At 48.4% G+C, this 142,999-nt stretch overlaps 5 protein-coding genes across 9 annotated transcripts in view; all 5 read left to right on the top strand.

The window, feature by feature from the left end:
* The window catches only part of LOC149349523 (rhotekin-2-like), a 202,277-nt gene extending 140,732 nt beyond the window's left edge, over window positions 1-61,545 (top strand). For 3 of the 5 annotated variants that reach the window (XM_089578494.1, XM_089578495.1, XM_089578496.1), the window contains exons 2-11: window positions 12,479-12,669; window positions 20,788-20,837; window positions 21,155-21,329; window positions 24,011-24,164; window positions 29,065-29,090; window positions 36,630-36,834; window positions 40,172-40,297; window positions 45,156-45,318; window positions 49,393-49,509; window positions 59,270-61,545. In XM_089578494.1, the coding sequence (XP_089434620.1) occupies window positions 12,479-12,669; window positions 20,788-20,837; window positions 21,155-21,329; window positions 24,011-24,164; window positions 29,065-29,090; window positions 36,630-36,834; window positions 40,172-40,297; window positions 45,156-45,318; window positions 49,393-49,509; window positions 59,270-59,436 (1,374 nt within the window). In that variant the 3' untranslated portion in view covers window positions 59,437-61,545. Of the gene's footprint in view, window positions 1-1,657; window positions 1,919-6,619; window positions 6,794-12,478; window positions 12,670-20,787; window positions 20,838-21,154; window positions 21,330-24,010; window positions 24,165-29,064; window positions 29,091-36,629; window positions 36,835-40,171; window positions 40,298-45,155; window positions 45,319-49,392; window positions 49,510-59,269 lie in introns of those variants that run through there. The other 2 variants (XM_089578497.1, XM_089578498.1) reach the window with 2 other exon arrangements.
* Window positions 61,546-67,072: 5,527 nt separating this feature from the next.
* LOC149349522 (uncharacterized) lies at window positions 67,073-75,472 on the top strand. The gene is made up of 3 exons (XM_089576787.1): window positions 67,073-67,106; window positions 71,025-71,232; window positions 74,868-75,472. Exon 3 carries the CDS (start codon window positions 74,875-74,877, stop codon window positions 75,382-75,384), a length of 510 nt encoding a protein of 169 aa, XP_089432913.1. The 5' UTR covers window positions 67,073-67,106; window positions 71,025-71,232; window positions 74,868-74,874; the 3' UTR covers window positions 75,385-75,472.
* A 7,897-nt stretch (window positions 75,473-83,369) lies between these two features.
* LOC149349521 (neprilysin-1-like) lies at window positions 83,370-102,759 on the top strand. Its single transcript, XM_089575463.1, has 5 exons — window positions 83,370-83,549; window positions 90,449-91,462; window positions 96,516-96,758; window positions 99,893-100,181; window positions 102,446-102,759. Exons 1-5 carry the CDS (start codon window positions 83,370-83,372, stop codon window positions 102,757-102,759), a joined length of 2,040 nt encoding a protein of 679 aa, XP_089431589.1.
* Window positions 102,760-107,618: 4,859 nt separating this feature from the next.
* Window positions 107,619-127,363, top strand: LOC149349520 (uncharacterized). Its single transcript, XM_089578492.1, has 2 exons — window positions 107,619-108,015; window positions 125,118-127,363. The coding sequence occupies exons 1-2, from the start codon at window positions 107,715-107,717 to the stop codon at window positions 125,471-125,473; spliced, it is 657 nt and encodes a 218-aa protein (XP_089434618.1). The 5' UTR covers window positions 107,619-107,714; the 3' UTR covers window positions 125,474-127,363.
* An 8,523-nt stretch (window positions 127,364-135,886) lies between these two features.
* Window positions 135,887-137,320, top strand: LOC149349519 (uncharacterized). Its single transcript, XM_089576786.1, has 2 exons — window positions 135,887-136,251; window positions 136,890-137,320. Exons 1-2 carry the CDS (start codon window positions 135,888-135,890, stop codon window positions 137,204-137,206), a joined length of 681 nt encoding a protein of 226 aa, XP_089432912.1. The 5' UTR covers window position 135,887; the 3' UTR covers window positions 137,207-137,320.
* Window positions 137,321-142,999: the final 5,679 nt, after the last annotated feature.

Raw genomic sequence — 142,999 nt, 5'->3', positions numbered from 1 at the left:
CTGCATGCGTTTGCTTTGCCAACGTTTTGGCAGAAACGCGGCACTAGAGGTATCATCTCAGCCTGATTACGCGCACTGCGGGGCAAAGGCCTCTCCCATGTTCTCAGTTCTCAGTTCAGTGCATTTATTTCAGTCATGTACAATGGCTGAGGAGAAAGGAAAAAAAGCCGCGCACGCGGCTTGACAACGCTCCCATCTCCCGTAGCGGCTTGGCACGGCGATGACAGACAGCAGTAAAATAATAACAAGAGAATGCATGAAATAACAAATATGTACAATATCTTCATAACAGATCACCAGAATAGTCTCGGTACTGTTACACACACGCAAATGATAGTTTAATCACAGCACATGGACACTTTGTTTATTTTACAGTTGGATATGATTCATTCTTTTGTAAGAACATATTTCTAACAGCGTTATATGAAACGGAAAGAATGGATTGATTAGTGAAAGCGTTACTATTAAGGAAAGATGGCAACACATACCTGAGAGTTTGAAAACCGTAATTTGTGCGTGGACAAGGTACATACCAATATTCGTAGTGTCTTGTGTTGTGAACAGCGGTATTTTCCCGTAGATTCGCAAGGTCAGCAAAAAATGTGGTGTCACTATGTACCTGAGATTTGTACTGCTGAATTACACGGTACTGATGAATAACCCTTGCATCCATAATGCGGTATTTTGCAAATAGAGCACTCGTATGTGCTAAGTATGTGGCACCCGCAATTGCTCTGACTGCATTTTTTTGTAATGTCAAAACCTTCTGAATATTAGTTTGCGTCGTTGTACCCCTCTTCAATAACCCTGTGCTTTGCCAGCTGTGGCCACCGCATCCTCACAAACTTCTTAATCTCATCCGCTCACCTAACTTTCTGCCGCCCCGTGCTACGTTTGCCTTCTCTTGGAATCCACTTCGTTACTCTTAAGGACCAGCGGTTATCCGCTCCAGCGTGCCACTGGAGGAATGGGCCGCCTTTAAATTTGCTAGTGGGACAGGGCTAGCTGTGTTGAATTGGATAAAACGGTTCTGTCAGGCCTCTCTCGCAGAAAAAGCAAATGTATATGTGGTGCGTAGGGCTCTTACGGGAGCTGCTTTTTGGCGATGGCTGAAGGATTCCAAAGCATTCTTGTGTCCGACGAGCAGCTTCGGCTTCCGCGACCCGCTGCACACAATTTTGGCTCACACGATGATAGCTGGCGGTCGGTAATGTTGGCACCCTGTATCTATTCTTACGTGGTGAAGCAAAACACGTCACGGGACTGGCTGGTGGTCCATTTGAAAACTAGCTCCGAAAATATTTCCTTTTCGCCCCGCGCTCACTGCCATTTTGTTTATTCTGATGTAGCGTCGTTTTTTGTCCGTTCTGTTTTGACGGGCCGCACTGATTTCTCGCTCCCTGGCCATCGTGTTAGCTGTGCGAGGCACTGGGCGCGTTGTGGGCTCGCATCCCCAGTTTCGTTTGCGAGCGGAAGCTGTGGTGTATGCCTCCTCTGCGGCTGCATGCGCGTTAAAATAAGCGACGTCGTGTATCGGAAGGGTCTGTGGCGAACTGGGCCACCGCGCCGCGGAAACGAAAACAGCCGAGAGAGGCCGTTCGGAGCACATTGGTTCGGAGCGACTGCTGATAAACGGCTCCCACCGGCTGCAGCCGTCTGGGCCGCCACTTCCTGCCCTGCCTCGACGCCGGAGAAGCTGGTGACGGCTCGAAGGCATTGCTCAAAGTTGGCCCGTCTGCGGCGCGCCCCTTTCGGTCGTGTGTCTTTCGCCCAAACTGATGTTTGTCCCGGAGCTGCGCTGTGAGGGACGCCGCTAGTGGAGGGCGTTCCGGATTCGTTTCGACCAGCTGGGGTTACCGAAGTATACACGAGGTGTTTCTGCCGCTTGTCCTCTCGGAAACGTGGCCGCCACGGTGGGGTATGTGGAATCTGCGACTTATCGTGGGAAAAGGCGGGTTGCTGGAAGGTATACCACATAGCGGACTACGTTCCAAGCCAGTAACGGGAAAAAAAGGACTAGCTGCACCGCTTAGTTCGTGGCGGTGCTGTCACTGCATGGGGCACCTTTTTGAGTCTCCGAGATAGTGACGGCTGCACTCTGTGTGGGAAGTAGCCCGCAAAGGACTAAGCATGCACTGTAGTGCTTTGTCTCGTCTGGCTTAGAGTGGCGTTGCTCGAAGTCGGCAGGCTAGCGGCGCGACAGGCCTCGCAGTCATTTTCCCGCATCGTTGGGACTGCAGTGAGGCTTAGACTTGTCATGAGACTTGTAAAAACTTGAGCTTCAAGCGCGTGACTGCAAATGGTTGCCCTCCTGCGACGGTCACCTCTCGGAGTACGCGTTTCTGAAGACCGTTCTCGACTGACATTAACGATTTCGCATTGGCCTTTTGTATGTACAGCCTTTGTCAGAAGTTTGGAGCCCAGGGGGTTTTCTTTTGAGCCACACTGTTTCGTTCTTAAATGATCTCTAGCGCTCCCAATTTCCTGGACATGAGAACATCTCTGGTACTGCTTCCTGCAATAAGTAGGACTTCCATCAATGCTCCTGGAGTCCCATTATAAAGCATAGAAGTTAACCCCCTGGGCTCTAAACTTTTGACAAAGACTGTACGTTTCGCACTCCCAGTATTTTCACTATACTAAATGCTCGTAATCTCGGGAACGCTGTCCGCTAGAACGTAACAGGAATAAAGCTGGCGTTTAGTTTCCACCGGTTGCAGCTCTTCGTAACCTAGTGTTTCTTTACGTGTCATACCTCATGCGCATGCAACTTCAAACTGGGTATGAATGTGGAGGTGGCCCATACGGCAGGCCGTCCTCTTCCGTTTGCAATCAGAGCCAATTAGATGGTCAGCTTAAGGGGTCCTCACGCGCCCCTCCTTAACCATCTCGAAATAGGGGAGGAATAGCCTTCGACTCGTTGGCTACGCCTGCGTGTAGGACGAAGTGAGCTGAAGGCCAAACTACGCGAAACCAGTGCACTTCCTTGCTTTTGTGTATTGAAATCGATCGCGTTCACTTGCTAGAACCGCAAGCGTTGCGTTTGTAAGAACGATCGGCAGCTGTACGGTATCTTGTAGTTTATAGTGCCACTCGGTGCCGAAAAGTGCGCTTCCCCTCGAAACAGCCAGCTCTGTTCCAACTAGAGTCGGCTGTGAGTTTGACAGATGCTTCCGTCACCATGCAAAGAAAACACAATAAAGTTCTCAGTAACGAAGGTGTTGTAGAGAGCGGACGTCCGTGTCAGGCGAAGGACAAGCTTCGGTTTGATACGCGTAGATCAGTGCTTCTTTCCAACTAGTTGGCAGCAGCTTTAAGAAGGCCGACATGTGGCCTGGGATGCTTCGCACTTGGCTGTTTCACATGTTGGGGACGCAGTCGTAAACGCTGGCGTGCGCGTACTGCAGAGACCAGCGCTGTATAAGAAGAACAAGAAAAAAACGCTTGGAGTCGCCGCAGGTGGAGAGGGAAAATGAATCAGCTGGACTCTGAGCTGTCGTCGCCCTCGCTGCTGTCGCTCACGGAGGAGTCGTCCTCCTCTTCCTCTTTCTTCTTCTTTTTCTTCTTCTTCTTCTTCTTGACGAGGCCCAAGCGTTCCCGCTCTTCGCGCCGCTTCACCTTCTTGTCGTCGAAGCCGTGGTAGACGTAGTTCTCCATGATGAGGAAGTGGTTGGCCATGCCCAGGCAGATGGGGCCGAAGCACAGCAGCAGCACGAAGGCGAGCAGGTGCGCCAGCCAGTAGCCCTCTGCGCCGGCCACGAAGGTGTCGCAGAACAGCAGCAGCGCCGCGTTGAGCGTCTGGTAGGCCGGCTCGCAGCCGCCGCCACCCTGCTGGGCCGTCTGGGCGCTGGCCCAGCGCAGCCTCCTCTCGGCATCGCCCATGTACTCGCCGTAGTAGCGGCCCACTGAGCTGGTCAGCAGCGGGTCGCTCCGGTTGCCCCTGACCAGGGGCCGCCACTTGCGCGACAGCTGCTCCGCGGCGGCGCGGATCGCCGGCGGCCGCTGGCTGCTGCCGCCAAGCTGGCCCAGGGCGCTCACCAGCGCGCGCACCGCGGCGCTTGAGTCGCGCGCGGCGCTCGCGTTGCTGAGCAGCTCCGCGTTGAGCCGGAGCCGCGCGGACGAAGGCGGCTTGGCAGCGTCGTCCTTCTTGTCTTCCTTCTTGGTCTCGTTGCCTCCGCCCTTGGCCACGCCGGCCCATTCCGGCGCCTGCAGCTCCGAGACCGAGCCGCCTCGTTGACACTTGCTCATGATCTCGCTGGGGACGAATCCGGCCCACTCGCCGCGCTGCTCGCCGGGCCACAGCGCGTACGCCATCTGGTCAAGCACCTTGAAGTTCCTCGAGCGGAACGGGTCGCAGACGTACACTTCCCCGGCGCCGGCGACCACGTACAGCTGGGTGGCGATGAACGAAGATATAATGAGGCAGACAAGTCCGGCCGCGGCGCTGTACACGAGCATCAGGCCTCCGGTGTTGGACTGCGGCGAGCGTACCGTGGGCCGCAGGTCGTGGTCCTGGGCCGCGATGCCCATGCCGGCGATGGCCACGATGGGCGCCACCAGCGCGATCACCACCACCAGCAGCATGGGGATCCCCGTGAGGAAGCTCATCCAGCTCACCACGCCGCCGTCGCTCTCGTAGCTGGCCAGCTTGCCGATGGCCGCGTCCACTCCTGCCCCGCTCTGCTCCATCATGCGCGCTCGCTGTTGGGCGCGCTCGAGCGCGCTGCGCACCTTCCGCAGCAGCCGCTTGCGCTCCGCCACGGTGGCGTCCTCGACGGCGCGGGCCAGGTGGCCGTAGGCGAGCTTCCGCGAGCGCTCCAGCTTTCCGCAGCGACGGCCCACGGCGGTGAAGAGCGAGGCCAGGCTGCGCTGGCCCGCGGCCGACAGCGAGTGCGCCAGCGACCGCGCGTCGTGACTGCACTCGGAAAGCACGCTGCGCGACGGCAGCCCAGAGTCCATGGCCACGCGCCGCTTGAGAAACTCGCCGAAGTCGTCGCGGAACCTCGTGTTAAGTGTATCCACTATGCCCCGGAGTCTGGCCGACGGAGTCTCCTTTTTGTCTTTGTCCTTGTCTTTTTCTTTGTCGCCGCCGCCGCCGCCGGCTGAAATGCCCTTCAGCAGGCCGACGGCGGCCGCGTAGTGGTCGTAGCCGTCGTTTATAGCCGTGCCCATGTCCGACTTGTTGAGGAAGAGCGCCACTGCTGTGATCATGAGTGCCACGCCGGTGAGGGACACCGCCATGCAGTAGTACTGGTAGTAGTCATCGTACTCCGGCGAGATGATTTGCAGGCGCTCACCGCCACATTTTTTGGCGAAGCGCGCGCCGACGAGTCCCAGTCCTCCGGCAGTCACGGCCAGGAACAATAACCAGCTGATCCACGTGAAGATGCCCATTAAGCCCTGCTGGCTGGCCAAGGCGCCTCGAATTCCTCCCATGCCGGGGCTGTCCAGTGCGTCCTTGGCGAACTTGCCTCCGTCCCCGGGGTCGCCGGCGAACATGGTGAGCACCGAGCGGCCGATGTCGCTCCACACGGGTACCGTGACGCCCGATGGCTGCAGCGCGAAGCCGCCTCCGCCTCCCCCTCCGCCGCCGCCTCCGCCGGCATCGCCGCCGGGTGCCGGCTTGGCCTTGTCGCCGCCCTCTTCAGGCTTCTTGGGAGGTTCGTCCTGCGCGCGCACCACCAGCAGACACAGCAACAAAGCGGCCAGCGGAGGCCGCCGCATCACGCTTCAGCGCGGCCGCCTCGGCGCAGCATCGTCCAGGCAGGGCCCGAATCGGGGCGCGTGGCTCGCGATGACCATGGGGCCGGCCGGCGCAGCAAAAAACCAGAGGGGACACTAAAGCTCCGACGTGAGGGTATGACGCGATGGCGTTTATGGGTCATTCATTGTCCATATATGCGGAATTAGTCATTATCTGCTTCATAGATCGCTGGGAGTCTTGGCGCAGTACGTGGTGCAGCGATGCGCCACTGCCTCGGCAGGTGGCTGATTCAAACACAGCCACCGCGGGGGCTTTCTCGCGACCAATCATTAATTTAACTGCCACCTGCCACGGTGGGCAATTTGTTCACGATCCGGTGGGCAGGTAGTGATGACGTCGCAGGTTCACGGCTGGGCATTTTTTGTTCACGCCGCCGCTACCAACGACGACGCCGGGTTTACCGCTGGACCATATCGCTATCGCGTTAAAATGTCTGGCAGAAGATACCACGGTGCGCTGCAGTGCGGCCGACGCCTCCCTCGCAGTGTCCCCAGGGACGGTGGCAGGATATTCGTGGTGTGGTGGCGCGTGGAAACGAAAGAGGGGGGAATAAATTGTTTGGTAGGCATGATACCTCTATAGCACTGCTTTTCATAGAAATAAAATAAATGATCAAAATGTAGTGAGCTGCCATTGAAGGGATTAAATGCAACCTGCGCTATCATGAAACATCTGCCTGATCAGTTTTGCCTGATCAGCGCTTGGCAGTTTTTTGTGGCCTGGATAATGTTTGACCCGTTGCCTCGCCTTGGCGCCGTCACTATGTCCCCCACGATAGACTCGCCTGAACGATCGAGCCTCTGGCTGGCCCATTGTGTGCTAAGGCTTTTGCCCCATGGCTCACCCTGCCTTCAGTGACAACTCTTTCGGTGAACTGGAGGAGGTGTACGGCAGTGGCTGTATGGAGAACTTTCCCTGCATGAGTCCTCCATTGCCGGCGTGGCGTGTCGTGACCGAATACTTCCGCGTTCGTCTGCTGACCAATGATCCAGATGGGCCCCCCAGGTCCCGTTGTCCATGTGTACCTGGGTGAGTGCGCACTTGTAGACCTTGCAGAATGTAGTACACTATGCCTTGCAGTAAGGGCTCCCTGGGTGCCACCATATTGCTCGCATGAACCGTCGTATGCACCTTGCACAAGCACAGTGGAAGCGGCAGTGGAGCCGGTTTACGACATAATCGCTGTAATCTTTCTGCCCGGGAAGCGACCCACAACGCAGATTAACCTCAGGACGTCCTGAGGGCTACTTTTTGAGGACATTGTGTTGTACTGAGGACGTCCTCGACTGATCCTCAACAAGACCTCACATAGACCTGTTGTCCGGCTTCAGTATGTCCTCAGGACATCCTTAAATTTTCTCCAAAGGATCTTAGTGTGTTCTCAGGACGTCAGGTGACGGTATAGCCCAGAGAATCATTATTTGCCGAATTATTGTAGGGAATGTGCACAGGGATTGTGAAACAGCTTTATTTTTGCTATTTGTCTTGGATTCTAGCAAACAAATTTTACAAAAGTTTCACCGTGCTCTACACTGGTTCGTTTACCGCGTTTGTTGGTACATATTTTCACACAGCGACGAAAACTCCTTCAGGTGTTGAACTCTGCCAACTCAGTGCTAAAGCCACTTGTATGAATGGCCCCAAAATCTAATCAGTCCAACTCCACCAGAAGCATGCAGTACATGAGAACAGGTTTAAAAGCCAAAATATCTTACGATATCTCCTTAAGTCACATATTTGCTTTAGTTGCAATGGTTTCTTTCATTTTGTCGCTATTGTACACAAATCTTTTAATACACCTGCTGTGTTTAATTAATAAAAGCCGAATGCGAGGGATAAAGCTTGTTTTATCTTAATTAGTTCAATATGCTGGAATATTGTCCTGCGAGAGGATGTTTATAGACATTTGAGGATTTTTATCCTTGAGTCCAGCGAAGTATAAACCGAGGACATCCTCATGAGGACGTTTGGTCGTGATGCACTCAGGAATGTCCTGTTCGGGATAAGGACGTTCTGACCATTTGAGGATGTCCTCAGGACGTTTGGAGGTTCCCGGCGCAAATGTTGGGAGCACTGTTTGCAGCTGCTAATCGCCGCACGCGCTTTCCTAGAAAACGGTTGGCCAGCGCTGGGCTACGGTAGGCTACGGTAGGTAGGAAAACGGTAGGCAGGAAAACGGTAGGCCAGCGCCGGGCGGCACATTTGTGCATGCCGTGGCGTGTTCCGATTCGCGGTGCGATGGCGCGCTGTTCAGGCAGCAGGCATTTTGGGGTCCAAAATCTCTAGAGGGACCGCATGCATACTTTTTAAGGCGACCTTTTTTTAAGTCGACGTTCTTGATCATAAGAATCATCATATCCAAACAGCCGTCTACACAGCCGAAGCACTGGTTCCAGCGCGCGACCCCAGTAAAAAACAAACAAACAAAAAAAACCCCATTGGAATCAATTGAATTTCCAACTGGGCCCAATTGGAGCTGCTGTACCAATTGGATAGATCAAATGGACCATCCAATTGGACGAGTTGGGTTTCCAATTGGTCTTACTCATTGCATTCAATTCCATGGTCTGCTAAACTGCACTCAATGTATCCATATGAATGTTTGCATATTGACAAACAAGGCAGAACTAATATGGTTCAGCAGCTTAACCTACTAAATTGTATTCGTCATCTGCGCCGCGACTGCGGTCGAAATTAAATTAAATAACTGCGCTCAGTGGGCAAGCGCCACTGGCCCTAGCATGAGAACCTCATAAATGGGGTATATATTTGGAGCAGAAGTGTGTTCTCTGGATGTACACCCTTCCAATTTTTTAACGTGAACTCGCGAGCGTTGGCTGCCGAGCGCTGCGGTGCCGTAAGAAGAAGGAGAGGAGAAAGCGTGCGAAGGCAAGGGCACGCCCACAATTCATGCTGCTGGTGCAAGCTCCGTTCTGGTTATTACGAAGCAGCCCCAGCCCATCTTCGGCTGTTATGCATCGGAACGCCAAGAAGGTGCGAGCAATTGTTTTTATCCGCTGCATACAGCGTGCGTGACTCTGAAAAGAGCATACGTACCGGGATAGCCTAGCATGCCCAAGAAACCAGTTGCAATCGTTGCTAATGTAGAACTGATCGAAGAGGACCGTCGCTATTGCCGCGTTGATTTCGTTAAAGCAAATGCTCTCAGGCGCTACCCGCAAATGCAACCGGGGCCTGGAGTCGTGCTTGGAACGCTACGCGTTTCCACCAGTGCAGAGCCACAGACACGCACCCGCCGCGGTGGCTCAGTGGTAAGGCGCGAGCCGGAGTACCCGGGTTCGAACCCGACCGCGGCGGCCGCGTTTCGATGGAGGCGAAACGCAAGAGGCGCCCGTGTGCTGTGCGATGTCAGTGCACGTTAAAGATCCCCAGGTGGTCGAAATTAACCCGGAGACCTCCACTACAGCACCTCTTTCTCTCTTTCTTCTTTCAATCCTCCCTTCCCTTACGGCGCGGTTCAGGTGTCCGCCGAGATATGTGAGACAGAGACTGCGCCATTTCCTTTCCTCAAAAACCAATTTACCAATTTTTACAGACACGCGCAGATGGAACACTAAATTAAATTAAATTGGTTTTTGAGGAAAGGAAATGACGCAGTATTTGTCTCGCATATCTTGGTGGACACCGGAACCGCGCCGTAAGGGAAGGGAGGGAGGTGGGAGTGAAAGAAGAAAGAAGGAACGAGGTGCCGTAGTAGAGGTCTGCGGAATAATTTCGACAACCTGGGGATCTTTAACGTGCACTGACATCGCAGAGCACATGGGCGCCTTTTGCGTTCCGCCTCCATCGAAACGCGGCCGCAGCGGTCGGGTTCGAATCCGGGCACTCCGGCTCGGTAGACGAGCGCCTTTTAACCACTGAGCCACCGCGGCGGGTGTAGCACACTATAAACGCTCTCAGAACTCAGCCATAAAACATTATTCGTAGGGGTTGCTTCGCACGAAACAGAACAGCCAAACGGACGACGATAGCTAGCAGCAGCGACATGATCGGCGCGCATGCTCATTCCCTCTCCCGATTTCCGCTCTGCTTCGCCTCGGCACCGCTGCACCGGGCAGTCGACTCTCGAGCGTTAATAATAATAATAATAATTGGTGTTTGGGAAAGGAAATGGCGCAGTATCTGTCTCGCATATCTCGTCGGACACCTGAACCACTCCGTAAGGGAAGGGAGGAAGATGGGAATGAAAGGAAGAGGTGCCGTAGTGGAGGGCTCCTCAATAATTTAGGTTTGGTTTGGTTTATGGAGTTTAACGTCCCAAAGCAACTCAGGCTGTGAGGGACGCCGTAGTGAAAGACTCCGGAAATTTTGACAGTACACAGGCCTTTAGAATTTTCCCTCCATAGAAATTCCACCGCCGCGGCGGGGATCGAACCCGCGTCTTTCGGGTGGGCAGTTGAGCACCATAACCACTGAGCCACCGCGGCGGCGACCACCTGGGGATCTTTAACGCGCACTGACATCGCACAGCAATGTCAGTGCACTTCAGATCCCTGGTGGTCGAAACGCGTTCATGTTAAAAAATTGGAAGGGTGTACATATTGAGCTAATATATGCTACTATAGTGTCTCAATGTGTAGTGTTTCTTGTGTGATGTATTGTATGTGTGTTTGTTGGCCTTGATTTCCATGAAAGCATGTTAATTTCAATTCCATAGAAAATTGTTGATGGCACCAGACACAGTGTCTCCCTGCAGATCCTCACAATCATTTTTCCTTTTGCACAATGTTAAGTTGTAGAAATATTTCTCACATTGCGTATTTTGCAAAACTTAATTATGAGTTATATTTTTTTGAATACTTTCTGGGTGAAATAACTGCCTGGCCTAATGGGTCCGATTGGCTAGTCCAGTTGGATTCAATTGGGTCCAATTGGTCAGGTGGCTAAAAACACAACTGGAGCCAATTGGTTCCATTTTGAAAAAAAAAAAAAACAATCGGGATGTCAAATTGGTTTCAATTGGAATGTCCAACTGGTTCCAATGGTTTTTTGACTGGGACTCCTCCATGGCTATCTGCAAACGTCAAGCAAGGCTTCGTGCTTTTTATTATCTTATCAGATCTTATCATGTGGTTCAGTGCAACTTCGAGGTGATAGAGTGTTGAATCACTTCGTTCAATGCAGTTGGGAAGGTGTGCGAACGGCGCTGAGGTGCGGCGAGTCACATATATGGTATGACATCACAGCCACACCCCCGCTTCGCCGCTTGGAGGTCATTCTTAAGAGTGACATAACATTGAGGTTTTGCATGGGAGGAGTAGAGATTCCGCTCTAAAATAGGGTGGTGTCATCAAGCGGCCGTAGGACGCGCACAGCAAACCGAGCGCCACAGTTTCAAACAATCGTATAAATCCCATTCGTCTTATGCCGCCCAGTGGTGGTCTTATGCTCTGGGGGTGGCTCAGTGGGGGTCTTATATGCCCCCACTGGCTGATGTCAATGTGGTGTCAGTATTCCTGACTACATTCATTCCAAAATTGTGAGCAACTATTCATTGTACAATGTTCCGGGTGGTGTCATACGATTTCTGTTTACATATAGCTTACATCATGTACTCAAGTTGTAGGCTAGCTTGTGAGATGGATTCGAACCAATGACATATGCACCTTCTTTTGTATGTCTTCGCAGACTTCGCCTCTTCCCTTAAAGAGCGGTTGAGGTGTACACTGAGATATGACAGTTACTGTGCCATTTCCTTTCCTCAGAAATCAATGTGTGTAATAAAATTGTGACAGAACAATTCATCATACACCATTGAAGATGGTGTCATACGGTTTCTCGCTCCATGTAGCATAAGTTTCTTAGGTTGGAGGCTCACACATGACAGGCATTTGAACCGTGTCCGAGGGTTTTACTCGGACCTTAGTGGAATCAGCGTTCGGAGGCATGTCTTCATTTCATTTCTTAGTGTGCAACCTGCTTGGAGGTCGCATGCTCATAGTGACACATTAATAGTGTTGCCTTTACAGCGCGTAAGCAGCCTTTTGTGCCCTCTGAATTTTTTCTGCACTGATCCAAACCTTGATTCAGAGCCTGATTTTGCAAGCTTACTCTCAGAAAATGAAAGAGGTAGGCCTCCACCCGTACCACTCTTGTATCGTGGGGATGGCTGTTAGTCTGTGGCCTTGGCCCATGTCATTGCGGTAATCACACCCACAGGGAAAAACAAAGCTAAAAAGAAAGGTGTGCTTTAGACAGCGCAGCTGTTATGCTAAGGCCACTGAATGGTGCAAGTGATTTTAAGTTGTGGTTCCCCTAAGCAGTGGTCCTTTGTTCCAGTGCCATTCAAAGCAAAGCCTCAAAGTGCCAGAAAGGCCAGTGTGCAGATCCAGTGAGTGACGCTCAAATGGCGGTCGACTGTTTGTTTGATCTGTGGCTAATCTCATCTCTACCAGTAACTTCTTTCAGTTTCCATTCAGGCAATGCTGCATGATGTAACGGCAATGTATAAGTGAAGGTAAAGCTTGTTACTGCTGTCGGAACTTTCAGTCCCGAAAGTGTACCTGTGGGGTTTCTGCCCATGTGCGGTATGAGGAAGCCAAAGCGAGCTAAGTTCTCATCAAGAGATCTTCCTCCGTGGCAGACTCAAGTTGTGTTCCGTGATTTCTCTTGGTGTGCTCACACCACACTGCCCATTTTTCACATTACTAGCAGCTGTGTGTGTCGTCACATTGAAGAGACTTCGCTTTGCAGGAGTATGACCTGGAGCAGAAGATCGACCTGGAGATCAAGATGCGTGAGGGCACAACCAAGCTGCTGGCCGTGTGCCAGCACCGGCCGCAGAGCCTCGAGGCAGCTAAGTCTCTGCTCACCTCTAACGAGCGCATGACTGCCTACCTGGCTGAGCTGCAGCGGCGGAAGTCGGCAGATCGGCCCAAGCAGTCGTGAGTGCTCCCCAGGGAACCGCGGCAACTGACACAGCGATGATACTGTTTGCTTGATGCTCGCATCATTCGTAAACATTTTCGTACTGTCCTAATCGCAGACAGGGAGTCACTGAAGTGCTTTAATTGAGAACACATATCTCTGGCTGTTGCCCTGCATTGGTCGCAGCACACGTGGTTGGCAAACTACGCTCTTTGGCAGCAGCAGTAGACGTGAAAACGATAGCAATACTGACATCAGGGGGCGAGTTGGTTGGTCGTGACAACAAATGGAGCACTCGGGCTATACACCATGGTTTACAGGTCCAGAACCAGGTTAGTGCGATGAAAATATATTTAATGATATTCACTCGGATACAACTTACAGAAAGCACATGGTTCCTCACAGACTCACGCGATTGTCCGTCAAACACGCATGCACTCACACGATGCTGTTTCATACGCTCTCGCGCAGTTTCGCACTTCCTTAACAGACGTGCCCAGACTGCTCAACATTGGTGTCCATTGCTGGGGCGCCAGCAAGCAGCTGGTAAAAAAAAAAGGAAGAAACCCTACACTCGATCGTCCTGAAATGTTAACGGCTTCGTTAAGTAATGCAATGCAGAGATAACAAAACACAGACAGGTAATCACTGTTTTCAAGGAACATAGTCCTGCAGTCTGGCAGGTGCTGCTCATTGCCTGCATGGGCATCTAACTGCCAAAGGCTTGTTGAGTTGATGCTTGTCCACGTGGTGCTCGAATTCATCCAACATTTCATTGCCATCTAGATGGGATATCTTACTTGTAGTAGACCACACTTTCAACTGCGAAACATGCGCAGTCATCGTAAATCTGTTTCCAATGTTCTTATTGAGCTCTGTCACCGTGTGTGTCTGCAGGCATTACTTCAGTTATCACTAATTTGCCTCAATATTTAGTTTATGTTTTAGTTGGATTTCCTGTGTGTTGAGGGCGCTGTCTACCACTTCGCTTACATCATACATCCTTGCGGGGTAATGCCAGTTGTCAAACGCTGTTTACTGTTTTTCTTGTTCTTTTATCAGGTGCTGCCGCGCTGTTTCTCTCAGCTCACTCGGGTCCTTCCAAGCATCTTCACCGTCCATTGTTACCTCTTGCAGGGCTAAGGCATAAAATATGGGCTTGTAGCCATGAAGAATTTCAAAAAGGGTCTTGCCCGTGCTTTTGCTCACAGCGTTATTTAAGCTGCTTTCAACATACTTTTGGTTGGCATCCCAATCTCGAAGCTCTTGGTCCTTCATTGCCGTGGTGATCACGGGTAGCACTGTGGGGTTCACTCATTCAACTTGGCCGTTTGCTCGGGGAGTGACTCAACAAGTTCAGGATGAGTCGAACTTCCCGTTTCGCACAAAACTTCTCGAAGGATCTCTTGAGGCGAAGTAACTTCCTCAGTCCATGACAATAGTCTGAGGTAGGCTTCTCTCGAGGATGAATTCTTCCATTGCACTCAGTACATGTTTGGTCAAGGTATCACGAGTAGGAAACGCACAAACTTTGTCAAGTTGTCAACGATTACTATGTAGAAGGTGTTGGTTCTATCTCTTGCTTGGCACGAACAGGCCCATGTGGTCTAGGTGAACTGTCTCAGAAGGACGCCTACCGGGTGGAATAGGGTGGAAAGGGTTGAGAAGCCCTTCTTTCTTCCACCAGGGACCTTGTTGAAGATGCACTCAAATCACTGTGAGATATGTACTTTTGCACGTAATTGTGCATCCAAGGAAACCAAAATGTCTTCTGGATCTTTGTCATAGTTCGGGCCACCAAAAAGTTGCCAAGCAGGTCATGACATCGCGCCTTGACTGCCTTTCTCATACATTTTGGTAACACGAATTGTCAGAGTCATTGTCAGAGTCATTGTCAGAGTCATTGTCAGAGTCATTGTCAGAATCATTGTCAGAGCCGATTATCTGCATCAGCCGGCCGTCCTTGAGCGCACAGTCCGTTGTTCTGTTCCTGTCTTCCCTGTTCAAGTATCTGTATAAGTTGTCACAGCTCTTCATCTCCTCTTTGAGTGGAAATTAGCTGGTCTTTCAGACTGCAAGTCAGGCTCACCTCGAAGCGTTTCTTCAAAAGATCATCCATGGTATCACTTCGGCACTCCACTGGTCCTCGACTTAACGAGTCAACATGCTGCATCTGTGTATCCGGTCGATGCCTGACTGTGCAGTCAAATTCTTGAATGAGGCCATACCAGCATGCAATCTGAGGTTTCTATGTACACTGCACATTCAAATGAATGAGGGCCTGGCCATCTGCAACAACTATAAAATGAATGCCCAAGAGTAAGAAACGCAGCCGATCCACATACCACACAATGGCCATCAGTTCCAGCCTTGTCAAATGGTATTTGCTTTCCACTTTGGTTGTTTTCTTGTATACACAGTAAACGAGGGGCCACTTGTTCCCTTTTCATTCTAGCAACATTCCTGCTAGCCCTTTGGAACTGGCATCTGTGTGCAGTTCTGTTTCTACTTTGAGATCAAACAACCGCAACACTGGCCAAGATGTAAATTTCCTCTTCAGGTCCTGGAAACTGCTTTCTTGATCTTCCTTCCATTGGCTCAGCGGTTATGGTGCTCGGCTGCTGACCCGAAAGACGCGGGTTCGATCCCGGCCGCGGCGGCTAGAATTTCTTTAAAGGAGAAATTCTAGAGGCCCGTGTACTGTGCGATGTCAGTGCACGTTAAAGAACCCCAGGTGGTCGAAATTTCCGGAGCCCTTCACTACGGCGTCCCTCATAGCCTCAGTTGCTTTGGGACGTTAAACCCCAATAAACCAATAAACCAATCAAACATTGCTTCCTTTTTCGTTAGCCTTGTGTGTGGTTCAGCAAGCAAGCCGTACTTGTGGATGAATTTCCTGAAGAACCAGTTCAAGCCTAGGTGTCGTCTCACATCATGCACATCCCTCGGGGTAGGAAACTCTGCAATTGCATTTTTTTTGGCCTCACCTGGCTGTACCTGTTCTCCCACCAGACGTAATCCCAGGAAGCCCACACTGTTGTTTGCAAACAAACTCTTGCTTAGTCGCAGTGTCAACCCTGTGTTCCTGAATGCCTGCAGGACTTGACAAAACTGCAGGATCATATCACTCCAACCCCTTGCGGGTATTAGCACATCATCTAGATAGCATTTGATGACTCCGCCTCTTAGTTGGTCCAAGAACTTAGTTTATAAGCCGCTGGAACGCCGCGGGTACATTTGTAAAATCGAACATCATTCGTTCGAATTGACCTGTCTCATGTGGAGTGTGTCAGGGGTACTTGCAAGTAGCCTTGAGCCAGATCCAGAACTGTGTAGACAGGCGTTTCTGCGAGGCCTTCGAACTGATCGTCACTATTTGGAAGGGGATACTTCTTATTCATGGTTTGTGCATTTAGCCTGCAATAACCGGGCACTTTTCACCATTCTTCTTGTCTACTACAAGTACTGGACTGGCATAATCAGAGTTTGTCTCAGTCACCAAGCCGAGATCCTTCCACTTTAACAATTCTTCAAATTGTTTCTCGCCCTTCGGCGTTTGTCTGATGTGGTCACAATACAACAGGGCTGCTACCCGGGTCTTCAACAATGTCCATCTCCAATACTGTCATGCAACCCAGCTCTGCCGGGTTCATCACGAAACTCTCGAAATTCGTTTGAAACATCCACCAGTTCTGATTGCGAACGGACACTCTATACAATGCCAAAATCACAGACAACCCCAAAATCTTGCATATGTGATGTAAGGTAGTTTAGTAAATGTCCTCCCGACTAACAAATCCACAGATTTGGCTTCATCTGGGACTACAAGGATGGGTATGTCCTTTGCCAAAACGCCATCAATGCTCTAATCCGCCTTGCATCTCCCAGTACTCTTTGTCGCTGGCGCAGTGCTTTTTCCAAAACCATACAGGGCCATTGCTTCAGGTTCAATTTCCGTGCCACATCGCGCTGCTGCAGAGGCACTCAAGAGATAGCCAGAGCTACCTTTGTCAATGAGTTCAGTGAGAGTGAACTTGCCATACACAGTCACTTCCTTCAGCAAAATGCTTGCACTCTTGACTTCACGTACTGGCTCACTCACAGTGTTCGCTTCATTCCACTGTGGCACTTCCTTGTAGTGACTCTGTGTGTGGTCTGCTCTATTGCAGCAGAAACATTTCATTGGTCACTTTTGCTGCAAACAGTCTGTCGCTTAATGACTGTACTGGTTACAGTTGTCGCACTTTCGCACTTTCGCACTTTCATTTGACAGAGGGGGCCGCCTGTCCTTGGTACTTCCCTCGTCAACTGGTTTTCTTACATGTATCGTGCTAGTGTGTTGAGCACATACTTCGTCGCTCTGGAGTCTACGGTCACGCATTGGACCGAAAAGCCTTTCATGCTCGATCCTCTCGAAGTCTTGTAATGTCATGCAGGATGTCATCATCATCTTCATGGATTTTTCCGAGCAGCACCGTGCTGAACTATTTTGAGCGCAGTCCTGTGATCACCTGTTCACGAGTGTCCCAGAAGTCCAAGTTCGCCTCTCTGCACAGACGCACCTTGATGTGAAAATAAGCCGCTGAGCTTTTGCTGCGCTGTTTTTCATGCTCGTGCATTTTGTGCCAGCATTCTGCCACACATGTCTGGCTCACGAAGGTTTGCTGAAAATGTTCTTTAAAATCCTTCCAGTTTTAGTTTCGGATCTCCTTGAATGTAGCTAATCTCTCGCAGGTCCAATCAAATGGGATTTCGCGGTCTCAAGCATGAAAGACTCGGGCCAGCAGCGTAGCTGTCGTGCAATGATTGTCAATCCAATCCTTTGCTTAGGGTGCATCCTCACCGCCATCAAAACTTGTAATGTTACTGAGGTCGGGCATTACCTGGAACGCAGTGATGCTGCTGGGCATCTCCGTTGACACAGGCTGTTGCTCCATGAGGGAGTCAAGTGTTCCAGTAAGTTCATCAGTATGCACTCCTTTTCCATAATGACATTCAACAGTTCACGCACCGTAGCACCATCACCTTGGTCGGCACTCGTGGGTGAAATGGGATCACGCACAGTCACACCAGTAACAGTACTATCGTTGTCGCCGTCGGTTGAGAGGCTTTCGCTTGGGACTACATCTTTGTTCATGGCGCCGCTACACTGCTCAACTGTGTCTCACAACTGCCACTGTGTTCTTTGGGCCTAGAATCCTGCCTTTGTGTCGTTATACACCATGGCTTGCATGTCTAGGACACGGTTAATGCAATGAAAATGTATTTAATGATATTCACTAGGATACAACCTAAAGGAAATGCATGGTTCCACACAGACTCACACGAATGTCCATCAAACATGCACGTACCCACATGACGCTGTTTCCTACACTCTCACACAGTTCCCCAGTGCCACTCCCTTAACAGACATGGCCAGACTACTTGACGTCGGAGTCCATTGCAGGGGGTGCCAGCAAGCAGCTGGTAAAAAAAAAAAGAAGAAAGCCTACACTTATAACAATGAAAAAAACACTGCATGGGCTAACTTTCATTTGATTTTTGTCAATGCAGAATTTCAGATGTTAAAGGAAACCTTGCCAAACACTATGAGGGGTGCAAGCTAGTTGTATGCAATCTGATTTTCAGTGAATGCAAAGTCATTAGTGGGAGTAGAAAACAACTAACTCAAGAGATCATGGAATCTAGACAAATAAAAATAACAAAACTACAGAGAATGTTTACTTCATTCGAATCGGAGCAAAAGCACGGATTTGTGCTATGTAGAAGACAACGGTGAGCAGGCAGTGCTGCGGGATGGAGCAGATGGAAGTTGATGAAGACGACACTCTCCAATGCACAGCGCGGGAGTGTGGTGCAGTTTAACACGAGGCATGCTGGCTGCGGCGATAGCCTAGTGGTCACGCTGAGTGGCCCTTGAAGGAGATCTGTTTTCACAGCCGCGGGTTCGACTCCCAGTCATGGATATTGATTAAATTTCTTTTTCTCTTTTTCATGGCTTGCCCGCTAACACAGTCCGCGATTGAAGCCCGAGGTCCCGTAGTGAAGGTTTCCCTTCAAAATTATTTGAAATTTAGCGTCCTTGTGTTACGAGTGCTACATTTGTCGTCATTACTGGCATATCCGCAGTGACGCTTCTGCTGTTTGCTTTGGCTGGCGGTGAGTAAAACGTAAGGCGGCCATGTTTACAAAGGAGCCTCTCTGCAGGGCCGACTGCTGTGGTGATGCAGCTGTGTGGAGAAGCATACTTGCAGATGCCAAAGCTGACGTGCTGAGTATGCTGGGAGTCTTGATTGCAGGGTTTTGGGAAAGGAAGCTCCTGGTAATTCTTTAGCATGGAAAAGGCTCAACGATGCCTTTGGAGAGTAGGATTGGTGGTGCTACAGTAGGCAAAATATAGGGGAAAAAAAAAACAGAATTCGGAGACCGACTCTCCTGTTCATGAGTGGTTGGCTGTACACTCAGGTCGTCGTGCTTCAGGTTCCGTAACTGTATAACTCAAAGGCAATGCTGCGCTTGGAAATGCAGGGATTTATTTATTTATTTTATTTATTTAAATACCCTAAAGGCCCAAGTGGGCATTACATAGGGGGGGAGGGCATGAAAACAACACAATACAGATTATTGGCACACAGTAAACAAATACAAAGAATAACTATATATACAAATTGCAAGTACACAGCACTGCAGTCACTGAAAGATACATAGGTGTAGCGTATAAGACTTAATGCTTCAACGATACTGAAAATATCACGGTGAGTTTTTTAGGCCAAGGTGCACTGAAAGTTTTGTTTGGAAATGTGATAACTCAGTTTCAGCAACTATGTCAGCCGGTAACGAGTTCCACTCTGCCATAGATAATAGTAAGGGTGATGTTTGATATTTCAGTGTTCGTGCGAAGATGGGTTGCACTTTGTGGGAATGATCAGACCGGGATGAAACATGATGGGCAGGGGCGATGCAATCAGCTGTGAACGGGGAGTCATCGTAGTACAAAGAATGAAAGAACGATAAACGAGAGAACTTACGTCGAGTGATAAGGTCGCGAATACTGATAGTTTGCTTCAATAATGACACACTTTCATACGGTGAGTATGAAAAAAGGATGAACCTCACAGCTTTATTTTGCACAGACTGTTGATTAATGAAATGCTGCTTGGACTCCATATTAAAGACTCGTATTCTAAAGCTGACCTTATGAGTGTAGTATACACGCGAAGCTTTGTCTCGGGGTTTGCAAGATATAGACAACGTGGGATGAGTCCCAGTTTCTTGAATGCTTTGTTTGTGATGTGATTTATGTGGGCGTTCCAGCTTAAATCAGCATTGATATAAACACCTAGGTACTTAAAACAATCTGTTCTTTCAACTATATTCTCATTAATTGTGTAGACATTAGAAGGTGTATTAGTGCGCGTGGAAAAGGTCATCAACTTTGTTTTTTTGATATTAATTTCCATCTGCCATAGCTGGCACCATTCATTGTGGTCGAGCGTAGTACTGTTGAATAAATTTCGAGAGTGGAGAGCTGGGCCAGTTGGTACGTGGTCACGCAGAGTAAAATGACGCTGCCAGCATTGTCCCGTGTTCTCTTCCAGGTCTGTCCTGTCCGTTCCGGTGGTTTTATTCATTGTGTAGTTTAGGGAGCTTATAGCGTTGATACCAGTCTGCCAGAATACGGGTGTGTGGATAGCTGCTAAGCAAGGAGACGATGATCAGTGGCTGCTCCACTATATAGTCTTGTCTCGTAGTGCTGAGTGGTTTACTGCCGGACAAGTTGAGACCTTACGATGACGGTGCTTCTGCCTATAGGTGGCTGTGCTCGATGGCACGCAAGTGTTGTCTATGATACTGGTATATCTACATTAAAATTTCTCACCCCTTGGTCCACTGAGCACTCTTAATATATATCTACCTGCACCTTTTGAGCGTATTGATGTATATTTCTCTAAAACGTTGCTGGAAGGTTAAGAAAAAATGAAAATTGATTCCTGTCAAGACATAGTGCTCGTAATTCTTACATTTATGGCGCAGTGCGTAGCTCAGTTCCTAACTTAGAAACGCAGCTTTACCAGGTTGATAGGATGTGATTCCTCTTTTCTTGCTTATACTTGTGCCTTATGTTCTTTTTGCAGCATCGGGGCATTCCCCCTGGACGTGTCTCGTTCCCGTGTGGCAGTGTCAGGTGAGCCACTGTGTCGTCGCCTTCATTTCCAGCTACGCCCACGTGTGGGCCTTCTGCCTTAGCGGCAGCGTTTGCACTGGTGCGATTACTTGTCAGAGCGGTAGTGAAAAATGATGCGTTGTCAGAACTGGAAGCAAAATTGAAGGAAATGTGTCATTGCAATGAAATTAAAATGCAAGGTCCTATTTAACAAATTACACTCTCGTATTTCTGTCGATCCATGGTTGTGGCACGGCGACCGTCAAGTTAGGCCCAGCCCACAGTTGACTACTCGTGCTTGAGTTTGAGTTGAGTGGCGGCTCTGGTCATTCTCGCAGAGATCCGGATGCCGCTGATCTGGAAGGACACGGACCATTTCAAGAACAAGGGTGACTATCGCAGGTTTGCAGTCTTTTGCCTGCTCAAGATCGGCACTGAGATCTACGACACGGCCATGATCAGCAATGTGGACCGCAGCATGACCGATGTCTCCTTTGAGGACACCATTGTCTTGTAAGTCTCTTGCTGATATTGGTCGCTGATTGCTGGCAGCGAGGGCGTGGCTTGTCAGCACATTTTGGGCTAGTGATAGTCACGCATATGGTCTTTGAGGTGCAAAATTTCTATTTTGGTGTGGTAGGCATGTATAGTTGTGGTATTCATCTACCCAAGGAATTCCAACTTGTACAGCACTCAGACAGACCGGCAAGTTTTCTGCCGCTGCACTCCTTATTGTGCCTAAGTGTAACTAACTTCTCTCAGATTTAATAGACATGGCTGTTCCAGTGCGTAGGTTGTGGCCTGCATGCCCTGAGAGTTTTATGCCTTCTTAGGCCCAAGAGGAAGTGGAAGCCTATTGTTGGCAGAAACGTACACATCTGTATGCTTGAGACATGCTGTTCGATTTTTGTATGCTTGATATTGCAACCCTGAAGACTTGGAAAACATGGTATTCGCCATGAGGCCATTAAACGAGCGATCACTTTAAATTAGATTAAAAAAAGTTGAAAATGACTGCTGTGAATCTGTTGTCCTATTCTTATGAGTAGTCCGCTGCGGTGGCTCAGTGGTTATGGTGCTTGGCTGCTGACCCGAAAGACACGGGTGATCCCAGCCGCGGCGGTCGAATTTTGATGGAGGCGGAAGTCTAGAGGCCCGTGATCTGTGCGATGTCAGTGCACTTTAAAGAACCCCAGGCGGTCGAAATTTTCTGGAGATGCCGTAGAGTCGCTTTGGAACGTTAAACCCCATGAACCAAACTAAACCAAACCTATTCTTACGAGTACTTGTCACGGTGATATGTTGGTACGCGGGACAATCTCTACACGCGTTGTCCCAGGTTCTATGATAGAGCACACGCTTCCACAGTATCCACTGTGCAAGTGGTGACAAGCGGATCAGGTAAATGCGCCGATTTTGTTGTCGCGCTCAGAAGTTTCTTGCGGCAGCGCTATTGGTGAGACTTCCTCAGCCAATCAGGAGAGTGCGTTAAATGTGTTCCTCCGTGACTTGTCAACTGCTCGTGGCTTACACGGATATGATTAGAAAAGAGCCTAAATCGACGCTGTCTATGTACTATAAGTGTATGCATGCTTACATATGCTAAACGCAAGAATTTTGTGGAATGTACGTTACACCATTAGTCACAGTATTTTTAGTTCAGTATATACAAATGGAGACGCAATGATAAGCTCAGCCTTGTGGAGCCGTCTGGTTGTTAGAAAGGAACCATTTATGTCCATTTATGAGATTGATTCAGACGGTGTTGGTCGCACCCACATTTATTATTTTTTAATGCGTACAAAGAAAATCACGCGTCGACTGCCTAGGTCGTGTTCTTGGCGTTGCCACCATCTGTGCGACCTTCTTATACCGATTTTCTTCATATACATGACTCTCGACGAGTTATCAACATCCTCCTTCTTTGGCGCTGATATACGCGAACGTTTCGTTTGCAAAACACATTTTTGCGAACCCGTCCCGACCCCTTCACTTGTAGTGAGACTCCATGGACATTCATGTGCTCACTTGTACAGCAGTAGCCTGCTACTTTTCATTGTATGCAAGCTGTGTAAGGAATGCACGCTATAGCTGTCGTTTATAGTGGACCGAATAAACTTGAAACCTATTCTTGGCACGTCATGGGATACATTTGTCATGCAGTCTGACTTATGTGGTGGAAGGCATTTTCAAGAGATACTTGAAGCATGCTTTGCGCAATTATCTCAGTTATGCCATATGATCTGAGCATACAAGCTTAGAATAAAAATATTTCTATCTTTGGTCTAACAAACCCTGCCTTATTATACCCTTCAATAAACTATTCAACATGGATTTTTTCAGTCAACATTCTTGGCTTAATTCTGTGCACTCCCAGCCTTGCATGAGACCAGCAATAGCTAGCACTGCAGGTAGCATTGAGCATTAGAATAATATACTATAAAGATGTTATGCAAGTTATGCTAACATTACCACTTACATTGGAATGTTGCATTGAAGTTAAAAATTTACATTTAACATTATATGTCATATCTGGAGGATTAGTTTAACATGGAAATTAAGCATTGTTTTCATATAGCTTTCTAAACATTATTATAATGTTTGAGTCATAACTGTAAAACAACGTAACAAATATAATTTAAACTGGGTCCCATAATTTTCCTCATTGTTCTTACAGGCAAGACGTTTTTCAATAGTAGTACTTTGTGACTAAACCTCTTAGACTGTGCCCACCATAGATTTGCATGCACAGCTCCATTATTTCGTTAGAAAGCTTTGCTTATTACCCTTTCGCCACTACATACCCTCAGTAATGGGTATGTAAGGTTGACTCCATTGCATCCTTTCAAAAGTGAATGCATATCCGCATTTTGTGTTGTATTGTATTGTGGAGATGAAGTGTTGCCCTTGTTGTTGGTCCTTGCAAAGTGTTGATGAAATTGTGTACCGTCACACTGGTGGGCCTGCATGCTCGTCCAGGGTTGCTTCATCATTTTCAAGAATGTTACATTTATGTTTTTGAAATGTTTAAATAATGTTAGGAAAAGATTATTTGAACATTTATTTATACCATTACAAAAACGTTAGGAAACAAGGACATTAAGAACATTCAAACAATGTTTGACTGAAGCAAAAATGTAAAATTGTTGTAATGTTTCGTTTCTACCTGGATGACTGTCTGCCCTTGATTACAGCAACCACATTCCACCTGATTTTGAGTTCAAGCTGGAAGTGTACAGCCACATTCTGCAAGATGACCTGAGCATGGCTAGCACGCCTCGGAAAATAAAGACAAAGATTACCAATTCAGTCAGCCGGGCCATAGGACGCAAGCTTGCGGCATCACTGGTATGTTCTCCTTCCATTTCTCAAGCAGCATGCATACTACTTGTGCCATCTCTAACTAGCATGTGAAACAGAAGCTGAGTGACCCTCATTTAATTTATTGGCACACTACCTTCCCAAGTAACGACAGGCATCCACGGACTGTCCATGGCAAAACCAAACAGCTGGCTCAGCAGATGTTCATAGGATGTCCACAAGTCCTGCACTCATTTCTTAGTGTTATATAGGTGTCTGCGAATGGATGTGGGATTAGTTAATGCCTGAAATGCATTATATGGTTATATTACATAACAGCATATACAGCTCGTGCGGTAGAAAAGCTGTCAGTGTAGTAGTAGTCGGCACCGCGTGTCGGAAATAATCGGGGGCTGCATAAAAAAAATTGTATCGTGGTAACTTGTGGTTCTAGTGATTGATGATTGATTGCTGTGTGATAGGCGATGATGAGTTAATTAAATCGTTGTGATTAATTGATTAATTAAATAAATTAAAAGATGGCTACAGAAACCAGCAGGTGCGAGAGGTAACCTACACTGCAAAGCCAGTTTATCCTGTGACGAAAGCTCGTTTCCTTCTTGTGTGCGCACGACTTCGTGGGAGCATTTGTAAGGCACACGTTCACTATAGCTCTTTTCACCAGTTCTGAGTGCGCCGATTAGAACGGCAGAGGCGCCTTCTCTCTTAGAGTTTCATATGCCCAGCAAACATGCCTTCTTAGAAACTCTAATCTGAGATCTAAGAATCCCAAAAACCCTAGGTCAGGAAGCTCGTGCGTGACAGTAAGCAGCTCCAGTGCATCACTGAAACACACCATTGCCTCCAGAACTGTTTCTTGAGAATTCACGCTTTGGCCGTCGCAAAGGACAAGGTACTTGTAAACCTACCTAAACACCTTTTGTACCTTTGTACTGGTAAGGCTGATGTTAAGGCTCTGTCTTTTAAAGCCAGGTACAAATCATTTAAGTAAAGACGCAATACAGGACCCAATGCACACACCGCATTTCTGCAGGTACACTTTTTCTTCCCATTGAACATCAGTCGACTTCAGGTACTCTGCAAGGAGTTCCAGGAACCTCCAAATGGACATTCTACTAGCATTTTAAAAAGCAACTGTTCCATGCTTGTCAAAAGCGTTCTTTGATGCACTCTATTATAAACTTGTCCTGAGGAATTGAGTAGCATAAATCTTTAACATCAACAGAGCATGCCACAAAGTCACTGCTAGAATCTGATGGTTGGTTGGTTTGGTTGGTTTATGGGGTTTAACGTCCCAAAGCGACTAAGGCTATGAGAGACGCCGTAGTGGAGGGCTCCGGAAATTTCGACCACCTGGGGTTCTTTAACGTGCACTGACATCGCACAGTACACGGGCCTCGAATTTCTCCTCCAAAGAAATTCAACCGCCGCGGCCGGGATCGAACCCATGTCTTTCGGGCCAGCAGCCGAGCACCATAGCCACTGAGCCACCACGGCTAGAATCTGAGGATTTCACCTGGAAAGGGCTAGTAGGTTTAGTTTTTTTTTGCAAGAATGGGCCACAGTGTCTTTTGCCACGTCTTATTATCAGGAATTATAACCCTCAAGGGCCAGTGAAAAACACATCAAGGCAAGATTGCTTGCAAGTGTCAATGCGTCGTAAAAGGTGGGCAAACTTCAGTTTAGTGCAAAGTTTCTTAGCAGCTGACTTTGCGTTCTTAACATTTGATACTTTGTGCTCATCAAAAGCGGAGCTTATGACTTGTAAAGCCCCCCCCCCCCCCCCCCCCCGTCCTCTTTGTCAGAGGTCAGCAATTGATGGAATTGTTTATAAAGTACCTTACAACTCGTCCCACTGGAAAGTTCCTGTCGCTTAGTTGGCAGCGTGCCACGACATCGAACACACCTGGCACTTTTTGATTCAAGACCTGCTCGGGCCACGTTTTGCACCATGGCTAGCAGCTCCGGTGTCGTGCTCTTAGGTTTGATGGCAAACTTCGGTCCAAGGCTTAGCACTTCACAAACCGACTGGGGCAGAGTCTTGACGCCATAGGTGTGGATCTAGTTTTCAGTGGCCTGTGTTGCGATGTTACTTCTCCTCTCAGTGATGTCAGCAAGTAGCTTTGCCAACATGATGCACCTTACGAACTCGCTCGTTCTGTTGACGACATGGGACCACTGCTGCCACTGGCGGCTGTTGGTGCGGAGGCAGTCCCAATAAAAATGGGCTTGATGGTGCCACTCTGATTTCAGAATCCTCAGGCATCTTCGGCTGTGGCTATCAGAAGATGCATGCCCTCCAAAAAGAGATCATCTCTGGTGGTAAAAACTTCATGCGGATGCAGACGGACATGATCAGCACTCGGCTGACAGTGTTGATGATGAAGGGAATGTGAGTTTGGAAGTCGAAAGTGAAACACTGAAAAGGGCCCGAGGTACAAGAAATGTAATTTGCCAGAATAGCAGCTTGGGCTTGTTGGCTATCCATTTGGAAGTGATCAGCGCTTAATAAATAGACTTAGGCAGGAGACAAGTGCTGACTTTCAACAGTGTTTATTGAGAAAAAACACAGGCTTCTTGTACTATCTACCCTAAGGCAAAAAAAAAAACAACACTCATCTCAGCCACGTCATGCCAGCCAAGTCAAGTGATGCAAGAAGTTTTGTGCAATCAGGAAGGTGAAGCAACATTTAACAGATCACATGCATTCTTCGTTAGCGACACAGACTGTGTGCTGAGACACTGATCATGCAGCCAAGCTACCTCAGCTGCCTTGATGATCTCGCGAACCTACTGTTCTCTATGTTTACCGGCACTTTGCATCAGGAAAATATTGACACAATTGTTTTTGAGGGTCAATCTCTGCAATGCAATCCCAGATTTCTGAAAGCTTGCAGTACGTTAGTTTTGTGTTCCGGCAATCATTCATGAGTGCATCTGCCAGTTCGACCTACATATTCTTTTCCGCCTGTCAGTGGCACGGAATATACCATAGCTTTTACACATTCCACGAAGGGGTTTCGGTGTTTTATTGCACATTTCCGTTTCTTTCTTGTGGGCCAGCATTCACACTTCAGCAGAGACTCTTCGATTTGTTCGAGGCTGTAAGCACCACATGCACGCCTGCTTTTCGACCAGTCTTTTTTTAGGCAATGCAAGGGTCTCTTTGGGAGCTGCATCAAGGGAAGTGCAACAAGAAAGTACCTGCTGCATTTCATTCAGTAGGGAAATCCAGGCATAGCACAGATTGGCCTTAAAATATTTCAAGATACTTGCAGATAAATTTTTTTTCCGAGGTATTCTGGTTTTATTTATGTATATATAGAGGACAGATTCGTTTGAAAGTGTCCACGTAAAATTAAGAGGTACTAGTTGTGAAAATGCTTATAACTAACTACACATCAATTTTCTGTATTGTGATGAAACTGTATATCCACTGAATGTACATTACTAAGTGTATTTTCAAGGAAAATGAAAATGTATTTTTATTTTAAGCATTTTGCTGCACAATATGTTCAGTGGCAAGCACCATATGTTTTTTTTCTATCTCTGATGAAATTCCTTCATAAAATACACTGGTTTTCAAGTAACCAGCTGAAATGGAGCTCAAGTCAGTCTGTCCAAGAGGCGGCTTTTACTATGGGCACCCTGCCACCATGTACATTGTGGCGGTGAAATAAAACTTATGGAGGCAAACAATTTCACTGTGTATCAAGTTAAGGCTAGAGGTATACTATTAAAACTATAGTGCTATGAAATGTTTCTCTGGCTGTATGTCAATGCTTGTGCCAGAGCAGGATGGTGCCAAGCTCTCATGTAAGTAGGCCAATACCCCTACAATGATGGACAGCGCGACTATCTGTGAGGCTTTATTTTTTCTATGGGAACAAATATCCGCTTCAGATGTCTGCTGAACGTTCATTACAATTACCTTTGGATTCTCTATGGACGTCTGGTGAGCATTTGAAGATACCTTGCGAGTTTGTGGAATATCTAAAAAAGATGCCTATCACCCGCCAGGATGGCTCAGTGGCTGTGGCTTTTGGGTGCTGGGTCCCAAGGTCATGGGCCAAATCCTGGCCATGGTAGCCACCTTTTGATGGCGGCAAAATGCAAAAAGGGGTATGTCTTGTATGATGTCAGTGTACATTAAAGGACCTTAAGTGGACCTCATGCCCCATTTGAATCTTCAGGGCTTTGAGCCTTACAGACCCATACCTAATAATGCCCATCAGATTTACTGTGTACTGAATCCGTGGTTACCTTGGTTTACTTGCTCAATATTTTGTCAGCTTATGTCTACACTCAAACTTAATTTGGTTTCACGGCCTGAGGGGCAAGTTGGTGCATGATGAAATGAATGGCGGCGTAACAAGAACACTAACAAGATGCATGTGGTGCCCCTTTCTTGTTAGTGTCCTTGTTGCGTCGCCTTTCATTTCATTAATTTGGTATACCTAGTTTAAGGCCTATTTTTGTGATCAACATAAACTTCACAAATCGAGCTTGTGACACCTTGTAAACTTAATTTCAACTAAAGAATTTAAACCTGAACATATACATGTCATTGCAGCTCACATAGTGTATTTTCACATGTGCATTGCAAACTTTGAATGAAAAGGGCTGTTTATAATCATTGTAATAAAGTGTGGCATTGCACATAAGTGCCATCCAGGCACTACTAATTATTTTCAGGCATTGTTTTGAAACGATGCCCGAAAATAATTAGTAGTACCCGGGTGGTACTCTTAGAAACGCAACTCTAAAAAGCATTTGTTGATAAAAAAGATGCAAACAAGCAATGCAGTTCTGAAATGTGTATTTTACTACAATAATATAAAGAATTACATGCTGTGAAATTTAACCTGTTCACAGAGTGTACAGACTAAAACTTATAAAGACTGTGTTACTTTTCTTGTTCTTTCAGAAAGAAGAGCTTAGCTCCTTGGAAATGTAAGGCAGTTTCTTCATACATTCCGTATTGTTGCATTCTTTAGTATACTTATAGTTTACGCATTATTTGACTTTAGATTCTGTTGTGTCCCCTTATTGCTTTTGTGTGTGCGCCCCCTCCTAACGACCACTCGCATTCCCCTCCTAACGACAGTTCGCATCCTCCTCCTAACGACCACTCAATCCTCCTCCTAACGACCGCTTGCCCTTCGTCGCACGCTGTCGCCGGATGCCCCCCCACGGTGCGCCCCCGCACCCTCCTCCTGTTCTGGGAAGCCACTCCCTGCCGTGGACGCTTCTCCACTCCCTCCTTTCTTCGGGCGGCCAGTTCGGCTCCTGCCTCGGTCGACGCTGGTCGCACCCTCTTCAGCTTTAAATAAACGAAGTCTAAAAGTACCGTGTGCGTCTTTCGCTGCATTCAACACAGCGACCGGACACGACAGTGGCGACGAGAAAGTGGATTCGACCCGCGCTACGCAACGCTATTGACAAGCCATGGCTACGCGAGGGTTTCCCAATCAGATACCAGAGTTCAACGGCTCATCGTGGTCATCGTGGGTTGGACGCCTTCAGTTCTACTTTGAAGCTAACAACATCACAGACCCAGCCTTGAAGAGGGCCAACCTGCTGACGCTGTGCGGGGAGCAGACCTACGATACTGTCTGCGCCCTTATTCAGCCAAGCACACCAGCGGCAGTGTCTTACGACGACATCGTAAAAGCGCTGCAAAAGCACTACGACCCAAGGCCATCCGAGGTCTACAGCCGGGCTCGCTTCCAACGACGAGATCAACTGGAAGGAGAAACTGTGAGCGCCTACGTAGCCGCGCTCAAGAAGCTCGCTGCCGACTGCAATTTTGGAACGCTGTCGACAACAGCTACCGGGCAGGAGGGAGACGCAGCTTCTTCTGCTAACACCACCATGCTTCCCTTGGACGTGATGTTACGCGACAGATTTGTGTGCGGACTGAGTGACGAGTCACTGCAGCAGCGCCTGTTCGCTGAGAAGGACCTCACATTCAGCAAAGCTTACGACATCGCCGTTCGAGCGGAGAGCGCCGGTCACCAGCAGAGAGGGATTCGCCGGAACACCGAGCCGGTACACCAGACAAGCAACCAGGTGCGCAAGCCTTCTGTTGTTGTAAAATCGGTCAAAAAGGCACAACGCTGCTGGCGGTGTGACGACCAACACAACCCCCAGGGATGTCGATTCCAGTCAGCCACGTGTAATTTTTGCCACAAGCGAGGGCATATCGAAAGAGCATGCATTACGAAACGGAGACTTGCCAAGATAAAGTCACCTTCCCAGCCTAATCACAGCGTCAACGCCTCAGAGAATACGCCGCTATCTGATCTCCATGGAACAACATCAGCAACACCATCTGTGTTGTACGACCTGAACACCATGAATCTCGGCACGCGACCGAAGATTTTTACAGAAGTAAGCGTACATCACCAGCTGATTAAGTTCGAGGTGGACTCCGGCGCAGCCTGTACTCTGATCAGTGAGGACACGTTCCGAACTTCATGGCCATCTGACGCACCCGCCCTGCAACAAGACGACACGCACCTGCGAACGTGGTCAGGACAGAATCTGCCACTATTGGGCTCTGCCAACGTGCAGGTTAACTACAACGGCCAGACCCATACGCTACCTCTGCTTGTTGTGAAGGGCACAGGATCAAGCCTTCTAGGGAGAAACTGGTTTTCTCCACTAGGCGTGATGATATGCGGCATACACCAGACGCCGAGCCAGAACATGGTTGAGCAACTGCAAGAGAAATACGAAAGAGTATTCTCGGAAGAGATTCCAGGAAACGAAGGGCCCCCGGTCACACTGGAGTTGTTGGACAACGCGCAACCCAAATTTCTGAAGGCCAGGCCGGTGCCGTTTGCTCTCCGAGATTCAGTTGAAAAAGAGTTGGACAAACTGGAGCAGCAAGGTGTCATCGAGCCGACGCAGCATTCCATCAAACTCTCAGCGTACGACTACGCTCTGGTCTACCGCAATGGGAGTAAACATCAAAACGCCGACGCGCTAAGCCGTCTGCCACTAGACGCAACTGTTGACGAACCATTTCCACCAGGAGACGTTCTGATGTTCGAAGCACTGCCAGAACCTCCGCTTACAGCAGGCACAGTTGCAGCATCTACGCAGAAGTGCGCAGCTCTCCGGCTAGTTTACACAGCTGTTCAACAAGGCAACGTGCATAAACTCAAAGGGGACAACTTCGACGCTTACCGCAGGCGAGCTACAGAGTTGAGCACCCATCGCGGCTGCATCATATTTGGGTCCCGAGTTGTGATGCCGAGAGAACTACGCGCACAAGCTATGTCTCTCATCCACGCCGGACATCGGGGCATCGTTGCAATGAAAAAGTGTGCCAGAAGCTACATGTGGTGGCCTGGCATTGACAACGACATCGAAACAGTGGTGCGAGAATGCAAGCCTTGCCAGAGCAGCCGGAGCGCCCCGCCGAAAGCTCCTGTCCCAGAATGGGAAAAGCCAGACACACCATGGCACACACTGCACATTGATTTTGCAGGACCAATTGAGGGCTGCACTTTCCTTGTGGTCGTAGATGCCTACACAAAGTGGCTTGAGATAAGGCAAATGGGACAGACGACTTCGGCAGCAGTCATTGACAACCTCCGATCACTATTTGCAACGTTCGGCCTGCCGCGCAAGGTAGTGTCGGACAACGGAACACCGTTTGTGTCTGCGGAGATCCTCAAGTTTTATCGCGACAACGGGATCTCATCAGTTACATCGGCCCCCTACCACCCAGCGACAAACGGACAAGCCGAGCGCTACGTAGCCGAGCTAAAACGCGCCCTTGAAAGAGATCAGACAGGCTCGCTGCAGCGCCGCCTTGCGCGCTTTCTCTTCAAGCAGCACACGACGGTTCAGAGCACAACAGGCGAGACCCCCTTGAAAATGATGTTCGAGCGTGAAATGCGAACCCAGCTCACAGCCATCCTCCCCGAGCCAAAGGCAGAGACGTTCCGGGAAGAAAAAGCAATTCCGCGCTGCGGCACGCTTAATGAGGGGCAGCGCGGCCTCGCCCGACAGTTTCTGAAAAAGCCACGCTGGGAGGAAGCTACAATTGTCAGACGCATAGGCCTGCGCTCTTGGCTCGTCAACATACATGGCACAGTAGCACGCCGACATCTCAACCAGCTGCGTAGATTTACGACGCCGTCTGAGAGCTGTCCGCCAGCGAAGAGAGCACGTGCACCATCTTCCCACATAGCCTGGCACCCCTTCCCGGAAGAAGAGACTTCGCCCAGGACAGACCTAGGAGACACAGCGAACAACAGCCAGCCTACAAGTCTTTCTCCCCCGAGCGCACAAAGCCAGCGCGCCTCCACGCGTGAGCGCCGACCCCCTGCACGATACCAGGCAACTTTCTAAGGGGGAAGGAAGTGTTGTGTCCCCTTATTGCTTTTGTGTGTGCGCCCCCTCCTAACGACCACTCGCATTCCCCTCCTAACGACAGTTCGCATCCTCCTCCTAACGACCACTCAATCCTCCTCCTAACGACCGCTTGCCCTTCGTCGCACGCTGTCGCCGGATGCCCCCCCACGGTGCGCCCCCGCACCCTCCTCCTGTTCTGGGAAGCCACTCCCTGCCGTGGACGCTTCTCCACTCCCTCCTTTCTTCGGGCGGCCAGTTCGGCTCCTGCCTCGGTCGACGCTGGTCGCACCCTCTTCAGCTTTAAATAAACGAAGTCTAAAAGTACCGTGTGCGTCTTTCGCTGCATTCAACACAGCGACCGGACACGACAGATTCTATGTTTTTGTTTATCATGTTATGCTTATATTTATGAGGCTGTTTCTTAGTGGCTGTGCTCTGGTTACATCTGCATAACCTATGGATCAGCAAGGCAATTGCATTTATAATTGGTAGATCTGATGCATTAATAAGGCCTAAGCCCTTCGGCAGGCACGTATCGAATATCACCGATAACAAGCGAGGTAACTGACATAAGGAAGTTTAATATGGAGAGAATCGAGCATGCTCTAAAGAGCGGAGGTAGCCTAAAAGCGAAGAGGAAACTAGGCGTAGGCGAAGATCAGATGTATGCATTAAGAGACAAAGAAGGCAATGTCATCAGCAATATGGATAAAATAGTTAAAGGAGTATAGACACCTAATTTTGGTGGCATGTTTTCTTCTCTATAACAATGCGGAAGACACTACTATGCATGAATCACTATTTGGTATTTGGCTACGGCCGCTAAATAATTTATTGTCGAATTTTTATGTCATGCTGTTTCGGTTTCAACAGCTGAACTATGGCTGTGACGTCAAAGTATGGCTATATGTGACGTGAGGCATGGCAAAACTGCGATATAATTGCTGCTTCATCGTTTTAATCCACTACAGTGCTGAAGCCAGCCTTCCTCAAGAGCCGGAATGACAATGTAGAAGCACCGGTTATATTGAAGTTTTTCATTCCTCTTTGATGTCAGTCATTGTTCGGCTGTTCAAACCGAAACTGAAACAGCACAAGAAAGGAATTAGATCATAAATTATTTAGCAGTCATAGGAGAATACCACATGGTAATCCGTGTATAATAATGCTTTACACCTCATTACAAAGAAGAAAACACGCACCTAAAAGTTAAGGTGTCTATACTCCTTTAAAGGAGCCAAAAAGTTCACACAAATCTATACAGTAGTCAGTGTAATCAGGACGTAAATGAGATAGGTAGTATCCTACAAACTGATGAGCTTACTGTCAGCTCCCTTCAAAGCATTTACTAAGGTAATCGTTAATAGAGACAAGACAACCTTAAATTTCAATCAACCAAATGATCAGGCAGGCTTTCGTAACGGCTACTCGACAATAGACAATATTCACAGTATCAATCAGGTGAAATGCGCGGAATATAACCAACCGCTATATATAGCTTTAATAGATACTGAGAAAGCAGTTGACTCAGTCGAAACCTCAGCAGTCATGCAGGCATTACGGAATAGGGGTGTAGAAGAGTGTTATGTGAAAATATTGGAAGATATTTATAATAGCTGCCACCATAGTCCTCCCTAAAGTCCTTCATAACATTCACCACCTGTTTACAGGAGGTATTCAGAGGCCTGAATTGGGAGCAGTCGAGGGTGAGAGTTGATTGAGAGTACTTTCATCATCATCATCAGCTTGGCTATGCCCACTGTAGGGCAAAGGCCTCTCCTATGTTTCTCTAATTAACCCTGTCTTTCGCCAGTTGTGGCCACCGTATTTCCCACAAACTTCTTATTCTCATCCACCCACCTAACTTTCTGCCGCCCCCTGCTACGCTTGCCTTCTCTTGGAATCCACTCCGTTACCCTTAAGGACGAGCGGTTATCTTGCCTTCGCATTACATGCCCTGCCCAAGCCCATTTCTTCCTCTTGATTTCAACTAGGATGTCATTAACCCGCGTTTGTTCCTTCACCCACTCCGCCTGCTTCTGATCTCTTAACGTTACATCTATCATTTTTCTTTGCATAGCTCGCTGCGTTGTTCTTAACTTAAGCTGAACTCTCTTTGTTAGCCTCGACATTTATGCCCCATAGGAGAGTACCGGTAGGATACAGCTGTTGTATACTTTTCTCTTGAGGGATATTGGTAAAATGCCATTCATGATCTGAGATAACCTGCCATATGCGCTCCACCCCATTCTTATTCTTCTAGTTATTTCCCTCTCATGATCTGGATCAGCGGTCACTACCTGCCCTAAATAGACATATTCTCTTACTACTTCCAGCACCTCGCCACCAATTGAAAACTGCTGTTCCCTTGCTAGACTGTTGAACATTACTTTGGTTTTCTGCATGTTAATTTTTAGACCCACCGTTTGGCTCTGCCTGTCTAACTCATTGATCATGCTTTGCGGTTCATGTCCTGAGTGACTTAGCAAGGTAATGTCATCAGCGAATCGCAGATTACTTAGGTATTTTCTATTAACTCTTATCCCCAACTATTCCCATTGCAGGCCCCGGAATACCTCCTGTAAACAGGCAGTGTTTAGTATAGGTGAGATCGTGTATCCCTGCCCGACACTTTCCTTATTGGAATTTTATTGCTGGCTTTATGGACGACTATTGTAGCTGTGCAGTCGTTACAGATATCTTCCAGTATTTTCACATAACACTCTTCTGCACCCTGATTCCGCAATGCCTGCATGACTGCTGAGGTTTCTACTGAGTGGAATGCTTTCTCGTAATCAATGAACGCTATATATAGGGGCTGGTTATATTCTGCGCATTTCTCTATCACCTGATCGATAGCGTGAATAGAGTCTCTTGTTGAGTATCCTTTACGAAAGCCTGTCTGATCATTTGGTTGATTGAAGTCTAAGGTTGTCCTGACCCTATTAGCCATTACCTTGGTATATACCTTGTAGGCAACAGACAATAAGCTGATCGGTCTGTAATTCTTCAACTCCTTGATGTCTCCTTTCTTATGAATTAAGATAATGTTAGTGTTCTTCCAAGCTCTAGGTACACTTGAATCTTTTCTGCAAATGATGCTATTAAATGAATATATACTTCTCCTTTGTTCAGCTAAGGATGACTTGAAGTCAAAAGTACACATTGTTGCCTTTCAGTGTGGCCGCATCAGCTTATTGAAAACAAAACCAACTTCATCATCACTAGCATTGAACTCCTATTGTGTGGAGCAGCATTTGTAGGCAATGCAGAATATTCGGATTTTATTATTAGGCTTACTTACTTTATGCCTTGAGACGTCCACAGATTTTGAAGAAGTTTCAAGTTATGAAAACATCTTTTACTTTGCTGTAAAACAAAAAATGTACTCTACTTAACTGCAGTAGGTGAGATATCATTTATGAAATGAAACGACAAAATCAACGTCATAGTATCCAGTCACTAATGGTACTGTTGAAGTGTCAAAATATAGGCGTTATTGAAAGACAAGCATGCTGAGAGGTTGAGGCTGCTGTTCTTTATGAGTTTAAAGTTTGGATCCCCAACGTTTGCAGCCGCACTTCGAGTGGGAAAAAAAATGAATCCGAAAGCTTCCATGTGCTGAGGCTTCAATGGTTAATAAAAAAAAAAGGCTATCTGTACCAGTGAAGAGGTGCTTGCAACTGCAGTATGTTACTGTAACCTTGAAGGCATGCTGTGCTATTCCAAACTCTTCTTGAAACTTCACATGGCAAAAGTCTACATTCATTGCATGCATACTGAGGGAAGTTTGATGTGAACACATTAACAATTTGGCACAAAAAGTGATGCGGTATTGGAGTAAGCTAGAGCCATTTACTCGTCTCTGGCAGTGTCAGGAAAAGCTCCACGTTCCCTCAATTTGATATCATGCTTAAGCAACAGTGCAGAAGAAAATATAATAGTTTAGTTTCCAAGACACAGTGACTGCAGATTAAGTGGTGGTGTCATTTGTTTAAATGCCTCTGTCCCACTGCTGGTGTAAGCGTAACTGATAGCATCTCACATGTTGCCTGCTGTCTACAGTTGTTGCATGCTTTGAGGCATATAGGAGGGTCTCTTTCTTTTCTCTTAATGGTGCAGAGGGCCTAAGTTTGAGCTGGAGGCCCATGCTATGCTGCGACTGAGTGATGCAGATGACAAAGTGCATACCTATGACCTTACCATGGAGAACCTGGAGAACCCACAGCACCAGCTGCCCCTCTTTGGGCACTTCTGCTGCAAGCTGGCTGTTGTGCCTGACTGTACCCACGAGGAACAGCTGTCGGGGTACCTCAGTGTAGTGCAGGTACTAGGTGTTGCTATTCATGCCATCAACAATAGCAAGCATGTTTCTTTTTTTTTTTTTATGAAGTGGAGTTTATACTTATATTGCCGACACATGTTGTAGATCACAAAACAAAGTAGCCAGATAAGCTTTGATGGTACCATAGCTATTGCTTAAAAAAAATCGTAAGGTACGTGCTTCAGAGTATTGTCTTGCAAGGTTTTAAGTTCTCTTCATGTTTGAATGTCAAACTTGGCTATATTTTAGTTGTTTACCCCTGTTTGAATATCTGTCAAACTGCCTTTGGCCATGGAAGTTCAGCTTTGCCAATACTACTTTGCTCCGGAAAGCAAAACATTCGAATCAAGCAGTTTGAAAGTGAATTGTAGACATGGCAAAAGATCTTTTTCAAGTACCTAGTTGTAAAATGCATAAAATATGGAATGGCCTTACCAAAATTCTGTCTATTTGTAGATGAGCTTAAAGCATTTTAATGGTCATTTCATGTGCACAAAAGGAAACATGGTGTGAGCTCTTTTTTCCTCTACTAGAAATTCCTTGAAGACTTACTAGCTATGCAGATGGGTCTATTATTCGGACAGACCATGGTTTGTCTGAGTGATCATAATTTATCCAGCATTGTGAACTGTGGGGCTTGAACTTTTTTTTAATGCTTTTTTGTTGAAGGTGCAAAATACTGCAGTAGTCAGCACTGACAAGGGTATTTGACATGGAAGTTTAAGCTCATAATTCTGAGTTTTGTCATCATTGCATAGCAGAAGATGCTCCCATGATGTGCATACACCTTTCTTCCAACTGCATGCTTTTAGCAGTCACTGCTCTATGGCAGCGGTGGCGTTATGAGCGAAAAACCCTTGGAGGGACAACCTAGATGGGCCCTAGGTCATATGTAACCTTGTGACGTCATCACAACCTGCCCACCGGATAGTGAGCAAACTGACCACTGTGGCAGGTGGCAGTTAAATTAATGATTGATTACAAGTTGCTCGGGAAGAGCAACCTGGGTCGCATAAGCCCCACCGGTGGCAGCCATCGCAGGGTAGTGGCGCATCGCTGAACTGCTGCACCACTGCACCAGGAGGGGTATGAGGACTCCCAGGGATCTGTGAATGTTAAGTCGATAATGACCAATTCTTCATATATGGGTGGTGACCCAGTAACGCTATCGCATCATACCCTTAAGGCGGAGCATAAATGTCCTTTCCAATTTTTTTTTTCTTAGTCTAGTCTTTGTTCCACACTGCTCTTGATCCTGAGTTCTTTTTGTCCCCTTCCTCACTGCGAGCAGTTTTTCCGTACTGCACATGTGGGGACTTAATCCTTTGCAGCACAGTGCCTATGAATGTGGATGCCACTTTTCAAAATTTTTATGAGGCATAGTATAGCTGGCAGAGGCCCTTCAAAGAAGGTCCTCCAGCCAATGGTGTAGACTGATTTTCATGATGCTGTGGGTAATCTGGTTAAGCCATGGCTAATCCCCTTTTATTTGCCATCCCCTTGGATGTTGCACTAGCAGGTCCAAGGCGATTAACCACAACACCATGAAAATCGGTTGACCCCTTTGAATGGAGGGCCTGTTTTTAAGGGCATTTGGTGTTTTGTTTTGGTGTTTTATCTGGCTATAGGGCTGTTTTCACCTCAGTGTACCAGCTATATTTAGAATTCCTGCTGGACAGACTGGCAGAGCCATTTCATGTCTAGAAATGAGAATCGCTTTTCCAGAACAAGAAATAAACTTTGACATCGTGAAGTTCAGTGCTGCGCCTAGGAAGTGCTTAGTGCTGCCGCGTCATAATTCTCTGACACGATGGAATGTTCTACTAAAGGACAGCGTATCTGAGTTTTCGTTGTGGAAACAGCTTTGGATAATAAGGGAAATAATTAATTGTGCATAAACGCCTTTAATAGAAGACTAATGCTGCAATTACTTGCGTGGAAGTGTGTGGTGTGTGTAAATTCCTGAATCTTTTTAGCTATTCATATTGTTTTCATGAAATAGGTGGGTTCTAACTATACACTTCAAATTTTCAGATTTCTCTCGATAGTATAACATAATACATGTCTGAAGGGTTAATATCGTTGCTTTTTCCTGTATTTTGCACCTCTAATGACTTCTCACACTGATTACAACGATGAATGATAAATAAAAATGCAGTCAAGTCTAGTTTTGGGGGCTTTTTAATACTGGAAACCTCTTTTCACTGGATTGGTACAGATTAAAAAGTTCGAATATATATTGCACTTCACTGTTTGTATTCATATTTTTGTTTCATGGAGCCAGGTTGCTTTCTTTAAGAGCTATGGAGTAAGAGACTATGTAGGGGTACATTCAGGGTAGAACTAATTGGTAGAACGATGCCTAACTCTTTCCTAACTCTTTTCCTACAGGGGAAACTATGGCCATGTTTTGTGGGTTTTTGTTAAATTATGGTCCAAGGACTATAAGGTTTAAAATTTAATGCAGTACATAAAAATGCAGCTAATTAAACACACTTTTAAATAGTATGAGCTTTGTTAAAGTGTTTCCTGGCTTATTATCAAATTTTGTTGGCAAAATCAAGGTTTTTAGTTAACATTTGGCAAAGATATGCTTGTATTCAAAAAACACAAACGTTAAAGGAACTTGGTATATGAAAAATGTCTGCCTATCCAAAAGGAGTTGCTCCTGAAAAAAAGAAGTTTTAGCCTATACAGTTTTCTGTATTGAAAACAAAAATCAGTTTAGTCCCTACAGTCAGGCGCGCCACTATGTGGAACAGTCGAGCGACCTCTTGGTGGCATAGGCAGTATCAAAGCCTGTCCTTAATGATGTAGAAAGCCTGCAGATGAGACAAATAACATCAGTAGTGTAAACCAAAACTGCCCCAGAGTCGAGAAAAATGGACCCAAACAAGCAACTAAGGTGCTACCATCAATATTCTGCGCTGGTCCCTTGGATCGTCTTTACCCTCTGAACTAAAAAGTCAGATGATGAGGCAGCATTCTCAGAGCCACTGCAACCTAGATCGTCGATAGAATCAATACAACTGAATCACGCGATTTGCCTCACTTCAGGGCACCTGGCTTGTGGGCTGAGGCTTCTCTTCTCAACTTCTGCACGCCACTGTTTTCACAAGCAGTTCAAAAATCGCTGCCACGTGGAAAAAAGGCAAACTTAAGAGAAAATTAGAATGTAGTGTTCTAGTTTCAAGGCTTGGTAGAGAATAGCGTGGGAGCTATTGACACTGACCTTTACATCCATCGTTAGCATGATAATAATGGTCAGTGGGTGCAGTAGGCAATAGTGAAACGGTGCTGCCAAATGTCAACGTTTTGATTGCTTTGGGTGGTATTGCAGTTGGCCAATGGTGTGAGTGGACGACGACGGCTGTGGTGTGTGCTAAAGAACTTCCAGCTGTGCCTCTGGACAAGCCCGGAGGACGCTAGGCATCTGCCACCAGTTCTGAGCATTCCCATCAACACGGTACGCCTCCATTGTTCGCATTCCTGCCCTGAATAGTTTATGCTGCCCGCAAAATGCAAAAACACTCATGTAAGAATTCAGGGGACAAGAAAGAACCTCAAGCTCAAGCTTGAGGTTCTCAAGCTCTCCACTACAGCGTTCCTTATAACCCACAGTGCTTTGGCACGTAAAACTCCATGAACCATTAGCTACATAGCTTTTTTTTCTTTTGCTTGCATGTGCTCGTGTGTGCTCTGCATTTGTTGATGTGGGTTGCACAGTGAAGAAAACCAGAGGGGTTTCATATATACACCCCTTTTCAGTATTTTCTTCCAACCCTTGCCCTCCTTTGATGGCTTTTGTCGCATCACTGGAAATAAAATACTACCATTGGTTGGTGGCCTTATTTAAAGGAGGGGGAAAGTATTATCAAGCATTATATTAAAAAAAAATGGCTGAGGCTCAGCTAAGGTTAAGCCTAGTCAGATGCAAAGCATATTGATGGCTAGGCTTGGTAATACATGGCTTTCCTTGGTTGACGTTCATCCCGCTCTTCATCGGTCTCTGTGGCATGCTGAAGCTTTCGCTTCTCATTCAAATCAGCCCTGCTTCTAGGCGGCATCCCAACACCTGGCCGCCTCGTAAGTGCCCGGAGAGCGAGGCAAGCTCAGCTTTATACCGCTGCTGTAGCGTCACGTGGTCAGCTGCAGCGCCTCTGATGTGGAGCCTCCACCGCCGCGGCCGACCGCGCGAGCCGGCAGCCGATCTCTCCTCTGCTGTGACGTCATGTTGTCACATGGTCACGCTAAAGGTCAATGGTAGCTCCACTGCCGCACTCGACGGGCTGTAGTGTAGCTCTAGTAATATGCTTCGCATAAAACAATGACAAAGAATCTGCAACATGATGGCATATGATTGGCTGAGCATCAAGAACATTACACATGCTGTGCTGGACTGGCTCCTATGCCATCTAGTGTAGATCTCGACCAGTCAGTCTAAGGAAGTTTAGTGCACCTTCAGGACCTGTGTATGATATAGTTGGGCCATTAGCCATTGGAACTAATAGGTGGTCAAAGCTTTCATCTGTGTCAAGAGGAGAGGGAAACTCTCACAGATGGATTTGCAGCTTTGATAAACTGCTTTGCTAGTGCCATTTTTTTAATATCCGAGGGCATTATTGCTTATTTTTTGTTCACAGATCACCTTCTTTTAGTGCTTTGGGGTGTTCCTACAGCACATTTTGAAGGTTTTGAATAACTGACCCAGCCATCAGCTCATTATCATGTGCACAGAAAATGTGCAGCCATGGCAAAAAGTGGCTGTTTTTTTCTGCACCCATTTTGGACCCCCACCATCCTTTTGGGTGGCACACTGAAAGATGTGTGCAAAAAACGCCAACTGGCTCGCTTCTAGCAAACACTGCGGGCAAGCTGGTGATTAGCAGGAGTACATTGGCAGGAGTACGAGTTTGTTTTTGCTGTATATTTATGATATTTCAATTGGCATACAGTCTTCATTCAGGATGTTTGCCGATGATTGTGTTGTTTACAGAGTAGTAAATTCCACTTCTGATTCGCAAATCCTGCAAACTGATTTAGATACTGTTGCAGACTGGTGTGTGCGTTGGGACATGTCCTTAAATATAAACAAAACTGTTCACGTCACCTTCACAAGAAAACGTGCTAATCATCCGTTTATGTATAGAATTCATGATTTTACTCTAAACATAAGCAAGTCATTTAAATATCTAGGCGTCTTTTTTACATCGGACTTACGAATAAGCACATTAATTATATTGCGAATAAGGCAGCATCACGTTTGGGTTTCCTACGGCGGAATTTTAGCCACTTGCCAAGTAACTTAAAAACACAGCTGTATTTCAGTCATGTACACTCCATACTTGAATATGGATGTGTTTGCTGGGACCCACACACATCTGAGTGTGTAGGCAAATTAAAGAAAATTCAGAATAGGGCTGTTAGATTTGTTCTTGGTAATTATAACCGGCAAGTCAGTATGACGGAAAGCAAACGAAAACTTAACTGGCAAGAGTTGAAGGACCGTAGAAGGTACATCAGACTGAAATTTTTTCATGAGATTTATTATTCGAAAACTGGCATAAACCGCGAACAATATATCCAGGCACCTCATTATATCTCAAAGCGACTAGACCACTGCTTGAAGATCAGGGAATTTTCTTGCAAGGGTGATGTCTTGCGTTTTTCTTTTTTTGTTAGAACTGTTCGGAACTGGAACAGTTTGCCATCGAGCATTTTATGTATCGCATCTAATGATGCATTTTTCCACGCACTGCAATAATTGTTTTATACCTATAATGAAGTCTGTACCCCCCCTGCTGTAATGCCCTGCGGGGCGATGCAGGTAACTAACCAACTAACTAATAAATAAACAAATAAATAAATACGAGATACAAGCGACTGAAAAAATCTTATTCTCGCAAACTTCTTAACCTCTTCTGCTCAACTAACCTTCTGTCGCCCCCTGCTACTCTTGCCTTCTCTTGGTGTCCAGTCCGTTACTCTTAACGACCATCGGTTGTCTTTCCTTGACATTGCATGCCCTGCCCAAGCCCATTTCTTCTTCTTGATTTCGACTGGCATGCCATTAACCCGCGTTTGTTCTCTGAGTCATTGCGCCCTTTTCCTGCCCCTTAATGTTACACCAATCATTTTCCTTTCCTTTCCATATCTCACTGTGTTGCCATTTAAGCTAAACCCTTTTCGTTAGCCTCCACATTTCTGCCCCATGGGTGAGTACCGGTAAGATGCAGCTGTTATATACTTTCCTCAAGAGGGATGTTGTTGGTAAACCGCCATTCATGGTTCGAGAGAACCTGCCAAATGCTCTCCACCCCATTCTTATTTTTCTTTTCACTCTCGTGAACCAGATCTGCGGTCATTACCTGTCCTAAGTAGACTTATTCCCTTACCACTTTCAGTGAATTGCTACCAATTGTAAGCTGCTGTTCCCCTCCAAGACAGTTGAAGATTACTCTGGTTTTCTGCATATCAATTTTCAGAACTGCCGTTCTCCTCTACCTGCTTAGTCATTGATCGTGCTTTGCAGTTCGTCCGCTGAGTTACTTAGCAAGGCAACGAATCGTAGATTATTTAAGTATTTTCTGTTAACTCTAATCCCCAACTGTTCCCTATCCACGCCTCTGAATACCTCCTGTGAACAGGCGGTGAATAGCATTGGCGAGATTGCGTCTTCCTGCCTGACACCCTACCTTATTGGAATTTTATTTCTTACTTTACCGAGTACTATGGTGGCTGTGCAGCCATTATAGATATCTTCCAGAATTTTTATATAAGGCTCATCTACGCCCTGATTTCACAATGCCTGCATGACTGCTGAGGTTTTGACTGACTCATATGCTTTCTTGTAATCCATGAAGGCTATATAGTGCAGGGGTTGGTTATATTGTGTGCATTTTTTTATCGCCTCATTGATAGTGTGAATATGGTCTGATGTCCAGTTGTCTTTACGAAAGCCTGCCTGATCATTTCGTTCATTAAAGTCTGAGGTTGTCCTGACACTATTAGCGATTACCTCAGTAAATACCTTGTAGGCAATTTGCAGTAAGCTTTATTAGTCTGTAATTTGATGCATGCATGCATGTCCCAATAAAATCAGTCAACAGGCTGCAATTTACTCTTCTTTTACGTGGTTTCCTTTGTCTTTCTAGCACAGTAACGATCATTCTGTTGTGTAACTTTGTAATTCGTCAGTCGTGTAGACTTCAGTCTCTTGCCTTTTGGTAATCATGTTGTTAATATTAAGCTCTGTGTGGTAGTGTTTTGTTGCAACTTGATTCAGAGTAAATTGTTTTGTTTTCCGGTGTGCTGTGTGCACTCCGCGCCTTGGGTCAGCAGCTGATCAGGTGTGACCCCTATCACCGGTCAGCCATCCGAATCTCCCGCTTGTGCGCGTGGTATGCAGTTGTTTTTCGCTCTGCCCGTCCAAAGTTATGGAGTGCACAGTGATGGGCAGGTTGGCCTGATTAATTGTGGCAATGTCTCTTCTGCTAGCATCTGGGAGAATTTTCAGGCTGAAATTCTCCTGGAACTCTCCCTTATTCTCCTGGCACAGTTCATTTTAGCCGCTGCAGTGGGAAGTACCAGACTTACCCAGCTGTTGCCAGTGATCAGCTACAGCATGAGCGCAGCACCTCTTTTATTCCTTGGAACCATCCTTGGCTACTGAGAACTCTAGAGTGCTATGCTTGAAGGATCCATGCGGCTGGACATAGCCGAAAGCACATACAGTGTACAACCGTTTGCACCTTATGTGACTTAGTTATACCGGCGCATATCAGCAAAAAGGAAGGAAAAATTTGATGTTAAAACTTCTGATTGTGAGGGTGAGGGAGGGTTAAGGATTTATTGGTGAGCGTGAGGGAGGAATGGGGAAAATGAGGGTATTTGCCCACCTCTGGTACTAGCAGGTTCAACTTTGTGCTCGCCCGACTATGCATTTTAGGCTCTTCACTGACCACGCTGTCAGTCGGTGTCACGTGGCGGGATTGGTTTGGATTTGCAGGCTGAGCAACTCCGGCACTAGGTGCCCAGACTAGGAGAAAAATTTGGCCAAACACGGGAGCGTTTCCGGGAGATTTTCGTTTAGGCCATACAATCGTACAAAACCATCACAATTCGGGAGCCTCCAGGATAATTCGGGAGACCTGGCAGGTATGAAAAACAGTTTGAAAAAATTTTTGAAGGAGAGGTGCCATTTCATTCCAGAGATGTTTTGCATAAACTTCTTCAGTTGCATTCTCGTAGCTCCTTTCATTCCCTTTTAGTTTCCTCTACAACCACATGCCACATCATGTTGACATTATTTCCTTGCTGTGCAGGACACACGACTACGAACAGATGGCTGCTCTTCAAAATACATGCATGCCATGCGCATCTCGACTGCGGTTGCTGACAAGGTGCAAGAGCACGTAATGGTTGCCGATGGCGAGCAGGACTTCAACAAGTGGTTGCTGCATCTGCGGCAGCACATCAAAGACCATGGTAAGCCAGAAGGCAAACTGTCACCAGTGATTGCACCCTTGTACTGGCGGCAAGGAGGTGCAAACGCACTGGCTTACTGGAAGGAGTGACGCTAAATATGCGATAGGCAACCTTCACCTTGTTTTCTGCTGAGGTTCTTGAATGGAAATGAACTACTGCAGTAGAACGTCAATAATTCGAAGTAAAAGATAATTGAGTTAGGCAGGCTTTCAAATTTTATGAAAGGAAAGGAAAACAGCAAAAGCTAATGTAGTGCCTTGTAGAATGAGCGTGTCATTTCTTTTGCCGAGCACGATTATCTGAAGCAGTTGTCAGTGCAACTGTGCTTCATTTTGTAGTCTACAGCATCTACAGTCATGCTTTTCATACTGATGGTACACAGCATTCTGGAGTCACTCACCATTATTGCACCAAGAAAGATGTCGATGATGTTGTGCGTTTCATGATGACTTCAACAGCAGCCATGTGAGCAAGCTGTCTTTGACTCCATCAGTGCTGGTCTTCAAACTATTCATTATGTTGCTTTATATTTGCTGAGAATTTTCGCACACCTCCTTTAGTGTTTGAATTGCCGGCAAAGTTTGTTCTCTTGGTGGGAGGGAGGGTTGTTTTATTTCTGGCAAACTCGTTCTGTAATTCATAAAACTTCCACTTCAGTAAGAGCGGTGCTGTTTCCTATGGTACCGCAGGTGCCACTTTTGACTCAGCACTGAAGCTTTGGCTCTCTACCATAAAATATTGCCTGTGACAGGCTGATAGGCGTATGTGCAGTGAAATTGGTCTATAATTTCTGAGCTCATTAGGACCACCGTGTTTAAAAATTGGTATAACTTTGGCAACCTTCAAAGCATCAGGGTAGTTAGCGGAATGAAATGCTTTATTAATTAGTGAGGCCAAAGTTGTCCCAAGTGTATTGATTGCTTCTTAATAAGTGATATAGAAATTTCATCAATCCCCATCGCCCTTCCTGACTCAATTAATTTAACAGTACTTATGATCGCATCAACAGTTACATCTTCGTACACGAAAAAGGATTCTTTTCGTGTTGGCATAATAACATTAGTATTTACGGGTATAGTGGACTGTAGATCATTGCCTACTGAGCAGAAGTGATCATTAAAGCGATCAACAATGGGAGCTGTTTGTGGAGAGTCGTCGGATGTGGGCAGTACTCTTTTACTGACGGAGGGTTGAATAACTGAATTGATAATATTCCAGATATTTCTAAAATTATTAGCACACTTATTTATTTCACCACAATGATACTGCTTCTTCTGCAATCTCATCATGCTCATAGCTTTATTTCTATAGGTGCTATACTGCGTGCTATAGTATTCATTATCCCTATTCTATTTCATTTTAAGAAGCCAATGATCACGTTGCTTCATAACATTTAGTATAGCAGGTGTCATCCAAGGACAAATAGTTTTCATATAGTGCTCTTTTTTTTTATGACGGTTCTGCTGCATTCTTTGACTGAGTCCTTGGGTTTAGCCTCAGGAGAATATAATAAAGCAACAGAACAGTGGTCAGTAAAAGCTGTGTCGAAGGCACCAACTAAATAATTCAGAGGCTCAAAATTGCATAGTATATGATCGACAGGTTGAGGTAGTACTTGTGACATGCGTAGGACATGAAATGTAATTCTTGAAGCGGTATGAGGAGATAAGATCAGAATATTCACTATGGGTACTACCTAACATATCGATATTCATGTCTCCAGTTATTATAACATGTTTAGAAGTAATAGAAAAGTGAAGAAGTGTTGTCTCAAGGTCATGTAGAAAAACGCTACAATCAGCTTGAGAGGTTCGGTAAATAACACCAATAATAACGTCACCAAGGTCAGCAAACAGACAAAAGTGCATGTTGTAGCTCTGACTTCAGCATTGGGGCTGACTTTAATGCCTACCAAGGTCAGCAAACAGACAAAAGTGCATGTTGTAGCTCTGACTTCAGCATTGGGGCTGACTTTAATGCTGCCTTTTTTGCATTAGGAACTGCAAGGTTGCTGGATATGTATGAATTCAGCAAGATTTGTGAACATGCTTGTATTAAATTTTTGAAGTTTTGTTGTGTTCTTAAATTAGTCAGAGACCACTTTTAAACACTTCATTGCAGGCCTTTAGTTAAGTTTCTATGAGAAATGAGGGCTGTTGACTTGTGTTGTGCAGCTGTATGAAATAAATACAACAAAGGTGTTGCAGTATTTTGCTGTGTTGCTTCTTGGTCGGCATTGGACATCCTGGCCAGTGTTTTAAGGGAGAGTGCATTTCCTACAGTAGCCATTTGAGCAGTTTTTTTTCCAAGGTATGATTCTCACAGATGTTATTCTACATAATGGCTAAAGCTAAATGGGGGAGTTGGCGGCATATTTTAAGGGCAGCACAAGAGAAATTAGTGAAGCGTACCACACAAAGAAATGAACGAGATTGTGTGGCAGGAATCCTACGACAACGAAGTTGCGTACTTTGACTCCACATATCAACACATGCGTTCAATTGGTTTGCTTGTTTGCCTGTGCTTACCTTATATTGGTATGTTTCCTGTGAATAAACTTCAGTTGTGAGTCAGTGCTTGTCCCATGTTTCCTCTCCTATTGTCCATGTTTTTCGTGCTGTTGCCCTTAAAAATATTCTACATTACCTTGGTGAGGTTCTCCTGCATAACCTTTCCATGTCAAAGCTATTAAATATAGTTTACCTTTTTCGAGGGCAACACATCTTGACAGTGTTGTCGGTAATGCGTTACAAGTAAAGGCGTTACCGGTAACGCGTTACTTTTTTAGGTAACTTAGTAACGTACTCGTTACCATTTTGGAACTGTAACGGGTAACATACTTTCGTTAACATTTTCCGGTAACGTGAGGTGTCACGTTACTAGTTACTTTTTGTTTCAGTTGTCCCCCTCCGCCTCTTTTTCAGAAAAAAAGAACACCGAAAATGATGTTGCTAATAAACAAAACCTACGGGTGCTCTCGACGACCCTTGTTGCGGCTTGCATGCATGCCAGAAAACACCTGCCCTTGACGACGCACTCAACTAAAAAAAAAAAAGCGAACACGCATTCACACACTTGTCTTCACCCCCAAACCACTCACACACACAACTCTCTCAAGAGTGGACGCTTGCCGAGCCACCAATGGACCATTTGGAGAAATTTGTAAGTCAGTTTCTCCGTAAGCTTGTTTTCCAGCCAAAAGGTCTCGTTCCCAGGCGACACTCTCGCATTCTTTGTGGAAGCAGTTCCCTCTTCTGAGTAAACTCAGAAATGTCGCCAGTTTACTTCAACATGGCCCCAAGAGAACCGTCGAAAGAGTACAATGGTACAGCACAGAAAGGGGATTGCAGGCAACCGGCTGTGGCACCGAAGCAGAGAAAAAAAGGAAATGGGCCTTTGTTAATTCCTGTGCCGGCAGTAGGGAGCTACCTCACACTAAACTTTCTAAAAATTTTCTGCTGAACAACACTGTCACTCCAACTTTTTCCCATCATAGTCATAACCCCCCCTTCTCCCCTAGCCAGAACAAGGAACTACGCACTCCCCACAGCACTGTTACTAAGGGCGGCCTCCCTCCTTTTCCTGTCTAGACTCTGTTGCAAGCAGAGTGCGACCATCCGGAGTTACCATTCGCTTGAAGAATATGAGCGTGTTGTCAGGGTTTGAGATCTTTTGGTTGGAAAACAGGCCTTGCAGAGAAGACGAGTTATAGGTTACAGTTACAGCGAAGACGCACTGATTAAAATTTATGGCCATGGAGTAACGGCAAAGTAACGTGTGATACTTTTTGCGGTAACGGTAACGCGTTACCTTTTTTTGTATGTAACGTAGGGCGGTAACGCGTTCTTTTTTTCTTAGCGTAACGAGTAACGTATTTAGTTACTTTTTTTCGGTAACGCCTACAACACTGGTGTGTTCTTGCAGATCAAACTCGAAGGCCAAGGTAATTGGATGGCACCCACAGGTACACAGTGTGAAACCATGCGCACATAACACACTTCCATGTCTGTGTTTTGCAGTGTGCTGTGGTATTGGCCATGGTAACATCTCTTACAAGTGAGTTCCTTTTTTCAGAGCTTTGGGGCAACCTTGCATCGAAGCACATGGAAATTCCCTCTCCAGGACCCCGGAGAGCACCAATGTTCCTGCATGCTCGACAGATGTCTCTGTATGACGAAACATCCCTCAAAGGTATGCAGTCACTATCAGAACCAGTGCCTCTGCCAGCCTACTGATTGCAGCTTTGGATTGAAATATTGAGTGAGGATGCACATATTAACATGCAAATTGATGATGTTTTAAACTTATAACCATTCCTTCAGATTTTTTTTCATCTTCAGGCAAATGGCATATGGGGTCTTGCATTCCCAGGTGAAAATCGCAACTGGTCTAACTGGTTTAGGGAACAATTTCCCAGTTGATTCCAGTTGGATACCAGTTGGATACCAGTTGGATGCAACTGGAATTCAGTTGGGATCCAACTGGAAACAACTGGAATCAATTGGGAAATTGATCCTTAAACCACTTTGACCAGTTACGATTTTCGCCTGGGTTTCAATGGCTAGGGCTTTGAGAGGAAGGTGAACTAATGCCTAAATTCTCCATGGGATGAAAGGATCAATGATGCATGCATTCTGGCCATCCCAGAAGAAAATTGCTATAATCTTTTCTAGGCCTATGCAAACAGTGGTTTTTCGGTTTGAAGTGATTAGTAATTTTCATTGGATAATTTTGAAGCAAATATTTCGAATACTCCTGGCACTCAAACAAGGTTTAATGGCACAGTAGCCATTTTCAGAAGCAGGTATTTTTACAAGGCCATTACATGAAAATGAAAGTGCGCTTTGAAGCTTTGTCACACTGTTACTGCAATAATAGCCATCAGAAATTAATCGATATAATAGCCATCGGAGCCAACATAATTGTGGTGTGTGGGGCCTATTTGTGGGGCCTCCAATTGCTGGCATTGCGTTTGCGTTGTTGCACAGTTGTTGCTTTTAAGCGGCGACTCCATGGACACTGCTAGGTGTACACACAGTGCCCCTGCGTGCCCATGTCCATCTTCATAGGACTAGTGCTCGCGCCGTAGTGGTTGATCAGCGAATTTCATGTGAAGAGCAGCTGCAATAGCTGCAGTCAGCTGAGACCCATCCTGCGACAGTGAAAGAAGCCGGGCATACTCCGTCTTGCGGTGAAAAGCAGGCTTAGCATCCTTAGGAGTACATGGAAGTAAAAGTTCAAAGTAGTTTTCTGATTTCACAGTGCAACTACGATGTAGTCCTTTTTGTGTGGAATAACCGCGTTCATTGTGAAACAGATTCTTAAAGTGTAAAGCATCATTTCGGATCCGATGTATTTTTAAAACACCTAAGCATGGGAGTCTGTCGCACTTCTCTCGCGCACTCTTCATCCTCTCACAAATACTGCCGTTCAGACAGTAGCAATGTTTACGTTGAAGACAGTCCTCAAACAGCACGATAAATGAACCACGCACTGTAGCAGATGACTCACACCGTGATTACACACATAGGTGGTGCTGGCAGACGCCAGAGCCAGAGGCAGCCAGTGTCGTCTGTGGCGCCGTCTGTTGCAGTGCGTGGTTTTCTTTCATGCGCTTGCCTTGGTGTTTGAGACCTTCTTCAGGTAATGCTGTCAGGCTGTCTAATTTGAACGACTGTATTATTGAGCAGATGTAGCGCATGCAGCAGCATGTGCTACATTATGCTTCTTGCATAGTGTAGCAGCATGTGCTACACTATGCGAGAAGCTTGTGTGATTCGGGGGAACACCCAGTGGATATAGTGCCCTTTGGGTGTACATCCAGCTTCACAACACACACTTATCAGGGAGTTTTAAAAAGATAGCTTTGAAATGATGTACCATACTTTGTCACACTCTTCTTCAAAGCATTCGCCAGCTGTTAACAAATCGCTGCCTTCATGGGTACTCTGTGAAATGATAAAAATATTTCTGAAAAGTATTGCGTTCATTCCAATCAACCACTTTACTGGTACGACATACAGCCCTTTTTGGATATACAAATATCTATGGGAGATCTGCCAATCTCCGATTGATCTCCCACGGATGTGCAAAGGAGGTACATATGTAACTGCAATGATCTCTCATGGACGTTCAATCTGGATATCTGAGGATACCCCCCGTGATCAAATAATAGGCCATTGGCATGTCATGCCTTCTGTGGTTTCATGAAGCAAGGCTTGGTGACTGTGGCCAGTAATATACCTGGCAGTTCCCATGGTCTTACATAAAAGCCTACAGAATGCCTGAAATCGAATATACATCCATCATATGTCACATGCGTATTGTTATTTACAAATAATATTATATAATGTTATATATTATTTGTAAATAATAACTTATGCCGGCAGGCACATTGTCACAATAAAAAAAAGAAAATGCATGCCTCTATGAAGCAACTAACGGCCACGAAGCAAAATGTGTCAGATTCAAAACAACTTGATTATTGACTGAAAGTTGCTTTCAGTCTTTTGGAGGAATTCCTCAAGCTGGTCATACTGGCACAAGTTGCACGCAATAGGAAGGATTATTGTCAAGGCAGTACTCTAATGGTTGAACTTGGTAGTCCAAAAAGGGATGTTCTTCTGAAAAAAAAAAAAAAATCAAAACACAAATACAATACTTGTACTGAAAGTTTAAGCAAATTTTTAAGTGCAAGATACTGTAAGTAAAAACGTTAATGAAAGACAATGTCAAGAGAATTTCATGATTTTATCACATAGTTTCTCCAACCTTGCTGCCACATACCAATGCAACTCGGTGGGGTGATAAGAGGTAAACAAGTGTTTACAGTGCATATAGCACACAAAACAAAGTCAAGCAAACTAGTAATCTACATTGATACAGTGCTAACCACAGCTTCCAGATGTATGTTACCTTCGGGTTGCAAAGGTCTGAAAATAAGTGGAAAAATACGAGAGCAGGCAATTTTTTTCTGACTGGTTGCATGAGAAAAGATAAAAGCACACTTATGATTGCCTAAATATTACTGAAGTAGTAATAATGAAGTTTTAGTTTCAAACAACAGGCTATGATTTCAGGCACGCCTAAGCCACAGGGAGGCTTGTAAGGCAGTGCCAAACAGACAACAGTATAAAATGAAAAAGAGAAAGACTTGTAAAAGCACGAAGAAAATCAGCACGGTACAAATTGCAGTAAGGAGTATTAAGGCTAGAAGAATTTGAAAATCGGCAGTTTTACTCTTTTGCACATATTAAGCAAGAACATTTCATTGGGAGGCACTATAGTCAGATACAACTCGAACATAGCGGTGAATGACCCTCAATGGAGGCCTTTCAGCCAGTGGCATCTACTGTTTTTTATGACATGGCGGTTAATCCCATTTAACCTGCCAGCCAGCTGCGATTTCACGTTACGGAATAACCACGATGTCTGAGAATTCGTCAGTGCCACTGGCTGGAGGGCCTCCTTAGAGGGGCATTCACCACTCCAGTCTTGAGTTGCAGCAGTCTGTGAAGAAAGCCATTCATATCTTCAGAGGTGACGGGCAGGTGTGTAAGGTGTGCAGTATTTTTATACCATACATATTTCATACAGTGGTTTCTGTAACAAATAGTTCAAAGTTAGGCTTCTGGATCTATGAGAGCAAGTTTACATCCTGAAAAGCTCTTTAAGAAGTAAGCAATGGAGGCGAGAATATTTCTTGAAATGCAGTATACTTTGCTTCTCCAAAAAACACTGCAAAAATAAATGACAGTATACACCCAACTTCAAAGAGCTTTGTACCAATGCATGAACAATGTGTTTACAGTTCAAGACACTACAGCTACTCCACACACTGTCACATCCATACTGAAGGCCTCAAAAATTCAAATGTGAGAAGAATAGGGATCCTTACCACACAGCTGCAAGCTACTTGATGACTCAGTGGTTGGGCACAAGGTACGGTCATAGAGAAAAGTTTGCGGGATGTGGATTTCCAGAAAAATATTCATTTTTGCATTTCCTCGCTAGGCAGCCAGCTGAAATTTGTTCAGTAGGATCGAGCATCCATGTCCCCTCATGATTCTAGGCTTTTGATTAAATTGCTTTGCTGACTGCACAGAAAAAATTGGTAGGGGTTTAACGTAGTTAAACAGACTAGATGTGCAAAAGCAGGTCTTCATTCTTCAATTGGAAGGGGCTCTTAAGCTCCGCCTTGAGGGTGTGACGCTGACTGTGCAGAATTGCAGAATTATATGCAGAATTGGTCACTCTCTACTTAACATTCATAAATGGTGGCGAGTCCTCACACCACCACCAGTGCAGTGGCGGACCAGTGCACTGGCAGGTGGCTGTTTTTATCACAGCCATCAGTAGGGATTGTGCGACCCATGTTGCTCTTCCCGAGCAATCTCTCGTACAACTAGCGTGATGCTCCTCTGAACTTGCCCAAGCATACCCGAGTTACTCGGGTAAGCTCAGATAGTAACTCGGGTTGTTAGGAAATGGCACAAGATCGTACGGTGAGCATAACTAGCGTGATGCTCCTCCGAACTTGCCCAAGCATACCCGAGTTACTCGGGTAAGCTCAGATAGTAACTCGGGTTGTTAGGAAATGGCACAAGATCGTACGGTGAGCATATGACTGTTTTCACACTGATAAATTTTTCCCACGAACTCGCATCTCACAAATTTTTATGTATCACTGTACAAGAAGGACACTGCACTATAGCTAGATACCTTCCACTGCACAGAGCAAAGAAATAAAAAGTATCAATTAGATGAAAGGAGGAAACTTGCTCTGTAGTTCAAACTTACCAGTAGGCTGCTGCTATACACTACAGGTACTATATAGCTGTTAATATAGGTCAAGCACATCCACACTGCATGGCCAAGGAAATAACGTATGAGAGAGCAACTTATATTGCACTTTGTCAACATAACCTTAGACGTCACGATCCAGCAAAACATGGTCTTTGTCAAAACTACCCTGCCCACAAGGTTCGCTGATGAATCACGCAGCAAGGCACCAACATCATATTTGATGATCTACAGCTCAGGAGTAAAAAAGAGAGGTCTGCTCACAATCCAGGGACATGTAGATCTAGGGGTGCCATATGTGGTCCTGCTACCAGGCTCATCATTGAGCCCTGTGGGCATGAACATGTTTGACAAAGCTGCACCAATGCACTGCATGATCTCATTGCACTCAATGCGCATTGGTAGGGAAATAAGTGAACAATGTGTGACTGAAGTTCGCAAGTCTAACAGAACACTTCAGCTTTCCTAAACAATGCTACTGCACAGTGCAAAGTATTGTGTAGTAGATGGTTGGAGACATTCATTAGGCAAGACGAACATTGAAACAAGTTGATAAGCTGTGAAGGTAGACAACTTTTACATTATATTTTCAACCTTCCTGTACACCCGGCTCAACTTTTTCCACAGTGTATAGCAAGAGACGGGCACCACATACTTTTTTCCGGAGCTTCATGGTAGGATCTCGATCGCAGGCAAACGCATCTGCGGCAGCTATCGTATCATACTTGTAACTTCTACTCCAGTGCAAACTATTTGTGCATTAGAGTATAATTGTGTTATAGCACTTCACTCATCCCATTGTGACATACTCAAAGTAATCTTCAAGCACAACTACTTACTTCGCAAGTGCTAACACTAGTAGAGCAGAATGTTGGGCCAGTTGGTGTAGCAACATATTCAAGAAAACTTTGTGCAGAATAACACAAGACGGAGAGAGAAACGCGTACACACACACGAGCGCTCGTGTGTGTGTACGCGTTTCTCCCTCCGTCTTGTGTTATTCTGCGCAAAGTTTTCTTGGATAACACTAGGCTGCTACTTTCATGCGAAGCAACAAAGAATCGGCGTCTCAGCAAGAGGTCAGGTACAGTATGACACCGGAGCTTTTTTGCGAGAGTTTGAGGCGCAGAAGAAGGTCTTGTTGAGAGCATAGGTGACACATCACATTTCTAGCACAGCCAAGCAACCACAGAACAAACAAACCACATCCTGTAGCAAAAATAAAGGTCAAAAGAAGTACCACGTGATGAAAAATGGCACAATGCAATGATCGTGCTGGAACTGTTGACTGACGGAGTGGATAGGATTGACTTTTAGACCTGTCACTCTTCCGCAGCCCCTGGTAGGAGTTTAGTTTTCACAGATGGCTGCATGCCTCAGTTACCTTAGTGGAATACTGGAGGAGAAAAAGGCATTATGAGCACTGACTCCAGAAAGCCACACAGTTAGTTTAAATCAGGTTCTCTCATATCAGTACCATATTGGAGTGGTGTTAATTGATTAATCTGAATATTAAACTAATTACTAGTAAGAATTTGATCTGGTGAATTTTGACATTTGCAAAACAGAATTTCTTTTGAATTTTTTGTACATATACATACAAAATATGTATGTCATGTCTTAGGTTCACATTCCTAGAGGAATATTCATGGATACCCCCTCGGACATCCACCCGCGTATATCCACCAGCCATCTGGTAACGAATATCCCTCAGACATACACCGAATCACCAATGAATATATCCAGATGTGGATGTCTGTAGAGATGCCCTACGGGCATCCCTGCCTGGCACTGGAGATTCAGACATACCATGGATATCTGTGGTTGACTGAGATGCGTTTCTGTAGGCCGCTTCCGTATCCCCAGACGAGAGTCACTCCGATGCACAAGTCAGCACACTCACTTATCAGTGCACTCACATCGCCTTACTCACACCTGTACTCATATATGTGAGTGAGGGAGTGGATGTGAGTGGGAATGAGTATGAGTGAGTGGATGTGAGTTTAAATGAGATGTGTGAGTAGAGTTTGAGTAGAGATGAGATGTGTGAGTAGAGTGTGAGTAGAGATGAGCTGTGAGTGGACGTTAGTGATGAGTAGATGGGAGTTGGCATGAGTGGCTTTGAGTGGATATGAGTGGACGTGAGTGGTGAGTGGATGTGAATGGTGGGTGGACGCGACAGTGAAGTTTGAAAATGAAAATTGGTTTTTGAGGAAAGGAAATGACGCAGTAGCTGTCTCTTATGTCTCGGTGAACACACAAAACGCGCCATAAGGGAAGGGATAAAGGAGGGAGGGAAAGAAGAAAGGAAGAAAGAGAAGTTCGCCGTGTGTCTTTCGCGACAATGGCATTCGCTTAGCTATTTTATGCTGTTGATAGCTGAGGGCAGCAAATATTCACTGCCGAGGGCGCTGGAGGGTGATGTAGCAAAAGGCAGCATGCCAGTGTCTTTGGACGATCGAAGCAAAGGATTCCGCTTGCACAAGAACAGCAATCTTTTGTTCCTGTTCGCCTTGCCAGTTCACCGTTAGCATGGGTGCAGGCCCTTCACGGATGCAATAAGCATCTATGGGTTTTGTCGGATCCTTTGATCAAATTTCACATTGCCACTGCTAAAAAAGTATAAATCTCGTGTCAGGCCTCCTACATGTCTCGAGCTCATATATGCAGTTTCAGTGCTTGCTGCTGAAACAACCATTGTCTCCTTATAGGCAATAATTAGTATAAAATAGGATCTGAAGTAGTGAACCACACAAACTCTGCTCAAGCCCAGAAACAAGTGAAAACCAAGTGCAGTATTTGATAACACCAGAGGTTCTTGTTTCTATCATATACCGTAAAAACCCGCGTATAATACGAACCCAAATATAATACGAGGTGAAGTTTTAGAGACGCGAAATGGGAAAAAAAAGTTTACCCACGTATAATACGAGTGACGCAAGCTCATGCACAGAAGACATTTATTCAAATCGCATTCTGCACTCCACTTCAATTACTTTGTTTTTCAGTAGCACTTTCTTCGGACATTTCTTTGTCCGACAAATCATCCCAAATGTACTCATCTTCCGTGCCATCGAGGGCGTTCGAGGTGCCGCGCTTCTTAAGCCCGCTTCAGCCGCCCGGCTCGCGTCACTGTAGGCTCACCTGAGCGCATCCACTCTGCGTAGCACCGCTTGACTGCGTCCTTGAACGATTTGTTTACACAACCATCAAGCGGCCGCGAAAGCTTCGTCGCGTTCCGCTGCACGCGAAAAGGGCTTCTTTCTGTCGTGGCCATCCACGAATGCGGAAATTTAGGACGCTAATTATGGGAAAAAAAACCTTGTATTATACGCGGGTTTTTACAGTACTTGAAGGAGCCTGGCATGCAAAGCAAGCATGTGGTTTTTATTTTTTGTATGCATAGCATGAGACCTGATGATGCCTTGATGCCCAAGGAGATAGCCAAAAAGTTCATATTTTAATTTTTTAATCTGCTCTAGGGTAGCTCGTTTCATGCTGATGGTGATGAAATGCAGCGGTTTTCAGCAGTGGATATGAGGTGGCAACCAAATTGGCCGCTCCCATTTTGGTGGATTGGGCGTACAGCTTTAACTTATTTCTTCTATACTTGGGAAAGCAATCCAAAATATGTACTGTCTTTTCCCCAGCTGTCCTTCCCAGCGACAGCAGTGCCACCCCATCTTTGCTTACATCACAGATCAATGTTGATGTATAGGTAATCTGCGTGGTCCTGCAGGGTGACTGACATTTTAGTGTAGGTCGCTAGCATTTTAGCATTTTCCTTAATTTTTTGTATGTGCTTAGTATTGTAGAAATTGTTAATTTAGCATTTGATGTAATATTTCAGAAAGGTTGAAAAGTTTGTTGTATGAATTGTTTATCCAAACAAAGAAGTTATTTTAAGGTTACAGTGCTACCAGGGCTTGCACTTACTGGTCCCAGCAGCTGCTGGTTTCAACAGCTATTGGCCTGAGCAGCTGTTGGGATTGTGCTAGTAACCCAGCACTATTCCCAGTTGGATATTTTCACTGAGTTCTCTTCATTTTTTTTTTCTTTTTTTTTGGGGGGGGGGGGGAGGGACAAATGGAATGGATAGATTTCAGTGCTCAATTTTTTTTAAAGTATTTGAAACGGGCAATCTATAATAACTTCTTTTCGCACTCTGTTGGTTGCACAAATTGGTACCCGTGTCACACGGGCAAGTTTAATGACACTTTCACGAAGTGCACTTCTCCAGAACGAGTGACACTTTCAGGGCGTGCTGCTACATGGAAAAATAAAGTGTCATTCAGAATTGATGGTGGTGACGATGGCTTTTCAAGTAAGGCACAAAAAATATTACTTTTTGCGCTTCAAAGCTTTAATGTACAGTTAATGTACAGTATATTCCAAACTGCAAGCAATTTTTTATGATTATCAAGGAGCTTTGTGCAATATTGGCGATTACAAAAAAGGCTTCGCAAGACGAGACAAGCCAGGAGCAGTACTTCACTTTTTGAAGCATCATGGCGACCCACGGGGATAACGTTTCTGCGCAGCTGACACAATCTGATTGGCAAAAAGTGGTGGCGACATACATGTGCATTCGAGCGCCTCTTTGGATTGCAAACACTGCACTGTTGCACCGTCACACCGAAATGGTTGTAGATGGACAGATGGTTGCTACGGTCGCCATGCTAGCCGCCATAGCCATACCGCTGCGGCTGCCTAAAAAATTATTGCAGCTGAAAACAAGAATGTCGGAATATGTGCAGTATATATATTTAATGACAATGCAGATAAGTTTACATGAACAAGAGGGCGAAAAAAAATTAGCTGCGTTAAATAAAACGTCATTTTTATTGCCGACGTTGTATTCTAATTTCCAAACACTGCTACCGAGGCTATACACTTCGCCCCTCGGGATAAGTGAAGTGAGTTCCCTAAACTCACTTCTTGCCGAGTGCGTTCAGCAGCGAGTGTCATTAAAGTTCATCGTGTGACACGATGCGAATGACACTACAGGCGAGTGTGACTCGTTGAAAATGACACTAAACTTGCTCGTCTGACAGGGGTATAAGTGTACGTATACCTACAAAAAAAAGTAAGAAATTCTTCTTTTGCAGACTGTTTGTAGTACATTTTGGTTACCCATATGACATTTCAGATTCGCCTCAAGGTTTGTCTGGTTCAGTCCTTCAAGAAAGTAGCCAGCGCATCTCACCTACTTCAGTCCGTTCAAGAAGTTCGAGCACCTCATCAGCCTCTAGTTCAGTCAGCAGCAGCCGCAACTTTCCCTTGCTGCCAGCAAAGAAGGCGTTTGGGTACTTCTGAGGAGGTCACAGTGATTCGACAACATTTTGCTGAAAATGAAGCAAGATTAAATTCACTTTTTGTCATTGAACTGAGCAAGTTTTCGCTCATGTTGACGCTGCTGTTTTGAATGTATGCCTGTTCAGCCTATCCTGGCCCACTGTGACTTTTGTGAGGTACATTTTGGTTGGTTCAAAGTTTTAAACACGACAGTAATCTCGCCTTCTAGTCACAGTGCTGGCTCAACTGTTAAACATCTGTTGTGCTGCTATTTCATTGGTGCATTCAGCTTTTTGTGCCCGTGATGCATTCAGTGTGTATTAGTGTATGCCGTTCACATTGTTTTTTTCTCCTATTTACATATGAATGCAGAACAGAGAATATAAACTCAATCAAAAGCTGTTGGGAAACACTGCAGACTAGAGCAGGTGACAAGAGCAGCATCTGCCGTTAAAACCATTGACTTCTTCTGGATTCTGTACTATAATGTTTTTTGTTGTAAGTGTTTTTTTCCCAACATGGCTCTCTTATGTGTGTTCAGTCATTACAAGCATGAGAATTTCAATTCTTTCATTCTTGTGAGTTTGCGAGCATGTTTGTTTTAACAGCTGTACCAGTACTGTATCATTGTAATTAGTTTTTATGGCTGGTTTGGCAAGTTTTTTTTTTGCATAAACTTTCATTTTTGATTTCACTGCTTGTTGCTGACATCCTGTCATCTGTGACAGTCATAATTGAGAACAGGAGGGGGGAGGGGGGGGGGGACCAAGAAAGGCTGTGGTCCTCTCTAGCTTTTATAATGAGGGTGCATGTTTTGTCCATACATCAGAAGGCGAAAAAAAAAGACTAATGCTGCCCACAAATTCAAGCTTTTGTTTGACAATTTCTTCTTACATCTCTGGCCACAATAAAGCAGTGATTACCTCATATATTTAAAACTTTCTTTGATGGGCATAGTTTTCTCACTGCCAGAGCAACTATGTTTTTACCTTCCCAGTATAGATCTGACCTCATGCAACGCAGTCCTCTGTATTTCATGGCCTGGGTGCTCAAGTTGGGCCTCTTCTTTTTTGTCAATGATTTATCATTCACGAGTCCATCTAAGCTACAGCAGTATTTTCGAGCAGTCATTCAACTGTTGAGGTATACTTTGTTTCACTCCCGATGGTCACCAGGCAGGAATGATTCAAGTAGAAGTTCACGTCATATTCTTGTTCCTTCACCGTAGCAGGTGATCCCCAAGTCAATAGAAAACAAATTCCTTTGTTTTTCTTCACATGCATATGGCTTTGCTCTTCAATGTGTATGGTCATATATCCATTTAATGAGCACATTGTACAGCCCATTATGACGGCAAACTCAGCAATGCGCTTTCTGGCAACGCACAGTATACTTGCAAAAGAAGAAATATGCTAATTGCATTCCATATTTCCATGGACTTCATGTTATAGCTGGAAACGCATGCATCTAAACCCTCAACTAAGCTTTCATGAGGTGCCTAATGCTCTGGGCTGCATTCCATGGGCACCCAGAATATAACACAGCAGAGTGTATTGTGGGTTGGACTCATTTTGGGTTTTTACAAAACAGTAATAAGGCAGTGTAATACTTTTTTTCAAGTTCTAGGTTTAAGGCCACTGGGGGAGCTGCCATGGGAAGTGCGCTAACTATCCTTCATTACATGGTCATAATGGGTGATAAAGTACTTGCTTTCCAGTTCAAAATACGTTTTGGTAAAATGCGCACTTGTTGCTGGAGTATTGTGATACACGCAGTGCTATACACGACTGCACGTATAGAAATTCCAGTTGTACATGAGTGTGTACTGTGCTTGCAGTGTCTTGTGCCTTTGAATAGACAGCAGTGTTATTTCCTCTATTTATTGCGGAGTTCCTGCTCCATGTGTTCTTGCATGTTTTTACCAAGTGTAAATGCATTGCAGAATGAATTATACTCGTCATTGTACATCACAGCTCAATCCAAAGTTGGCATCAGACGACTAGACTGCATGTAAATGAAAGTGGCGTGTGAATTGGTATTGGTTAGTTGCTTGGCACAAAGATATGACACGTTTTGTTTAGCAGCTGCAGGTACAGTTTGTTGTAATAAAGGCATGCATTTACATATCAACCTGTGTGTACAATTGCTTCGTTATCTGTGATAAACTGGAACAGCAGCCATTTTCTACAGCTTTGTTGTAGATATGCTTATCCTTCTGTTTGTTTTGTGCCATTTAAATTCATTCTAATGGTGAGCACTTCAGTTAGAGAAAATTAATACTAATCCATTTCAAGGATCCCTGCCAGTTCTTCAGGAAGTTCTTCAGTCAGGTCAGGAGGACTAGATGAATTTCAGACATGATGCACCATTTTCACAACAGGATTAAGGCTAGGAAGTCAGTAAAAATTAATTATGTGTAAAATTGCGAAAGCAAAAACGTGCTTTCACTTCAAGCTGTTTAGGTATATTCACTAAAAAAAGGGCTGACGTTGTTGTCTTGAGTATTAGTCTAAAGTCTAATGTGTTGTAGGGAGTTGGTCATTCAAGGCAGAGAGCTACCGTGATGGCTCAGTTGTTATGGTGCTCGGCTGCTGACCTGAAAGATGCAGGATCGACACCAGCTGCGGTGGTCGCATTTCAATGGAGGCGAAATGCTGGAGGTCCATGTACTGTGTGATTTACCACGGCGTCCTTCATAGCCTGAGTTGCTTTGGGACATTAAGCCCCATAAACCAACCATTTAATGCAGAGCAGATTTCAGACTAGGAAATATACATTTAATACCCTAACTGATTAGCTGCACAGAGCAAAGGTGGTATTCCAGCCTTGGTGACCGCAACATTGGATAGAGGCCGCAGCTTGCATAAACGCTAATCAAATCTGTGACAGGCACACTTTTCAGAATGATGCCCCAGGACGCGCTCTCATCCAGAGTACTGCCCTGCACGCGGGTTGTGTTTGCAGTCGAATATGCGCGAGTGACTGCTAACCTGCAGGCTGGCTTTCTATTTAGGCCGGTAAAAAAATCTATAGTTCCGTGTTAACATTTCAGTCAGCTATTTTTCAGCACGATCCACAACACCCTAATTTATATATACTTTTTCCTGAAGTATTCAAAAAGTTAAAAACCTGCTGCACGAAGCACGAAGCTTGGCTCCCTGACCCAAGTAAGGAGATATGTTTCATCTCTTGATTGTGAGCACAAAGTTTAGCAACATTTGCATCTTTTTTTTGTTGCCTGACCTCTCCTCAGTATGTACACGGTGTTCAAAATTAAGTTGTATTTTTAGAAACGCGGTAACGAGCACATGAAGGCTGTATGTGCATGGAGGATGCATACGCGGCAAGCAAACACAAATTCAGTTGCCTGATTTGCAAAAATTAGTATCCTTTTTAGTGATTACTGATTGCACAGTTTAGGGCTGATCTATTCATTAATTGGATCCTCCAGCTCATTGCCATGCAACTACGTCTTGACCAGAAATAAATTTCAACTATTCAAGGTAACTAATTTTAGCTGACCGACACTTCCAGTTCAAACCAACTGGACCCATTTGACCACTAGGCCTGACATATCTGCCCGGAACCAGTTGGCTCTAAACTGGGCTGCAGTTGCCTCCCAGTTGGGAACCAGTTGACATCTAACTGGTCACTGGAATCATTTCCTTAGGTGTTTAAAAACACACACACACTACATTTACAACAAACACACAAGGGACACCTGCTAGACTTCAACTAACTTTTACTGGACGCATACAAGACATAGCTTTCACATAGACATTTACGACAGGTCTAACTGCACCCTTCCCTTCCTCCGTGGCATGCGATTGCGCAGATCATTTCTTTCACTGCCAACGCCAGGGAAGGGGTGCTAATTAACACACATGTCGCCAGCCTCGTGAATTTGAAAGGCTTCAATAATTTCTATTTCTTTTTTCTGGGCTCCTACATACGTGCATCGTAGACCTAGTGTCATATTCGACGAAACAATCTCAGTAACTTTTGCAATGCTTCACCACTTCTGCTCCTCTGGCCTGATGAAACAGCTCTTCGGTGCTCCCTTATCTGGTCGTTCACGCACCTTCCAGTTTGTCCTATATATACTCTGCCACAGGCAAGTGGCATGGTGTACACAACTCCCTTTCTGCACATCACAAACTTAGTTTGGCGCTTCTTGCTGCAACACAGCTTCTTCGTTTCCGTGACTGCTGAACATAGCCGTACCAGCTTATCTGGAGCTGTAAGTTTTTCACATGCCACAAATTGAGTGCCGCAAGATTTTCACATGCCACACTAATTGAAAGAAGCAGTGAAAGCAAATGAAAGCTAATAATAATAACTCTAGAGGCGACACTTTCTATTTCGCTCCAAGCTTTCGTGGAATTAAGCGCTGTTGTGCAAACCAAAAAGGCAGCAGAAACAAACAAAAAAAAAACAGCTTGGCCGTCATGGTGAAAGGGTTTGCGCTGTGCAGAGAAGCTGACTTCCAGAGTTTTCCAACTGGTCCATAGCTGGATACAACTCAAGAATGAATCGACAGATACCTCTCAAAGGAGGCCCTCCGGCCTATGGTGACTGGCTGACTTTCTTGACGCCGTGGTTAATTCGATTAAGCGGTGGTTACCTGCCACCCCCTGCGATTTCAGACTATAATCGGGTACAACTCAAGAACAAAACTGCAAATGCCCCTCAAAATCTTCATGCCCTCATAAGAGCCCCTCCAGCCAATGGCGCCGACCGATTCTCCCCCTTGACTTATCCCCTTGGACCTACTGGCGTGAAATAACTACTTTTCGGACTAACCAGGGCGTCATGAAAATCCGTCGACGTCATTGGCTGGAGCGCCTCCTCTGTGTCTGCCGCTTCATTCTTGAGTGAGGTGAAGGGAAACGGGGCATGGGGGAGAATCGGTTTATGGCTGCCGCTTCGTTCTTGAGTTGTATCGGACGGCGTGACCCGGTGCCCGGCAGCATGCAGTAGTCGACGTGCGAAAAACTAAATTAGGCCAATTTATTTATACAGACGGGCGCCGAACGTACTTCTGGATTAAGCAATTCATGCATATTGGTCATAGGAAAAAGCAGATACAATGCGCGGAACGAACACGCAGTTGCTGTCTGTATACACATGCAGATATGTGAACAAAAGTAGCACTGAGATGCATGCATTCCTGCGAAAATTTCGCACTCTCACGGTAATTGCTGAATCCCGTAGAATTGGCTGGCGGAATTCATTTAGCGATTACGCCTACTGTTTATTAAACAAGCAGCAGACATCGAAATCAGTAGTCAGAACCCGGAGCAGTTTCGTGCGGCTGCGCGGGCGGGGCGAAGTGAATTAAGATGGCGACGGACATTGAGGCATCGTGTCGTTGTAATGTGACAAGGGGATCTGCCGACTGACGCGTTGCCGGCTACGGGCCATCGGCACAGACGTCCGCCGAGCATCGGTGTAGTTGGCAAAGGTATACAGCGCTGAAACTGAGATTAGCCCAAGAGAGCCGCTGGGTTAGTAACTCGGTGTCGTCATCGCTTGGCTTGTCTCAGCACCGCAGTATCGACCGAGTTCTCCGGCATTTCGCAAGGCACTGACTGGTGTGCAGAGCATATGTGCGAAAGCTGATGACGCTGCAGACCGTGCGTCACAACTCTGGGGCCTGCGTGACCAGGGTTGCTGTCCATGGATGGCTGTGACGTCATAGTAAACCCTGGCGCTCAGAAACAGAAACCGAAATCAGGCAGTATTGCTATGATTGTACTTTTGGCCACGTGGGCCCGAGCAAGCGGCAACCGAGAACGGTCGACAAGGCCGCGACAACCTCGCAACGGCGGCAGACCGGATACCCTTTGTCTCGGGGAAAAGAAGGGTTCCCTCTACCGCACCTGCTGTCCACTTCAACGGGGCGCTGGAAGACTGAGCCCGGCGCGACTGCAGCGGGCTACTAAGGAGTACCGGGAAGTCGTCAAGGGTTGACATATAATTCGTCTCCAAGGAGAAAGCTGACACCGCGTACCCTTCCGCGTAGCTTGCTCGTTCATAAGAAACACGCGCGACCAGCTGCACACCTTGGGAATGTCACTCGAGGAGATTCCTGTCAGAACGACGAAGATGGCACCATCCTCTCAAGCCCAACACGTGGTGGGGGCGTACCGGTGTTCCCTGGTTAGAGTGCGTGATGACCTGCCGCAGTGAACTTGGACACGCCTTCCTCGACAAACACGGTCTCCGTATAGGGACTTTAGGGAAGAGATCCTTTATAAGACCCGGCGCCGAGGGGGTGGCCGAGGGCGGTCAAGGAGTTCCTCACATCAAGTAGCTTTCCTCTCATCGAGACTCTTCGACTGAGAAGCATTCTCAGCTGTACGTGTAAATAATGTAAATAGTGGTATAAAGTTTTCCTTGCCTTCCTCCTAACCCAGTCTCCGATCCTCCTCGTCCCATCACCGGTCCGGTCACGCTACCCGAGTCGCAACAGTATAAAGCGCCCGTGTCGTCTTCTCTTTCCTTGGTCTCTTGTCCGTTTTGCGCTGGTCCACAATATGAATTACTTCCAACCTGCCCAACAAAACGTATTGTTAAAGTATAAATAATGCAATAATAAAACAGTTACTGCGCATATATGACTCGCAGAGCGTGTTCACGCGTCAGGGAAATATTCCATGTTTGAAACAAATAACGCGCCAACCAAAATTCAGGGGGGCACTTTGTTGACCTAAAGTGCGATGCGGCGAAAGCCTTAAGCGCGGTGTTGCTGCTTGTGTCAGTGATGTGTGGTTGAGGTGTTTAAGTTAGAGTGGAACGCTACAGCGTCTTGCAACGCTGCCAGGAGTCCACAGAACGCCACCGCCCGTTCGGCTCTACGCCTTGCTCGTCGGTAAATTGGTTTTTTTAGGAAAGGAAATCTATCTGTCTCGCATATCTCGGTGGACACCTGAACTTCGCCGTAACGCGAAGGGAGGACAATGGGAGTGATCGAAGACACCGTATTCACTAGACGCGCCTTTGTTCATTCCAAACCATCGAGCTGGCATGGCGGCGTGGTTAGCGGGCTCATCTCGCACTCCGGAGACCCTGGTTCGATTCCCCAACTCGACCAATTTCCTGCTCGGTTTTATTTATCTGTCTGACTAGAAAAGTTAATTAGGCTAATTTGTTAATTAAGCAATTAACTAAACTCAGTCCCACTTACTTACTAGCCAAAGTACAATTGGCCCCGTTTGAAATTCGCGCACTGTGACGTCACGACCATTTCAACCTATTGAAGCAACATCAGCGTAGCTACGGCGCGACGGCGGCCACCCGAGGTCTCGCTTTGGCTGTCAGAGTGTTGCTTTCGCAACAAAAAATTAGTGCATCCACCCCTTCCACTTACCGCGTAGAGTGGCAGAAGCATGGGCAGGAAGCATGAAAAAAAGCAAACAACATGGCTGCCATGGCGAAATGCACGCGCGGAGTGCCTTACACCCAATCGAGTGGTGGCTTGCTTGCTGCTCTGCCGTGGGCGGAGTAATATGCGGAGTGATCTCCACAAATGTGGGCGCTGCTGGCCGTACGATGTTCAGCCATTGCACTACGTCGCGGTTAGTCCACCGGCAAGGAGAAAAAACGTAGGCCCTCTCCGAAGTTTTTAAAGCGGAAGCTTTACTGGCCTAGTCAAGCCAAGGTCATCGGTGCCGCAGTTTGACCTTCAAGTAAGTGGAGGAGCAGTGGAGGAGTGGTAGCCACGTGACATATCTTCTGTCATTCTCTCCTTTACCCCTTCCCTTAAAGGGCCACTGACCAGGGTCCGGACATTTTTGAAAAACAAGCCCACTGCATAGATGAGGAATCGAAGATAACCTCTGCAAAATAGTAGAGCCATGCGCGCCCCGAAAAGCTGCGAAAATTCAAATCAAAGCCCGCTCGTTTTTTCCTTCAACAAAAACGGCCCCGCCCCACTACTCTGAACCCCGTTGACGTCATGGGGGGTTACTTTCGCTAAAGGCACTCCATTGGTGCATCGTTCTGACTGACGGGAGAAGGTTGGGTGTAGCCTTGGCGTCGCGTCATCTGCACAACGCTTTCCGCAGCGCCTTCTGTTCTGGCACATGCCTACAAACCCGCATGAAGGAACAACAAAAAAAAAAAACTGCGGAGGGAGCGTACGGCGACAGCCTTGAACCCTAGCCATAAAAAGTAAAAAATAGTAAAACTGAGTGAGTTGGTTCGACCCCCCCCGCCGTGATCACGTCACGAGACGCTCTGCGTGCGCTCCCTTCTCAGTTTTTTTTCTTCCATGCAAGCCCCCCCAAAACAAGGTTTTAATTACTAGTGCAGCAGAGCCTTTCCCTCGCTCGCCCACTTGACCGCTCCGCACACACACAGCTTATCCTTCGTGCATCTTGCGTACGCCTTGACTCCAATGAATGACATGGGCTTTGGAGCGGAGAAAAGACACAAACACACAGAACACAAACACGCATGGAGAAAAGCAAACGGGCGGTTGCCGGGTCCGCGCTTCACCGTGTGTTTCGAACACAACCGACTTCCGCCCCTCCGCTCGTGAAACGGCGGGGAGGCCTTAAAAAATGAAAAGGTGGCTCGTTAACTGGGAATGACAAACAGATGTATGAAAGGATGCGCTCGCTAACAAGTCTAGGTGGTCGAGCCGATCCCGCCTCTCGATCGTTCAGTGTGCGGAGAAAATGCAAAAACCAAGAAAAGAATTCTATTGAAGGCGGGGCCATGACGTAGCAATGTGACGCCCTCCACAGACACCACGCCTCCGGCTTACATCGGAGAAGGAAGGGGTGATTTTGCCTTGCCGAGCCTACTCGACGAGGAGCGGGAGAGAAAAATATAGAGGAGGGAACGGAAGGAGAGGAGGCTCGCTCCAAGAGCGGTAGAGAGTGTTTGCGACCCGAGGGTGGTCAGTTGCCCTGACCACCCTGACCACCCTCGGGTCGCAAACACTCTCTACCGCTCTTGGAGCGAGCCTCCTCTCCTTCCGTTCCCTCCTCGATATTTTTCTCTCCCGCTCCTCGTCGAGTAGGCTCGGCAAGGCAAAATCACCCCTTCCTTCTCCGATGTAAGCCGGAGGCGTGGTGTCTGTGGAGTGCGTCACATTGCTACGTCATGGCCCCGCCTTCAATAGAATTCTTTTCTTGGTTTTTGCTGCTGGGTCTGTTCGAGGGGGGGGGGGGGGGCGCTGCGGGTTTCCTAACACCCTCTCTGTTTTTCTCTTTGGGCCTCCTCGCGGTGTTTCGCCGCGTTTTCTTTATTTGTCCTTCCTCTCCCCAGTTGCTGTTTTTTTTTCACCTTCGCCACTCCATTCCCTGCCCTTCCTGGTTGGGGGTGCAACAAAACTGCTCGACCCCTGTTACCGGCCTGTATTCGTCCCTCGCTAGACTTGTTAGCGAGCACATCGTTTCATACATCTGTTTGTCATTCCCAGTTAGCGAGCCACCTTTTCATTTTTTTTAGGCCTCCCCACCGCTTCACGAGCGGAGGGGCGGAAGTCGGTTGTGTTCGAAACACACGGCGAAGTGCGGACCCGGCAACCGCCCGTTTGCTTTCATGTGTGTTTGTGTTCTGTGTGTTTGTGTCTTTTCTCCGCACCGAAGCAGATGTCGTTCATTGGAGTCAAGGCGTACGCAAGATGCATGAAGGATAAGCGGTGTGTGCGCGGAGCGGTCAAGTGGGCGAGCGAGGGAAAAAGGCGGGACAACGACAAGACAAGCGCTGACTATCAACTGGGTTTATTGAAGGACGGAAGGGTATATATACGAAAACATAACACAAAGAAGTAAGATGATAGTGTAAAGGGGCCGTGAAAATCAAAACCTATGTCACATGTGAAGTGATGTATGCTAATTCCTTGTTGCTAAGTGTCACGGAAGTGACACTCGATAGTCAGCGCTTGTCTTGTCGTTGTCCCGCCTTTTTTGAGCTGTTCACCAGTATGAATGCATATCAACTCGCCCAGATCTCAGCCCTACTCTGCTGCACTAGTAATTAAAACCTTGTTTTGGGGTGCTTGCATAGAAGAAAAAAAAACTGAGAAGGGAGCGCGCACGTAGAGCGTCTCGTGACGTGATCACGGCGGGGGGTCGAACCAACTCCCTCAGTTTTACTATTTTTACTTTTTATGGCTAGGGTTCAAGGCTGTCGCCGCACGCTCCCTCCGCAGTTTTTTTTTGTTTCTTCATGCGGGTTTGTAGGCATGAGCCAGAACAGAAGGCGCTGCGGAAAGCGTTGTGCAGACGACGCGACGCCAAGGCTACGCCCAACCTTCTCCCGTCAGTCAGAACGATGCACCAATGGAGTGCCTTTAGCGAAAGTAACCCCCCATGACGTCAACGGGGTTCAGAGTAGTGGGGCGCGGCCGTTTTTGTTGAAGGAAAGAACGAGCGGGCTTTGATTTGAATTTTCGCAGCTTTTCGGGGCGCGCATGGCTCTAGTATTTTGCAGAGGTTATCTTCGATGCCTCATCTATGCAGGGGGCTTGTTTTTCAAAAATGTCCGGACCCTGGTCAGTGGCCCTTTATCTTGCGGTTGAGGTGTCCACCCAGATGTGAGACATACGCCGCCATTTCCTTTCCTCAAAAAACAATTTTCAGTTTCTTCTCTCTTCCTTTCTTCTTTCACTCCTCCTTTATCCCTTCCCTTACGACGTCGTTCGGGTGTCCACCAAGATGTGACAGTTACTGCGCCATTCCCATTCCTCAAAAACCAAACCAAACAAAACAAGTGGGCCCCCGGCGTTCATTGGCGTTGGCGTTGACAACGTTATATATAGAGTCCGTGGATTTTGACGAAAGGAGAGGCGCACAATTGGCTCCCTGGGTCAGTGGTCTGTTGGCGTCCACGTGCAAAAACCTGCTTTCGCTCAATATTCCGTGCTTAGCGATGCTAAACCGCCAGCAATTTTTTTTTTTGAACACCGATTAGGGCAGGTTTCCAGTACAGATCACGAAGACGTTTAGATCCATGGTCGGGGGATTGCAAAACTGGGCAGTGGGGCAAACGCGGGTTCTTCGAGTAAGGGGAACGCAGCCGTAATCATCAACTCACCGGAAGGAAAGATAAGCAAGGCATGCGCTTCCGCCTGGAGCAGACGGTCGGGCGCATCATCCAGAACCACAGATTTGCAGCTGTTTTATCGAATTACTACTTAGGTCTTCTCCAAAAAGGGTAATAAAAATTATTTTCGGTGCCTTCATTCACGGATTATTTTATTTTTATTGGCCATTGCAGAATAATGAAATATTTTCACTGCTGATTGGAGAGCGATGAAATTGAGTCTCGCGAAAGCAAATAGTCGACGCATATTTTTATTTCCGTGGGCTTAATTTGTGGCTATGTTGTCTGCTACTGAAACTATTTATTCATGGAAACCAAAAAAGCAAAATTAAAAGCGAAAACGAATATTTCCAGAACGCTCTTTAGTGCCCCTCTAAGACCGGCTGTAATAATCAGTCAGCCCTGTTGTCTTGGGGTCCTCTTTCAACATGTTTTTTTTTTTTTTAAGCTCCTGCGGTCAGCTGACCGTATGTCGGAACTCAGTAGTCCACCAGCATGTTTTAGCGAACACCGAAGTCCTCTGATCTGCCGCGCTCGTGTCCTTTCAGCGTGGCGGAAGGAAGACGAAGAACGCCGCAGGGCTCGTGTTCCAGTGCCAGCCAGCGGCCACGAGCACGTCTGCTGCGGAAGGCTTGCTGGACTGGCCGCGCCCCGAGGTCCGCAGGAGGGTTGCCGGAAGGCTGGCTCTCATCGTCTGCGCCCCGTGACGGCAGCCTAGGACCGAGGGACCGCCTGTAGCTCGGACTTTTCTGCCAGGTAAGCAGCTACGTGGCCAAGCGCACGCTCTGCACCCCGTAGGCCTAACCACTGCTTCTGTGGACCGTGCACTACCAGGCACTTATGCCCGCGCATGCACCCCCTTGAGCACCGGCGGTGTCGAACTTCTTGGCGTAGAGAGAGCAAAATCCACTGCCTTGATTGCCGTCGGTTCGGGTGTCCACCGAAGTGAGAAAATTACTGCGTCATTTCCTTTCCCCGAATACCAATTTTCAATCAGCGTTCATTCTCCTAGTACGTTCACACTTGGGCTTTCGTCGTCAAGAGCAATCATTCTGGTAAATTCACAAGAGCGAGTGAGTTTCACCGCCGCACTTCATGCGCGCCTCGCCGACGCGGCCTCGGTATTTGTACCCGACGGTGACGTGCATACGTGCCAACGCAACCCGCGCCTTGCATTCCTGTTGGCTGGCGACCAAAAAAAAAAAACTATTTTTCCGTCTGCAGAAGCGGGTTCCGAACAGACACTGCTTTCCTCCTAGTTTTCCCTCGGAAACAGAGTTATAGCCACACCATGCGGTAAACACAGTTACTACGGCAACTGCTACAGTAGGGCAAATGCGGCTAGGCAAGCTTGGCAGGTAGCAACGGCAAAGCGTTACCATATTTGCCGTACGGTTGTCCGGCTACGCTAAAACTTTCTCTAGCCGCGGCGCCGGATTTCGCTTCTCCTTGACGCCTACTGCGGTGTGAACGTATGAAATCCTCCTCCATGGCTCGTATTCCGGCGGAAAAACTGGCGGATTGCCCGATCGGTACGCAACCGATTTCTGCCGGTGGAAAAGCCACATGCTCGCCGCTAGCTAATAGGAATGCAAGGAGAAGGTAGCACTCGCCCTCTCGCCCGTCATTAACTCGTCAATTCCGAACGATCAAGCAGACCAAGTGTCAACGTACTTTGCTTTAACGCAGTTTATTTTGGCTGTCACGCCGAAGAAAAGACATGAGCTTAGCAAGCTGCCTCATCTCTACCTTTCACCGTCGGTTTAACTGAGCAGCGCACGGGAAAAAATATTTGTCCTGTTCGGCCGGAACGAATGTCACAACCTTCAAATCGCGTTAAACTGTACGCGTACGTTGAAGGTATGCGAGCTCACACCTGCACGCTTTGGTGAACAGCGAAGAAAGCGTTCCGAGAGCATGGTTGGACGGCGCCGGAACGCAGCGAAGTCTTCTTCTAGCGTGCCCCGGCAGTGGCGAGGAGAGATGGACAGTCTCGAATGCGCTGAAAGGCGATTCTATCTTCGTTGATCGAAAACGATTTTGAGACACGAAGGAGAGTTTGTGAGCTTAGTGCCCTTTCATATACGCAGCATTTAGTAGTCTTGAGAGCCGTTTTCGAGTCTCTGGAGCAGTGTAGTTTTCAAAATTATTGGTGGGTCGATAAAGAGTGGCACGTGTATTGCTCTGCCATTATTGTTATTATACTGCGCGTGCCGATGTGCTTTGCAGGCTCAGAAAAATCACCGTTGTTGTTGTTAAACTTATTTATTTGCCCGAAAAGAAAGGAAGGAAAAGGTGGCTCTTGCCTGCTGCATCTGCCGGGCGTTGGGGACAAAGAATCTGCGTGTGCCGCGGTTTGCATGGCTGGAAGTTGATACTCCGGGAAAAAGTATTCTTCCTGAATCGTCATCCGCTGGGTACCGAATTGGAGTAAGGAACTTGATTACTTTTGTATTTTGTAAATAGTGTACAAAGCTCTCCCCTGTCCTTTCTTGCTGACGCTCCCCTCTATACTTCTCCTCACTATCCTCTCCCTTTCCCTTTCATTTCCGCCGGCTGCAGCTTCGGTGCTTAAGATATTAGATAGCAATTGCCGCGGCCGGCAACACTGTTTTGCTTCACTTTTTTATTTTTAAATAAACCACTACCACTTCACAGGTAGTGAACGTGTATGAGCTTGGTCGTTCCCAGTAGTTGTCCCGAGTGCCCTTTCCCTGACTGTGGCGTACACCAGATTAGGTGCTCGATCGTGGCGGGTTCTTGGCAACGACCGCCGTTTGGGTCTTCTTGAAATGCTCCAGCGTGAAGAGCAGGCGTTTGGGCGGTATACATAGGTTGCACGTGACGTCACTTCCGCCCCCATCAAGCGCTTGCGGCCATGCCGAACCATTCGGCCGTCCCCGCCCGTCCGCCCTGCGATGCCTGGCCACTCCTCGGACACTTTGGATTATTTTCTTACCTTTCGGGCGCGATGCCTACTCCACAGACGAATGAACCGTTCAGTGCTGGCTACTGGTCTGAATTTATTCGATCGGCGCGCGTACGATACGCAGACAAAGTGAAAATTTGCGACGATACAGATCCGTACACGCTGCGACCGGGAGTTGACGCGACGATGGGCGTTGATGTGTTCCTTGAAGTGGCCCACGGGGGATATCGTGTACTCTTTACAGCTTTGTGAAGTTGGAAGAAATGAAAGCCTTCGAATCAATGGAGGCACACAATGATTTCTACAGCAGGTGGGTGAGAAGTCTGTCTGCGATGCGCAAGCAACGAGGCAAAAAGCTCGGCCTCGGCACGCCGCTTTCTCTGCCGTCATTGCTCGCTGCGGTCGTGGCGATCCGAACCGGCTTGCCTAGTGCTGTAGCTAGGATGCAGCGACACGGGACCCAGTCTGGGTTTGTGTTGTCAGACAAATTGGATGGCGTCAATCAAATCACAAACATTCAAGAGTGTAGCCATTGCTTCCCACGTTTTCGTAAACATTCAGTTGACGACACAAGCCTCTTACCTGTCACAAAGTGCAATCCGCACACAAGTAAATTTGGGTTGACGGGTTCCAAATCGTCGCGCTTAATGCGAGCCAGCCACAGCTCGCGCAGATTCGTACTGAGTCATGGAGCGCTCGCACTTGCATACCTACGATTATCTTACGAATGCAGATGAAATTCGTGTTAAACGGCTTCTTCTTTCGCCTGGAGCTGTCGCTACGGTCGTAGCAGCCAAGGGTGACGCACAAAACCATACCGAATCTACGGATGGACGTGAACCGACACGTTGCAAGCTAACATAGGCAGCGGAAAGCTAGAGGCGGTCTGGCGGTGGTTCGGCAGCATGGCCGACTCGCAACCGACGGCCACCGGATGTGACGTCGGTGAAAGCTATGTATTTGTAAGGTGCCGAATCGCCGTCTGCTTTCCTCGGTTCAGACCATGTGGTATGGCAGGAACAATATAAGTTGCTGTGCCAGGGTCGCAGCTTCCTGGTGGAGGTGTATAAGGACGTTGCGGCGGTCCTTCTTTGCTTTAATTATTTCTCCAGGACCGCTGTGTGTGGCGTCGTGTGATGTGTCGTCGAGAGCGCGGGTGGTGCTGTGCGGTAAGTCGCGGTTATAAAGCGCGGGAGAAAAAAAAATGCACGTGGGATCGCCCATTACCCGAGACGTACATCAGCGTGGGCTGGTGCTCAGGTGATGTGTAGTGTCGTATTGTGCGTATGCTTCTTAAAATGCAGTGGGTGCAACTAAAGTATATGGTCCCCTTTTGCTCAGTCGAAGCAAGTCGGCAGTGAGGTGTGCATGCGACGTGAATATAGAGCTCTCTATTCTGCGCCCTGTTTGTGGGCCTCTTCGGAGTATTCAGTGACGAAGGATGTTGCGTGTCTCATTCCAGTTTGAACATGACTAGCCGTGCTGCTGTGGTGACCTGGGCAGGTTTTATGCTGGTGCTCGCCCTGCCCTGCCTGTACGGCCAGGGAAGACTGCGCAGTCTGCGCGAGGCGCACAAACGAGCCCAGCCACCCGAACGCGACATCGGCGGGCCAGTGCCAAGCGACCCCGCCGAGGTACGCAGTCGGCTCATCGACGTGCGGGGCTTTCTACGCATCGCTGTCTCGTTTCCGAATGCTTCTGAGGGTGAGCTAATGCCAAACCAGCAGGCACACTCGTCCATGGAAGAGGTGGTTGTCGTCCAAGAAGAGTTCGAGCGAGGCGTCGCCTGGATCGAAGCCAGAGGCGTGAACGAATCTAGGCGGCAGACATCGAAAGTGTACCTCACGCAGCCTTCAAGCAGCGAAAGGAAGACGGCGTTACTTCTTCCGCTAGTAACGTTCGTGGCACCTTTCCTCATCTGGCTCTGCTGCATGATCAGCTGTCTACTGCGTGCTCCGGCACCTCAGACCCCCTACTAATGCTGCAGGCCTCGCAATTCCTTCTCCTGTAAGGGATGCGCAGTACACGAGGCACAGTGACACACGCCTGCAGCCTTCTTACCTTGTAGCCTGCCTTACGTACTTGTCTCACCTCTGTCAAGAATGCCTTCTGTAGCTGTGCTCTTGTATGGACACGTCGCCTCGTGCAAGGCTTGCCTGTTGACTGCAGCAGTTCGCCGAGTGCTTGGAAAGTAACTCAGCAAGGAACGCGCTTTTTTTTTCTCGTGCGCTTTCCATTGTGTGCAAAGGGCGCGACAAGTGCAACCAAGAAGGTAATGTAGTGCTACTTCAAGTAGAAAAGCAAAAAAGTTTTCTACATTATTTCTTTGGCTCAGCGTCTCATTGTCTACCTTTTCCTGTTATCACTTTTGAGTTAACTCTTTCGCGTATAAGGCTACATAACGTAACTGCTTGAGCATATCACTCCGCGGGAACCGTAAAATAGCATTCTATCCAGGCTAGTTGGTGTGATTCCATCTATGGGGGCCAGCATGAACTTTGTAGCTTTGGGCACCCCTTGTCCAGCGGTCTTCGTCTCGTGTTCGTGCAGTACAACTATTCGCATACGTTGCACGTAGCTTTGCTGTGTGCTAGGTCGTTCGGTTTAGTAATGTGCTTTTCGTACGACCAGTGAAGGCAGATCACCATGCAGAGAGACCCAGATGAATAAGGGTACGAGCAGCGTCATGACGGGCATGACAACGGAGACCTTCCGCACATCAGCCAGCGGGTGCCTAAAGTCCCGTTAAGCAGGGAATGGCGTCCAGCGTGCGCGCTGAAACCATACTGCGGATCGAGACGGCCAGCTCCTGGTGTCGCGCCATGTGGCCGAGCGCGCTTCCTTGCGACCACGCCAACGCAGCAACAGTCGCCACTGCATCAGCTGGCTGTTCACCAAATGTTGCTTGCAGAGGGTGCATGCAGAATAAATGGCCTAACTCGCATCTGGAATGTGAACCGCGCACATAATGGCTGCTGTTGCACGTACGAGGGACGTTCATTAACCTTTGCCGCCCGCTGTCCGCAGTACAAGCATCCAAACCCAGCACTTTGTCTGGGAATGTCCGAGACCATCAGGAAGCCAAACACCCTTCTCTCATATATAGTCGCTGGATAAATTTCAGAGCACCGCAGTGCTTATCCCCGCGCTACCCCGCGCTGCCAAGCCACCGGTTGGTCAATATTAGTTAAATGGTATGTCGCGGCTCACTGTGCCCGCGTTCACCATCGTTTCCAAACGCAGCGTGGACGCCCTTCGCCCTAGTGGTTGCGTGGGGATTCCTACACGTTCCATCCTTCTCTCGGTTTTTGAAGAAAAAAGCGCTTCAAGGTAACATGCCAGGCCCCTGCGCTTTTGGGTTCAGCAGCCGGACAGAGTCGGGGAAGGCTTTTCATTTCAGAGAAGAAAGTTCACAGCCAGCAAAGGCGCCTTGGTTTGCTTCATAGGATCAGCCGGGAGAATTTCGTGCCGACATGAAACATACGCTTGTGCGAGGTAAGTTCGAGTGGTTCATGGCAGAAGTCTTTCTCATAGCGCAAAGTGCACAAAATCAGGCGCTAATCGCAGAGGTTCGCGAAGTAGTTTGAAGCAGCAGCAAGTGATCGAGCTGTGCACACGTGTGTGCACGCATTTGATAATGCTCCAACAGAGCTGTGCAGGCTCATTAAATGGCCAAATTCACGTTAAGGAGACCATGAAACATTGGTGCATAATGGGGAGGTCGTGACTGTCGCGTTACGCGCTCGAACGAGAGTACAATGCGCATTTGTGCTCGTCTCTTCTTCCATGCGTAAATTATTGAGTTACTCGGGTGCTTGGGTTGCATGGCGCTGCGCTACTATTTTCTTTTGCCATAGCGTTCAGGTTTCTTTAAAGAAGCAGATTAGCTTCTTCAGATGTCATATAGCTTGTGCTTAAGATTTTAAGGTTTTCGTGTTCGGCATGCAACTGGAAGGCCTTTTTCAGTGCGGCCTACACAACAATTTCAGTTTGAGGCCCATGAGAAGCCGAGGAGGCGGCCGTAGCCTCGGCGATGGTCTCCACCTCTGCAGAAACCATCTTCAGCGACTCTAAATCTGCGATTCGTAATTTCGCCAAAGGCCGAGTCTCTCCTGCCACACAATCCCTCCTCCGATCCACCAATCTCAAACTCCGCCCGATCCAATTATTCTAGGTCCCTGCGCACTCATCCCCTCCAGGGAACAAAGCGGCTCACAATCATGGCCGATGATTCATCGACCGGGATGCGGCGTCGCCCATTCTGCGGACGGCGAGGGGTCGTATGGTTGCATTTCATGGCATCACTAGGCACTACCGCTTAGGTAGACTTCTATATCCTCCTGTATATATTTCTCTCACCCCTAAGAGGTTGCGTGGAGGTAACTCCAAACATACACTTTTCCCAACCCAGTGATATATGCTCGCATGTGCCCTTGGGTCTACTCCCCTTCCTGTAAACTATGTGGACAACATTGCACTCTATCCCACATATTCTGGGCTTGCCCTCGAGGTTTGCAGCTCTCGAATCCAGAACAATGGGAAACCGCATTGCTCAGTTCCGACTCCGACACACAGATCCGGTCTGTGACAAAAGTCCTTGAAGTCACCGAGCGCCACGGGCTCATGGCGACATCTGCTACTTTTGTCGACGAGAATAAAGTTTATCCTCCTCCTGAGGCTCCTGGTCTAGGCAATGGACTATGGGCCACACCTTGAGCTCTCATGAGCAAGAGGAAGCTGCAAAAGTCTCAATCTCTGACTCTATGGGAGCACAAGGACCACGAGCATCCCTGCTACAGCAGGAGACGGACAGAATTCCATATGCGGCATCTGGGAAATGCGCAAGAATCTATTGAGCTGTAACTGAAAGATCAACACAGCGGATGACATCTACATTGCAAGCAAGTTGTTCGGGAAGTTGTTCGGCTTGACCGGCGTTGAGGCGAAATATGTGCAGTGGAGCGAGACCGCCACAAAATTAAATCACATGACTTAAACACAACTGCGCTCCTGCCGAACGGTTGAACCTCTGAAATTTTGAGATGGCGGCTGGTCACAGCCTTCAGTTTCTCATGAATAACCAGGCTGTTTTTTAGTTTAATTGCGCCATCTCCTGTAGGGGCCAACACCACAGAGATCACGACATCAGTTTGACTGAATGATTGCGAAGGTAAGCCGGAAGGCTGTCGAACCAGAATACCGGACCTATACGTGGGGAGGTCGACTAACGAGGCATCAAACCTCTTTACGACCGGATAAGCATCTGGCCAAATCCCCCTTTCGTGGAACGGACCAGGAAGCGAGGACAGGAGAGATGACGTAGCAGCACATTTCTAGCAGAGGCAGGTGTACGCGTGGCGGAAGAGTCCGAGCACCGCGAGCGAGAGAGAGAGGGACCCTTCACTGAAAAGCAGAGATTTCAGCCGCCGCAAAAAATTCTCTGCCAAGCCACTCTGCGTGGAGAAGGGAATTGGGGAAAGAAAGACCGAAGGAGAGAGGCACGCAACTTGCTGCTGCTGATGATGACGATGATGTCCTCAGGCTTAACTGGCGCTCTCCCTCGACATCTTTCTCTCTCTCTTCTTCTCTTCGCGCTCGCACGTGCGATGCTCAGAGAGACAAGCTCGCGCTTTCATTGGTATAATGACATGACCGTAACCCTTCATAGCAAGCAAAGCGCCTACTTCTAGCAACAAAAAGCAAAAAGAAAAAACTGTCTAGGGGGTAGAAACGAAAGGCGACGGTAGGCCCATGTGCAGTGACGAGAAGTCAGTGAAACGCCTCCTATAGAGAGGGCTCAGCCTCATCGCCATCACTGCAGTTCGTGGATGACGCTCTGCGACCGTCCATGACCCGATGGCACAGCCGTTCGTTCCCTGCCCGGCGGAACCCCAGGCTGCTATTGATGTCACCTCACGCCGAGAGCAGCGCGACAGAGACGTCTTCGCGGCACACTCACTGGCGTGGCCGAGGGCGAGGCGGCCCGGCTGAGCTCCACCATGAGCGAGGTACGAAAAACTGCTTCCCGATCGTCCACAAGTGATGCGCGTACAGTGCTGGTAGGGCCGATGAAACCTCGTGGTAGCACGAAGACAGGCGGGTTTTGGGGGAAAAAGCAAAACACGGACACACGGCTGGCACGGAGCTTCTGTTTTCGCTCTACCAAACAGTTTCGTCAGCGTGAACCGAGTTGCCCAGGCTTCGCTCGAGCTGTCCTTACGTTGTGCCACCGAGAGCAACGTTTTACCTTGCGTCCTTGAGGACGGGCGGCGTTAGCAGACTGAACTCTGAGAGTTTGGCTCTTGGGAAAGCAGCGTTCCTCCGTACGCCCGCGTAGAAAGCAAAATAGCCTTGGGACCTCATCAGTTTCGCGATTGGACACAGCTCCTGTCCCGACAGCAGCGAGACGAAAGATGAGGCGCTGGCCAATCGAAAAACCAGTCTCGGGAGGCTGTGCTAGTCCGGCGCAGCCCGGCCTTTAAAGTAGACCCCGCTGGACTGTTCACGCGAGGCTGTGCGCTCACACATCACAGTAAACGTGCTTTGGACGCAGCCACGCGCTCTCTACGCCGTGCTTACATAAGGAGGAACCACTCAGGACAACTCCACGCAGTTATTGTTCTCAGTATAAATTTATCCTTTGGCTCTCTCTGGGGATGCTAGTGGCAGAAAAAAACGCATTTATCTCCGAGAAAATTGGTCATAAAAATATTCGCGGCAGCCGATTGAAACTCGTGACGCCCCTACCGAAAAGGACGGGTTTCCACCGTTTTGAATTGAATTGGGGTCCGCGCCAAAAATTCGGCGTTGACGAGCGCATTTTATTTGTGAAATTGGCCGGTGATGGCGACACCCATGGTTAATCTTTCGACCTTTTCTAAGTTATAAAAGCTCCGCCTTGAGCGAAAGGACAGTAATCTGTCGGTGCAGGCCAAGTTCCACTACGTCGACAGCCGGCCATTCCTTTTCGCTCTGATCTTTCGCCCCATTCCACGCCCTTCAGAGCCTCTCTCCTTAATCTGTCGGGCCCCGCCGCGGTGGCTCAGTGGTTACGGCGCTCGGCTGCTGGCCCGAAAGACGCGGGTTCGATCCCGGCCGCGGCGGCTGAATTTGTTGAAGGCGAAATTCTAGAGGCCCGTGTGCTGTGCGATGTCAGTGCACGTTAAAGAACCCCAGGTGGTCGAAATTTCCGGAGCCCTTCACTACGGCGTCTCTCATAGCCTCAGTCGCTTTGGGACGTTAAAACCCCAATAAACCAAACGAAACCTTAATCTGTCGGTGCAGGCCAAGTTCGACTACGTCGCCATTCCTTTTCGCTCTGATCTTTCGCCCCGTTCCACGCCTTTCAGAGCCTCTCTTCTTAATCTGTCGGTGCAGGCCAAGTTTGGCTACGTCGACAGCCAGCCAGTCCTTTTCGCTCTGATCTTTCGCCCCTTTCCACGCCTTTCAGAGCCTCTCTTCTTAATCTGTCGGTGCAGGCCAAGTTTGGCTACGTCGACAGCCAGCCAGTCCTTTTCGCTCTGATCTTTCGCCCCTTTCCACGCCTTTCAGAGCCTCTCTTCTTAATCTGTCGGTGCAGGCCAAGTTTGGCTACGTCGACAGCCAGCCAGTCCTTTTCGCTCTGATCTTTCGCCCCTTTCCACGCCTTTCAGAGCCTCTCTTCTTAATCTGTCGGTGCAGGCCAAGTTTGGCTACGTCGACAGCCAGCCAGTCCTTTTCGCTCTGATCTTTCGCCCCTTTCCACGCCTTTCAGAGCCTCTCTTCTTAATCTGTCGGTGCAGGCCAAGTTCGGCTACGTCGACAGCCAGCCAGTCCTTTTCGCTCTGATCTTTCGCCCCTTTCCACGCCTTTCAGAGCCTCTCTTCTTAATCTGTCGGTGCAGGCCAAGTTTGGCTACGTCGACAGCCAGCCAGTCCTTTTCGCTCTGATCTTTCGCCCCTTTCCACGCCTTTCAGAGCCTCTCTTCTTAATCTGTCGGTGCAGGCCAAGTTCGGCTACGTCGACAGCCAGCCAGTCCTTTTCGCTCTGATCTTTCGCCCCTTTCCACGCCTTTCAGAGCCTCTCTTCTTAATCTGTCGGTGCAGGCCAAGTTTGGCTACGTCGACAGCCAGCCAGTCCTTTTCGCTCTGATCTTTCGCCCCTTTCCACGCCTTTCAGAGCCTCTCTTCTTAATCTGTCGGTGCAGGCCAAGTTTGGCTACGTCGACAGCCAGCCAGTCCTTTTCGCTCTGATCTTTCGCCCCTTTCCACGCCTTTCAGAGCCTCTCTTCTTAATCTGTCGGTGCAGGCCAAGTTCGGCTACGTCGACAGCCAGCCAGTCCTTTTCGCTCTGATCTTTCGCCCCTTTCCACGCCTTTCAGAGCCTCTCTTCTTAATCTGTCGGTGCAGGCCAAGTTTGGCTACGTCGACAGCCAGCCAGTCCTTTTCGCTCTGATCTTTCGCCCCTTTCCACGCCTTTCAGAGCCTCTCTTCTTAATCTGTCGGTGCAGGCCAAGTTCGGCTACGTCGACAGCCAGCCAGTCCTTTTCGCTCTGATCTTTCGCCCCTTTCCACGCCTTTCAGAGCCTCTCTTCTTAATCTGTCGGTGCAGGCCAAGTTTGGCTACGTCGACAGCCAGCCATTGCTTTTCGCTCTGATCTTTCGCCCCTTTCCACGCCTTTCAGAGCCTCTCTCCTAGCAAGGTGCGACTAATCCAAAACTGCATGCTGAGCCGGTCTAAAAGACACTGTGAGAGGTCGCCTCCTTATTTCTCGTTTGACAGTAGTAGAGGCCCTCAGGTGCAAACTAGCGCTATATCTGTGCCTTTAATTTTTAGCCCTGTCATTAGTGCGCTCTTCAGTTTCAGTAACTTTCTCCAAGATTTGGAGACACTTTTTCCACGATGTATGCGTGCCCGTTGTGTATACACTTTTCCCTTTATTGGGCTCGCCTGTCCACGTCTGTACGCGCACCGGCCGCGGCAACCGCATTTCGGAAGAGGGAAATGCAAATCCACAGGTGCACTGAGGTGGTGGTGCTTTTTAAACAACCCCGTGTGGTCTAAATTAATCCGAAGCCTTCCACTACGGAGTGCCTTGCCGCCTGCGGTGTAGCTTCGGCGCGTAAAAATCCAATATTAAGCCAATCCACACGCTCACTTCACTGACCCAACGACAAGCAATAAAATCAGAAGAGAATATTAACAGCAGCATAATCAAATTCTAGAAGTGTGTGATGAGAGACTAGTTGGTAAGGCATTCTGAAGACATCAAACTACGCAGGAGACAGGACACAGACAGGACTACGCAGACAGGACTACGCTCGTCCTGTCTGCATCTTTTCTGTGTCCTGTCTCCTGCGTAGTTTTATGTCTTCAGAAAGCATAATCAAAATTCCCCTTGTTTTGGGATGAAACATACAGTCAGTCTTCTGTTGCGATTACACAACCCGTAAAATCACCGGCCGCTTTCCGACTGTCTGAACGCTAAAATAAGGCATGCGAAAAATCTCTAAATTTAATCAGCGAACAAATGTATGTGCCTACCTCTCAACGGCATAAATAAAATGGCTAAAAACCTGTGCATGCCGTGGTCCCTATTTTCCCTCCTCTTTTCTTTTTCCTTCTTTACTCGGTCACACGAAACCCTCCCTACAGAACTCTTTTTTTCACTTGCTCGTACGTACATTACCTGGAACTATGTCCACTATGGAAACTGCTCAAGATGGCCGAAAGGTATACGTGAAACATGTAAAGTTTTGTGCCGTCGTTCAGTTTTGCGAATCGTCCATATTGTGTAAGTTCAACACAGCAACGAGAACCTGAATTTTGTTCTAACGTCGCCTCCTTAGAACCAGAAGCCCTTGCCCCGAAGGCGACTCAACTTCAGCTGGCGTCGCAGGTTGGCGAGACCGACGCCGGCCGCGGCGGCGCGACGGTCGCCAAGCGCTGCGTCGCGCTGTGCGCCGCGTCCCTGTGCGGACTCGTCATGCTCGTGTGGGTCTGCGTGCGGCTCGCGGCCGAGGCAAAGGCCAACCGCTGCGGCACGCCCGAGTGCGACCGCTATGCGGCCATCCTCAGCAACAGCTCGGCTTCGGCCGTCGACCCCTGCGAGGACTTCTACGAGTACGTGTGCGCCCGGTGGTCTGGCGCCCAGGACTCAGTTCAGGTGAGTACGGACCTCTGGTGGCCCCATGGTGACTGCAGAAGCATTATTATAACGTGATAGCGTTAAAGGCCCCGTTCACCAAAAAGTGTGTTGTCGTCGTTGTGAGCGAAAATTCAGGAGCATGGCTCTGGCAGTCAGAGAGCAACCTAGGAGGCAGGTGGGCCACATAGGTCACGTGACCTTGCGGCGTCATGACGACCTGCCCACTGGATAGTGAGCAGACAGCGCACCGTGGCAGGTGGCAGTTAAATTAACGATTGGTCGCTCGGGAAGAGCGACCTGGGTCGCACAAGGCCCAGCCCTGGGTGCACCTGCCATCGGAGGGCAGTGGCGCATCGCTTAACCGCTGCAACACTGTACCAGGAGTGGTACGAGGACTCCCAGGGATCCATATGAATGTAAAGTAGAGAATGACCTTCTGCATATGTGGAAATTAACACATTAACCCTATAGCGTCATACCCTTACGGCAGAGGTTAAGTGTCCCCTCCAATTTTTTTTCTAATGGCGCTGTTTCGCTATCTTGTCGAACCAAATCTTGGTCTGCACTGCACATAGTTTTAAAAAATGCTTTCATGGTCTTCTTCGTGCTCAACGTTGGACGTAATGACGGCTTCCACCATGCACAAGGCAGATCCGATTCGTGCTTGTGCATGGCAGTTCACAAACACTGCTAGTGCAGCTACGGATTCACACCAATCCCGGCATTCAGCGTTGCAGGTTGGTGTTGGGCGCTCGTAATAAATCGCGGGCTTGTGCACAGCATGAAATGGAACGTACGCATGCGATAAAGAAGCGATCCGCAAAAGAATGAGACTCGGCTCCAACATGACGTCATACGCAAGGCTTTTCATTTCGGCCGCACACTTCCCGAAAACATCCGAAAGCCCCGCAGTACTGAAAACATATTCCCCCTGTTCACGCTCGTGTTTCGCCTTGAAATATCTGCGAACTCGCGTAAAGCTATTGTTTTTAAAATATGCGTCAACATTTTTGATAGCCTGAGAGCCACATCGCAGCACGCGCTGAGGTGCTTGTCCAGCCATGCCTGGTGTTCCTTTGTAGACTGCGCATTTAAATGTCCCCCTCATTAAGCAGAATCACTCGTTTTGACTATGCACGTAGGAAAAAAACAAGTGTCAGAGCTTGTGGACTCAGCCGGTGGACATCTGCCCCGGTCCATCTGGGCCCATTCGACCCGTGTTGCTGATGAGGCGACTGTCGGCTCGTCCGGAGGAATTTTCTTTTTTTTTTTTCTATCGAGAGCTACATTACCTGCAGTCTCGCCGTTTCGCTGTGGGCCTTCGGCGCTACTTGTGCGCATGCGCGAGGAGCCGAGTGACGTCACAGCCACTCAGCTGGTGCGCCGCGCCATTCACCTCCGACCGAGAGGAGCCGCCGAGTTACGTCACAGCTGCCGGCGCCGCTCGCCTCCGACCGAGAGAGAGACGGCGCATGCGCGATACGCAGCTGGCGTGCCATGCTCTACTGCGCATGCGCGGCAAGGGGAGGAGGAGGAGGAGGAGGAGGGTCATGATGCGGCTAATGCGGCGATGGAAAAAACTCTCATGGCGGCCAAGGAGAGCGAGGCCGATGCTGTGCGGCGTAGGAGACGGGAGAAACTCGATAACCAAGGATATACTGTACCTCTCGCTGCGTATATCCTGGCATAGCTGAGCTAAGCCACTGCCATTTTTTTTCCAAGTGCTTTCCCAGTGACAGCTTTCAGCTCCTGTGCTATCACCTCTGAGAGAGAGAGTATCCAGTTGGTGAAACCATGCCTGGCCCGATGTCTTAGGGCACTTAGGACCCGCCTTCCTGATGGGGCGGAAGCCGGGCCGTCCGTCCGCGGATTAGCTTTTTAGTGCGATAGCACTTGTAATGGGCATTACCCGCATTTAGCCGTTGTGTGAGCGTTGATTTGTTTGTCTGAAGCCTGCTTGTCAGAAGCTTGCAGAAAAGGCTGTTGTTGATTTGATCAGCTCGACTAAGGTCACGCACTCTTCCACACACGGGTCAGTGAGTTCATCTTCGGCTGCGGGATCAAATACATCAGTTGACGCATTCTTTGCACTTTGAGCAGCCAGCGCAACAAACCTTAGCTCTCGAGAGGCGCTAATGAAACTTGAGTTTCTTGACTACCTCCAAGATCGAGTGCACATGATCATGCTTCACACTTTACCGTTGGTAAAAAGCGCCTTCATCAAGTACAACACGGCAAAGTGCTCATCTGCTCCTGCAGAAAGGCTGTTTTCATTTGCTTCGCTTACAGCAAGGCACAATCGCGGGGCTCTTTACTACCTGCGGTTTGAGCAAATGCCGTTGCTTAATAAGAGTTTGAAGTAAGGTAACATCGTAACTACAGAGGCTAAAATATATTTTTATTTTTTATTTCGTTTTTCATCTCAAATTCATTTCATCATGTTTCCCTTAATAAATACATTCAGATCTTTTATTTTTGATGTCTTCTTTCCAGTTTATACTCAGTGTTCAGCTTGAAACATCTGCTAAACTCACTGCCGGAGAAATAACTTATCGACTTTACAAACGCGGGAGCTTGCTCCTTTGAGCAGGCATAGCCGAATGCTGCATGTAACGAGTGAAGAGCCTCAAAAACACTTTAAAACTAATACGACTGTAGATGAGAGATGAACATCAGCTTAAAAAAAAATTGATTTTGCTAGTCTATTAAATATGGCCACTCATTTTTCTTCCTTGTCTGCTCAATGAAATATGGCGTCTGTCCAATGCTTTAGTTTTAACGAAATCAGCAGCGCCAACGCTGCACCTTTAAGAAATTGCAGTTTAATTAAATTCATGTGGCTTGGCTAGTTTAAGCCCTTTAAAAAACAGTTTGCTATATCGTACGCACTAAAATTTTAGAAACCATGAAGAAATCAACTATCGTATTATTGATTTCAATGATGTATCTTAGTATGGAAGATACAGTATCGAGAATCAATTCCCTAAATGTATGTTGTATCGGTATCGAAAATGCAGTTTTTCAGGGTACCGGGTATCGGTACCGAAGATACTTTTTTGAAGTATCGTGCCCAGCCCTGCCAAATAGGTGCCAATGTTTCGACCTGCCGGGATGGGGTGCAATTGGCACCTTCTCTTTTTTTCATTCGTTCCTCCCTCTCCCTCCCGGGCCCCTCCCCTGGCGCATGCTCTTTGGCAAGAACTATACGTATACATGCAGGCGGAGTGGCTATACCGGGTGTTTCATGTTCCCCAATTTTAAAAATATGCTTTTTGAGTCAGAAGCCGGCTTTTCGACACAGCATCGTCAGTGGTTTTGCACATCAGAATACTGCTAAGACGTGTTAACTAGTAGGCTGGTTAACTAATATTGAATCGTTAACTGTTTAACTATTGTCTCCTTATTTATTGAGAGGTGTGTAGCTCACCGTAAGTACTATCCATAGCTTTTATAATTTCGAAAACCTTCGGTGCTGCGCCCTACAAATTTTGGCTATTTCGACCAGTTGCGGGCTCTGGAGGGGTTGCTTTGCCTGCAAGCTTTTCTAAGGCGCTTGTGTTTTGGCATGATGTAGGCAAAAGCTGTTGGGCCACAGCGCCAAGGGTAGACTGCGTTTTTGAAATCTTGAAAACTGATACGGATATAAGTTATTAGTTACGGTGGGCTACAGACCTCTCAGTACGCATTGAGACTGACAGTAACTGTTAAAAAGTTAAGTATTCACTATTAGCTAACCAGCTTACTAGTTAGCACGCCTTAGCTTTATTCTGATGCTCTATACCACTGACAATGCCACGCCAAAGTGAAAAGCTTCTTCTAACTCGAAAAGCCTATTTTAAAAAACTGCACACCATCTTAGGTCTGCCATGGTTTTGAGATCAGGGAAAGAGAGATATGAACACCTTTTCATCACTACGCTGGGATATGGCATTAGATCTAGCACGAAATGGGAACACACGCATGCGCTTACACAATAAGTGGGACAAGGCTGTCATCAAATTTAATCTGACGTGATGCGAAAACATGCTTACAGTGATACGAAGGCAGGAGTGATAGGAAAACTCATATGAGAAAAAAAAACACCACAAAGAGGGAACACACACGTACACGAGCATTGATAATAAATAGGAAAAGATTATCTCATCTAGTCGCAACCAACGAACCCGGTCTGTAGTCAAAGGGAGCCACACACACAAAAAAAAGGGGGAGCGGAAGAAGTGGGTCCTTTCAGAGCCGCCAAACCATTTAATGAAGAGTAAAACGTGTCACTAGTTGTGGAGGCAACGACAGATGAGGGCACTCGGTTTCATTGTGGAATTGTTTTGGGAAAAAAAGAACTGAAATATTCAGTTTTGCACTTGTACTCGCGCACTTTTTTGTCGTGATCCAGACGAAGAATACATAATGAGGTCGAAAGATGTATTGTTCACGTGGGATACCAGTTCGGGAATGGTAAATGTCTTGAAAGAGCTTTAAACGAAGCACGGCTCTGGGATGTTCTAATGATTCCCAGCCTAATGCTTGTTTTGAAAGTATAGCACTAAATAATGTATCCTCGGCTGATTTACCTAGAACGTAACGTGCAGATCTGTCCTGCACTTTTTCAAGCTTATCGTTTTCGAGTGCAGTGGGAGGATCCCATACCGCGCAGGCATATTCTAAAGTGGAGCGCACGTTTGACTGGTCAAAAATTTTCCTGGTCACTTGGGGAAAATTGCTAGTGTTCCTGCGTAAGGAGCCGAGGGATTTAGAGGATTTGACAACGCGTTAGTCTATGTGCCGGTGCCAACTTAAAGATGGGGTCAGATATACTCGCAAAATATTTATACTGGCGAACAACTTTTAGGGTTTTAGAGTGTAGCACCGTTGGTCCCTGGAACACCTGAGGATTGAGGACGCATTGCCCCTAGCTCACGCTCTAGAGATTCAGAGCGCTGGCGATGTGGAAAGAGCCACGCGGCCGAAAAGCGAATCCCGTGGGCTGTAAATTTTGGCGGTGGCTGTGCTTTTTTCGGCCAGACATATCTTTCAAGGAGCAGCACATCAAGTCCAGTGACCCAAAAAAATAAAAAATCTCGAATCCAAGCTTCGCAAGCCAACTTTCATCGGTGTTCACGCATGTCAGTTCTAATCAAGGCAGCCAACAGTCACTGAAACCAAAGAAAGCGCAAGGGAGTGTTTTTATCTTTAAATTTTTTTAAAACTTGCAGCGTAGTTCAGCAGGAAAGTAATAGTGTAATTACTTTATGGCTGAAAAATAACTAATTAGCAGAAAAAAAAACTCATTCTGCCGGTGGCATCCGAACCCATGACCACCGAATGTCGCGTACGGTGGACTACCAACTGAGCTAACGCCGGCGGATGTGAAATCGGCTACTTTCGGGTGTATTTATGCTGCGTGTAACATAACCTTGAGAACCCTCTCATGCTACCTATGGCGTCAAGACTGCCAGAACCGAGGACCTCGTTAAGCTATTGAGCCGACAAGGGAATGGAAGTGAGGGCCCTTTATGATATTCGAAGCCAACAATCATTGAAACCAAGGGAAGCCTACGTGAGTGTGAAAGAGCTCCTGCTAGTGACTGGATGTGAGTGGGCGTGAGTGCATGTTAGCGTGAACTCATTCTCTTTGGATCAACCATTGTAGATAGTTCCTAATGCGTTTTTGAATATGCAGCTCGAAAAGTCAACAGAGAAGGTGGAAGGTACCTGTTGACCTTGAAATTAATATTCTGTGAAGGTTGCAACACAGATCTATGAAAATTACTGTGGGGCCGGGTATGCGTTAGGACACTTCACTACCACCGTGCAGCCATCTTCTCCCGCCTTCTCAACCCTTCTTGTCACGCCATCACCAACACTTGTCATGTCCAACATTCTCGAATAAAAATTCTGAAAATTGGAAAATTGTAAGGCAGTGTTATGGAAATATTGAAGGCAATGGCCCATTCTTCTGGTATGTATACACGATGGAAAGAAACAGGAACAGAGCGGAGCCTAGGCGCTGCGCTGTTCGCATTTCTTTTAAACACGCTGTAACTTCGGTGGTAGCAAAAAGATGCTAGAGTTGTCCGTGATGCATTCTAGGACGACTCTAACATATCGAGGTAACAGCGCCATCGAAAGAAATTCGAACAGCGGAGGGCGTAGGCGCCGCGCTGTTCGCGTTTCTTTCCATCGTGATAGTATACAAATATTTCTTTTAAGGTGTTCCCATCGATCACATCGAACAATTAAGGCTGCCATTGAAAACCATTGGGGAACGCTTTTCACGACAGCAAAAACGTTAATAGAAAAAAAAAAATACAAGACTGCCGTCGGAGATCTGCGGATATATTGATTGTTATAATGAAATCTTGCACTATACATAAAGGAATTGCGCTCATAAATGGTTTCCCGCTCAAAAATGCTTTTGTCCAGAATTGTTGGCTGTGCATCTTCGATCTGTTTTTGTATGTAGCACTAATCGACTGATGAACTCGTGGCATCACGGCTCACGTGTCCTGTTCATTGTGTGAGGAGGGGCCCATTTACAACAACGCATTCTTTGGAATTCGTTTTGCGGAAAAGTTTGGTCCAATGTAACTTTCCCTCGTAAATTTTCTCGCCCTTGTAAGCATTACCTTTGACTGAGATGGCGCGGCCTTATTGGCCCGCTCTGCGTAATTCGCACTAACGGGACATGGTCACCTCGAAGTCGCGTGAGCTCCCTTCTGCATACAGTATGCTCTTGAAACTGCATGCAACTTCCTCACTTTCCTTACTCGGTGTCAACTGAAGCTGCAGTGTCGCACACGTTCGAAAAGCAAAAGGGGCAAAAGAGTGTCGAGGACGCTGCGTAAGGCGCGCTTGTTTCTTATTGAAGATCACCACACGCGAAGTGCGTGCGCAATGAACAGCTGCTTGTTCTTGCGCAGCACGTTCTACGGACGGAGGTGCAGCGCGACGTGTTCACTCGGCTGCTGAGGATGGACGTTCCCACCAAAAACCAGCGGGCGTGGCACAAGGCAGCCAAGCTGCTCCAGACCTGCCTGGACGTGGCTCAGAGGAGCCAGAGCCCGGTGGAACCGCTCATACGCTTCATGCGCCACGTGGGCCTCCGCTGGCCCTTTCCATCCCACGTCGTCGTTCTGGACCTCCTGGTCAAAATGTCGTTGTACTGGGGCATTCCCGTGTGGGGCGCCTTTCAAGTGGACAGCCTCAACCGGGATCTTCGCCATCGGCCCCTTCTCGTGTTCGGCGAGACGGTGGAGTTCGACCAGTGGCTCCAGCGGAAACACGCCATGTTCCACGCGGTGCAGTATGACCAGTACCTGTCGGCCTACCTGCGCGTCTTCGGGCTGCCTGCCAACCTCACGAACGACACCATATCAGCCATCGCGGCCGCTGATGCTCTGGTCGAGCGAAGCCTGGTCCCGCTTCTGGGCCTGCTAGGGGACAATATCGTGACTTTCGCTGGTCATCCCGGAGGCGTGAACCTGACTGATTCTCTCAACCGGCTAGCCTACTGGACCAAGGAAAAGTACACGACAGACGACATCATTAGAGTGCAGAACTTGAATCTTTTGTACGAGATCTTGAACCTAGCGACACTGGCGCGAGCGGACGTGCTTTCTTTGAGCTTCGGTTGGAGTGTGGCCCGACAGCTTGGCCAGTATGTGTCTCGTGAACTGGCCATGGTGCAGTATTTCGCGTTCGAGGCGGCAGACGAAAGCCTGCGTACAGACTGCTTTGATTTCGTGTGGTCCTTCATGACTATCAGCATGGGCACACCGTACGTGGCACAGAAGGTTACCACGGAACTTCATCAAGACGTAACCGGGCTCGTCAGGCAGCTTCAAGATAACCTCGAGCGCATTATCTTCGAAAGCTCCATCCTGTCACACGACTACAAGGAGAACGCCAGTTTTATCTTGCGTAGCATGAAGAAGGTACGCTCTCCCTCCTGCATTTTGTGTCCCGGAGCTTCATTGTGCAGTCCAAGTTTCATTTGTTACTCGACTTAGCGCAGGATTCACGTCAGGAAATTAGCCAGTAAAAATATCATCAGCTAAATTTGCCGTGTGACAGGATTATTAGACGCTAGCCAGTACTTAGGAACGTCCGCAGTTTTTCTTATGTTGAAGTGTAAGTTACAAATTAGCCGCTGCCAAGACACTGCAAAATACTGCTTATGAGTGCGGTTAGGCTTGCGCAGGGAGCTTTGAGAAAATGGAGATTACTTTAGCATTATAATTATCCGACACTGACTTCAGTCCGATACAAAATATTATTTTGGGATATTTGCTAAGCAGGTAGCGGAAGTAAAACCTTCGAAATCAATTCACTGTTCCAAAACAAATGGATTGTCTTCGTATTCATCTGACTATCAATACCTATTACTACTCGCCAAGTAAACACTGGCACGCAATAGGAGGAAGCCAGATAGTGAAGCGGGTATGATATTCAGGGCTGTTCACCCCCACAGACTGACGTGTGACATATGATGCTCATATTCTTCTATAAATTTTTACTTGTCACAAACAATTGGCTACCGCGGTAGCGAGCACTGGCTTTTGCTCCAATAGCAACGTTACAAGGCTCATAATGGCGTACATTCATCTAGTTTGACCATGCAATATTTGCGGTGACATTTATTGCTAGACATTACGAGAATCGGCAAACGTTTTCGCAGTTCTCTTGGACAAAAATTGCTCACTGCTGTGTTGCGACGGATGCGCAGTAGCACTCAAGTTTAAAAGCAAAAATATATATAAACGCTTTACATGTACTATCAGCAAAAAATTAAACTAGAACCAGAGAGCTGAAATACCAACACAGAAACACAAATATATTTGCTCCTGGAGAAGAAATTTAAGCGAGGTTGATTAACATTTCTAGAGTACACTCTCCGCGCCTTCAAATTGAAATTACCGCCCTCCTATACTACTAAGCTTCCTTCAGCTACGGCCTTCTCATTTTGCTGTTCGCGTTTAAGCTGTCTTGTTTGCGTTATAAAATCGATTAATGCATCGGGAAGGAAATATTCAAACAACTTGTTCTTGCATGCAGAGGCCACAAAATGGCGCGTTCAAATTGCATTCTGTTCGGCAGCACTCTTCAAGCCGACTTGTGTGTCAGTTCCTATCGCATCCCACAAATAACTGACCAGGATATGCAACCGCTGGGCAGTGCATTCAGCTGTAGGGACGCCAGCGGCCTTTTCTTTACCTCACGTCATCGTCGCTGTGTTTGAGACGCCGCGCGGCAAATAATATGTCGATCCAGCATGACGTTCTCGATAACGACAAAGTGAACAAGGGAAAGGAAAGCCTCATGGTGGTGCTTAGGCAAGCACCCTGAGGCTTTCCCCTCCCTTGTCCACTTATAATTATAAAGAACCGTCTGTCCAACCTCTCTACCAACTCGATAATGGACAGTTATTGCCTTCATTGCAACCTAGGTGACAGCGTGTTCAGATTATTTCGTACGAGGCAGTCAAGTAAATAGGAACGCAATAGGAAAACGCACAATGAACAGTCGCCAGGAATGTGTACCGTACGCGCGCAGGTGCAGAGGGCAAAACGCTTGTCTATAACACTTTCTGGGCGTGTTTCGGGCTGAACACGCGATATCTATGAATAACATTTGGTTAAAAATGGTCTGGATATAAGCATGTGCAGTTAAACTTATAGGATTTCGTTGTCATTTTTATTGTGAAGCAATACTACTTTAGCTACCACCTCAGCCCGTTCCAGCGCGAGGCGGTGGTAGGCACCACTTGACCTTTGGCATGACCTTTGGCATGACGTCATACCATCTGTGTAAAAACGGGGCCCCATCTCGCGCCGTCGCAGCGCGAGGCTGGTAGGCACCAACGGCGGCCTAACTCTCGCTCCTCTCACCAGGGGCGCCGCGCGCGGAGTGACGTCATACCATCTGTGTAAAAAAAAAACGGGGCCCCATCTCGCGCCGTCGCAGCGCGAGGCTGGTAGGCGCCAACGCCGGTTCGCTCCTTTCGTCAAGCCTGTCAGATGCCGCCTCAAGCAAGCAAGACACTTCGGCAGAATGCAAAGAGGACCGTGCGACTAGATACAGCGCGCGCATATATACCGAGAGATCGTGCATGCGCAGAGAAGATAAAACACAAAAGCAAAATACGTGCCACGCAGTCGCCTTATCAGCAAGATTCACTCAAGAAGCCGCACTCTGTCGAATACAGGAGTAACGAAGGGTCGCTTAAATGTACAACCTGGGATAAAAGTAACTGACCCCTCTTCAGAGTTCCGAACCGTGTCGCTCTGGAAGCTTTCACTGACTCTATTAAATGTTCTAGCTAACTTTGACTCTCTGCCGCACTAGAGCCACTGGACTCCTAATGTCGAGAAAGGAGTGGAGAGGTTCAGTGCGCCGGTTGCAGTGCGGCAATAGGGTGCATCGATCCAGCATCCTGAAAGGAATCGAGGCATCCTAGTGCGGCATAGTGTTCCTGTATATGCTCCCGCAGGGAGCAGAGTTGCGCGAAGGTCCGCCAATATGTTCCAAGCTCTGCCACAGGAGAAGGTAGGTTGGAGTCACCCTTCCTCCCGCTGGTGGTTATTATACCCCCGTCGCATAGCAAAGCAGACTGCGGTCAAGATGGGAGTCGGCTCAAACATCGGGAATGAGTTAAACGAAGTGCAACATTTGACGTTAGCTGGATCATGGGATCGACGCTCCACGAATAGTGTTACGAGAGGCGCGGGGAAAACAGTTGCGCAGCTCTGGTCCTTGCACAGCATATATAGGAACACTATTGCGACATATATTTACTGTATAGGTGAATGAAGTTGCGCATAGGTCCGCTATAATTCTCTCCCAAGCATCCATGCTATGAGGGAAAGCCGTAACTCTTGCATGCAGGAGGCAGACTTTGTGCAGTGGTTAGAGCGAGTGCAGGCTCTGCCCTCTTGTTTTTGGCTGCCGAACTTGCTTTATTCTAGCCAAAACACTGTTGCAGTAAATGAGACAGCTTGTAAGTCATGCGCTGGCTGCACCAAGACCTGTCTCAGTGAGTTACGAATCGCCAAGTGGATGGGCGTCATCTGTTGTAAACGACGAGCGTTTTCTTTTTAACAGTTTGCGAACACTAGCTATAAGGTTGCATATTTTTTATCAGAAAACATCGTTTTCAATGAACATGTGCACTCTGACAAAATGAAATGCAGCAAAGCACGAGAAGAGTAGGTGTACCCATCGACTGTCGGCAGCAACTTTCTGTGGCTATGCAGCTAATTAGGCAAGACAGGAAAAGGGAATGAGACGGGGCTTCGTCCCATTGTCGTAGGGAGTGGCCTATATCCGTCCTAGCGACTCCGCACCGTCTCCCCCTTCACCCCGCCGCACCCCTAACCCGAACAAAGAACAAAGCACCTCCCACATCACGTGGACAAAGGCGCTTCTCCTGCGCTTTTCTGCCTAGCCTCGACTGCATAGCCACAGGAGACTGTCGGAGCATTTGGCTTCTCCGCAATGCATGCATGCTTTTCAATCACGTGATTGCGTTTGTCCAATAGAGGCGCGAGCGGCGCAGAGAAAACAAACGCGAAATTCAGGTAATGTATACAGTAACTCTAGTGCGACATTGTTCGCAATTTGGAAGGGGTTCAGTAACTGTAGTCCCCGATAGTAAGCGATCCTTCGTCACACCTGTATTCGGCAGAACGCGGCTTTTTGAGTGGTTCTTGTTGACAAACGCGGCTGCGTAACATGTATTATTTGTCTATCATTTATTTTTGATCTTCTCTGCGCATGAACGCTTCAATCGAACGTGTTTTATTTCCTGTATAAGCACAAAAACATTTAAAGACCAGTGCTTGGACCCATTGCCAAGGGTAAGTTGTGGGTTCAACAAATAAAAGTGCATTGTTAAAAGCAGTCGCCACGAGAGTTATTTTACTAGAAAAGTTACTGTAATAAAAAGTAAGTAGCATATATGCTGTTTACGGATACAGAACACTTTACACAAGGTGGAATAGCGTGCAAAGTTAGCGAAAAGAGAACATAACATTGCGGTTTTTCACAAATGAACACATATTAACTCGATGTCTGGGATCAAAGAATTCAGTACTCATCTAATATGGAGGACAATCTTAGGCATTTAACAACAGGTAATGAATGATCTTTCTGCTTTTTCCAGCAATTTTGATCAAGCCTAAGGTCAAAAGGAATTTTATCCCTAACTATTGCACCTGCATATTCTACATGTCGCTCATTACATAAACATTTAGTATGGGGAAGATTGAAATCGTTAAGAATGAAGTTTCTTGTGTATCCTAATGGACTGTTAAATAAGGAGACAGGGATTTTTCGGTAAAAGCACTGCCTCTGACCCGAATAAAATAGTTGGTATTAACGCTTGTGAACGTCTGCGTTCCTTTGTCCTTTTTTTGTTTTTGTTGTTATTCTAAACATTCTCACCTTCATCGGAGGATTTCCTTGAAACGGATTCTTTCCAGCTGCGACAATGTACGAGTATTAGCACTGGCTGACTCTCCGCCTGTCTCCTCCGTTACCCTTGCCGTTCTCGATCGCCGACTGCCAGCAATGCCTTTTCCCCTGACACGCGCTGGGGACACCTGACATGGCTGTCATGAATGCACTCCCTCCTCAAACCCAAACCCACCCGCTGCACACAGCATCAACCGGGTCGCCTGTTACGCGTTCACTGCGGTAGGCTTCTTAGACACTCCTGATCTTTTGTGGCAGTGTCCACACGTCGCTTTCCTGGAGGCTTGGCTAACGAACTTGTACGCACCGGCGTCCAACTAGTGCGCACTAGAGTGCGCCTGCATTCCGTCTTACGCCCTGCTCGCAGTGGATTGGAAGCTACAATCGCGAGGCGACGACCTCTCTGCGCCATTCTCGCTACCTCTTGCCGTGGAGTGGAGGCACGCGGGGACACCTCCAGCCAGGTTGAGACGCGCTGTGTATTACTTGTGAGCTGCATGGGTGCCACTCGGGCAGCATGCCCCCATCACAAAGCCCGGTGCAATCGATGAAACACAGAGTGTCCATCCGAGCAAATCCGAGCCTCACAGGCTGAACTGCCGGGTCCAGGTGCTGTTCTGGCCCGAAGGCATGCGGAGCGAGCGTGACGTGAACAGGCTGTTCGGAGACGTGCCCGACTTGCGGATGCCCGTCTTTCTGGACAACTGGGTCCCGACCCGTGCGGCGTTGCGAAACGTCACCGTGTCGATTACGCCACAGGTGAGGCAGCTGACCTAAATCCGGCTTGTTCGCGCTCATCTGCAGACATGGCCGCAACCAGTTAGAGCTTCCCACCGCTTTACGAAAACTTTTTAAATATTGGATAGAAAAGAATGCCTCGTGCGACATGTTGGCGAAAATAATATCATGCGAAATAAATGAAACTAAACCTCAAGCAACAAGTTAAAAACGAATAGGTACTAATGGTTTTTTTCTCACGCTTTTATGGATTCGCTGGAACCATTAGACGGCAAGGTGAAGGTGCAAAAAAGAATGCCGAATAGGCTATTCCGGAAGGCATCGGATTCAATAATTTAATAGCTATTATCGTGATGGCAGTGCGCTTCCTGAATAAGCTTATTTTTTCGCTTTGTTTCATAAAACAAACTGACATCGGTTCAACTCATTCCCTAGTTTTTTTTGTTGTTTTTTTTTCGCGAACAGAGAGCGCTTCATCCCGTATCCTGTCGACGATCGCCTGTCCCTGCCATTTTAATATTTCTTTTTTTGTTTGACAGCTCCGTGATACTCGGGTGAAGCGGGAAGGGCGCAGATTTTATTTTCGCGTCTCTTTTTTTTTATCCCAACGTCAAGTTAGTCACAAGCGTGAAAAAAAAAAAAAGCACGACAGCCACCTAACCGCTCTCACGCTTCGCTGAATTTATCGTTTTCGTCGGCGCTTCCAAGAGGCGGCTATTCCTCTGGCTGTCCCTCTGGTCATGCGTGTGCGCAAGTATTCACAAGCCGCCCGCAAAGATACTGGAGCATGAACAATCCGAGCGTTCGCTGTGGTCTGCGCGGCCCAGAGCGCCAAGGCCACGCATCGATCGATCTGACTGTGCAAATATGATAAGGAAGTACTTTTTATCGCGCCTGGCTGCTGCATTTGCGTCGGTGGTAGACGAAACCTTGAGCCGCTTTTTTCATTGTTTCATGACGGAATGGTCCGTGCCCCAGTTCATCAGTCGCAAAATGTAGAGGCTGTGCTAACAGCAATTAGGCACCTCAGGTCGTGTCGCACTTGGCACATTACTCGAGTTGTTGTATGCACATACATTCATGGCTGCTGGAAGACGCGCATTGTGAGGTTAACGCAGCCTCGCCAGTAATTCGCATCTCAGCGAGAGGCGGCGATACGATACTTGTCGTTGAAGAAAGTCAAAAATCGCAGCAAGCAGTTCATGCGCGAAGCCCTGCGCATTCGTATGATGGCTGTAGAGTAGTTGAATGAAATATCGCTAATTCGACCAACCATTTCGCAAAGCAACGCTCAGTTGATAACTGTCCGTTCCTCGACAGGATATCACCAGCCTCAAAGCACTGATGTCCTGTTCTGTCCCATAGGAATGGTTGCCCTGCTTGAATTTTCGTCAGCGGTACTGCCTCTACCCCATGTCGCCGGTATCAGGAACGCTTCCATTTCTGCCCTCCACTTTGTTGCTTCCGGAGTTTGTATATAGCTTCGCATTTTACGCCGCGACCCTGTGACAGGAGTGCATCGTGACATCTTCTGGTTAGCAGGTTAGCACAGAGCAAAAGCCTGCCTTTCATCGATTCGTGCGAGGTCTGGAGGAAACGGAGCAGCTCGTGGACCAGTGCGTAGCCAGAAATATTTCTCAGTTGGTGTTCATATGTTAGCAATTGTTGTGCTTTTATAAAAGCCGGAGGGTTAGTTGTTAATAACTACGTATAATATCAGTAATGTCTACATAAAAATACCAGCGCACACAGTACTCCGAGGACTTGATTCGTAAAGAGCATTTATTTTCTCATAAAAAAAAAACTCGCGCGAAAAATCGCTGCTATTTATGATATTTTCGCATTATATGCAACAACACAAAAGCTTCTGCTCTCCAACGAAGTCAGCAAATGAAAACGAATGACATTTGTCAGAACAGTTCTACCCCATGCATGTGAGCCGGTGGCCGATCGCAGAGGCACCTGAAAAAAAAAAATCAGTTTTTATTTTCGCGATAGTTTATGGTCATTTGAGGACGATGCAAAGGACGAGAAAGTCGGCTCATGTGAAAAGGGATGTTTAATTGAGTGAACTGTGCCTACGATTAAAAGAGTGCCACATACGTCGTGCGATGGCGAAGAAGAGTGACTCCTTTCTGCAATGACGTCCGCTTATAGAGCTTCGACAACGTACATCAATCTTTTCGAGAATAAGCAACAGTGAACGCAAACGTACCAGAACATTCGTGAATGATTCGACACAAAAATAAAGACGACTGTTTGAAATTCAACGCGTAAACGCCGGACCATGAAAAAGAGCGTTTTAAAATATGGTCGCAGCAATACATGAAACTTGTGTGAGCTCCTCTATCAGCTGAACATTACGTAGAATCGTGCGTTCCCTTCCGCATCTTCAAAAAGTAGGAAAGGAGTCTCTCTGCTCGCGTTCAGGCTACACATTCAGCCGAAGGCGCCGGCGGTCGACGGAAAGATGCGAAAGGACAGTTTCCGGAGTGACAACAATATCTCGGTGAATGTTGAGAAGTGCACCGTGACCGCAGCAGCCGCTCTTGCGACATTGCAGCTCTGAGATACGACTTGAGCCTTCGGAGCGTTGAAGACGAACTTTCCGCTTTGGTGGTTCTGGTGGACAGAAGTGGCCAGAATCTGTAGCAAACGGTGGATATTTAGGCACAAAGCCTTGAGGCGAACGGAAGCCGCCTGTATCGCAGAGGCGGGCTGAACATCTCTGTTCTCCCATTTTTGTTTCCAGACCAGAACTGCGCCAGACAGCTCATTAAAATAAACAAACCCAGCTAGAGTGTGGACATTTTTTCTATGTCTAGACCCTGTTCCACTCTGCTGATGTTTTCGGGGTAGCAGTGCAGAAAGAAGCTCAATGCTACCATTTTGCTTTCGGAATCACTCCGAAAGCTGCAAGCGGAAGTGGTCGAGAAAGGGAAGGAATAAAAAAGTGCAGCCTAAAGTACTCCCCCACAGCTCCTCCGCAGCTGCTATGGACTTCCATGTATTTGCACACGAACGGAGCGCGGCGTCACGAGTGTTTTGCTTTCGGCGAAGACTGCGCACCCTGGTTTTGGGCATGCAGCCTTGACGGGCTGCTGATGGCATGCGTGCCCCGCGGAAGAGCGTCAAGCCGGCCGCGATGCGCGCAGGTGTACCGCTTCCCATCGCTGGGCGCCGCACCGGTCTACGACGTCGGCAACAATGCGCTCGCGGTGCCAGTGGGCGCCACCAGCTTTCCCATGTACTCGTCGGAGCTCGTGCCGGCTGCCAACTACGGCGGCTTAGCACGCACGCTGACCGCTGCCATGGCCGAAGCCCTGTACTGGGAGCGCCACCCGTGGCTACGTGGCGCCACACTGTCGCTGTACCGGCGCCGCCTGGATTGCCTCGTGTCCATGTTCCACACGTACCAGGGACCAGCTCGCGTGGGAGCACCAGGCAAGCTTGCCGCTGTGTATATGCTGCATGTGGGCACGTGCGCCAGCGATAATATCGTTCTCGCTCCGACTTGAGCCTTGCCCCGCACCCTGCTACCCTTTCTTACTAATTCAAATCATATCAGTTTATTCAAACATCGGGAGATCTCGCATAGGGGCCCGGACAAAATCCCTAAAATATCACTCTGCCCGTTCAACTGGCAGAGTGATTCCCTTACTGTTGAGGATGTGACCGATTTTTTCCGTCATCCAGGAAGTTTTGAGAAAGTTGAGCACTTTTCGAACGCAAGGTTATGGCCAGGAGGTTTCCAGTTTGTTATTTTTGTGTCTGCATGCACACCGTCTCCGTGTGCAGCGAGTGCTTGCGCCATAAGGCGGGCCTTATACAGCAGGAGGGAAATTGTGCTGGAGCGTCGTATGGGAAGCGGTGCCAAGAAACACTTGTGGTTGGCCCGCTCTACCAATGCAAACGAATGGAACAAGCTTTGAGGAATGGCAATTAGCTGCAGGGTGCAAGTTCCTGCCTGTGCCATCCATGCGACTTCTTTTCCCGCTGCGTGGTGGATGTCCCTGTTAAGCAGACTGGTCCTGTCCGATGTTTCTGCATGAGCTACCGCTGCAGGAGTCGCTCTTCTCAAGCACGCACGAAGCTGCAAACAACTCTCAAAGGAGACCCTCCGGCCAATGGCGTCGCCGTTTATCTCCTTTCACTGAGGAAAGAATGCAACACCGTGCTGACCTGAACTTGTCTTTATGTCGAAGTCAACACGCTGTTTTGTGCCTGTCTCTGGTCCTTGTCTTTTTCGCGCTGTTTTCTTAGTTGAAATCACTAACTGGTACGGCGACGGATCCCGAAGGTATGAATCCAACACCAAGTCAATCGCGCCTAATCTTAATGCAAAAGCTTAGGGTAGTTAAGGACTATCAACAATAAATTTTTGATTCTGTGTTTTCTTCTTTCACACGATGCGTTAGACATTGGTATACAAGGAGCACCCCATGGTATTCGCCTCCGGCCACTAAATAATTTAGAATAGAATTTCTTCTTGACGCTGTTTCTGTTTCGGTTTCATCACTAAGGCAAGCATGCAGGCATTTTCACAGAAATTGCTCCTTCAGTGGAGACATTAGGCATGCATTCTTCAGAGCACATGACATACCATTATCACATCGAATATTTAGTCCGCAAACTATCAATCACAATTGGTTCCATACGCCAACACTCCTCAGTATTTCCACTTCCCATTAACATTCTGCTTTGTAATTCACTCCTTTCGTCTGTTCTGAAGTAGTGCTCATGAGTATTAGCAACAGCTACAGCAGAAAACATCACAAAGTTGCTACTGCTTCAAAAAAGGGCAGTTAGATTGATTTATAAAGCTTTTTACCTTGCGCATACAGGACGAATATTTAAGCAGCTAAAAATTGTTAAAATGACACCTTTGTATAGCTACAGGCTTTTGGGACTATGTAGAGAAGGCATCACTAAAAAGGACAATAGCGACGCTTGAAGACAACATAAATACGACACCCGTAACTCAGAACGTTGACACATTACAGGGCACCGGAATGCTTCGCTTCAGCTTCCCACCGTATTAAATCGATACTCACCTAATAGCGGTAGATTTCACATTTCCCTCCTTTAAATTAATCTGTGAAATGTTTACACGAATATATGCATTTCTAAGCGCACTTTATTCCCTCTTGCGGCGTGTTTCTCTGTATTCTCATCTATTTTCCCTGACTTACCTTGTTTTGTTTTTTGCTATTCAATTACAATTCCGTTAATTATTTATACATTTATGTAAGCGTGACTTGTCCGCTGTCATATGCCGTCATATACGGGGGCAGCCGCCCCCTCAAGCTGTTCTTCGAAACAGCGTTTTAGCGGCTGCTACTTTCTTTGTATCAAAAGGAAAAATAGTGTTATTATTTTATTATTGTTATCAACTATCATTATCAATTGAAAAAAAAAAAATCAGACAAGACATATTTCGCGCCGCGTCTGCTCTTCGCAGGTTACTGCGTTTCTCACTTCTCTCGTTTCGCATTTAAACGCGATAGCTCAGTTCGGCTAAAATGCGAAGGACAGGCCATTTTATACCGGAACCCTTTTCTTGCCTCCGTCCAAAGCAGAAGGCGACGGCCGGAGCGCAAGAGTAGCGGTGATGCGCAGACTGCTTACAATGCGGACGCCTCATTTTCAGCCTTCTTCCCGCTTGCGTCTGTATCCGCCACAGCATTTCGTCTCTTTGTCCTCTGCAGGGCGCTACGGCGCCGCGGATGGCGTGGACCAGTCGGCGGTGTTCGTCGCGTCCTGGACCCTGGCGCCGCTGCACGCAGCGTACCGGAGCGCCTTAGCCGGCTCTCGGCGCACCCTCCTGAGCGGAGCGCGCAAGCTGGACGCCGAGCAGCTGTTCTTCGTGAGCTTCTGCCTGTCGCAGTGCTCGAGCGAGGACTCGCTCGACAACCGGCTTCTGTGCAACGTGCCTCTCAGAAACTTTCCGGCTTTTGCTAGCGCTTTCCGTTGCGCCCGGGACTCGTATATGAACCCTCAGCGTCGCTGCCTCGTGTGGTAGAGTGCCGCCCGCTTGCTTCGCGATTGTTGGCTGTCGCCGCCAGACTGTCGCAAAGAGCTGCCTGCAAGGGGGCCACAATTTGTAGCGAGCTTTAGGAAACTTAGTGTTTTCCGTCAAATCTTAGACTGATCATTGTTACAGTTATGACAAGTAGCTTTTGTTCTGATGCCTGTGTTGTAATTTTTAGGAGGGAAAAGAATGAGTTTATATTGTGGTGTCGTGAGTGCAGAAGCAAACTGACAATTAGACGAGACGACAACCTTGCGACAAAGGACCTCACTACAAAACTAATAAATGACAGAAAAATGTTGCCATGAAGCTTTGTCATGCTCTTGTCTCAACAGGCAGCCTTATCACTTTGCTCGCTACACCACACACGACCAGAACGTTCTGCAAAAATCGTGATCACGCGCCTCCATTCCTGCGAAGTTTTGTCAGTGTTGTACGCGCATTATCTAGGCAGTTTGTTGTCATCTTTACATTGAGCTCGGCCAGGAACGATGGTCAGCTGAACGATGATGGACCGCCCTTTTTTGAACCCAAACTGGTCACCATTCTGGGCACCAAACTGGGCATCATTCATTGGTTTCTTTGCCGTGTTACTGTTGGCATTTCTAGGTTCTTATGTTTGGATCTGTGCCCTGTTATTAGGTCAGGTCGTTTTTTACAGTGTTTCTGTTAGCGTTTTAGGTTCTATTCTCATGGTGTGAGTATTGTTGCGCGTGTTTAATTTTTTTTTTTTGACGCGGTTCTCCTCCTGGTTGTTCTGCTTTCGCTTGTTCGCTCCTAGTCCGCGGGCAGTTCCTCGTGAGTTTAAAGTCGTCTTTCATCTGTTTCGGATGTTCGTTTTCGGTTTTCCCCTTTACGTTCTCCGCGCCGTTCCGGGTTCGTTTGCTGCACATTTAAAGCGAAAGCTGAAGGCCATATGGCTACGAAATTTGACCTTCAAACCAGGAGGAGCGGAGGCTTGACTCTGACGTCATGCCACGTTAGTCGCCACGCCTCGCCACAGCTGCGCGCGTTCAGCCGACGGCGCTCGCTCGCCTCGCAACTGAGTCGCCGCGGTGGCTCAGTGGTTACGGTGCTCGGCTGCTGACCCGACAGACGCGCGGCGGTTGAATTTCGATGGAGGCGAAATTCTAGAGGTCCGTGTGCTGTGCGATGTCAGTACACCCCCAGGTGGTCGAAATTTCCGGAGCCCTCCACTACAGCGTCTCTCATAGCCTGAGTCGCTTTGGGACGTTAAACCCCACAAACCAAACAAAATCTCGCAACAATCGAATCACTTGAGTAGCTGCGCCTCACCACAGCTGCGTATGACGCAGCCGACGGCACTCTCGCAACTGCCGGAAATCGCGTTACATGTCGTTCGCTATACATAATAAAAGCGTGTGCTTACCTTCGTGTGGTTGCCTCAGCAGAGCTTTCGCTCGTGTTACTAGGTTCAGCCGGATTGAACCAGAGTTGTTGTTTTTTTCTTTTTCCTTTTGCTTCATGTATAAATGCATCCTCCACTCGGCGTTTGCCATGCACCGTGTCCGTTGCGAGTCACTGCCTCATGGCAATGCTCATGAGCATTGTCTGTCCTGTTATATCTGCCGTCCAAGTGTTCTTCGTTATTTGTCTAATTTTTAAGGCGAAAGCCTTTAATGTCTCATCGTTGTAAGCAGCAGTTGTCGACAGAAATGCCACGCTTTTCACTTGGTCGAAACGGTCGTGACGTCACAGTGCGCCAATTTCAAACGTGGTGAATTGTAATTTGGCTAGTAACCATGCAACCAATTGAAGGGATCATATAGTGATGCTCCAAGTAAGTGGGACTGAGCTTAGTTAATTGCTTAATTACCCAATTACCCTAATTAACTCTTCTAGTCAGGCTATATAAATAAACCGAGTAAGAAATTGGTCGAGCTCGGGAATCGAACCCCGGTCTTCGGAGTGCGAGACGAGCATGCTATCCACTCCGCCATGCCAGCTCGACGGTTTGGAACGAACAAAGGCCCGTCTAGTGAATACGCTGTCTTCGCTCACTGCCATCCTCCTCCCTTCCCTTCCGGCGAGGTTTAGGTGTCCACCGAGATATGAGAGACAGATACATTTCCTTTCCTCAAAAACCAATTTACCGACGAGCGAGGCGTAGAACCGAATGGGCGATGGCGTTCTATGGACTCCATGGCAGCGTTGCAAGACGCTGTCGCGTTCCACTCTTAGAGGCGAAGATTAACATCTTAACCACACATCAGTGACCGCACTTTAGGTAAAAAAAAGTGCCCCCCCCCCCCCCCCCCGAATTTTGACGGGTGTCCACCGAGATATGTCAGACAGTTACTGCGTAATTTCCTTTCCTCAAATACAATTTTCATTTTCTTCATTACGGGCCATCTTTGTCTTTCTTCTTCCACTTCCTCCCTTCCTCTACGGTGCGGTTCAGGTGTCCACCGAGATGGCAGAGATTTACTGCGCCATTTCCTTTCCTCAAAAAGCGTTGCGTTGAATCGGCAAGGCATCGCGCCGAACGGGTGGTGGCGTTCCGTGGACTCCCTGGCAGCGCTACAACACGCTGTCGCGTTCCACTCCTAAAGGCGAAGCTTAAGCGTAAGCTTAATTAGCATTTAATTAGTATTCAGGCATTAATCAGTAATTAACCATTAATTAGTGAATTGTCATCACTTAGTAATTAGTACTGAATTACATGTGACGCCACCAGTGCCACAGAAGCAGTCAAAGTGGTGCGGAAAACGCTTTCGCCTCTACGCACTTTAGACAGTCAAAGTGCCCCTGAATTTTTTATCAAGGAACGTGTCATCTAGTATATTCAGAGCTTGACAGCCATATAATAAAGTTGACAGTCTGCGCTGGTGTGTGTGTGTGTGTGCTTGTGCGTGTGTGTGTTGCGTGTGCGTGCTTGTGCGTGTGTGTGCGTGTGTGTGCGTGTGTGCGCGTGTGTGTGTGTCCGTGTGTGTGTGTGCGCGTGTGCGTGCGTGTGTGTGCGCGCGCGTGCGTGCGTGCGTGTGTGTGTGTGTGTGTGTGTGTGTGTGTGTGTGCGTGTGTGTGTGTGTTTGAGAGAGAGAGAGAGAGAGATACCTCTCGTCCTCGTCTTTCTCTGACGCGCCATTCTTCGCTTAACTTTTGACGCAGATTGCTGCAATCAGCGCAGCACTGCGCTGTCATGAGAGGGAAGGCGTACAAATAGCCCCCTTTTCTGGGGTTTGCGTCGTGTATGGTGACATAAATAGGATACGTGCAGGGAACGGCGGCTCAACGCAGGCCGTGGAGACGCCGCGCAGGAAAGAGCTTGCCGATAAAGGAAAGAACGAAGGCATCTCGTGAGGCCGACGCAATGCTTGCAATTTTTACCACTTCCTGTCCGGATGAAGGCCAAGAAGTTCGCGCGAAACAAGCGCCTCGGATCATTCCATCTGCATGCCGACTACCGGTCCGCTAGCACTCAACGGTTGTTCTTTGCATGTCGCCGTTGGCGTTATTTACCTTCGGCGCCTATCATTTTCATGCAATGCGAAAGCGCTCGCCTCATTTGGATGCATTTGCGCTTTGGTTTAAATGGCGCGCGAAAGGGGAATATTCAGAACGCGGACTATAACATGCATGGCCTCCGAGCATCAATAGAGGCGCGACCTCTACGGATGTCTACACGGGTAGGTTAATTACTCACCTGCAGTGAATAACTCTTTTTCCTCCATGGTATCAGAAGAGCAAGTTGCTGGGCTAGTTGGTGCTGTTGCATCGTGGTGGAGCAGCGCAAAGGACGGGACACAAGAAACACGTCCTTCCTTGTGTACGTCCTTCCTTGTTTCTTGTGTCCCGTCCTTTGCGCTGCTCCACCACTATGCTCCATGGTATACCTATACGGTGCAAGCGACGACAGCGCACCCGTTTCTTGTTTTCGGCAAATGCTTAATGTTGGGTTCACAGTTGATTTTTATTGTAGTTGCTTTTTTTCTTTCTTCCTTTCGGCTGCTTCGCGCGTTTAATATCTCACGTAAAATGGTACCAAATGGGAAACTACATCTTGTGTTTTCCTTTTTCTCGGTTTTGAGGTCGATAAGCTAGAGCTGTAAAAGCACCACTGCTGTTGTGAAGCCCTCCCCAGGGAAAGTGACCACGCCGACTAGCTGTCCTGTTCTGAATGCCTTTCGTTTAGCCAAACTTGAGTTGGTGCATTGTTTTGGAAAGGCCAGCGGACCCCACCAGTCGCCGTGAGATTGTGCCGTTATTTGTATTTATCAAGACTGTGTCTGTGTCTCACAATGAAATATTGATAACGGTCTGCTAGTGCGTGAATTTGGATGCTGAACTTGCTGCCCTAGCTCCATTATTTATCAGGTTACCTGGCGGCCTCTTTTTTTCGGCTGGCCGTTGCTTTGAGCCGTAGGTTTCCCGATTATAGCCGTCTTTGCATGGTAGGTAAACGAGGTTTTCCGGAAGGCGCCATACCTGGCCATGTAAACGTTGAAAAAAATTACCAGAACCTTTGCAATGTAGAGGGTACATCGTGGAGAGCTGGGACGAATGCTATCAACTGCCCACGTGAGATTATATCTCGCTCAGTGATAGTGCAGCCGGGGCCGGCTTTTCGCCTGAAAGTGCCGCCAGGAAGTGTCGATTGTCTATGCCGTCGGCATCTCTGCTCTCCGGCGCACGGCAGTTCCGCGAGTTTGAGATTACTGCCAATCAATGCAGTGTCGATATGACGACGCTGGCGGTGGGGGAGCGAGGCCTCTTGTTTTACGTGGGGATGCCACTCGAGCCGCGAGATAACTCGCTCATTGTTCCCTTATCAAGCCTGGAAACACTCGTTAAAGAAGAAAGGGACTCTATCGGGCGCTCGTGGGCTTGGCTTGACGCCCCGAAATAAGCCTCCATAAAGCATAATCTGGAAGGGGTTGTCGCTCTGCGGCACAGCGCTTCGGCCGCAGCGCCGATGCGTACCGTCCATGGAAGGGGGGGCCCTGCCACTAGGCTCGACATCACTTGCGCCGCGCGCCGCCGCGGAGGTCTTCTGGAGGCCTTTCGCTCCCGACCTGCCGAGCGCGGACTCGCGCCTCCACAGCGCCGGGAAGGAGGCGCTGCGGCGCCCCGAAGCAGCGGACAGCCGCCGGCGCCGACCCGTGGCCCTGGCCCCGTCGCCAAACTCGGCCTTTCGACCGGTCAGGGTCAAGCGCCTCCAGTGCTCCTACTGCGGCGTGTCCTTCCTCAACAACGGACAGCTGGTGGGCCACATCCGCGTCCACACAGGTACGCGTTTCTCCCAAAATCCGGACGCTGTCGCAGTGTCGGCACTGGACTATTTGAGTATTTGTTATTAAATGAGCGGAACGAGTGAGAGTTTCCGTGCTTTTCAGCGCATTTGGCGACGCTTCAGAGCCGGTGTCCATACCATTCTGGAAGCGTGCATGAAACATCAGTTCTGTTGCGACAAATTTAACAAGGCTTCTGCGACTGAACATTAGCATTTAGACTACACCGAGCTTCGGAAAATTTAACTTCTATTGCCAGCAGCACGTTGCTCTTAAACTTTTGGCGGGGCCAGTTCGCTTGCGCCTTGGTTTGGTCAGTCGCACACGCATTTTCTCACCATTCAAACACTGGCATAAGCTTCTCTCTGCGTCTAGCTCACACGCCGCTGCAGCGCAGCAATCATGAACGGAGGGCCGATAAAATTTACAGTTCGTTGCTCTCAGCGTTCTGTAGTCAGCGAGCGATATTTGCCCTCATCATGGTGTTCCGCGCGTTGTTGTGGCACAGCACCATTCTTCCCCACCGCAGCGGTGGCCCAGTGGTCTGAGCATCCGTCTCGCATGCAGGAGGTGCGGCGTTCGATCCCCAGTGCCGATCCCCAAGCTTTCCCTTGGTATGGTGCTCAGCTTAATTAGGGTGAAATGCTTGGGAAATGGGTCACTGACCCCACCTTGAGTTGAACAAAATACCTTGTTCCATGGCGCTCTTTGACCACAGATGCCTTTGCGCCATAAAAATCCATCACCATCACCAATCTCACCTATGCAATTTTTTCCAGCTTCTTCCTTCTGTACCTGTGCATCGCTATAAGGGGAACCTCGACAAGGAAGTAAACATTGGAAAAGGCGCGAACAAGACGATCGCAGAGCTCTACACGAATCGAACTCTGCTGGACATTTTTATGTGATAGCGTAGAAGCCTCGTCGGCACGAAAAGCCGGCGTCCGGTGTCCGCTGCAGCATCGCTGATTGGCTGGCGCGGGGTGCAGCGTCACGAGACCCCTTCACGTGCCGCTGGTGTGGAAGCGAGCGTGGCAGCTTGGCCTGGGCATCGCTGATTGGTCGGCGCGGTGTGTTACGTCACGCACCTCGTGGACCGGTGCAGGCGCGTGGCGGCAGTAGGCAGCTGCGCTTGGATATGTGCAGAAGTGTGTAGACAGCTCTGCGTATCCGGTTGCTATCGCATTTACATACGTAATGAAAACTGCGCTTTTGCTCGCTTAATGAATGTGCAAAAATTGTCGGTATGCTTGGCTTGGTGTTTAGTTTATACTTTGGGCAATGAGATGACAAATTTCTTGGTGCTTGCAGCGGCTGATATGTGTTCCAGTTGGCAGACTTTCATGCAACACCCACATAAGTTTTTATTAATCTTTCCATGAAATTTTATGAATGCAGAGGTAAATCCATTCATTTGTTGTCTAGCTAAATCACTAAAAACCCAACGCTCACGGCGCACAGATTTATTCACCATTGACTGACATTTTAATGTATACACAGGACGGGACATGATGACAAGAACACGTGATGAACACTTGATGACACGAGAACGTAATGACAAGAACAAGCACAGACGTCCCGTCCCGTGTATGCCAAGTGTTAATCAGCGCATAACCAACTTTCCTAAACCACAACGTTATTTGCCATGATTCCTCCCCCCCCCCCCCCCAAAAAAAAAAAAAACGAAATGTTTCAACAAGTCATCTATCATAACGTAACCAGCAACGAAAACGGGGACACAAGAAGAAGTACACAGATAGCCTACGCATGTAACCAAACAACGCATGCGCGTCAGGAACCCAAAACACCCATGTAGAACGTAACCTAACGCCCGCTCCTTCAGCCAACCTTCATTATGTTTCATCCACACCAACTAGCCCTCATGGTTACCCTGTGGCAGATCATCGTCTGTAGCGGCGACTGGCGCGTGTGGACAATCTAGCCCTTTGAAACATAACAGACGTCCCTACACTGACCATTTTATTTGTCGCTGATAGTTTTCAAGGCTCAAGGATAAGTTTCAGAAGACACGAAATTATTACTGAACGGTTTTGAGTCTGTTCCTTTGCTGAACAAAATATGTTGCTGGGTTAGTTGGTGATGCATATTTTCTAGAATAGTAATTCAGCGCTACTTTTTTAGACGAGCACACAGACATGACAGCGCCCGTCCTGTATTGTCGCTCTATGGTTTTGGTTTATTGGGGTTTAACAACCCAAAGCGACCCAGGCTATGAGGGACGCCGTAGTGAAGGACTCCGGAAATTTCGACCACCTGGTGTTCTTTAACGTACACTGACATCGCACAGCACACGGGCCTCTAGAATTTTGCCTTCATCGAAATTCGGCCGCCACGGCCGGGATCGAACCCGCGTCTTTCGGGTCAGCAGCCGAGCGCCGTAACCACTGAGCCACCGCGGCGGGGCTGTCGCTGTATGCGGTTGTCTTATAAAAACGTAGCACTGAATTAAAGTTTCTGGAAAAAACTGTTCCTTTGCTGAGGTAGGAGAACGTACTGGCATTCTGATGCAATTGTTTGATGCAAATGTTTTGCGATGCTGGTTTCTTGAAACCTTGTTGGTATAACTGGCTGCTAAAGAACCACCATCTTTGCGTTCGTGGAAAAATCTCTCACTCGGGAGACAAAATAAAATACGACTAATTCGTGGCAAGTATCGCAGGAGCGTGAGGTACGTAGAGTCACTTGGATATAGAGCTACCAAGCTCCTGTCTGATACGATTCTATGACGGCTTTGTTCAAAAGAGAACGGTGCTGATAATAAGTGAGGTTTTTCGTTGCACCTCTAGGTTTTGCAGGCAGCAGTGCGAAGGGCATTAGACCCTTCTGAACAAAACGGTATTCCTTATCTCGCACCGAGGCCACGGCGAGGTTTCGGAATGCGGCCCCGCCGGGGCCGCACATCACAAAGCTGCCGTCTCATGCGGATAGCAGCAGTCTGCTTTACCAGCGCTTTGATTGCCACAACTGATCATGAATCATGATCATGAATAACCGTGAATCACCATGAAATCATGGATCACCAACTGGCCCAAAACTCCGCTTTGCTAAAGTTCAATCCTGCCCACTCGTCTTAATCAGTGGCTATAGCTGGGCATGCGCTTTCAGTTCCTCGAGCTCGTAATTTTGCTTCCGTTTCCTTCAGTTGCAAGTTAGCGCTCGTCCTATGCCCTTCTCTTGTCCTCGATTGTCTAGCGCTAAGCCAACCTGTAACTAACGCATATAGCGTCTAAGACGCAAAAGAAAAACGCTCTGTACGCTTGTCAAAGCGAGGCGTAGTTCTCCCGTTCAGTGTCGTGTGCGCGTGCTTTTTAACCTTGCGCAAACATTCTTGCAGAGCCGCATGCAGGGGTATTGGGGCTAATCATATGTCTAGCTGGTAGGATTTAAAATTGGTATTGCGCTTCGGGCGATCACTTTGTTTTATATATCCGTACACCAAGATTATTTTCTAAAGGCATCCATTTGTCTAGCCGAGTAAATACTTCATGGTGGTAATTACGCAGGTATTGGGCGAAATATGCTTCTGTTGTTGGCTTAGGAAGAATAGGGACTTATTACTGTAGACATTACATAGCATGCTGGGTTCGCGATTAGAATTATGCGTGAGGGAGTCAGGCCTTCAGTTGCAGTCGGGGCTTGACAGAAAGGTTGTTCCTTACCACGGCCTAGTAAAAACATCTGTTTCAAATTGAGGTAAGTTGGGGCATTTGTAGCCGCAGCTGTTCTTCGGTACCTTTAAAAAGTCCCCGAACATTAGTTGTCAAGGTCGCATTTTTTTTTAAATGCGTATCGCTTATGGAACCTCCTGCCACAATAATTTCTCTAGGGCGATTTGTGTCAGCCAAGTGGCAGACGATCAAAAATACTCCTACCGCGGTGATTCCGTAGGAGTTCTGTTACTGAGCGCCTCCATCGAAATGCTGCCGCACAGGCGTCGTTTCGATGGAGGCGAGGTGTAATAATGCCTGTGTGCTCAAATTTCAGAGCAAGTTAAAATGACTTCGGGTTCCGGAATCTTTAGCCGGCCCTCGGCTCTGGCATACGTTAATTAGGAGAAACCATGCACTCTAAACAGAAAAGTGTTAAAAGGCAGTAAGCTGTTGACAGATTGCTCCCATTTTACTACAATGTAGGCGTATTCGTGGCGTATTCAGCTGCTCCCGAGCTTTCGCTCTTTTTCCCGTACACTGCGGTTTCCAGGTATTCCTAATCTCCGCCCAGCAACGCGTGTCATGAGCCCCCATTTAAATGCTGATGTAGCGTACAAATCTTAATGGAATAGATCTTAGCGATTTTCAAGATTGAGATTTCCAGGAACAAGAGACTAGCGCTTTGTATATTCGTTTTCTTCTCTGTCTATGTCATCTTCGTGGCGCTCAAACATTATGAATAGGGAGACCTTAGCGCCGCTGTTTGCTTTTATATGATTTCTGTGCGCATGCGCAATGAGTCACTGAGATGCCTGCTCGAAGAAATTGCGCGTTTCTTCTCATATGAGTTTGATGTTCTCTGCTTTGGAGTTGTCGGTGCAACGTGTTTCCAGACGAACTAGTTTCTGCAAATTTAATCACACCCACCCTGGCGCAAATAGCTGTGGCGTTCGGCTGCTCAAAGGTTGCGGTTTTGATCCCGGCACTGTGGTGTCAGCGGATGTTAAAGAAGCACACGTGATCAAAATGAATACAGAGCACTCCACTGCTCCGTACCTCATTAGCTAGCTATGTTGATTTGGTACGTAAATTCAAACCAATCAAATTTAATCATCGTGTGGCAGCTCATTCACGTAAACAAGTTATTTTCTCCTTTCTGCCTCTGTAAACAGAAATCCAGCCTCACGTGGAACCGAAGTTCAGTGAATTACGCGTAGCTCGTGCATATCATCGGTGTGTGGTCTGCCATGCGGCGCACTTGTAGCCGCGCGCTCTGACCTTGGCCAAATTCTAGCGGCGCAGAGACGCGTGCTGAAGGTTGCAGTACAATGAGGGCCACATGCCAGCTATTCAGGTCATTGTGAACTGGTCAGGGAGGTGGACTGCAGCGGTTTGTGTCAGCGTGACTCTAGCTCAAACACTGAAGGCTTTCCCTGATTGAGTGCTTGGCTCCCAGTGAAAATGTAGTTGAAATTTGGCCCGATTAGTCAGCGAGGGCAATGAAGCTGTGCAGCTTTCCTTTTCTGAGGAGGAGCGGCAAACGGAAGGGAACGTTAATCTACAGCAGAGGGCCGCTGCCGCCTAATAAAGAGAGAAGTTCGCGGTCTTGAATGTGGCAGCCTATTTATGGGGAGGAATGGGACATCCCGCCTGCAACGAACGGGGATGTAAAAAAAAAAGCCTTATAAGTACTGCAAATAGAAAAATCGCCAGGTGTGAAATGCGCAGAACATAACCAATCCCCGTATACAGCCTTCGCAGATTAAGAGAAAGCATCTCTCTCAAAACCTCTGCATCAAGGCAAGCATTGTTACCAAGGTGTAGAAGAGGCATACGTACAGTACATGGAGTAAATTTTGCGGGACACGGATTCACAGAACAAAAATATATTTCTGACTTGCCATGCTCTAAGTCAAGAATGTAGCGGCGAACGTCCCGTGACGTCATTGCGCTAACTTTTATCCATGACTGTACATGAAGAACATATATGGCGGCTGCACAGCGACGACAGTCCTCTAGGGTGAAAGTGATAAATCCCCACCAGGAAGGATGTCAGGCATGCAGTCGCGATATCTGCGCTTTTACTGGATTGGGAAAGGTTAACAGAGAATATTTCAGTAACCTTCCATCTGCTTCTCATATTACCATACTCAGTAACTCAGGGGACTGATTCCAGAGCATGATTTAGGACCTAGACACGCAAACAACGGTGGATATAAAAATTAATGTAGAGGAAACTAAAGTAATCTTCAATAGTCTCAGGCGGGGAACGGCTGTTTACGATGGGCACTGACATAATTTGAAGTGGTAAATGAATATATCTTTTTAAGGCAGTGACTCAAGGTCGGGACCTCGAGAGTGAGACAGTTAAAGGAGAACAAGAATGAGGTGGAGTGTATTTGGCAGGTACTCTCAGGTCGCGAAGTGGGAAGAACGCGAAGTGAGAACACTGTTGGTGAAATGTTTAGGGGAGTCCCACACTGTTCCCATATTGATCAATTCACTCTTGCCCTACACTATGCTAGCCGTCCAGATTAGCTCAGCTGGTAGAGCGACTGCTCCGGTGAAGCGAAGGCCTGGGTTCGAACCCCGGACCAGGACGAATTTTTCTTTAAGTACGACGTTTCAGTGGAAGCTGTATAGCTTTCGTTTGTAGCAATATGGCTGTGCTTGGGAGGACGCCAAAGAGTAATTGCTCCCTAACTACAATTGTCTTTGCGCATTCACTGAACCTTTTCCCGTCAGCCTCGAGGACGATGATAGGAGGCAAAAAATAATGAAAGAAAGAACAAATGAGAGAGAGAGCGAAAAGAAAAGCTGGCACTGACAAGCTACGTGTTGTGGGAATCCTGGCTTTCCGCCGTTGCCTTTGCGCGGCTGTTGCCGGCTTCCCGCGTTGTTTCTCCTCTTTCCCTTGCTCCCGCCTCAGGCGGTGGAGAGGCGGCTAAGTGACTAATCACTGTCATTTGGCCACAGCTCCGCCCCGGCTCCCCAACGGTCTTTGCCATTGGTACCTTTTGGCGGGATTTCGGGACCCGCTTGGGCGGCCGCGCACCGCGCGACCGTCCGAGCGGAGCCCAGAGAGAGATCCCTCGGAGACAGCGTAAGGTGCGTACGCTACTGTTTTGTCCGTGCCGGCCTTTGCCGTTCGGACCAGTGCATACTCGAGCTCGCCCGCAGCGGCTCGAGCCTGTCCAGCGGGGTCCAGCGACCTCCGACAGGCGTACCTTGCGTTGATTGCCCACTCTCTCTCGCAACCGGCCCAACGGTCGACACGAGAGAGAGATCACAGCACTGCCGCGGGGACATTCTCCTGCAGCGGCGTGCTAGCGGCGCGCATTACTCTAGTCGCTTCGTGCGCACAGCGGAGCCTTGCTCCTCGCGCGCCCCCGGGACGGGGTGACTATTCAGTGTTTGTGTATCTGCTGAAGGACGACGTGAATAAACGTCTCCTTTGTGAACTTGGAGGCCTATTTCTTTGCGGCGAATCGCTCTCCTCCCAGCGGAGGTTGAGTGCGCTGCAACGGTGTCCCAGGGTGTGTGGTGACGGCTGATCGGGGCCCTTGGCTCGCGCGAAGCCCGAACCCGCGGTGGTTGGTGGCCTGTTTCCATTCAGCAACCCGCAGTGTATATGCGGAAATCCAGAGAGCACTGAGGCTGTAAGAGACAATATTGTGCTGCAGTCAGCGCACTTATCTTGTCGAGATATGGGGTTTGTTCTCCGCCCCGCTCCCACTCCGCCGATGCAGCGCCTTCGCTCGCCATCCACACGACGTACGAAACCGATTTCGTACGAGCACGGACACAGTACCACGTGGCCAGGCGTCACTGGCTCCGCCTCGTCCGCGGACGGCGCAGGCTTCTCAAGCGAAAAACAGGCGCGCGGGTTGCACACTGCGCAGTCTAGTGCGCTTTCATAAGTACAACCCTTAAAGGTGCACTGAAGAGGAATCTGAACTCGTCTTTTTGCCGCGGGAACTCGATCTACACGTTCTGAGCATTCTTAGAAACTGCGATTTATTGCCCTGTGTGGCTGATTTTCCTAATTAAATCGAATTAACGTCCGGCTCCCGCCTTTTTTTTTTTAATTCTCCCTCGTACGGTGGGCGGAGTCGACCAACGCGTGGAGTGCCTTGCAGCCAGCTCCGTGGAGGCTTTGCTTTCGCTTTATTTTGTTTTTTAGGTTTCCGTGAATAAATAGTTTCATTCGCAGATAATATAGCCGCAAAATAAGCCCGCAGAAATAAAAATACGCGCGGACTATTTGCTTCTACGGACTACTACGTATTACTCCGCCGATGGCAGAGCGGCAAGCCGCCGCGGGACTGGCTGAAAGGCACTCCACGCGTTGGTCGACTCCGCCCACCGTACGAGGGAGAATTAAAAAGAAAGGCGGGAGCCGGACGTTTATTCGATTTAATTAGGAAAATCAGCCACACAGGGCAATAAATCGAGGTTTCTAAGAATGCTCGGAACGGGCAGATTGAGTTCCCGCGGCATAAAGACGAGTTCAGATTCCTCTTCAGTGCACCTTTAAGAGTGCGCCTCCAAAATAGTTGCCGGGCCCAAAACAAAGTAAAACATAAAATAGTATGAGAAAAAGTCTGCTCGTCCAACTTGTAGTAAGCCCTTCCGTGCCGTCGCCCTCTCGTTGCTTTCCACTGTCCTCCTCGCACTGCCCTCCCAACAGCGAGGTAAGTGCAGCCGTCTAGGTGGTGTTGGTGCAGCACCCCAAAACTGCACCAGCACAAAGGAAATGACTGACTGACTGACTGACTGACTGATTGATTGATTGATTGATTGATTGATTGATTGATTGATCGATTGATCGATCGATCGATCGATCGATCGATCGATCGGACGGACGGACGGATGGATGGATGGATGGATTGTTATAGTGAAATCTTACAATATATGGGAAATTTGCGTTCATAAACTCTTTCCCGTTCAAAAATGCTTTCATCGAGAAATGCTGGGTATGAGCCATCCCCGCGCATTTTCTGGGGGAGGCGGCGATAGCGTACTGCACGTTTGTTCCGCTTGCTTCGCTGCCCGGGACCAGTAGCCCGATAGCGCGGTGCGAAGGGTCTCCCCGTGCGCCTGCCACGGGAGGCGCTTGCCATATCCAGAAGAGACTTCAGCGTTGTTTACATGAACCCGACAGGGCCAGGTCATAGCCGGGTTGAGTCGAGTTATCGGGTCGAAAATCGGTTACTGGGTTCATGTAAACGCGCACCGAGTCCGGTCGATAGCAGAGAGTTCGGGTCCAGTCAACTCCGCCGCAAGGGGTAGGTTGGCTCAACTCGACTCTGGCCCTATGTGCTTGTTAACGCTGTCGAGTCGAAGAAGCGCAAGCGAATCCTGCCACTGCGGCGCAAAAAACTTGTTTTGAGTCGTCGCGGCGGCTCGAGAGGCTCCAGTGGAGCGGCGAGGTTCCATCAAGTTCGAAATTTTTCGCTGTGACGAGCCGCTCAACCGCAGGATTCGATCAGTCGCTTGCATGTGAACCAGCCTTTCAGCAGGAGGGGAGGGCATAAATGTGAACCTGTGTTTTGCTTGTGCCGTCGCGCCCCCGAGACAGCAGTGTGTGCCGCGATCTAGGAGGCTGCCACTGCTCGCTCGCATTGCGCTGTTCGAAGCTTGGTGTCGCTGAAGTTGAACCGGCCTCGACTCGCTAAAATCGAGTTCATGTAAACACGCAGCCGTCGAGTTGGGGTGACCTTGCTCAACCGTACCCCCGACTCGACCCGAAGCTATTCGGTTCATGTAAAGAAGGATCCCTAGAAGTGCCTCGGCTGCCTGGACTCGGTCTACGGCACTCCCGTCCACGTGCGCTCCCGTCGCTACTTTCGCTCCCCCATTGGGAAGCTGATAACCCCCTCGCCCAGCCGGCGCCGACCCGACGCGTGACAGCAACGGTGACGGTCGGCTGAGTAAAGACGGCGAGGGCAACAGGTTTTCCACAATCTCGGCGACAACACCCACGCACACGCCCGCTGACGCGTTTCACGCACTCTCCTGCACCTCTGCTCCATCTGTCCTGGCCCAACCCTATCTGTTATCGCCCCGATCTCAATTCTTTTACTGCTGGCTTTGCGCTCGGCTGCTTCGCAGAGTGCGTTCGCGTGCTGCACACATTGTACCCGGAACTGTAGTCGTGCACACAGGCAGGTCGTCCCGCGGCTTGAGCTGAGCTTCAAGAAAATAAAAAGTCACAGAACTGTTACGAGTGGTAACGCGAATGTTCGAGCGTTAGCTGTGGTGTGACAGCAAAGTATTTTTCCCAGATATGCTGCATTTCTAATCTCGCGAAGGCAGACAGCTGGAGGGGAATCCGGACTTGCCCAAGACTGCAGTGATATTCTGCAGTGGGTTTCGGTGGGGTTCGAGCCAACCACCTCCCGCAGCCGAGGCGGACGCCCAAGCCACAAGGCCCTCTCTGTCTTTATGGAGAGGGAGATTTTTCTCCCCACTTTCCAACCTGCCACCCCCACGTTCTCTCCCACTTTCTCTGTCCACCATCTCCCCTAAAAGCGGAGGGGGATTTCCTGTCTCCATTTTCAGCCTTGGTTCGCAGGCGGCGCTGCGGACGACGACGGCGCGAAACTGAGGAGCGAGCTAATAAGGGCTGACGATCTAAATATAGAACGAGCTCTCGGATCATCCACCAGATCGTTGTGCAGAGTCGCTATTAGCGAGTGGGAGAATGCCTGTGTGGATTATTCAGCCGGCTTTGACGCCTTAAGATGAGCAACAAGCTTCAATCCCACTATTGTGGTGAGAAAGTGCCTAATGGCGGATTTCGCGAAGGCTTTTGTTAAGTGCCACAAGCATTTTCCCGACTAAAAAAATTGGCAGAGGCTCAGCTTGGTTAACCCCGGAAATTGCGAAAGCAACTTCATCCGTTTCTTCAGCTCGCATCCGCCGTGTCTACCGCCGCTCTGTGCCGACGGTTGGTTGGTTGCGACTGAGAGAAGGATGAAAAGGAAAGTGCACGGGCCTGCCTACTGACTCCGAGCCGAGCCACCGAGCCACCACCGCTGCCACGTGCAGATAGAAGAGAGTTGAAAGATATGAGGAAAGATAAACACCACTCATTAAACTTGGCCCTGCACTTGTAGATGCACCCGCATCAAGCGATGTTGACCGGCGTGCTCGCCAGGCTGCTACATACGCACGTTGTTTAGCTAGCCGTTCTTCCCGTTCTTCGTCTGTTTCTTCGGCGCCGTCGCTTGGCCGCAGCAGATCGTTCCAGCCTCGCCTTGTACACATCATCCGACATAGCGCACTGAGAGGAGCGCAGCCGCAGCCCCCCCCCCCCCCCGCCCCCCCGTTTTATGGATGGATGGATGGATGGATGGATGGATAGGAGCGCCCCCTTTGAAACGGGGTGGTGGCAATTGCCACCATGCTCAGCTTTTCTTTATTTATTATTTTTTTTGTTTACTGTGTTGGCAATTCTCATTAAGATTCTCCATCAACTTTGCCTACGGTTTCCTACTATTCTAACCTTATGCCACATCTCTGCTTTTCAGCCACCAATCCTCCAATCGCTTTTTGCTGACTTCCACTGCAGATTTATTTAGATGACCATTGTTATCTTTAAACCCTAGGGCCTCAGAAAGAGTGACTGTGCCTGCATCGACATCCGGATGGATACCATCACATTTGATTATGAGGTGTTCAATTGTTTCCACAGATCTACCACACACTGCACATGTGTCATCTGCTTCGTTAAATTTCTTTTTGTAGCTGCGCGTTCTAAGACACCCTGATCTAGCTTCAAAAAGTAGGGCACTGCCTCTTGAGTTATCATAGAAAAATTCTTTCCTGATCTGCCTTTTCCAGAATCGATATAGTTCTACACTATGTTTCTTTTCCATTGAATTCATCCAATTTTTAACTTCCGCGTTTTTAACCTGTCGTTTAATGCTCCGCTCTATCCCGCTCTAGCGAGCGCCCTCTCTCGGCAGCGGCGCAGCCGGCGTGTAATGTTGTACCTCTGCCATCGATGGCGCAAGCTGGGGCCCCGTCTCTCGGTCTGTCGTGACGCCACACGGTCACGTGACGCGCCGCTGTGTAAGGAGGCGCCACGACCATCGATGGCAGAAAAGTGCAAGCAGTATTGCTTTCGCAATAAAAAAATGCGCTTCACTGGAGCAAGACCAAATTCAGCGTGATGTGTTGGAGACATATATTAGAGCACTGCACGGGCCTCAATCTGAGGCCCAAGCCCGGCCCGGGCCCGAGACCTGAAGCCCGAGCCCGGCCCAGGCCCACGGCTTCAAGCCCGGGCCCGGCCCAGGCCCGCTAAATTAGCGCTCTAGCGAGCCCGGCCCGGCCCGTGAATCCCGGAGTGAAGCCCAGCCCGGGCCCGGCCCGGCCCGTTTCACAGTAACGCTTTAGGTATACTGCTCACTCTGAGCAAGCAGACTGCTACTATACCGATAAGAAACTGGCCGACAAAAGTTCTGAAACTACAGTGTGGCTTGCAGAAAGTTGGTTCTTTTTAACCCAGAAGGGAGTGATTAAAAGTAGTGCTCGCCAGGCCCGTCTATTGGAGAGTGATCTCGTGTAGGTGCGCAATGATAAACTCGGAAGTTCTAAGAGCCAATCAAAAAGGGCTGCATACGCGCGTAATAGACTACTTTGCATTCCCCCATGATTTTAATCAGTTATATCTTGCCGCCCGCGAAGTATAAACATTAAAGCTGCCTAGCAAGCAGTGGAATGACATTTTTTTTAGTGAACGCGATCTCACAGGTTGAACTCATAGCCGAACTGGTCGCCTTTCAGCAGAAACGAAAAGCTAAAAGGCTTGAGTATTTCACGGTGTTTGAAGACTATTAGCGCACCAAACATTTATTTCTGTATAGGTATGTTTTGGGATTACGAACGATCATGACCAATTCAGATCGGTTGAATTTTTTCTCTTACTGGTGGAGAAGAAGATAACGCGCGAACCACGCGATAATGTACAAGGCAAAACACTTGTCATGACAACCAGGCTGAAGAAGCGAGGAGGGATAGATGTGGTTATGAGATGAAATTTACAAACTCTCGCAAGCTTTTGTGGCTATTTCATTTACGAGACGTTCCGGTCAGCTGATCAAAAAGAAAATCAACCGCGCTTTAGTTTGTGAATTTTCTCACATGAGAAAAATATAGCTATCGAATAAAAGCTACGTTTTGGGGGCTTAAGGGCCCAAGGGGAGTCAGGCTGTGAGAGATACTGAAGCAGAGGGCTCCGGATCATTTCGACCACCTGGGTAATGATACTACAAAGTACATGGCTGTCATGCTTCCCGCCTAAATAGAAATGCGGCCGCCGAGGCAAGGAGCAAACCCTGGTTCCCCGGCTCAGTAATCACACTAAGCCACCGCGGCGTAGAAATAAGGAAATAAATAATTCAATGAATAAAGCTTAGTTTTTTTCTCAGCGCGTACTGTAACCCATAGCTCATCCGTGTCGCTGCTCCAATGCCGCAGTTTTGTACTTCACTCTGCAATAGTGAATGAACAGTCGGACACCAGACGTTTCTGTACGAACCCATGCCTGGCTCGGGTCCGCCGCTTTAAGCCCGAGCCCGGCCCGGACCCGCAACTTCAGTTCCGGGCCCAGCCCAGGCCCGGCAAAACAGATCTTGTCCCGGCCCAGTCTTTCGGGCTGGCCCGAGCCCGTGCAGTGCACCAACACATATGCCGCTGGCTCTTATTAGGATCGAGGTAGCGTGGTCGGGCCGGAGAAGGGACGAGGAAGGCGGGAGACGGGGTTACGAAGAAAACAACAAGGAAGGAGAAGTTTATACAGGAATATTTACATTATTTACAAAAAGGGTAACTGAGAGGGACTCTCAGTGTAAGAGAACTTCTTCGTCAACGGGAGTGCACTGAAGTCCACAAAACAGCACCCGTTAAATAGCTCACGGATTCCCCAGGTCCCTGTCTGGGGAAATAGTTCGAAGATTGACGTCCAATCAGACGGACAGTTGTGGATACTGTTGATACCACCCATGCACGGCAAGGGCGGTGCTGGCTGTCCCGCTCCCTCGCAGCTCGGTCGATGGGAAAGGGTAGGATCTGTGCAGGAGGGAGGCGTAGACGTACTTCTTAGCACATCTCGGTACAACTTATTTACACGTATCGATCAGGGCGGCCGTTATCATCAAGAACGATCAGGAGCATCAGGCCGGAGATTCGGTCCTCACGCAACCCTGGAAATCGCATGTCAATTATATCACTTCTAAAGCCAGTAGCACCCTTGGATATATACGCCGTAATTTCCGCCTCGCACCATCATCATTAAAATTAGTATTGTACACAACTTACATTCGTCCACAACTTGAATACGCGTCATCTGTCTGGGATCCCGGTCACGTAACACTCATACATTCTCTTGAGGCAATACAAAATCGCTCAGCCCGGTTTATCTTAAACAACTACCAAAGGACCGCTAGTGTTACTAATATGAAAACCTACTTACAACTACCACTTTTATCGACACGAAGAAAGCTATCTCGCCTGTCTCTCTTTCACAAAATATACCACCATAACACAACCTTGCGCTACCACCGTCATACATTTCAACTCGCCGTGACCACAGCAAAAAGGTACATATTCCACACTCAAATACGCTTGCATATTCATACTCGTTTATTCCTCGGACAAGCAATGACTGGAATAACCTACCAGCATCACTAACAAGTATATCTGAAATTGAGAACTTTAAATCAGCATTACACAGTTTCTTTTCATAGCTAGTCCTCATATCATCATCATGGCGTTCATAGATGGTGTTCATATTCCCAATACGACTGTTTGTTTATTAGGAACTGCATTCCTTGTTTATTATTTGTTTTCCTTGCCATATTTTTCTGTATTTATTAACACCGTTACTGATGTCGTAGTTTACTCTTTGTACCTTTGTTCTTTTTCATTCTTTTTGTATGCTTACTTTCGTTTTTGTACTGGTTTTACAGAGATTGTGTATATTTTTTACTAATAACTTTTTTGTGTAAATTGTGTATGCCTCTGCATCCGCCCCTCCCCTCTATAATGTACATTTGTACCCTGAGGGTATAATAAATAAATAAATAAATAACCCTGTCAGCCTGACTTACCTACATAGCTGGCGCACAGACAGTGGTCCCTCATTCTTCGAGCCGGAGCCAATCTTGATCCTTTCTGCTCTAGCTCCTCAGTTACTACAAACAGAGCCGAGTCGAGTCTTTTCCTTCCGAGTCCCCTTTCGGATGATGCCAGAATGGCTCCTTAAATCAGTTTGCCCAGCATTCTGGAGACCCTTTTAATAACCAATCGGAAATGAGCTTCTTGGAATCAATCGCAGTTTCTGTTGAACGAACCAATGGCTCGCCGGTGCCCACGGGGTTGAATTCCACGAAGTCCTTAAGCATTTCCGCACATGGTTACAGCCCAACAACACACCGGCAACAAAAACGGTACTGTCACCATGACGGGGCCGCGCTTCCCCTTCCATGTTCGTGCTCTGGGACATCTGCCTTTCGTCGCCCACGCCCCTCTCCAAACCCGAGGGGTCCGCGTGTCGGTACCGCTTTTCGGCAGCAACGCAAAAGGTCTCGGCTTTTCGTGGCAGTCCACTGCACAGCATTTGAAGCTTTTAATTGCGAAAGCAATACTAGGCCAGGTCTAACCGCTCGTCTCGTGGTCCGTGGACCCCCCTGCTCCTCAAGGAGCCGCCGCCGCGCCTAACAGATGGTGTGACGTCAGCCTCTTCGTTGCTATGGCTACGCGGGACGTCAGCTTGCTCTCTCCACCGCAGCCAGGAGGAGGCGGTCGTCCCTCGTCCCTGTCTACTTCTCTGTCCGTGTCTTTTATTGCGCCCCTGTGTCCTCCTGGAGGCGGTCGTGCCGCGCTCCTCGAGGAGTCTCGCCATGGAAGTCACCGACGAAGACTCTATATCTGAATCTAGTTGCTCTACTGCTTCTGCATTGCATTGCTTTCGCAACCAACCAGGTTTAACCAGAGCTAAACCGCACCAATTTTTTTATAGACAGTTTTAGTTAGGCGTGCGCAGTAAGCCTGCGTACGCATCGCTCACTACGTTGCGTACGCTGTAAATGGCGCCTGTTTTGGTTGGCTGCGGCAAAATAGCGTTCTTGTGGCTGGAAGCATGTTTAGTGCCGCAGCGGAAAAAAATTACGCAAGAAAATCAGAGGACTCTGAGGTACTGATCAATAAGCAGGAACAGGATATTGAAAATATACAGTGAAAGGGGTCTTGTGTCAGCCGGGGTTAGAAAAAAAAATGTTGAAAACATGGAAAGTGACGCTTTGTGTAGGGGAGTCGTTAGATCTCAACAACAAAAAAAAAAGATGTCACACGTTGAACGTGTGACTGTACTAACAACTCTCCAGAAATGGTACATCATACGGTGAAACTTTTCGTACCGTGGCACAGCAGACTACAACGAAACAAGTGTGGCACCAACACTAGTCCCTGGAGTGAGAACAAGGAACAAGCACTGACATCGCTCAGTACACGGGCCTCTAGCGTTTCGCCTCCATCGATATGCGACCACCACGGCCGGGACCGAACACGCGTCTTACGGGTCAGCAGCTGGCCACCGCGGCGGCTGCTGCTAAAGGCGTTGCGGAAATCTGCCGTATCTATATTTTATTATGAGATAGGATTCACAGTAAAGCGGAGACAAGAGTAGTACCTTTATTACAGCGCTGACCACTTCAGAAGCGCCGTCGGCTGCGGCTTCGATGCGGAACAGGCTAGACCTGGCGGCGAGCAGGGCAACCAATGGAACGACGCAGTTCGTCGCCCGGCGCACCCGCTGTTGGCGCCGTTGCGGAAAGCTGGGCACTTGCGTAGGCATGCTTTATCGTTGCTCGAGTGTAGCGGGTAATCTTTTTGATAACATGGCTGTTTTGTCTTTTCCGATGCGAACCTGAAGTACACCGAGCCAAGCAGCGCTCAGACAGTGCTGCGCAGAGGTGATACCGGCTGTGGGCGGAGCTTGAGCGGAACATATCGGTGTTTGCGCTGCGTGTGCCCCTGCTTCCTCTTTGCCGCTGAAACGTTTGCGGCGCACAGCGTATCACGCTGGACAATTCTCCGCATATATGTCCCCTGCTTTAGTCCAGACACCGGCAGAAAGTATTTGCGCCAGCACCATTGGAGCACCGGTGGCTTTCGATCGCGCCGTGATATGAACCTGCTGCAGTCCTTTGTTTTGCTTCAAAAGCAAAACAAAGGACGACACACCACAATACGATGAAAGGACAAAACGCACACTTCGCCTTTGTTGTGCTATGAGAAGGTCACGATGAACCTCACCAACTAGCCCATCTCGCAATACCCCCGAATACGATGCCTCACGGTTGACGGCTCGGGTTTTTGTACACTTCCTAATTCCTCTCCCCGGTTCCCGCCTGCGCAGGAGACAGGCCGTACAAGTGCGAGGCGTGCGAGCGGGCGTTCGCGCGCAACGAGGAACTGACGCGGCACCGGCTCATCCACACCGGTGACAAGCCACATGCGTGCGACGTGTGCGCCAAGCGCTTCGCCCGCAAGGACCACCTCAGCAAGCACCGTAAGACGCACCTGGACGAGGCGCACAAGCGCGTGCACGTGTGCAGCCAGCCCGGCTGCGGCCACCGGTACACGCGCACCGACGCACTCACCCGGCACCAGTGGACCGCGCACGCCATCCGACGCGACACCAGCCACTGCCGGTGCAGGCCGCCGGACGCCGCCATCATAGCCGCTGCCACCGCGGGACAGTCCCTGATCTGATTACCCTCACCACCGTCGAAACTAGGGGTCGAATCGCTGGCCGAAGACGCCCCTCCGACTGCCCTTTAATTTACCTTACCTCACTGGCTGGCTCTCCGGTGTTGGTCCGCGATCGCGGGCTCATCGGTTTATCAAACCTGCGTTTGAAATCATCTTCTCCTGTAAACTATCAGCATTACTCCCTTTTCTTTCTGTGGTCCATTTGCGAATGCATTGATTTTACGGAATAGCACATGCATATAAACCGTCATTTCTCACGAAATGAGTGCTGTGAATGCTCAGTTAGCAACATAGTAGTAGTACAGAACACTGTATGAAACATGGGCAGAGTTAACAATTAATCCGGTTTATTCAATCACGGCCTGGTACCGAGCCCGGTGTATACCACAGTCGATGCCTTTTCCGAACTTTGCGACTGCAGCGCGTATAAACATCGTGGACAATCTACGGCGGGAGCAGAATTTGTCGAGCAAGGAATGTGTGGCGTGTTCATGTAACAGCACCACCTTCGTCCTCTGTTGACGAAGAGGCCGCGTGAGCGCCAATCAGGAGGCTTCAAGCCAGCGGACAGGACAGCCGCATTCCTCCAAATGATGTGTTCGCCTGGGCGGCGACCTGGACAGAAATAGCCGAACCTTACGCCCCTTTCATCGTGATACCTGCACTGACCGACGGCTTTTCGTTTTTGTGCGGTCAGGTATGCGCGCAAATCTTTACATTTCGAAGTGTGTTGAGAATTCTGGCCTTTGTCTGTGTACCTTGATGCAACGTGGAGGACGTTTCAAGAACTTCGCTTCTTAAGCTGAACCTGCGTTTTTATTTACGTTACTTACCGGCATGCTGGCTGTGATCATTGGGCATACGACCAAAGCGAGAGCTTACTATGTTTGTGTGCAGGTCGTCATTTCAAATATGCCCATTTTGGAAGAGCTTTCTGGAATCTGAATGCTTCTCATGTTTTTCGCGCACGGTTGTATTCGTGCTGTTTGGTACATAAGCTGTTGGGTTAAGATACCGTCATGACAGTTTCTCTTTGAGTAGTTCTGAGACATATCATTGTAATTTAATGCAATTTTACCACCTCTGTATGCGACGGCTATCTTCCTGATGCATTGCATATTGCAAGGCATCTGGAAAGTGAAATTGTTGCGTGTAGTGCATCTGCTCTGTTGCTTTTGAACAAAATCACTTTTCATTGACGACTATACTTTTGAAGCGCAGCGAAGCTATGCCCATCGTAGTACTGTGTCGTTGGGCAAAGGCGTACACAACAGGTTTGCGCTCCGAAAGAATAGCAAGTAAATTGCACGCTTGCGAATACCCTGCGTTATGCGCATGCACGCTTCTGGCAATATTCTGCATAGCTAGCTTTTGTATAGATTGCTGTCAAAGGTGATGGTGGGTGTCGGGCATTTGTTTTGCATAGAAGTGATCTTGTTGGCTAAATCCTGCAGCCTATTATAAACAAGGACGGATTTTTCTTGCCCCTCCCCCCCTCCCCCTTTCGGTGTCCAAGTGTGAAATTTATTGAGGGAATATCGCATCGGCTCCCATTTTTTTTTTGCACACATAAAAACAGTCGAAGAAATACATTGTGCGAATAGGACTGCCCATCCCAACCACATCTCTCAAGAGTTGCCCATACATCCGTCACTGCGTCTTAATACAGTTAATGAATATTTTATTGCCAGTTGACAGTTGGAATAAATTAATATTTCATCAAAACAAGTATGTCACTGAAATGTTGTGCGTGTATTTTTCGAGGCCGTTTAGCCGTTTGTTTAACATGAAATAGCCCCCGAAGTCTTTGAAATGCTGCATGCGTGTTTCGCGAGGCTTTTTTTAGGTTGTAGATTGTTTTGCGGCAATAAAAAGGCTTCATTTTTGGTATGTAAAAATCATTTTTTTTGCACATCGGTGTTGTAGTCCTTAGCTATAGCCCTTCGAGACGATAGCCAGCCAGCTAGCATGGGCGTCCGGAAGGGGGGGGCAAGGGGGGGGCAACCCCCCCCCCCCCCTGGAATTACGGATATTATTTATGCACTAGTAGAAAACAACTACATAGCTTGATTAGCACGCTTAGGTGATATTAACTTATCGGATTTTGCTTACTGAGTTCAATTTTTTGTTAATTAATAAATTCTAATGTTTGTTCTTCAAGCATAGCACTAATCTGCTGTTTCTAATTTTTGTTTCATGTGCGCAGTTTAAACCACAAATAGTTCATTTTTGGTGCTAACCTACCGCCTCCCCCATACCCGGCCATCGGGTTCACCACCCTGGAAAAAGTTCTGCGGACGCCCTTGCCAGCCAGTAAGCTGTGTTTAACAGTGGCAGCAATGAAGTTTATGTCACATTCATCAGTTCACTTCGGTGTAAGTTTGTGGGGTTGTCGAATGTTTTCTATTGAATGGTGAAGTCCTTTCAGCAACCTTCCAAGGAGACAGCAGTTCCACGGCCGCTTGATGCAAAGCGCGGCCGTGGCAGTTCTGGTACATGAAGGAATGTGGTGTCGTATCTAGGGGTGACAACGTGGAGGAAGGAGAGCTCAGAAGAGGCCCTCTCTATCTGAGCTGGCGAATGGAGGCAACTCCAGACCGACACCTTTCCTAATCCATATAAGTACCACACTATTTTCCCGGCCCGCTACGAAGGCTCCTGCCCGTGGTGCGAAGAACGTCCCACATTACAAGTGGGTGCGTTGGGCCAAAACCATTGGAACTAAAATTTCCTACAACAACGGAGCAGTGGGAGGCCACTCTGCTCAGCTCGGACCTCGCCATTCAGCAACAGCTGATCAAACAAGCCCGGGCGGCAGCGATAGCCACTGGGGTCCTGAAATGAGGACACCACCCGTTCTGCAACCTTTCATTTTCTTATTTTCTTTCACTTTTTTTCAATTATGTTTTCAACAACAACAAAAAGTGCACCGGAAGTCATACGCTTTCGCGAGGACTACTGGGAGCCTTTGGCCGACGGTGCAGCCAATGGTAACGCTGGGCGCAGCGGCCCTGTCTGCGCGATCTGCGATCCGCTCCGTGGTCCGCTTCCGCGAGGCGGCATTGCGCATGCGCAGAACGCCCCGATGGCGCCAGATGGCGCCACGTGCCCCTTCAGCTGCGTGCACTGCACGCCCGCCGCGTCGGGATCAATCAACGCCTACCATGAGGTGCCCCGCGGAAGCTGACCACAGTAGCGCATCGCGGATCGCGCTATGCTAAAACTCTCGGTTTGTCTGTTGCGCATGCGCAAGCGCTGTCGAGACGGCGACCAAGAGGAGGGGGGGGGGGGGCGGATTAAAAAAATGTGACGTAGCCGCCTCTCCTGACATTTTCCCTTCCTCTATGGGTGGCAATATCTGCCCGACAGATTTACGAAGTAGGAGTTTGGAGCGGCAGCCTATTCTTTAAGGTCCTTTTTTTCAGGTGGTCGTTAAATAGACTCCAGAGATCTGAACTTCAATATTCTTGTAAGTCTGTCTTCTGTTTTCTTCCTCGTAATTTGAAATATGTTGCCAACTCTGAATACAACTTATTTTTTCTTTTTGCGAGAACCGTTCGTCTTCTCGGTACTAAACAGGAATCTGAACTCATTTTTTTTACCGCGGGAACTCGATCTGCTCGTTCCGAGCACACTCGGAAACTTCGAATTATTTATATAATTGAAACAACACAATGCCCAAGGCCTAAAAAGAGAGCAGAGGAAACGAAATGCTCCCCCAGTCCTGAATGTCAAACAAGAAAGCGAGTAGCAGCAATTCCCTATATCCACAAGATCTCGCATAATTTGAAAAGTGTTGGAAAAAGAGTCGGAGTCGATGTTGTTTTTTTTTCGACCCCCGTTAAGTTATCAATATTGTGCATGTGTATCAACAACCCAGGGAAAATTATCCCCGATTGCCCGAAAAATCATGAGTGTAAATTTGTGAAGTGTCAAAAAAATGTTGTATATTCCATTCCTCTGACTTGTAACAGGTTTTATATTGGCCAGATAACACAATGCTTAAATGATAGGCACAGACAACACCGTAAGAATGTCGATAACAAAGACTCTCATAACCTCAGCATTCATTGCCGTTAGTGCGATTTCTCCCCACAGAACGAATATTGCCGAGTTGTTGCACAAAGATCGGCTGTGTCGTGAAATAATCGAGACCTTGAATATCAAGAAGTGCGGTGATTCCTGTGTGAGTGCTCCATCCATTTTTATCAAAAAAAGAATTTCGCTTCCTGAATTGCACATCTTAGCTTGAAACAGGGATCCGGGCGCATGAATGCGCTCTTTGCGGTGTTTTCTACTTAGGTGCCCAAATGTATTTATACGCACAGCGTGCCCAATAAATATCAATGGTTAGTTCAGCGCCGTGTCGTCTGTTTCCCCCTTTCCTCTGCTCTCTTCTTAGGCATTGGGCCTTGCGCTGTTTCAGTTATATTATGCATAACCAACTCGCCCAACAGTTAGTGCTTTCAAGCTTCGAATTATTGTTCTGTGCGGCCGATTTCCCTAATTTAAATCGGAATAAACGTCCCGGCTCCCGCCTTCCTTTGTTTAAACTCACCTTTGATGGTAGGAGGAGTCAACCAACCCTTCAGCCAGTCCCGTGGCGGCTTGCCGCTCTGCCATCGGCGGAGTGATACGTAGCGATCGGCTAAAGTAGCCAGTCCACGCGTATTTTTATTTCTGTGGGGCCAATTTGCAGCTATGTAGTCTCTGACTGGATCTATTTATTCACGGAAACCTAAAAAAAAAAACAAGTTAAAAGCGCCACGCGACAGCCTGAAAGGCACTCCACGCGTTAGTTGAGTCCTCATATACATTCAGCGGCGAGCTCAAAAAAAGGCGGGAACCGGGGTGTTTCATCCGGTTTAAAGTAGGGTAATCAGCCACGCAGGACAATAATTCGAGGTTTCTAAGAAAGCTCAAGAACGTGTAGATCGAGTTCCCGCAGTAAAATGACGAGTTCAGATTCCTCTGTAACGCACCTTTAACGCGATAGCAGTTAAGGGTCCCGTTCTGCAGAAAACGCGGCGTCGTCGTGGTCGGCGCTGCGAGCAAAAAATCCCCGGAGAAGCGACCTAGGTTGGCCACCTGGGTTGCCTAGGTCACGTGACCTTGTGGCGTCATCACAACCTGCCCACCGGATAGTGAGCAAACTGTCCACCGTGGCAGGTGGCAGTTAAAGGGCCACGGACCACCCGCTGGTCTAAAATGTTTCCTACCTCTGTGATTGTCAGGCATCGCCCCTCAAAAGCGCGGCCACAAACATTCCGATGTTAGCCGCAGGCGTGGAGCCCGGGGGACTGCGTCATATTTTATTTATTTATTTGAAATACTGCGGACCATGCACGGTCCTAGCAGGAGGGGCACATTCAAACATTTTGCAATACAAGAAATGACAAGCATATGCATAGAGAAAAAAAATAATAATAATAAGTCAGACAATCAATCACAATTGAATATATAGACAGGCATCGCAACACAAAACAAACAAAACTCATGAAATAAAGAGATGACGTTCCAACTCTGCTACAAAATTGCTGGACAGAAAAATATGAGAAGGTAATGCATTCCATTCGGATACAGTTCTAGGGAAGGAACTATTTTTAAATGTGTTTGTGCGGGCGAAAATTGGTGCCAGTGAGTGTTCCTGCGTAGGTCTGGTTCTTCTCGTACAATGAGCCTTGACGCAATTAGGCAGCTTCATTTTTATTTTTCCTTGCCGGAAGTGATGAAGCAAGATGAGGCGACTAACCTTCCTTGTATGTGAATGTCATGGCCCCGCCTTGGAAATAATTATCGCTTGCTGTTTGCTTCTCAGAATATTTTATGGGGGAAGCGATGGGAGGATAGGAAAATTGGAAAAATTGAAAGTTTGTGTTTTTGAGAAATGAAATTTCGCAGTATCTGTCTCACATCTCGGTGGGTACCTGAACCGCGTTGTAAAGGAAGGGATAAAGGAGGGAGTGAAAGAAGAAAGGAAGAGAGGGACTCCGTAGTGAAGGGCTCCGGATTAATTTCGACCCCCTGGGGTTATTTAACGTGCACTGACATCGCAAGCACATGGGCGCCTTTGGCTTCGGAGTGTCTAGCGTTCCGTCCAGACGGAACATTTGCTGCTGCTGCAGTTCCGTCCAGACGGAATATTTACTGCAGCTAGAGTTCCGTCCATATAATAGAAAGTTTTAGTTTCACGTACTTAGAAGCTTCACGTAAGTAGAGCGCTTACGTGTCACCAGTGCGCATGCGCAGAACGTGAAGTGTCTGCGTGGGTCTCACGGACGTACGTGAGATTCGGATCTTTGCGTTGGGGTCTTCACGTTGCTTGCATACGTGGCGTTGGCAAGATGGCGGCGCCCTACCCGCACGCTTCACAACGATAACAGCTTCGTCGCTAATCCATCGACGTGGTATCGTGCTGTAAACTGCTGTATTTGCCTTCAGTTAGTCCATTCTTGCTCTCGCATGAAGTTTTAGGTGAGAACTAGCTTTTGTTTTCCAGATAGAAATCCGTTTCAGCAGCTCCTAAGCCTGACGGAGAAGCGTTTGTGGTCGTCATAGCAACGAGTGTGGCGACGGTCTCGCCAACGAGGAGGCGCTGGTCTCGCGAGACTAAAGCCCCTCAATGAAACAAAAGTAGCGAAAAGCTTTGAACTTTCCGACACTCCTCCTCTCCTCTCCCATTGGCCGAGGCGCCGTAGTCACGTGTTAGCGCGCGCTTTTTGGCTCCGCAGCAGACGCCGGCGCCATTGCCCGGGGTGGGAGTCGCGCTTCATTTTCTTTCTGTGCAACAGTTTTGGCGGGAAGCGTTCTTTTTACGTGTTGCGGCGATGCCGAGCTTCTGTTGCGCGTATAGATGCAACAACCGAGGTGGCAGTGGCAACAGATTTTTTGTAATTCCTTCCAGAAAAAGCAACGCGGCTCGCCGAAAGGTTTGGCAGCACAGGATCGGCCGGGCAAACTTCGATAATGTTGTGGATCCGCGTCTTTTTGAGATAACTGGTCATTTTTCAGTTGTCAGTCGTGTTTTTTCGGATGATTTGGTGTGAAGAGCCAGCGCCTGCAGTCTTTCTTCGCACTAAATGCCGTTTGGCATGATTTTAAATAGACTCGTTAGCTGGCGGATACGAAAGCCGTGCTGAAGTGCAGGTTTAATGTTGCTCGCATTGCGCGGCGTGTCGGCTTGGTTTCAGTCGGGCTCGTTCGCATGTTGTTTGAGCCCCGCCGTTTACGTTGCTCGCTATGCAGGTCTAGGCTTGACGTTGCGCGCATTGCTTGCCGTATTTGTGTTGCTGCAGCTGGCCTCCTGGGCTCACGAACTCGATACTAAAGGGGCGGTACTCGCTGTTTGATCCTACACTGCTCATGCTGCTCGCGGTGCAGGTCTAGCTTTCATGTTGAACGCATCGCTAGACGTATTTGTTTTGTTACAGTTGCGCTCCTTCGCTCACGAACTCGGCACTAAAGGTGTGGTACTTGCTGTTGAAGCTCCTGCTGCTCATGCTGCTTGCGATTAAGGTCTAGCTTTCATGTTGCGCGCATTGCTGAAAGTATTTTTCAAGCAGGGTTCTAAACCGAAATCGGGCGTTACTGTGCTTAGGCACATTAACGCACCTGCCGCTTGAATACTCGATATCTGCGTAGATAATACTTGAGAATGCAAGCAACTGTAAAACATAGTTTCAGACATTTTGGGTTTAGGCCGTCGTCGCTGTCGCGAATTCCTGCGAAAATCACGCTGCGTGGAGCTATGTAACGTGGATAGGTGGTGTCAGATGAATCACTAACGCAGGGGCGCGCGCAATGATCCAGACCATTTCCAAAGTTCGACATTGGAAAAGCTCCTCATGGCTTTTAATGCGGAGTGGTGACGTGTTAACACTTGTGTATTCTTTTTTCAGTTATGAAAGGTCACGCTCTATATTTTTTTCGTGCCTTGTATCTCCCACGCCCCATTCTCAATGCGGCCGAATCGGAGGCAGAAAATGCAACAAAAATCATGAGGGCGCGCGGTCCGCTGCGCGCCCAAGCGCGAGCGACGAGAAAGTCACTCGTTGAGCGATCGTAGTCACTCTATATTGCCGCGAACTCGCTCGCGCGCGCCACTTCCAACGTGTGCTCCGCAGTCAACGAGATGGAAGAACAAGAAGTTTCTATAAAGCAATCCAACGTTGGTCTGGGCAGTTATTACAGTAACTGATTTTTCAATCTCTCATTTCATGATGTCATTTTGACCGAAGCCAAGTCATAAAACGCAACACAAAGTTCATTCGGGCGCGCGGTCTGCCGGGCGCCAAAAGGCGACTGTTGGAGCGTCTGCTAGCTGCCCCCGGCCGAGGTGCCGCCACCGTCGGCGCCCGGGAGAAGCCGAGAAAAGGAGCGCCGGCATAGGAGGAGGAGGGAGGAGATGTCGCTACTTTTAGTTTATTTAGGGGCTTTACGCGAGACCACGCGAAGCTCAAAACCTCGCGGGATATCTCGAGACACTCTGCACAGTCAGCGGGAAAAGCAAAACGGTGCACGTTTTGGTTCCATACGCACACGTCGTCGATATGAGTGGGAAACCAGCGCGCCTTCGCTTCTCGAAAAGCGATGATGATTTAAATATGCTGCGGGACGTGAAGGAATGCAATCCCTTTGAAGGTAGCATGCAACATACAGTTCGGTGGAATCAAATCGCTCAATTTTTGTCAGAAGAAAGGGGGAATGTATTTACCGCCCGCACTGTAGCTTGGCCTGGCTCCGCTCCAAGCAGCTCGACGAAACAAAACTAGTTTTCTTTATCTGTACTAGATGGCGAGGCACAACATGCTAGCGCATTTTTTAGGTTCTGTGGTAGATCTACACAGCTTGCGTCCCGTACGTATAGCTAAAACTTTACGAAGCGACACGAGCGTATGCTACGTAGACAGCTCACGTCTACGCACGGGAAGGTTCTACGTACGTAAAACTAAAACCGTCTAATGTCCATACTATCCATACTATACAAAATGTGTGATTTCTACCCACATAAAGCATTTTTTTGCCTCTGGAATAACCGACTGACAAAGCTGTATCCACATGTTCTCTCTACGCATGTATACGGCACCAAAATTCCTGTCCGCGTACTGCATTTAGTTGCATCCTCGGAGGCATAACTTCCGTGCAGGCATGTAGGATCGGGAAAATGACACTGTTAGAAGCAGAGTGCAGAAACTCTTCGCGAAGTGATGTGAAGCCCTGTCGCTGTTTGTGCTGCAAGATGACGTAGCGCGAAAAAGACTAAGACGTGCACAAACGGTCAACAAGCATTGTGCAAACGCACCAACAAACTCAAGCCAAAACTCGTTCTATTGCCATTTCTCACTGACTGCTTGGAAAATAAAATGATGCAGCAGAATATCCTGTCACACATTAGGCGGAATAGGATTGCCACTATTTTAAATGAACATGCAAAACTCTGCAAGCAAACTGGTTTACCAATCCCTAACGCCAGCTTTAATTCCGTCTTGACATAACTCTTGAGGCAGATAATGCTGGACAGAACTGTATGGTGTCAGATGAAGTTCCGTCTGGACGGAACCCATCGCTACATGCAGTTCCGTCTGGACGGAACTCTAGCGCAAATTGTAGTTCCGTCTGGACGGAACTCTAGCCACAGCCATTTTTTAATCCTCCACATATTACACAAGTATGCTTTCACTGGGTCCCTGGGCACTGTGAGATTGTTTCTAATGAGAGGGTTGATTTTTAGCAAAGTCCGCCCTTGATGGACCTGTTGTCCCGTTCGTCCCAAATACTGCCTACTTGACTCTAGCACGCTTTCAGCGATTTCAGTGTCTCCACTCCTTGAGCCATGAGTTCCTCCTTGCTGCAGCAGATTTTCAACACCTGGCATTTCCTTGGAGTGCGCGGATGTGCAGTTCGAGGCAACATGAGGTGTCCATGACCCTCTTGCGCTGCTGAATACCGCCGATAAATCTTTATTGACGTCGATCAGGGTTATCTGTAACCGATCTTTGCGTGTCTTGTGGCGAAACTGAGCCCATAGATCACTTCTTCCTCTTCTGCCGGCGGTTCGCTGCTCTCCGTGGAATTTACTTGGAAATCTACCTCGCTCGACTTGGGCTTCCTCTATATATTTCGATTCTCCTCTCCTTCGGGGTAAGTGCCCAGGGATATGCCCTGAAACCAGTGTGCGATTATATTCACGACTATATAATTTCGTCAAGTAGATTCCTCTGCTAGAATGTGAATTCACTACCGTTTCTTTTCCGTATTTTTTATTTTGCACAAATTCTAGCTTTAAGTCCCAAAACTAGCCAAATACTCAACTCCTCGTACATGAGTGCGTTTGTATTCGCTATGCACCTTAGACAATCCCCTGCCGTGGGTATGTGCCTTTAAGTCTGAGAACATCATCATCATCGTCATCACCATGCGCTGCCGCGTTCCGTTCTCGCGTCGCGTGCCTCGCGAAGAACGAGCTCTGGCCGAGGTACGAGCTGGTCTCCGCTTGCGCTTCGGTCTCCTGCCTTCCGAACGCTGCTCTTCGAAAGGCCTTCGAAAGACCGGGACATCATCGGACTACTTTCGCAAGCAGCGCCGGTCTCCGCCTACGCCGCCTACGCCGCCAATGTCGTTCGTGCCCCAGGAAGAGCGTCCCCAGGCGCTGCCCTCTCCCGGCGCCGACTTCGACGATGACGTGGCACCTTCCACTTCGTCGCTCCTGGTGACCGCCGAGCGGCCTTCGACGCCAGAGAGGGAGCCTGTGGGGTACCGTACGAACATCCCAATGCCTGGTAAGTTGGAGTATCTCGTCTTGTTCTGTGGCCAAATTAGGTAATCCGCGATTATTAGGAATAGTCATGCATGACGTGGACGCGCTGATCAGACTTAGCAACTGCTTGACGCCACTGCTCTTCAGGTGGTTATTTAAAAGCCAATGGCGAAATCGACGCGCTTTGTAGGTTGTCATATTAACACTAAATGGCAGGTGCTCGTTTCCTGACCAACTACATATTAACACTAAATGGCAGGTGCCCGTTTCCTGAGCAACTACGAAGGCTCTGGCCTTTTACAGGTTGCTCAGGCGTGGTTTATTGGTTCCTCAGTTTGTAGCCAATGAAAAGGTCGCGAACCAGTATTACGGACATGGACGTCTGCACGACCGAAGTCTCCAATTCCCCAACCTTTCAAGTCTCTCGCATACAAATGTCAAAAACTGCTTCCCGACCTTGCGAGGCGTTTGCTTAACTCCTAGGGCCTCTTATATTAAAACAACACTCGATAATATTTGAGCTTTTCTAATTCACATTCACTGTACTCATAGTTCTTTACTACTGTACCTTTCAATGGCTTTATTGTCCACTCTTTGTGCAATCATTCCTTATATATATATATTTTTTTGTGTGTTTCGACCACTTCTCCCACCTTGAAGACGAAGCGGCCGCAATTGCTGAGACGTCGGCCTCGGAGGCGGCCTTGCCGGTAGAGTCCGCGGCAATGACGCCCATGGACGACTACTTCGGAGAGCTCCCACAGCAGCTCGTCGATGGCAACGCCGGAGTCGGAGCCGGGCAGCAGCAACCACCTGCACCGCGAGAGGAGTGGCCCGAGTTTCTGGCGGTGGAAGCCGCTCTCTACATCCTGACGCCGCCGTCACACACCCCACCGTTCCGTGAGGGGCACCAGGCAAGCACATCTGGCCGGGGCGCACGCTGCCAAAGCGGTGCTCACAGCGAGGCGCAGGAGTAGCTTAATTCGAGGCTGCAGCTCTTGGGCGGCGTGATAGAGAGCGCTCGCTGCTCCAAGGCCCGTTGGTCATCCGCAGAGTTCGCGTGAAGCTACACACTCAAGGAGGAAGGGGCGAGTAAGACATAAGGGGAGTCATTGGCAGCTGCATTACATATAGGACATGTTCTGTGTCGGCCATGACCTCTGGGCGGTTGGGAAAGTGAGCTGTGTCACGCCATCAGATTCCGCAGAGAATTGGTAGGATGAGTAGAGTTCTGGTAGGAAGGGTGTGCGCTTGTTCCGTTTTTAAATGACGGGTGCGGTCTTGTCGATTTAGGTGCACTTCTTAAGTGCAAGGGGTTATGCTGGACAAGCAGTTCTGTGCACGGGGTATTCTGAGCTCTTGATCTTCTCGATCGAAGCCGTAATTGGTCCACTGTACGTAGGGGAAACCCCTGAGGTTGACTGGAGAAAAATTAAGGTAGTGATTACTCATTGGCATCCACCTGAGCTCGCACATACGGGTCCAAAGGAAAGCTTGGAGCTTTCTCTGACGCTTCGAAGTTGAAGAAAAATTGATCTTGCTCCGGGGTTAAAACCGGGACCACTTCCTCTCAGCGGCGGTCTCTCTGACAATTAAGCTAAAGAGGATAGCAAGAAGATGTTAACGCTAGGATGAGTAGTTGAATAACTCGAAGGGAGAACAGTGGCAGGACTACGCAATTATGAAAGCCCCCATGACGAAAAATATTTGAGTAAGGAAATAATTACTCAGTAGCTTTTCTTTGTCGTTGTATGGCTGCGGCCGTGTAGCTGCTAATGCGTAATTAGTATGATTCTAAGTCGTAATTATTAATGAAATGGAGAAGGGACTGTCAGTCTGCGCAGATGCCATTAGGTGCAAATTCCTTACATTTGCAGCCAAGCTCCCTGGTTGTACGGGGGGCACACCAGAGTCTGTGGACGGAAAAGGCAGTGCCGTGGCACTCTACCATAGATATAAAACATCACTGAGAGCTCCACACGGAATCGCAACGCCGAACATGAGAAATGCTATTGGGCCTACACCCTAACTTGAAGCTCGATTCTAATTGCCTTATTCAGATGTATTTTAATTGAAAAGGTGAGCAAGTGTTCGAAATAATTCTAATAGCGGATCGAATATCCCTCTAGTCGACTTGTCGAAGGAATCAAATAGGGCGAGTAAAAATTACACGAAACGAATCAAATATGCTCTCAAGGTCTCGAGTAATTTTCGAATTGTAGGCGGGCAATTCAAATAAAACACGCTGTAGCTGCCACGTGTCGCTCTTCACAGGCAGTCAGGTGATCAGCGCGTGCGCGCAAGCCGTGCATATAAAAGAAAATTGTTTTTTCAGAGAATGAACAGCGCAGACTAGTGTTTAGTGCCCCGACGTGCTCTATTCGCGCGGTGGCATCCATAAAGCTTGTGGGTTCCTACGTGGACACAGGCCACCACCCACCGCGGGTTCGAGCTTCGCGCGAGCCAAGGGCCCCGATCAGCCGTCACCACACACACACTGGGACACCGCTGCAGCGCACTCAACCTCCGCTGGGAGGAGAGCGATTCGCCGCAAAGAAATAAGCCTCCAAGTTCACAAAGGAGACGTTTATTCACATCGTCCTCCAGCTGATACACACACACTCAATAGTCACCCCGTCCCGGGGGCGCGCGAGGAGCAAGGCTCCGCTGCGCGCACGAAGCGACTCGAGTAATGCGCACCGCTAGCACGCCGCTGCAGGAGAATGTCCCCGCGGCAGTGCTGTGATCTCTCTCTCGTGTCGACCGTTGGGCCGGTTGCGAGAGAGAGTGGGCATTCAACGCAAGGTACGCCTGTCAGAGGTCGCTGGACCCCGCTGGACAGGCTCGAGCCGCTGCAGGTCAGAGGACACGTGCGGGCGAGCTCGAGTAAGCACTGGTCCGAACGGCAAAGGCCGGCACGGACAAACAGTAACGTACGCACCTTACGCTGTCTCGGAGGGATCTCTCTCTCTCGGGCCCCGCTCGGACGGTCGCGCGGAGCGCGGCCGCCCCAAAGCGGGTCCCGATTTCCCGCCAAAAGGCGCCAATGGCAAAGGCCCTTGGGGAGCCGGGGCGGAGCTGTGGCTAAATGACAGTGATTAGTCACCCAGCCGCCTCTCCACCGCCTGAGGCGGGAGCAAGGGAAAGAGGAGAAACAACGCGGGAGGCCGGCAGAGCCGCGCAAAGGCGACGGCGGAAAGCCAGATTCCCACATCCCCCTCTCCTTAAATGCCCTCCTACCCATCGGCAAAGCACGCGGCCAAAATAAAGAAATCAATACATAAAAAAAATAAGCTACACTTCAGTTCCAAAATAAAGAAATGAATACACAAAAAAAAAAAACTAGATACACTTCAGTTCCAGCCAGAACAATGTAAAAAAACAAAGGAAAAACAAGGCAAACAACACTTGCATACGCTTCAGTAAATCAAAACAGCTTGCAGATTATATACACGGTACACAAGAAGATGTGAATACAACTGTACAACTATGTTACAGGTGGATGCCAGCCTCAAAGTTCGGTGGCGCGGCCCAGTGGGCCTGTCGGCGACTCACCGCTCGCAGACTTCAAGTTGAACAGGTTGGGAGGGCCGACGACTGATGGCGGTCTTCTTTCCGTTGATGTAGGATGCGTTGATGACGACGGGGCCGCGGCAGAGCACTGACCTCGCGCCCTTGGACACGACATCACGTTCGGGCACAAGAAAGTTAGTGCACCCCTTTCACGCCGGCTGAAACGGGCGAGGACGTTCGGCGGCGTCCAGATGTGTAACCTTGTCCACAGCGAGGGGTCCTTCTCATCCTCGCGCTCACGCAGAAGGACACAACGGCACAACTCACAGGCGTAGCCTTGGCTCATGGTTACGCGCGCACAGTCACAGCCACAACCACGCATACACCCGCAAGTGCGCGGACGCTGGTCGGCGACAACGATCCCCTCATCAGAAGCGTCCAGAGGCGCCGCGGCGAGGGTCAAAGGGTGCGCTTCCCGCCCCCCATCGCCCCAAACGCCCCGCCAACTTCCCCTCCATACGGGCCGCACAAAACTCGCAACGCGACACACGGCTCCTTAACGAGCCAACCACCCACAGTCGGGCCGGAAATGAGAAAAGGCGCGCTGTACAAACGACACCTAATCCAATCTATTCCTTCTAGCAGATAAGAGCAAGCACGAGCGGGCTGAAGTTTGCCTATGCACATCTCGGTACGTTAGAACAAAAAACAGACGTACAAGCGGGAAACTAAAGTGGCTAGAAACTGACTCAAGCAAACAAATAAATAAACTGATAAACACACAAGGCTGGAACTGATCATGCTGCCAAAACAACAAAAGAAAAAAAATAACACACCGTGCTTCGCCTAGGTAGGGCCTGACGAGAAAGCTCGCCATCTAGCTGAGGCTGCGTGCCTTCGGTTGCGGAAAAGTCCGCCGTCCGGCATTAATCACACCGGTGACCGTCGCCTCAGATTGTACCGGTGCTCCGTACGCTTGCGTTCCGCAGCACCAGTTGTGCCTTTGCGCTTGCCTTTGATACCAATGGGTACCGGCGCAAGCTCGTCAGACCGTGACGCGTAGGCCTTCAGGTCTGCGATGTGGGCACGGCTGGTTTTCCCCGTAAGGGGATCCTCCAGCAGGTACGCGAGTGGCGACCAGACTCTGACCACTCGGTACGGACCAAGCCACTTAGGAGCGAGCGAGGCTGAGAACCCCTTGCTCGCATCGCTAAGAACGTGGTTGCGCTTCAGGACAAGATCACCCACCTGAAAAGTCAGGCGGCGGTGCTTGCGGTCATATTGAGCCTTCTGTTGGGCTCTGGCTGCCGCCAAACTCTGCCTTGCTCTGTTGAGAGCCCGACCAAGCCGGTCCCGAAGCGTCGACGCATAAGCAGAGCAGTCTGCCCGCGTCTGCTCATCCCCGAGCTGGCTCTGCACGACGTTTGACATCGGATTCGCCAGCTCCCTCCCGAAATTGAGGAAGGCGGGAGAGAAACCAGTTGAGCGATTCTCAGCTGTTCGGATGGCGAACGCAAACTCGCTCAAATGGTCTGCCCAATCCTTTTGACACTCGGCAAAGGCCGCCAGCATTGGCTTGAGCGTTCGGTTGATTCGCTCGGTCAAATTGGACTGGGGGTGGTAGGGTGAAGTGGTGTAGTGCTCGATTCCGAGGGAACGGCACGTGTTACCGAACACCCGAGCGGTGAAATAGGACGCATTGTCCGTGATCAGTCTTTCCGGAAAGCCGAACCGACAGAACACATCCTGGAGTTTATCCAGCACCGCTCGTGCTGACACTTTCCGAAGGGGGTACAACTCAACCCATTTGGAAAAGTGGTCAGCGACTACCATCAGGTAAATGAACCCCTGCTTGCTCCTGGGGAAAGGCCCCATCAAATCGCAGGTGGCCATCTGCCACGGACGCACACTGTCAATTGGTTTCATCATTCCAGGCGGCTTGCCGCCCCGTGACTTCACCGCTTGACAGACATGGCAGGAACGGCAATAGCGGAAAATGTCACGCTTCATGCCGGGCCACGTCACCGATTGACTCAGTTTTGCAAAAACTTTGGAGCCACTCAGATGACCAGCCAGTGGTTCGTCATGAGAGAATCGCAAAAGTGAGCCTCTCAGACTTTTGGGGATAACCACCTAGAACGGGTCGATGGACTCGTCATCGGTGGCTATGTACTTCAGCACGAGCCCGTCATGGTCCAGCAAATATGACTCCCCGGGGTTCGCCGCGACACACGCTGGCTTCTGCCCCCCTGCGCCCGCTACAATACAAGTAGCGTCACGGCGCTCCGTCTCCCTGAGACCGTCGCTCACCTCGCGACAAAAGGGGTCATTTTGCTGGGCTTTCAGTAGCTCTTACGGCTGAAAACGATTCCAGTCATCCCAGAGGGGAGCATGGTCTCGTCCCCACTCAGGTTTGCAGCCAAAAATTTCCGTTCGCGTCGGCACCTCCGAGGCGCTCACGAAGAGCTTTGCCTCTCGTCCGCTTTGCGAAGCGCTGCTCGCCTGGTTAGCGGAATGGGTTAACCCGTTTGCGGGTTCCAGTTGTGGGTTTCTACGTGGACACAGGCCACCACCCACCGCGGGTTCGAGCTTCGCGCGAGCCAAGGGCCCCGATCAGCCGTCACCACACACACACTGGGACACCGCTGCAGCGCACTCAACCTCCGCTGGGAGGAGAGCGATTCGCCGCAAAGAAATAGGCCTCCAAGTTCACAGAGGAGACGTTTATTCACGTCGTCCTTCAGCAGATACACACACACTCAATCGTCACCCCGTCCCGGGGGCGCGCGAGGAGCAAGGCTCCGCTGCGCGCACGAAGCGACTTGAGTAATGCGCACCGCTAGCACGCCGCTGCAGGAGAATGTCCCCGCGGCAGTGCTGTGATCTCTCTCTCGTGTCGACCGTTGGGCCGGTTGCGAGAGAGAGTGGGCATTCAACGCAAGGTACGCCTGTCAGAGGTCGCTGGACCCCGCTGGACAGGCCCGAGCCGCTGCAGGTCAGAGGACACGTGCGGGCGAGCTCGAGTAAGCACTGGTCCGAACGGCAAGGCCGGCACGGACAAACAGTAACGTACGCACCTTACGCTGTCTCGGAGGGATCTCTCTCTCTCGGGCCCCGCTCGGACGGTCGCGCGGAGCGCGGCCGCCCCAAAGCGGGTCCCGATTTCCCGCCAAAAGGCGCCAATGGCAAAGGCCCTTGGGGAGCCGGGGCGGAGCTGTGGCTAAATGACAGTGATTAGTCACCCAGCCGCCTCTCCA

Source organism: Amblyomma mixtum, chromosome 3, assembly GCF_055824585.1.
Source record: "Amblyomma mixtum isolate Tamu chromosome 3, ASM5582458v1, whole genome shotgun sequence".
In the NCBI taxonomy this organism is placed as follows: Eukaryota; Metazoa; Arthropoda; class Arachnida; order Ixodida; family Ixodidae; genus Amblyomma; species Amblyomma mixtum.
The sequence above is the reverse complement of the archived record's forward strand: the minus strand, read 5'-3'. Positions and strand labels throughout refer to the sequence as shown.

What these genes read in the sequence shown, in the direction of transcription:
- LOC149349520 (XM_089578492.1), top strand. Translation starts at nt 107,715, where the DNA reads ATGGAAGGGGGGGCCCTGCCACTAGGCTCGACATCACTTGCGCCGCGC. An exon ending in CCACATCCGCGTCCACACAG is followed by an intron (nt 108,016 to 125,117) that starts GTACGCGTTTCT and finishes CCGCCTGCGCAG; the next exon opens with GAGACAGGCCGTACAAGTGC.
- LOC149349519 (XM_089576786.1), top strand. Translation starts at nt 135,888, where the DNA reads ATGCGCTGCCGCGTTCCGTTCTCGCGTCGCGTGCCTCGCGAAGAACGA. An exon ending in TACGAACATCCCAATGCCTG is followed by an intron (nt 136,252 to 136,889) that starts GTAAGTTGGAGT and finishes CCCACCTTGAAG; the next exon opens with ACGAAGCGGCCGCAATTGCT.
- LOC149349522 (XM_089576787.1), top strand. Translation starts at nt 74,875, where the DNA reads ATGACTAGCCGTGCTGCTGTGGTGACCTGGGCAGGTTTTATGCTGGTG.
- LOC149349521 (XM_089575463.1), top strand. Translation starts at nt 83,370, where the DNA reads ATGCTCGTGTGGGTCTGCGTGCGGCTCGCGGCCGAGGCAAAGGCCAAC. An exon ending in GCGCCCAGGACTCAGTTCAG is followed by an intron (nt 83,550 to 90,448) that starts GTGAGTACGGAC and finishes GTTCTTGCGCAG; the next exon opens with CACGTTCTACGGACGGAGGT. An exon ending in CCGTGTCGATTACGCCACAG is followed by an intron (nt 96,759 to 99,892) that starts GTGAGGCAGCTG and finishes CGATGCGCGCAG; the next exon opens with GTGTACCGCTTCCCATCGCT.